The sequence below is a fragment of the Pelodiscus sinensis genome, chromosome 6 (genome assembly GCF_049634645.1).
Source record: "Pelodiscus sinensis isolate JC-2024 chromosome 6, ASM4963464v1, whole genome shotgun sequence".
In the NCBI taxonomy this organism is placed as follows: Eukaryota; Metazoa; Chordata; order Testudines; family Trionychidae; genus Pelodiscus; species Pelodiscus sinensis.
Genome location: NC_134716.1, coordinates 39,057,216 through 39,201,394, shown reverse-complemented (window position 1 = coordinate 39,201,394; position 144,179 = coordinate 39,057,216). Strand labels below are relative to the sequence as shown.

At 40.6% G+C, this 144,179-nt stretch overlaps 1 protein-coding gene across 4 annotated transcripts; it reads left to right on the top strand.

Moving 5' to 3' along the window:
* The first annotated feature begins 36,168 nt into the window (after positions 1-36,168).
* TLE1 (TLE family member 1, transcriptional corepressor) lies at positions 36,169-125,692 on the top strand. 4 transcript variants are annotated; one of them, XM_075931753.1, is made up of 20 exons: positions 36,169-37,277; positions 38,244-38,344; positions 40,186-40,249; positions 40,341-40,385; positions 60,926-60,988; positions 61,901-62,005; positions 82,142-82,346; positions 83,110-83,126; positions 94,047-94,163; positions 97,933-97,986; positions 99,874-100,026; positions 100,893-101,037; positions 101,951-102,141; positions 103,751-103,827; positions 114,677-114,926; positions 116,852-117,099; positions 120,637-120,784; positions 121,160-121,310; positions 121,765-121,841; positions 125,060-125,692. In XM_075931753.1, the coding sequence occupies exons 1-20, from the start codon at positions 37,254-37,256 to the stop codon at positions 125,165-125,167; spliced, it is 2,343 nt and encodes a 780-aa protein (XP_075787868.1). In that variant the 5' UTR covers positions 36,169-37,253; the 3' UTR covers positions 125,168-125,692. The 4 variants fall into 4 exon arrangements, with proteins under 4 accessions (XP_075787868.1, XP_075787867.1, XP_075787869.1 ...); XM_075931752.1 differs by having other exon boundaries at positions 36,560-37,277; positions 61,901-61,975; XM_075931755.1 differs by lacking the exons at positions 36,169-37,277; positions 38,244-38,344 and adding an exon at positions 38,540-39,012.
* The last annotated feature ends 18,487 nt before the right edge of the window (positions 125,693-144,179 follow it).

Here is a 144,179-nt window from a genome sequence, read left to right as displayed (position 1 = left end):
GGACTCTGAATAACAAATGGGGCAAAAAGATTATACAATTCTCTGTCACTGAGGGGACACAGAATTAAATCTATGAAAGCTGGATCTCCTAGTTTGGAGGACTAGAGATCCTGGTAATTTGATTTAGGAAATAGAAAACTTCTGGGTGTCCTGAGCACAACATCAGAGTCTGATATTAATTTGCATAACTTGTTTTAGTCCCTGACTAGATGATTGAAACTACTTGAGCATGAGAATAATTGAATACCATACTTCCGGTGTGGCATTTTAGGTGAATCATCATTCATGCTAAAATTCATGAAACTTCCAAGATTGATGAACTGTTTCATAAATAAGTTAGCAGTCACGTAGACATGCACAAATTATTAATAATGGGACCATCCAAATGGCAATGAAGTAAACTAACCACATTTATTCACTTCTATAGTTTTCATTCAATTCTAACAAGTTTCATGTAAAAGGAAATGGGACAATATGCCTGTAAACAGAAGCAAACACATGTAGAATTACAGAACCTCTTTATTGACACAGTTATGTGTTATACTAAGTAAACCAAAGATACCCTGATCTATGTCTATTCCTCATTAAAGAGTCTGCAACAGTGGGCCTGATCTGATTTCCATTGGCTTCAGTGGTTTTGGGTCAGGTTATAAATTAATAAATACTATTTAAAATATCTCAGCATTTGACTGGAAGGTATGATTTTTGCATCTAAGGTAGATGTACCTGTGCTAATTTTGCTCAAGCAAGCACATACATATATCAGTGTGTCTGTGGCACCTTAGCCACCCCGAGTACAACCCTGCCCAACCTCCTGGGTGCACAGTTGGGTGGATAACCAAGTTGACTCTGTGCCACCATGGGCACACTGCTTTTTTTAGATGCTGCCTTAAGTAGAGGACACATCTATTAATCACACTTCCTAGCTCCAGTGTAAAGATACTCATAGACTACATATGCTGTATTCTGTTTAATTAACTCTCTCTCTATTTTCAAATATGGGCGGTGAGGGGGAACAGGGAAGATAGGAAGAAACAAAATGTTTTTTCTTAGATTGCTGTTGCTTAGCAATTTCAGTTTCTAAAGTTTCCAAATAGTCTTTGAAACTAACATTTCAAAGAAGGGAAGATAGTTAAATGTGTGTCTGTTGGCAAGGAGGACTATTTCATACTTGTACTGGTCAGATAGCAATCTGAACACTATTTTCCCTACAGAAAAGAGAAGATACTTTATTTGTAGATGAAAGCTTGTTCCTGTTATAAAATATCAAGAGTTATAGAAAATCCATAGAATAATGAATTTAATTCTTGTAGCTGTGATTTTTCTAGTGTGTCTATGACTTATTAGTTTGGGGTTCTACTATTTTTCTGCTGTAGAGATTTTCAGGGTTACTTTTTTTCTAAAAAAATCTTTGAGTTTATTGGTGTAATAAAGGTATTGTCTAATACAAGCATTTCAAATCACTAAAGTCTTACATGGCGATTGCCAATCACATCTCATTCTTTTTTATACAGCTTGTACATTTTTCAGGTTGGACTGACTGGTCCTGGATGAAGGATTTTGCTGGACATGGGGAAGTCATTTCTGAGCCCCCGCTGTCATTCTGTCAGCCACATCCCCTGTCCACCCGAGCTTTCTGGCTCCTCCCGCAGCCCAACTAGGCTACATGCTGGCTCCCACTCTTCCCCAAACACACATATCTCTCCCTCCCCCTTTCTCCCCCCCCCCCCCCCCCACAGTACACTGAGACTCTCTGATCCTGAAACATTCATGGTCCAGCCGGTCCAGAGAGTCCTGGTTTTATAGAGGTGCAACCTGTAATATTAAAGAAACGGAGAGCACAATTCAATACTTGTAGTGAAAGAAGTTTATAACACTAAAGCAAAGGATAGATTTTGCACATGAAGGACTGAATTGTGTCTTTGCTTTGTAGGGAAAAAAATTAAAATGTGTGCTGTTTTGGAGTAACAGAGCCAAGTTATATTCTCAGTTACACTTAAAAATTTGTTTTATCTAAAAGAAGATAATGATACTCCAAATTTATGATGGTTGAAAAAAGAAAATTTGGTCCACAGTATGGTAGAAACTCATTTTATGAATTAGCAATTATATGAACCATTTTGATGAAGGTACGTTTCTCTAAAAACAAAGAAAAATAGCAATTTATTTGACCAGTGATTACAGGAACACTAATGTGCAATAGAAATGTACAGTACAATGCATTGAAATCCGTTTGAAAGATCTTAATGACACATTTATTACATTCATTATGTGCATTACTGATCAATTATTCATTAATTAATGTATGCACCATATGTATTATAATATTGAGATCTTCAATTTTATTACATCTTCAATCCCTAATTAGTTAATAAAGTATGGGCACTACTTTATTTGTGTCTGGAGGTCAGTTGAAAAATCAACAGATTTTATTAAGAGCTTTAATTCAACTTCAGAATTAAATTGAGGAAAAAAGAAAAACAGATTCCAGTTTTGTCTGGGTCCACATATATTCCATCCATGCGAGCAAGATATCAAATGACAAATGTCAGAAAGAAACTGTCACTGGCCGATCATGCAGTCAGGGTATGATACCATTTCTAGTATCTTAATAGTTTAATGGATGACATGTGCCACTGTGTGCTATTTAACTCTTCCTTTTCTTTAATACTTTTGACATCAGAGTGGAGTAGAGCTTTGGGGCGGAGTAAGTTATAAGTCATCCAAGTCCTACTATAGTTGCTTCTCACCTAGAAACTATAGTGATAGGCACATGATATATAGAGAGAGATTTCAAATTATAGTAAAATGTAGTGTTAAAATGCAATTAATGAGATATCATATACAATAGATCAGTAGTAGAAATGTACTTATGTCACCTAAGACATCTGTGGCTCTTAACTCTAGTTTACAAATATGTCCCAGCAAACCTGCAGAAACAAATCTAAGTGTATCTAGTGATTCCCCAAATAATACCGGTTTTCAGTCTAGGCAAATACAGATTTCACAATGTCATGCTGTTTAATTGGATTGTCAAGGAAATGACCAAATTTAGAACAAGGAAGACTTTGCCATTAAAGTTAATCTTCTGATACTATATCAGTGTTAGCTAAAATTCAAACAGAAAATGCAGCCAAGAGTCTGTTGGCAGGTGTGCTGACCGAATAAGGAACTTTTATTTTATAAGGATTATCTTGAGTTTTGCTGAAAATACTGGGGCAGTCTCCATTCCCTCAAACTCAACCTTTTCTTTTTCTTTCCTTAATTTTTTTTTTTTAATGTGAATTCTTGCTTCTTGGACTGTTTGGAGACAGGCCAAGGAAACATAATCCCTTCAGTTCTGGGTTATGTTTCCACTATTCAGGCCCACTGACCCTGGGTCGGGGGATGGAGAACAGAGGTGGACAAAGGGTGCAGCTGTCCTGGGACATGCCAATTTAAAAGAGCCCATGTCTCCCAGCCACTGCCACTACGGTAGCAACAGCTGCAGATGGAATCCCAGGCTCTTTAAATCCATATTGGAGCCTCAGGCAATGTGTGCCTGGTGGTGCTGAAGGGCTGGCTGGGGAAGGCTAGCCCTCGGTCCTCATGCCTTCTTCCCCTTCCAGGGTTCCAGAGTCAGTCCCGTCCATCTTGCCCAAGGCCTGGTGAAGTCTCTCAGCCACCCTGCCTCCAGTGATACAAAACAAGAGGAAAACTGACTTGTCAGGAACTCGTCCCGCACAGGAAATCCACACATGATGCAGAGCCTCACTCTGGTCACATCTTCTCATCCTGGTTAGATCCCTGACATGACCTTGTGCCACCCCCTGGCAGACCCCAGATACAGGAATAGCAGGGATGTGACTGGAGGCAAAAGAGGTTTTCAGATAAACTGCTAAAGTCAAGCATACGTAATCGGGGCGGCCCGAGGCAGGCTGCAGCAGCTGGTGCCCCAGGTGGAATGCACGATTGGCGCCCCCAGCTGCACGGCTATCAATGGCGTGACGTCATCATGGGGTGCCCTGGGTGCCCTGTTGAAGACGGCATCCTAAGCGACGGCCAAGTCGGCCTATACTCACAGGCTGCCCCTGTATGTAATTAAACACATACTTTGTGGTACTTTTTCCCCTGTTAAGAGAGAGAGAGAGAGAGAGGTTGATGGCCTATCAACACTTATGACTAATAGCCTGAGGTCTTTTTGCTTAGACTTTAATCTCATGCTTTCAGAACCAGGGTCCAGGTTTCAATCCCCATTAATGACCTCTTCCCTCCAACATACACACACATGCTGGGGTCTGACTTTACATATAAATTAACTGATCTTGTTCACAGTGAGAACTGGACTCCTGCCAGCCAACTCCACAATTTAGGGCTGGGGAAGGTGCGTTCAAAGGGGCTATGAGCTTTAATTTCCCCTCCCTTTTTTCTGAGTTGCACTGAGCTCAACTCAGAATTGGGGTCAACCTATTTATTCCTTAAACACAAAATCTTGTGTAGAGCTTACCTTCCAAATACAATATTGGCGGTTTCATACATCTAGAAACATAGCAATTATCATATCTTCATTCTCTGGGCTTAAGAATTTAAAATGGATTCTGACAATGTTCTATGCAAGCTGCGTGTTTGTGTGGCTGCTCAGGAGAAATTAAAATGTAGCTCAGCTGATTAGCAGAGCACCCACAGCCAGGTTTTATGTTTCTGTTGGTGATGCACATCATAGAATCATAGAATACTAGGACTGGAATGGACCTCGAGAGGTCATCGAGTCCAGTCCACTGCCCTCGTGGAAGGACCAAATACTGTTTAGACCATCCCTGATAGACATTTATCTAACACACTTTTAAATATCGCCACAGATGGAGATTCCACAATCTCCCTGGGCAATTTATTCCAGTGTTTGACTACCCTGACAGTTAGGAACTTTTTCCTAATGTCCAACCTAAACTTCCCTTGCTGCAGTTTAAGCCCATTGCTTCTTGTCCTGTCATCAGAGGCCAAGATGAACACGTTTTCTCCCTCCTCCGTGAGACACCCTGTTAGATACCTGAAAACTGCTATTATGTCCCCCCTCAATCTTCTCTTTTCTAAACTAAACAAACCCAGTTATTTCAGCCTTCCTTCATAGGTCATATTCTCTAGACCTTTTATCATTCTTGTTGCTCTTCTCTGGATCCTCTCCAATTTCTCCACATCTTTCTTGAAATGTGGTGCCCAGAACTGGACACAATACTCCAACTGAGGCCTAACCAGAGCAGAGTAGAGAGGAAGAATGACTTCTCATCTCTTGCTCACAACACACCTGTTAATGCATCCCAGAATCATGTTTGCTTTTTTGCAACAGCATCACACTGCTGACTCATATTCAGTTCGTAGTCCACTATAACCCCTACTTCCCTTTCTGCCGTACTCCTTTCTAGACAGTCGCTTCCCATTCTGTATGTGTGAAATGGATTCTTCCTTCCTAAGTGGAGCACTTTGCATTTGTCTTTATTAAACTTCATCCTGTTTACCTCAGACCATTTCTCCAATTTGACCAGGTCATTTTGAATTATGACCCTATCCTTCAGAGCAGTCGCAATCCCTCCCAGCTTGTTATCATCTGCAAACTTAATAAGCGAACTTTCTATGCCAATATCTAAATCGTTGATGAAGATATTGAACAGAGCCAGTCCCAAAACAGACCCCTGTGGAACCCCAGTTGTAATACCTTTCCTGCAGGTTTGTGAACCATTAATAACTACTCTCTGAGTATGGCTATCCAGCAAGTTATGCACCCACTTTATAGTAGCCCCATTTAAGTTGTATTTGCCTAGTTTATTGATAAGAATATCATGCAAGACCGTATCAAACGCCTTACTAAAGTCTAGGTATACCACATCCACCGCTTCTCCCTTATCCACAAGACTTGTTATCCTATCAAAGAAATCTATCAGATTGGTTTGACTTGATTTGTTCTTTACAAATCCATGCTGGCTGTTCCCTATCACCTTGTCACCTTCCAAGTGTCTACAAATGATTTCCTTAATTACTTGCTCCATTATCTTCTCTGGCACAGAAGTTAAACTATCTGGTCTGTAGTTTCCTGGGTTGTTCTTGTTTCCCTTTTTATAGATGGGCACTCTATTTGCCCTTTTCCAGTCTTCTAGAATCTCTCCTGTCTCCCATGATTTTCCAAAGATGATAGCTACAGGCTCAGATACCTCCTCTATCAGCTCCTTGAGTATTCTAGGATGCATTTCATCAGGCCCTGGTGACTTGCAGGCATCTAACTCTTCTAGGTGATTTTTAACTTGTGTTTTTTTTTTAAATTTTATCTTCTAAACCTACCCCCTTCTCACTAGCATTCACTATGTTAGGCATTCCTTCAGACTTCTCGGTGAAGACCGAAACAAAGAAGTCATTAAGCATCTCTGCCATTTCCAAGTTTCCTGTTACTGTTTCTCCCTCTTCACTGACCAGTGGGCCTACCCTGTCCTTGGTCTTCCTCTTGCTTCTAATGTATTTATAAAAAGTCTTCTTGTTTCCCTTTATTCCCGTAGCTACTTTGAGCTCATTTTGTGCCTTTGCCTTTCTAATCTTGCCTCTGCATTCCTGTGGTGTTTGCCTATATTCATCCTTTGTAATTTGTCCTACTTTCCATTTTTTATATGACTCCTTTTTTATTTTTAGATCATGCAGGATCTCATGGTTAAGCCAAGGCAGTCTTTTGCCATATTTTCTATCTTTACAACACAGCAGAATAGCTTGCTTTTGGGCCCTTAATCATGTCTCTTTGAAAAACTGCCAACTCTCCTCAGTTGTTTTTCCCCTCAGTCTTGATTCCCATGGGACCTCACTTATCAGTTCTCTGAGCTTACCAAAATCTACCTTCCTGAAATCCATTGTCTCTATTTTGCTGTTCTTCCTTCTACCCTTCCTTAGAATTGTGAACTCTGTGATTTCGTGATCACTTTTACCCAAGCTGCCTTCCACTTTCAAATTCTCAACCAGCTCCTCCCTATTTGTTAGGATCAAATCTTGAAATAGCTTCCCCCCCGGTAGCTTTTTCAACCTTCTGAAATAAAAAGTTGTCTCCAATGCAGTCCAAGAACTTATTGGATAGTCTGTGCCCCACTGTTATTTTCCCAACATATATCTGGATAGTTGGAGTTCCACACCACCACCAAATCTTGGGCTTTGGATGACATTGTTAGTTGTTTAAAAAAAGCCTCATCCACTTCTTCCACCTGTAGGTGGCCTGTAGTAGACTACTAGCATGACATCACCCTTGTTTTTAACCCCTTTTTGCTTAACCCAGAGACTCTCAGCACTTCTGTCTCCTATGTCCAGGGCTTGACAAACCACGGCGAGAGCTACTTGCCAGCCCCACACTGTGCATTCGCACAGCACCGATGAATGGGGAGCACAGAGTGACCGGCTGAAATCTATTCACCACAAGCAAGTAGAATCAGCGATTTGTCGAGCCATGCCTATGTCCATCTCCATCTCACTCCAAGAGTGTTCATTTTTAAAATATAAGGCAACACCTCCTCTCTTTTTTTCCCTGTCTATCCTTCCTGAGCAAGCTTTATCCTTTCATATAAACATTGCAATCATGTGTATTATCCCACCAAGTTTCTGTGAAGCCAAAAATGTAATAATTGTATTTATTTATTATAACTTCCAGTTCTTCCTGCTTATTACCTATACTTCTCACATTTGTATATAGGCATCTAAAATAGGGTATGTCTACACTACAGTGTTATTTTGAAGTAACACTTATTCTGAAATAACGCATCTACACACAAAATGCATTTCAAAATAGTGTTTTGCTATTTCAAAAAAGCATGTCCATACTTAGTGGACTCTGAATCGCATTTAAGGCTGGCTGGAACCAGTTCCGGCAGGTCACCAGGTCAGGATTTACTGTGTGGGACTGCTTAAAGGTCTGTGGTCTGTGGGTCTGCTTAAAGGTCTGAGGTCTGTGCTTAAAGGGACCCCCCAGACAGCCAGTTCTCAGGTTTCCCTGCTTGCTTGTCTACCTCAATGAGGGACAGCAAAGCATTTTGTTTCTGATTGCCCTTACTCAGGTCACCACAGTACTCTGCAACATGGAGCCAGAGCTGCCCCTGGGCACTCTAGTACTTCTCTTGGACACTTTTCTGCGAGCTTGGCTACACTTTCTGCAGGCTGCCATCCGGGAGGTCCATCAGGGGGCTGTAATATCCAGGAGGCCCTGCGGGAAAGCTTCTACCCTGAGGAGCACTAAGAGCCTCCCTGATCTGCCCCAATGAGGGCTTGTACCTCATTCCTCCCTCAGATCCATCCACTTACTCCTCCCTAACCCCCCTTCCTGATGTCAAATAAAAGACACATTTTCATGAACACAAACTGTCTTTATTTAACAACTGGCCGGGGGGGGATATAAAACTGGTGAGACTGGGAAAAGGAGGCTGGAGAGGGGAGAAAAGAGGGTGGGAGAGGGGAGGGGGAAACCTGGGAGAAGGGAGCTGGAAGGGGGAAACAAGAGGAAGAAGGGGGAGGGGAAGTCCAGGGCTCAGGGTTGGGGGTCTCACTGGACCAACTTGATTATCATGAGAACCTGCTCCTGGGTTCTCATGTGGCCTGTGGTGGCCAGGCTGGCAGCTATCCTGCCATAGACAGCTGCATTCCTCTGTCTAGTGTGGAGATCATGGCTATTGGGAGCATCCCCCCCAAACCTGAATAAGGTCCATGATCTCCACCCCAGCCCTGAATACTCCTGGAAGCTGGCAGACTGCTCCTGGGGAGTGGTGGAGGGCTGGTTGCCAATGGCTTGCTGGCTCATGTTTAGGGGCCACTGGGTCAGGGGCAGTGACTGCCGGCTCTGGGCTGGCAGGCTTGGAATTGGCACAGGCACTGTGACCAGAGTCAACCCCTTTAAGGGCTCCAGGGAGTGGGGGAGGGAGTGGAGTATTCTTGGTTGAAGCTGGAGTGGCCACCCTGTGTCTACACAGCACCTATTTTGGAATAGTTATTTTGAATTTGGATTTATTCCTTGTAGAATGAGGTTTGCCAAATTCGAAATAAGCGCTCCACTATTTCAAATTTATTTTGAAATAGAGGTTTGGCTGTGTAGACACAAGGAAAGTTATTTCGAAATAAGGGCTGTTATTTTGAAATAACTTTGCTGTGTAGACATACCCATACTGATTTGACCTTGCCTCCCAGTTTTGCCCTGACCCTCCTTTCTCTCTGCTATTATAATCCACGCTCCCTCCCATTTCCATCTCCCAGGTCTCCATGTTCTCCACTTACCCGTCTGCTTTTCTCTCCTGTCCTCGTTGAACCTAGTTTAAAGCCCTCCTCACTAGGTTAGCCAGTCTGTGTCCAAATAGGGTCTTCCCTCCTCCTCGAAACGTGAACGCCATCTCTGCCTAGAAGTCCTTCCTGGAATAGCATCCCATGGTCGAGGAAGCTAACGCCCTCCTGGTGACACCATCCTCGCAGCCAGGCATTCACCTCCAGGATGCACCTGTCTCTGCCTGGGCCCCTACCTTCGACATGCACATAAAAATTATTCCGCAAATGAATGGAAAAAATCCACACATAGATGAAAAGGATTAGTGGGAACATTAGTTCTGACTGTAACCTTTTCAACAGAAACATTCACATATTTCATTCACTTAAAAATATCAGAGTAAAAGCCTTTTACAACAACATGTTCTAACAGTAGTTCCTGGAATTCAATGAATGTGCATTACTAGCTTTAATTTGGATCTCTGCATATTAAACATGACAGTGCATCTTCAAATTCTATTTTGCCAGTGTTTCTGTCTGCACTATACTTTTCAGTCTTTTCTTTTAAAGTCTGTGTTTTTATTTCCCAGTTGTATAGCTTGGGGTTTTTGTTTTTGTCCCTTTTCATTATATCACATTCAAAGAGCTGATCTTTGACTCTGTCTTTTAAGGATGTAGAATTTTGCAGATTATTATTCCAAAAAGTAGTGTTACAAGAAGTTCTCATGGAACGATTGTGCCTTTTATAGAGGCACTAACTGGTTGTAGAGGGCTTGAAGCACACAAAACTATGGGGTTTTTGACACTTAGGTTTGCCAGGGGTCTGGTTTTCATCCAGACGGTCCGGTATTTGTGGCCCCTCTCCGGTAAAAAAAAAAATAACGGACATGTAAAATGTCTGTTTTTCTCTGATGGAACGCCAGAGCGTGGCTCAACCAATTTAATCAATTTTTGTGGAAGTATCTGGCAAAGCTACTGACACTTGGTGGACTTGAAAAAAATCAGTGTTCACAAGGTGGTGTTTGGTGCTTGTTTGTTTGCTAGTTTAGGTGTCAGATCCAGTTGCCATCATGCAACGGACTTGATGATAGAGGAATGCCTGGCCTGTCACTTCAAACTGGTACAGTTGGAAAGGGTCCTGTAGCCCAGTTTCCCCTCCTCTATCCTCTCTCAACTTTTTCCCCCTTCCCACAATTAAAAATTTGTTGTTTCCATTTATTTTCTGCATCAATATAAGGAACACCTCTCACCATACATTCATCAGCCTTTGTCTGTAGGACATAATGAAGCTAAGCAACACGTGCTGTACTAAAACCAGAGAGAACCTGGGTATCCACTAAAGACAATCCAGAGGCATATTCTTGGGGCATTCTCTTCTGTTATGTGTGTGTACATAGCGCAAAGGTGCAAAGCTTCTAAGTGCCACTAAAAATACCAATAATAAATAATTATTTTACCACTCTTACTCATATTAAGTCAGTTCTTACTCCACAAACAAACCAACTGAATACAGTGGAATTAATGGTAGTGTGAGAATGGTTGTAGAATCTGGCCCTGTATATTAAATGGTAATCAACTATACTGTTACTCCATGACCAATAAATGCTCTCTGATACTAAAACTTTATTCACAACTATGAACATTATATTTATTCTAAGGGAATGGATGATTTGCAGAATTGGTAATTTCAATGCCTAAGTAATTGGTTTGGTATGAACAAAGAGAGCCATAGTATCAAAAATCATTTCCAGCTGCAATCTCTTTGACTTCTGTGAAATTATTTTGTCATTTCCACAGTCCAGTTCTCTGTCAAATTATGTCTGATCTCACAAAATCTAAATAGCATGGAAAAGCCAAGACTGATTACAAAAAAGAAACGATGTTTTTTGTTTCCTGCTTCTAAGAGAGCATTATAAAATACTGAAAAATACCAAACACTAAAAAACCCTTACAAAACTAATTTTTAAAATGCCGACAATGCACTTTTAAGAGGAAAAGGGGGGGAACTATTTTCCATTAATTCATTAATGCCATTACTCATATGCAGTATGTAGGACACAGTAGTCTGAAAAACTATCACAATCCTTCAGTGGCCCTGAAGCCAACAGTTCATATGAAGTGTTTAAATATTAAGGGCCAAATACATCCTTGATACACTTATATTGAAGTCAATGGGTTTGTGCCCACATATATCAGGTCTGATTTGGATCCTTACAGTATGTCGTTCTAGATAGCTTCGATAGATGGGTAGAGCTCTCTATTCTAATAAGGTTAACTGCTTGATTAACATCACAGAAACTGAAAAAAAGTAAAGAAAATCTCTCTCTCTCTCTATATATATATATATTAAAAAAAACCTTATTCCTGTGGGACAACAGAGTGATGTCAGCATGTCATTCTGGGTCCTGCAGCCTCCTCCCCTGTCAGCTGCCTGGCGTCTTCCTCCCTTCCTTCCTCCCTGTGTTTGGGGGCAGCAGCCATGTGGCCTCCCCAGTCTCCCTGATGCTTATGGGGGGCGTGGCAGCCATGCAGCCTCCATGGCCTGCCCAGTGCTCTGAGGTGTGGGTTGGGAGCTGCGCAGCCTCCCTGATGCTTGGAGGCGGGCACTTACCTGCATGGTTTCCTCCCTCCCCAGTGTTGGGGGCCCAGAGCCACTCAGCCTTCCTTCCCCCCAGTGCTCTGGGGCAGGGGTGGGCGGGAGCCACACAGCCTCTCTTGGTGCCCGGGGGGGGGGGGGGCAAAGCTGCATGGCCTCTCCCCTCCCCAGTGTTGGGAGGAGTGGGAGCAGTGTGGCCTTCGCCTCCCCTCCTCCCTGGTGCTCCAGGGGGGCAGAAGCCATTCAGCCTCCCTCTTCCCCCTCCCTGGTGCTCAGGGGAGGAGGAAAGGGGGTTGGCACATGTAGTGATCAGGGGGTGCAGCCCCTAGTAGTTTATACATTAAATAAGAGATGTAGTTCTCTATACAATTCTTCAATTTGGTCTCCACAGTCACTGTCATTACTGAAAAGATGGAAACCTTTTTCTACCACAAAAAATCTTTTTAGCTTGTCAAACTTTTATCCAGGAATTTGTATTCAATGGTATTTAAAATGACTGACTTCCTCATAAATATAGTAGACACGATTAGTTTAGCACAGCTGTTTGACTGGGATTTGTTTGATTTAGTGTGGGTTTTAAAAAAAAACCTCACAACTATGCAAAGAGGAAAAGTAGTTCTCTTAGAGAATGTACTCTTGTGGTAGGAAGCCAAGAAGCATCTACTGAGAAGTGCTACTCATGTTTGTTCAATTAAAAAGTTGGCATCATACAATCCTCTCCCTGTACACAAATAAAAGTAAGAAGTCCTCCATCTCAACATTTTGAAATAATGTTTTGTTGTGTAGTCGTGTACAGTTATTCTGAAATAACGCTGGTGTGTAGATGTACCCTAAGGTGCTATAGGACTACTCATTGTTTTTATGGTCATGAAGAATCATTGTGGCAACTGTTGTCATTGCTAACACAGAAATTGTGATAAGTAAGTATTTTATGTATTTTTCTTTGTCTTTTAATGCAGTTTAACAATAGGTTTAAAAAACAAAGGCTGTGCACAGACCTCTACAAGTGGTCCATTGACCACAGTTTGCAAACCAAGAATTTCATTATTTGTGTGCTTGAAATCTGTCTTTACAGTCCATTAATATTTGTCTATATAATCTTAATTTTGTTTTATTAATATATTTAAAAATATTGACAGGAAAGTACAAACGAAATAGCAGGAAATGGTTCATGGTGATGAAATAGTAACTATTCTAGAGCAAAAAAGATGTATGTATTCCATTGACTCTCGTTGGACGGCTTCATCCAAATAATTAACAGACCATTACTGCTGGAGATGAAATCCTGGCCCCACTTGAAGCCAAAGGCAAAATTTCTACTGATTTCATTGAAGATAGGATTGTGACAGGCTGTTCCCTCTTTAGGGTTTCAATTCACATACTGGGATACCACTGAGCCTGGTTGTTCTGCCAGCCTGGGCCTGCTTTATTCTGTATTGCTGAGCCATGGTCTCACATGCACACAGGCAGGGCCACACCCAGCTGCAAAAGGACACTGACATTGAGATCAGCTCTGGGAAGATTCAGTTTAAGGGACTTGCCCCAGCACTCAGATGCCTACCTCCCTTCGAGTGAAAGCCCAAAGTTATATGAAATTCACCCCCTACCTCCATGTGTAGGAATAAAGACACAGCCCTTTTGTCCTTCCTCCCTCTGATTATGAATTGCATAACCTGGGTTACAGAATAAACAAAAAAAGCAAATGTACTAAAAAAAGAAGGATTTTAAGTGGTAATAAGGCAGGGGAGGGCAATGAAAAGGAGAAGCCTGCCAGGATTAGTCCCTAGAGTCACTGCTGCTATATTTACCTGCACCTCCACAGGTATCAAGCAATCGCAGCTCACATTGGCCATGGATTGCTGTTTATGGCCAATTGGAGTGCCAAGAAGTGGTGCAGTCAAGGACACTGGCTACAACTAGTAATTTTCTCTCCCTCTATGTTGTTCCAGGAAGACTGCAGAAGTTCTGAAAAGCCAGCTGCATAGGCCTGTAACTTAAACCATTGGGTACTTTACTCACTGGCTAGACACCCTTCCAGCCTGAGCTTAGCTTTTCCCCTTCCAGTCCAGTCGTTTTTTTCAAAGTGTCCCCCAATGTCTCTTTGGACAGGGTGGCAGAGGAGAATCCCAACGATGTCACTCCCCTGCCTTATACACTTTTGGCATACTGCAGGAACCCTTTATCTTTCAATGGAAAAACATTAGTATTTCAAGATGGGATCAAGTATCAGATGACATAGTCACGCATTTCTGCAGGATCATCGTAGCTGTTACTCCAGTCCTGAGCCTTAACAGGAAAACTAAGCATTTTCACAGTCGATTGCATGGGTGGCGGGCATAAAAACATAAGGAGAGGCAATGCCTTCCCTGGGTCTTTGTGTTCAACCTGTCCCTTCTTCCTATCCCTATTCTGACCATTCCTGAGGCAGGCTGTGGACCTGTTAACTTAAAAGCTCCCAGCTTGTCAGATCTATTAGCATAATACTGAACCATTAAGTGGTGGGATACCATTTAACAGGTATGTGCATTACTAAGTCTACAAGACCTTAGTTTAAAATTTGCTTTAAATATTTCATTAGTTTGTTGCCCCTGAAGATTATAAAATCATATCTCTAAAAATCCTTGCATAGATGTTTAGATGCAAAGTCTGAGTATTCATCTTTAGCCTTAAATGCTTCTATCTTCAGACATATAGTCTTTTAAATACATTTTTCAAAAGACCATCCTTCTCTAAAATACACATTTTAATTTTAATTACTATAGTACAAAAACTTGCTTTCAACGTCACCCTGTCCTTTCTATTTATCCCTACTCCCTTTTCATTCCCCCTTCTCTCCTCTCCCAGCCTGCTTCCCCTGTTGACGAGAGCCCAGTTTAAAGGGACAACATTCCTTTTCTCCCAGATATCTGGACAAATTAGTTTCACTTTTGCTTCAGACTATTTCATGAACTAGTTTTCAGAGAAACATTCCCTCCAAAATCAGTACCTTACTAAGATACAAAATCCTGTTATGTCTAAAAAATGTTAAACATATTTTTAACGTAAACAGATAGTGAAATTTCATAAACATGTTTTGTTATGAAAATCACACAAAAGCAATTAGCGTTCCCTTTTTCTAAAATGCAATGAACTTTATGAACACACTAAACTGCTCTGACTGATTAATTTAAAATAATGTCTTTGTTTCAGTGAGTTTAAACACGTAGTAACCAGGAATGAGTACTTTATTAAGGCTTAAGAGTATATTTAAACAATAAAATCATAGAAGACCAATCCCTGCTGTTCATCTGGTGCCCAGGATTACCACCTTATTTTCTCTAAAGTTCACTGTCCTTTTAAAATTTGTTTTAAATTCAGGATTGGCTGGGCTAAAATTAGAAGTTTGTTTTTCTTTTACTCTTTGATTCAAATCAAAGCTAAACATCTCCTTAAAAATTTTAAGTCTGTGCTGTAGGTCTAATTATGTTAGTTCAAACCTGTGCAGTTGAAATGAGAAAAGTACAAATAATTTAGAGTTTTGTTCATCAAAAGCTAAACTGCATCAGCACTGAACTTCAGACAAGTGGCTGCTATATATGGTTGATGTTGTCTCCTTAAACAGAAGCAGGTGCCAGCCAATCAGCTTTGTCTGCAAATGTAGCAAAAAAGACGAACTCAAAAGATCATAAGAACTATTTCAAAACAATTCTACTCTTCTCTTAATATAATTAGGCAATACTAAAAAACCTGTCCCATCTTGTAACCCTACGTCATCAAAACATATTTCTGAATTGTTTTGCCTATCCAATTAAGGGCTTAATCCAGTATTACTTCATTATGTGCATTCTTGAAACATCTATTACTGTAATATCCAGGCACCCTTACATATAATTGTCTTGTGCAATACACGAAATGCCATCTAATAGAAGCGCAGCTTTTCATTATCCCTGACTACACTGCCTTTTACCAGAAATGTGAGACTATAAATTAAGGAGTTGGGGGCTTGACCATCTGTTAGGAAAGGAAATACCCTTTTGAAGAAGTGGGCCCTCTATATGCTTGGAAGGTGGTACAGACAAGGTTCAGTCTAATCTCCTGAGACATGGTGTTCCACTGTAGGAAGCATAGACCAAACCACTATGCATTTGCGACATCAATTAAGCATTATCCATTTTACAAAATGTCAATAGCCCTACAAAGACACAAATCCTTAACATATCTTCACAACTTATTTGAACCTAATGTGGATTAAAACAGGAGAGCTGCAAAGTCATGAAAAATGGCATTTGTAGTGGAAATGGGAACTAACCCTTACTACAGCATGGCAAACATGATGCTCTAGTAATTATCTCCTAACAGAAACCAAAAAGGAGTTACATTATTTACAAGAATATTTGTATGGGATGAATTATGGAAAGAATATTAAAGATAAATATGAGACCTGATGATTTTTTAGTTATTAAAATTGTACTTTAAATTGAATCATCCCCCAGCATTAAAGGTTTATAATTTTTTTCTGAAATAAATTGAATTCACTTTAAGGATCAATCAAAACTGAATTATGATATGGATAATTAACTTCAGTGCTGTAATTTCAAAAGCAGTACTAGGCATTGGAAGATGCATTTAGGCATTATTTTGTTTGTTTAAATATAGAATGCTGAGTTTGAAACAGATAGCTTCATCTTCTCATTCATAAATCCATTTCATATTCTCATCTTACTGTGGAATTATCTATTCTTTTACTCATAGTTGTTCTTGCGAGCAGATTTTGAGAAATCTAAATGTAGACAAGCTCTCAATAGCACACTGTTTCTTTAGCTGTGGAATAGTCCTTCCTTCATGACATGCAGGCAAAGTAGGTGTAATGGTGTTGATTAAACATCTTTTATCTTTGCAACACTGACTTCTAAACTACCCAGAAAGAATCATCAGCACTTTATAGAATGCAAATATATATTTGCAGACATAAAAGGCTGTACACAGAGAAAAATAAATACAAATAAAGAGGTGCCATTATTGTTAGAAGACTTTGGACTTTCTGTGCAGTAAGGAAGCATGTTCTCTTTCTATGAAGATGTGTTTGTTTTAGAAGTGGATGTTTACTTATAAAAGCAGATTACAGGAAATTATAGGCAGGTAATTGTTTCTTTTAGTCATAAACATGACTTACTACTTTGTTTGCTTCTGAATGTATACTTCAACAACCTGTTAAAATTGAATGACATGCAGGGTGAAGTCTAATCTTGGAAAAATAAAAATGTCAACTGTTGATTTTAAGCTTTGAATGAAAGACTAATGAGACAATGGAGTCATGTGTCCTGGAGTCATGGAAAGAGTGGTAACTCCTAGTTTTTAACATATCCTCATACCCATTATTAAAAAGCACTATTAAAAAGAAGGGTCCCAATCTTCTTGCAATTATAATGACATTTGTGGGCCAAATTATCTGATGAAAACAAACAAATGTTTACAAACCATTAGGAAAGACAAAGCTCCATTGATTCCAGGAGCACTTCTTCCACTTGCACTAGCAGAAAATTTGACCCAGATGGTGCACACAATAAATCCCCAAAATCAATTTTATAGTTTTAAGGAAAAGTTTTAGAGTATGAAATAAATTAAACGAGTCCTGAAATCAGATGAAACTAAATTTATCATTTATAAAGCCACAGGAGATCAGTATGATCACGTAATCTGATCTCCTACATAACACGGTCATAGAACTTCTCCAAAGTCATTCATGTTTGAACCAGAGCATTCCTTTTAGAAAAATGTCCAGCTCAATTCTACTCACTGGCTTCAAAGCCTTTATTTGCTCTCTATAGCGTTAACATATAATATGAAATGAATCGACCTTTACTCCATAATGTGGACTAATTGCCCCATTACAGTTTAATTTTTAATCTAAACAACCCATTTGTCAACATTTGAAAACTTTCATACATACCTACATACACTGTAATTTTTTTAATCCACTTCAGGCCTGATTCTCTATTACTGAAGTCAGAGAGTTTTGCTATTGATTTTAATGGATGCAGAATTGAATCCTAATGTCAGGCCAGGGGCACAACTAGCTTCCAAACTGGTTGCTATGCAACCTAACAAGGTCAGCTGGGCGCCTAAAGAGCCCCCTCCAAATGGTGATACCTGATTGGGTAGGGGAAGCAGCAGTCTGCAACTTAGGCCTTGCAGCAGGAGCAACACGGGAAATGCTTGGTATGTATCATGACTGAACTGCACATACCCCTGATCTCCCTTCTGATTCCTGCTTCAGCTGTTGCTTGTGCCTTGCTCCCAGCCCTTGCCTGTGCCTTTTTCAGCTGAAGCCCCTGCAGCAACTGTGAGAAAAGCTACCAGAATATTTAGCAATCATTAGGAAAGGGATTATAAGACAAAAATATTCTATTGGCACTATGTAAAACCATATTATACCCACACCTTGAATACCATATGGTCACTTCATCTCAAAAAAAGAATAGGGACGATACAAAGAATGAAAATAGGACCCAGAATATCTTACTGCCCCTGTATAAAACTAATGGTATGTATGGTACACCCACATCTTGAATACTGTGTACAGATGTGGTCTCCTTACCTCAAAAAAGATATTTTGGCCTTGGAAAGGGTTCAGAAAAGGGCAACTAAAATGATTAGGGGTTTGGAACGGGTCCCATATGAGGAGAGGTTAAAGCGACTGGGACTTTTCAGTTTAGAAAAGAGGAGACTGAGGGGGGATATGATAGAGGTCTATAAAATCATGAGTGGTGTGGAGAGGGCCGATAAAGAAAAGTTATTTCTTAATTCCCTAAGTAGAAGAACTAGAGGACACCAAATGAAATTAATGGGGAGCAGGTTTAAAACTAATAAAAGAAAGTTCTTCTTCACACAGCATGTAGTCAACCTGTGGAACTCCTTGCCAGAGGAGGCTGTGAAGGCTAGGACTATAATAGAGTTTAAAGAGAAGCTAGATAATTTCATGGAGGTTAGGTCCATAAAAGGCTATTAGCCAGGGAATAAAATGGTGTCCTTGGCCTCTGTTTGTCAGAGGCTGGAGAGGGATGGCAGGCGATAAATCGCTTGATCATTGTCTTCAGTCCACCCTCTCTGGGGCACCTGGTGCTGGCCACTGTCGGCAGACAGGATACTGGGCTAGATGGACCTTTGGTCTGACCCAGTATGGCCGTTCTTATGTTCTAAGAAAGGCAACAAAAGTGACTAAAACACAAACAAATTTGTTGGTTAAAGAACAACAAATGGTCTGGTAGCACTTATAGACTAATAAAACATGTACAGTGGAGTCCGGATTAACCGACACCCGGTAATCTGACACTCTGCTTTATCCGACCCTTCAGCTCGAGCTGCAGGGTCGGATACAGCGCAGGCCGGGAGAACAGCCCCGCTTGCTTCCCCATCACTCTCTAGAAGCAGCTACTGCCGCTCCTGCCGGGGATGAACCGGCCCCGGCAGGAGCAGCAGCAGCTTCTCCTAGAAAGCAAGGGAACAGCTGATGCTGCTCCTGCCAGGGATAATCCCCCGCAGGAACGGCAGCAGCTATTCCTTTGCTCTCTTGGAGCAGCTGTTGCCGCTCCTGCCTGGAAGCATCCTGGCAGGAGTGGCAGCAGCTGCTCCTAGAGAGCAACAGAATGGCTGATGCTGCTCTTCCGGGGACGCTTCGTCCCGGCAGGAGCGGCATCAGCTGTTCCGTTGCTCTCTACAGTAGAGTCCGTATCATCCGACATATTTGATAATCTGACCATGTGTCGGTCCCATTTAAGTCGGATGATAGGGACTCTACTATAGATGATATCATGAACTTTCGTGGGCACAGCCCACTTCCTCAGATGACCGGCTTTCTTATGAGATGAGATTAAAAAGACTGGGTCTTTACCGCTAGGAAGAGATATGACTAAGAGGGATAGAATAGAGGTCTATAAAATTATAACTTGTACAGAGAACGTGAATAAGGAAGTATTATTTACCTCTTTTGTACTGAAATAAAACGATCAAATGATCAAAATTTGTCGTGGAAATTAAATTTTAAAAAATTCCAATTTGGAGAAACTGAAATAGAAGCGTTTAGTGTGACAGGATGTAAGCAGGTGGGCTGCTTGTCTCCCAGGGACCAGTGGTCCTAGGAGCTGGGCACCTTGTGGAGCCTTGGAGCTGAGGGATGGTTTATAGGAAAGTGGGCAGGTAGGTTGACATGTCTGACTTCTGTTGAAAATTTCAACAGAATTGATACTGTCATGCAGAACTTATTGATTCTGTTGAATCAGCATTTTTTAATTTAAAACTGTTCAGTTGAAACGTTTTCAACCACTCTAGTGGAAATGGTTGCTCAAAGATTCACCAAGATTCACAACAGCCCATGTACATGAAAGCCCCTGTCTTTTTTTTTGTACTGTTTCTTAGCTTCTGTACTTCCAAATTACTTAGGCATCATTTGAAAATCCCACCCTGAAGGCTTACTTGACTCAAAAATATATTTAACTTACAGTAATTAGGGTATCTCAGATAAACATTATGTATATTATAAACTTCAGTGGCATGTTTTTACTCGCAAGGATGAAATGTCAGCCTTCACATTGTTTTCTATAGGTAATAATAGCAGTAATTAATAGGACTTAATCGCAGTGAGTTCAGTGGAAATATTCATATAAGTATTGCCAGACATGAGTAGAGATGGCAAATTTGGATTTGAAAGGAGTAAAATGTAATCCTTGATAGGAATGTAAGCGATAGGGGTGCTAAATCCTGCTGGAAAGGAATAACAAGTGGAGTTCCGCAAGGGTCTGTTTTGGGACCCGTACTGTTCAATATCTTCATCAATGATGTAGATATTGGGATAGAGAGTACGCTTATTAAGTTTGCAGATGATACCAAACTGGGTGGGGTTGCAACTTCTTTGGAGGATAGGGACATAATTCAAAATGACCTTAGCAAGTTCCATACATACAAGATGGGAAGCGACTGTCTAGGAAGGAGCATGGTGGAAAGGGATCTAGGGGTCATAGTGGACCACAAGTTGAATATGAGTCAACAGTGTGATGCTGTTGCAAAAAAAGCAAATATGATTCTAGGTTGTATCAACAGGTGTGTTGTAAACAAAACTCGTGAAGTCATTCTGCCGCTCTACTCTGCACTAGTTAGGCCTCAGCTGGAGTACTGTGTCCAGTTCTGGGCGCCACATTTCAAGAAAGATGTGGAGAAATTGGAAAGGGTACAGAGAAGAGCGACAAGAATGATTAAAGGTTTAGAGAACATGACCTATGAAGCCAGGCTTCATGAACTGGGCTTGTTTAGTTTGGGAAAAAAGAAGATTAAGGGGGGACATGATAGCGGTTTTCAAATATCTAAAAGGGTGTCACAAGGAGGAAGGAGAAAATTTGTTCCTCTTGGTTTCTGAGGACAGGACAAGGAGTAATGGGCTTAAAGTGCAGCAGGGGAGGTTTAGATTGGACATTAGGAAAAAATTCCTAACTGTCAGGGTGGTCAAATATTGGAATAAATTGCCAAGGGAGGTGGTGGAATCTCCCTCTCTGGAGATATTTAAGAATAGGTTAGATAGACATCTGTCAGGGATGGTGTAGACGGAGCTTGGTCCTGCCTTGAGGGCGGGGGGCTGGACTCGATGACCTCTCGAGGTCCCTTCCAGTCCTATTATTCTATGATTCTATGATACATTTCAAAAGCTGCATTTCAAAAGTAGAAGTGCAGCAGGAGCAAGGAATAAGCAAGGGACTCAAGCAGTCCCCCGCTGGCCCCGCTCTCCCTGCTTTTGAAATGTACAAGAGGCTTGCAGAGTGGCTCTTGTACATTTCAAAAGCAAAGTGTGTGTGGGAAGCAGGGAGCCAGTGGGGGACTCAAGCAGCCTGGGGGACTCTTGTATATTTCAAAAGAAGGGAGCATAGGGCCAGTGGGGGACTGCTTGAGCCGTGCTCCCCGTGACACTTCCGCCTTTGAAATGTAGCAAGAGCCGCCAGGGCTCTTGCTACATTTCAAAGGCAGAAGTGCGCTTAGCAACTAATCAAATAGTTGATGTAAATTGAATTGACTATTCAATTAGCTGATTAATCTACATTTAACATCCTTAGATCTAGATAATTTCAGAATACAGTAATTCAAGAGACAGGCCAAGTCAAAGTCCCAGCTCTCTCTTTAAGCTGACTGAGTCATATCCATAATTTTATATTAAGTCACCATTTTGCTTATAAGAATTAAAATGGTTCATTTCTGGAGGAAAAGAAAGCAAATTTAGAAATTTGTATTACAAAACAGGATATTGCCAATAAAATATATGGGAAGTTGCAATCAAAGTTATTGAGCAGCTGAAAGTTATGACTTGTATTTGGTCATTTTCTGATTGCTCTTCTAATGCCAGCTGAGATACTGATGCACATACTGGAAAACTGCAGGTTTAATGACAGACTTGAAGAATTATCAGACATAGTTGGCAAATATGTATTGTTTTCCGTCAAAAAGAGCCAGGCATAGAGACTGGTTCTTTACATCTTTCCTAACAAAGCCAGATTTCACAGGTAAGAAGCTAAATGAAAAGAGACACCTAGAAGAGGCTCTAAAGAGTGTCCCACTTGACACAGAATTGTTGAATATAAAGATAATTGAGTTTGACTTCTACCATATAAGAGCAACTCACAGCCATTAGGATTCTTATTTAAGCAAGGTTCATCAATTCTCACTAGGGTTTATTCAGTTTTAAGGCGCCTGAGACAGTGATAGTAAAACATCCAATATGAAAGAGAATCTTCTTGGAGAAGATTGGAAGGACCCAGTTAAATAATCTCTGGGACCTGATTAACCAACGGTAAACATTGGTCTACCATCTGCTTTGGAAAAGTGCACTATATTCCTTTCCTTTTCCTGCCCCATGGTCTATGGTCCTTTCCCCAATAAAGTCACTCTGAGAGATATCATCAGGGGGTTAGCCATTTCTTTGTTGTGTTTTGTTTTATTTACTTTATTGTCCCTGTGTGTACTGGCTTTTATACTCTATGCCAGATAGAAGTATCATTAATTTTTAAAAAGGGACACCACTCCATAAAAGAACCCAACCTAAATGAGGAGAAAAGAGAAATCGCTCCAAATATTGGTGATAGTAGGCACCAGGGAGAGAAGGTAGGAAGCTTGAGCCATATCTTTGAGGAGAGGCTGCATGTAAAAATTGACTTGAATAATGGAAGAAATGTTCAAATATAGTCAATTAAAAATAAATCTGTTAGCTTGTCATGCTTTCTATAATTTTAAACATACTTTTTAACTACTTAGGAAGCAATAGTAACAGGAGACCAGATCATTTGCCCTGTGCAGAAATGCCTATAACACTCCAGGAAACTCTATGGTTCCCCCAGTAATCTTTTATTTAAATTCTTCCATGGTGGAGGATAGGGGGTTGTGACCAATAGGTACCTGTAGATCCAGGAATATGGGGTCCTCAACATGAAGATACCCCTTGTGGAATCCCTAATGGTTCTGCCTCCACCTGAAGGCAGAGTGGTTTCATTAGATACCTTATTTTCATTGGCATTCACTGTTAGACATCTAATCACTACTAACCTTTTTGGTGAACACTGAAACAAACTAGTCATTTAATACTTTTGCCATTTCCACATTTTCTGTCACTGATTTCCCCTCTCCCTAAGTAACAGGCCTACCCTGTCCTTGGTCTTTCTCTTGTTTCTAAGGATGCATCTACACTGCATCCTAAACTCAAAATTTGGTGCTTCTACAGTGTTGAATTTTGAAATAAAGTGCTATTTTGAGCCATCCCTTATCTCTTGTGCGATAAGGTTCACAGGGATAGCAAAATAGCGCATTGGTTATTTCGAAAAATATTTTGAAATAACAGGCACATTACTTGGATATGGGGTACCTATCTGGTATCCCGAAATAGCCGTGCAGTGTAGACGTACCCTTAGATATTTGTAAAATATTTTCTTGTTATCCTTTATGTCTCTAGCTAGTTTGAGCTTATTTTATGCCTCGGTCTTTCTAATTTTGTCTCTATAAACTTGTTTTTGTTTATATTCATCCATGTAATTTGACCTAGTTTCCTCTTTCTGTAGGGCTCTTTTGAGTTTCAGATCATTGAAGATCTTCTTGTTAAGGCAGCATGATCTCTTGTGATACTTTTTAAAATCTTTTTTAGGCAGTGGTACAGTTTGCTCTTATGTCCTTAATAAAGTCTCTTTGAAAAATTGACAACTCTCTTGTTCTTTTTAACCCTTACACTTCCTTGCATGAGGATGATACATGTTCTGGTGGGTGTTTGGGGTAAAGTTAAGGTTAACTGTGCTACCTTGCATTCCCATTCTCTGAAGCGTCTTTTTAAAGTCTAACCTTAATTTTTCATTTCCTAGTTTGCTGACATTAAAGCTACAGAAGCTTCAGGGGGTAGCCGAGTTAATCTGTACAGGATAAACTTAAAAAACAACAAATAGTCTGGTAGCACTTTATAGGCTAACAAAACATGTTAGTTACATGTTTTGTTAGTCTATAAAGTGCTACCGGACTATTTGTTGGTTTTGAAGTTTATTAAAACTACAGTGTCCGCTTAAGGTTTTTCCCCTGACGTTGTTGGTACACATTTACAACCTTCAGATCAATTAAAGGTACAGCATTGTCTGGGAACTCATTTATTGGTAAGAATTACTTTGGGGTGCCCGTTTTCATAGAAACACAAATTTGAAAACAAATTACCTAAAGAAAAGTAATATTCCTTGAAGCAGGCTGTTTACATTCTTCAGCATTACTCTAATACTTGTCAGTGTTTTGTAACACTTTTGCAGGTGTCAGTTGCAGCTTGCCATTTCTATTGAGGAACAGAAGTGTAAATGGGTGAAAACAGAAGAGAACTGGGGAACTGACACATAAGACAAAAACACTTTTTAGTGTGTACATTTTGCATACTGATTTGCAAGTTTGAGAGAGATGGGACAATAGTGATAAGGTCACTTTAAGGTGATTTGTGGGTGTTATTTCAAGAACTGGAATTTTACTTATGCAAATCAGACTTTGTCTTCCCACCCGTTTTGAGCCACAGATGGTCGTGTTTGTGAACTGACTGTGTGGATTGAAAATATCTATAATTCATTTTCTCTATTTACCTGCTAAGAAGCTTGTGTTAGTCTCTAAGGCTACGTCTAGACTGGCATGATTTTCCGCAAATGCTTTTAACGGAAAAGTTTTTCCGTTAAAAGCATTTGCGGAAAAGAGCGTCTAGATTGGCAGGGATGCTTTTCCGCAAAAGCATTTTTTGCGGAAAAGCGTCCGTGCCAATCTAGACGCGGTTTTGCGCAAGAAAGCCCCGATTGCCATTTTCGCGATCGGGGCTTTTTTGCACAAAACAATAACGCATTGTCTACACTGGCCCTCTTGCACAAAAGTATTTGCGCAAGAGGGCTTTTGCCCGAATGGGAGCAGCATAGCATTTCCACAAGAACACTGACAATCTTACATGAGATCGTCAGTGTTCTTGTGGAAATTCAGGCTGCCAGTGTAGACAGCTGGCAAGATTTTCCACAAAAGCAGTTGCTTTTGCAGAAAAACTTGCCAGTCTAGTCGCAGCCTCAGAGTATGTGTAGACTGCATGGGGGTTTCAGAACTCCTCCACATGGGAATATGTTTGCTCGTCCACCCCCTCCTTTTTTTTAGCGCAGAAGAGCAAACATGCTCTTTTGGGGAGCCCTGTATACCTCGTTCTATGAGGAATAAGGGCTCCTCCGAAAGAGGAGGCTTTTCTGCCATTTGGCCCCATCTAGACGGGGGCCAAATGGCAGAAAAGCCTCTTCCAGAAAAGCAAGTGGAAAAAGCAACGCAAATTGTGGAGCGCAATTTGCGTAGCTTTTTCCGAAAAAAGGCCTAGCATGTAGACCTAGCATAAGGTACCACAGGACTACTGGTTTATTTACGGAGGATGCTGAAAAAACTCATCCAGCATGGAGACATGCAATGCATCTGCTTTGGTCGTTGAATTCATTTTACTCAGCTACTTTCAGTGAAAAAATCCAGCAAAGCAAATATCTGAAGTAGCAGGTAAAAATAAGCTGTATTTGCCACCATCTCATGCTTTTCATATACTTATTACCCAGATACATTACTTTGCTTTTTACTGAAGATTTAGTAGTGCGTTTCAACTACATAAAGCATAAAACAATGCACCAGGGGACTGTCAAGATAATTTTTAAATCAATCAGAATATTTCCATTAATAAAAGTTTTAATACGTTGCCATTAGAGGCTAAAATCTCTATGGAATTAAGTGAAAAGGCTACAAAAATAGAGAAAATGATTAAAGGATATTTTTAAAACTCCCTAATAATTATTACACATATTCCAAATAAAGTATCTTAAAGCATTTTGTGTGTATATGTGTACACACCCTGTGAAGTCTTATAAATTAATCAGTAATAGTCACAGCTTTATTATACAGGAAGCAAAACTATTAAAGACTGTTTCATGAGAGGCTGCCGGACAAGATGGGCACCATTTCCACTTTGAATACCGCAGCACAAAACTTACACTCTATAAACAACTCTGTTGGTTCTTAACCTATGCTGAGTAGGACAATATATTGAAAACCAGATTAAAACCTGATCATGGGTAAGGTGCATAATTCCTAAAACATTCCTTGGACATCTTCATTAGGAGGATGCTCAGCACCTCTAGAGTGCTCATCCTTTTGCAGGATGAAAAGCAGGCATGTTGGAGTAAAATTCTTGACCTACTGAAATCAACCAGAGTTTTGCCATCGACTCCAATGGGGCCAAAATTTCACCCATATTCCTACTGTTTTCAAACACCAGATCAAATTCATCCATCCTTCCTTGAGCATTTCTCCCATGGCATAATTAAGGATGGCATAATTTGGTTCATGGTTTGACTAGTGGGCATAAGTAGGGCCACACCATGTTAGAACCATATTAAAAAAAAAAAAAACTTTAAAAACATGTTGTGTCCCTATCTACAGTCACCAATCACACTGTGACAGGCAAAGATGTTCAGCAGAAGCTGTGTTTAAATCAGTTATAAAAGCTGCTTTCAAATATGTATCCTTTCCCAGTAGAAACAGGGCCTGTGACAGAGTTAAAGCTAAGCGACGATAATAACCATAATTTATCCCCAAATTTATTTTACTTCAAAAATGCATGGTATTATGTTTTGAGTTGAACTGTAATTTCAACATTATTCAAGGGACAGGAAGGTATGTACCATTAATTCAGACTAACGGCCAATACTGTTTAATCTAGAATGCAGCCATCATATCTGCTTGCCTTACTGGTATGATTTCAAAATAAAAGTATGTTTGAATAAATGATAATCATTAAAACCAGTTTGCAAGGGATATAAGCAAAGTTCAAAGTTGCTCAGAAAAGAAAGTGAAGAAAAAAACATAATGTAGGTAAGCTTTAAAAGATATTTTAAATGGAAAAAAACCCATTCAGTGCTTCTAGAAGAAGTTGCATGGAAATAATTGGCCTTCAATCTAGGTAGTGGATTTAATTAAAAATCACATGGCATATTCTACAATTGTTCTGCAAGACTGCAGAGTATGTTATGTGAAATCAATATGGAATGTATCACTAAATTCTTAACTACTTCTTTTGTTAGCCAAATGCTTCATACTCTTGGGCTTTGTCTACACTGCAGGGTTTTTGCACAAGAAGCTTTTTGCAGAAGAAATCTTCTGCAAAAACTTCTTGCGCAAAAGCACGTCCACACCTCAAAAGCTATGTGCTTTTGTGCAAGAGAACGTCCACACTACGTGGACACTCTTGTGCAAGAAAGTTCTGATGGCCATTCACAGAAAAGAACACCTGTGCTTTTTCTGATAGGCTTTTTGTGTGCAAAAAACTCCTGTTAAGTGTCCACACACACCTTTTTGCGCAAGAACTCTTGTGCTAAAAGGAGTTATGCCTCGTAGAAGAAGGTATACCTATGCCGCAAAAATCCCTCTGTTCTGCTGTTTTATTGTAAATGTTCTTGCGCAAAAACATGCTTGAGGTGTGGATGCTCCGCAGGTTTTTGCACAAAAACCCTGTAGTGTAAACATAGCCTTGTTTTCTAAAAGCAAAAATGAAAAGAGTGCATTGTCTATATTATGAGTCATTAGAATGGGTTCATAAAGATGCCCAACTTCATATAAGCTCATTATTAATGATCTATGTAACTCGCAGATTTCTATAGAGCCCAAAATATTGTCCTTATGCTTCAGAACAACTCACTTGACTGAACTATTGTAGTTCATGAAGACTGATCACATATCTACTCCATTTGGGTGAAAACCTTAAATGAATGAGAAGACATTAACATTTACCACTATTAATCCATGCACATAATATAAGATTTTATTTAATATACAGTAATGTCTATGCTTAAAAAGGAATATATGTATGTGCATAAATAACATAACTATTTATTTCCTTGCTTTTTCTGGATTACATTGGCGGGGATCTGCAAACTAGCCACTTGGTAACTTACAATTAATGAAGATTATAATATCCATAATCTCCCTTATTAGATTATATATTATATGGAAAGGTAACATTTCCCATACAAAATCCTACATTAACTTTAAGCTATAGGGTGCAAACATCACTATCTATGTAAACCACAAAAAACAAAGATCCTATAGTTCAGTATTCAACATCTTGTTTATATTCCATTCATCATTTCTACATCTCCACCCTGAAATGTCTTCCTTATCATGACTCAAGCCAATCTTATTCTGTACAACAAATATCCAACCTGTCCTTGCCTTTGTATAGCACAGGCCTGCACAACATACGGCCCGAGGGCCGCATGCAGCCCACAGGGGCTCATTGTGCGGCCTGTGCTGACTACAGGCAGCGCAGCCCCATCCGATCTGCCGGCCGGGTGGAGGAGAGGAGCGCCACCCGGAAGGGGGAAGTGTGGCGATTCTCGCTGCCAGGCTGCCTGCATGCAGCTCTGACGTGAGGAGGCAGGGCGCGAGCTAGAGAGCAGGACGCCGGCAGACACCAGGACGCTGGCATGACGTGGCATTGTAATGTCATGGCTGGCAACCGCCAGATTCAAAAAGGCTCTGTCAGCCCCGCAACCTGGAAGGCAGAAGCCAGGTAGGGGAGGGGAAGGGGCTTGTGCTGAGGGGAGGGGGGCAGGTCAGGAGAAAGGGGAAGACACCAAGGGGCAGGGTACAGGAGAGACAAATAAATGCCAGGGGGCCAAGTGGAGACATGCTTTTTTTTTCCCCCCTCAACACAAATTTTTAGCCCGCGTGTCCGGTATTTTTTGGGAGATCATCCCTACTTGCGGCCCACAGCTGTTTTCTTTGGAGTAATATGGCCCTCGCCGCTTTCCGAGTTGTGCAGGCCTGGTATAACATGTAGTGATTGATTTGCATTTAACAAGCAACTAAAAATTAACAGTGTTTCTGAGGGAATGTCTCAGCTTTTTTATTGATAGGTATTCATATAGTTTGCTCATTGATATGTTACCCACTAACCCCCGTGCTCCTTTGCATAGCTCCAACGCCTTCTGTGAGCTCCAATACTGTTAACCCTCCTGGCTCCCATGAAGACCTGTACTCCTCTCATATCATTCGTCCATCTCATCTTAGCTCCCCAGAGAGCTACTGAAAGCTGCAATTAGGGTTGCTAACCCTCCAGGTTTGGCTTAGAGTCTCTTGGAGTTAGCATCTATTTCCCAGGGACTATTGAAAACAATCCAGGAGATTTTAAGAGGACATTTAAAGAAATTACATTACATCGTGTTGGGGGGGAAACCTCTGGGAATAGTGTCCATCAAAGTTGGCATCCCTAAGTGCAATGGGGAATAGACTTAGCTGTATGGGAGTCCAATACCGTTGTATCATGGCAGGCATATGAGGCTGGGTTAGGTAGAAGAGATGAGATAAAGAGGCATTGATGCTTGAAAGACTTTCCCTATGCTTCTGCCTTGGTTCCCCAGCAAATCAAAAACAATAACCTAAACTTGCCCAGTTTGAAATCTTGGGTTGTGGCTGGTGGTTTGTACAGATAGCTACAAACACCAGTAGGTTGGAGGGCTGGGGGGGATTCTCATGGAGTTTCCCTTCACAGCTCTAACCCTCTTCTAGGTTCCCAGCAGGTAATTCTTTTCCCTCTGAGCCCCTTATCCTCACTAAACCTTCCTTACATTCCTATCTTCCTTTCCCAGATTCTCTCGTCACACTCTGGCTGCACAATCTGTCTACCTGATTCAGGAGAACATGCAAGACACAATTGGTTAGTTAGGGATGCAGCAGGTCAAAACATTTTGACAAAAACAATTTTAACAACAAATTACACAAATTTTGAAAAATGTCATTTGTTAAAATATTACCTCTTGTCAAGGAAGCAGACTGACAGTACCGACAAATAGAAACAGCTGGTTCTTCTGTGGAGTTGCATTGGCTAGTCGTGGTGAAAGTCAATTAGATTATGATAAATAAGAGGAATAACTCCTTCTCTGTTTAATATTACAGTTGAAAAATGACCAGTATCTGAGGTTTTTGCAAACAGTTCTGAAGTTTGGAGTTCATGGGAAATGTTGTTGTTGTTCAGCTAAAGCAGCCAAAGAAAATGTGCGAAATAGGGCAAAAATTACATAGAAAATTCAATTGTCCTATAAGGATATATAGCGCCAAAAGTGGAGATTAAATTCAATCATTCATTTTCATGGTGAAGCAGAAGAATTTAAATCCTGCTTTAGATACAATCTCCACAGACCCTCTAATATAGAGTTTCTACTGATGCATCTATTGTGTATAAAAGCTGCAAAATATCATTTTATCTTTCCTGTAGGCTGAGGACAGAAGTGCCATAGTTTATGAAAATTAACATTTATACCAATGATATATTATCTATTTATTTTTATTACTACCACCTATCTTATGATAATCTTAATAGTTCTAGATGTTTTCCAACACAGAGGAAAGCAGAACCCCTGGAGTCATACAGCCTCATTTATAAAAGTGTGCGTATGATTATTGTATACATGCTGATCCCACAACATCTAACACACATACCACTTATCTTTACTAATATGAGTAGCATCAATAGCTTTAATGTGATTATTCACATTAATAAAGTTAAGCATATTTTTATTTTCAGGATGTGTGCGCTTACTATATAAAATACATACACACTATTCATTCTTCTATGATTTCTTTCTGTAGTGAGAGGCAAAAAGCATGATGTACTGACAGGTGGTCTTCATTATAAAGGTCACTGACATTATAAAGTATCTTATGAAAGATGACACTGCACCTAGAAGGTTATCAGGCAGGAGCCATGAAGTCTAAAACAAAGTCTCTGACTACACTATAAAAGGGTAATATCTCTGACACCTTTTTTTAGTCTTATCACAGTTTTCACAGAGTCCCTCCCAGAGGTCTTAATCACCCTTTCCTTTTCCTTCAGCAGGCATGTATTCACTTCCCCAAAGCATTGTCTCCAAGTACTCTGGGAAAGTACTGAAGTTATAAAGGAGCTACTGTAATTATAAGTACTACAGTAATGGATTCAAGTACACTCATTTATCATAAAGGGCTTCCCCATCTGTCTCTAAAGTATGCTCAAAATGCTGTGTATTTGATAATATTAAGGTGGAAAATTTAACACATTTTCCTCTCAAACACTGCATATTGGTTAACTTTTTGTCAAATAGCATGCCTGCAGATTGACTGATAAAAGAGATTTGTGTGTGTGGTCTCTTCCTAATTTATTTGCACTTCAACCCACTGGGATCAAGCTGCAATCCCTGTAGGCAAAAGAAGATTAGGGAAAGGGACTGACTGTTTTTTCCCAGAGACAGACGGGAAAGCAACTCTTCAAGTATTGCAAGTTCTTCTGGCCTCTATACAAATTGTTCCTGAGTGTGGAGAGTTTCCAAAAGACCTAATTAGCAACTCACTACAAACATTTCTTTGCATTAGCTAATGATCCGGCTACACTTGTAAGCAAACAGTACCAACATATCTAATCAATGCAGAAAAACCAACAGAATGCCTATTAAACATCTGGATGTAATTTTCTAGTTAGACTTGAAATAAAATGAAAACATATGCAGGTTCCTTTGATCTCTGCCTTAACAAAGAAATTGTTGATATAAAAGCATACTGGCTAGTCAATGTGTCATTTTCATAAACCCTGGTCATTTCTCTTCAGATGTTCCCAATTTAATTTTGTTGGTTTCCTGCAATCTCTAATTTTACCATATTGTGTGAAACCACAAGAGATTCTTTGGATCTGATTTTATTTGAGGTTTTACTGATGCATAATTTGCTACTGATTTTTTTTTCCTACTTAGTCTGGAAGAATTTTTTAAGGGCAACAAACTGAGAGAAGGTAATCGCGAGATGAAGGAAAAAAGTCATCCTGGAACTTGTCAAAAATTCCTGTTTATAAGACAAATTATTAATTTGAAAAAAGTTGAAAAAATATGTAAAGAGCTGATTAACTGTAATATAGTGAATTATGATAAAGTAAATAATTTTATCTTGTTATAATTTTGATTTTATAAATAAGGCAGAATCTTGAAAAAATACTCCTTTTGCATTTCATTATAACCATTATAATCTCTTCAAATATAGCACTATTATATTACATATACCATATGACTCAGGCACTCTTTCATCTAGTTTTGCTCCTAGCTGTACAGTAAGCACATTGCAACCAAATATTTTAAAATGTTCATCTTCTTTTTCTGAAAGATAATCCAATGAATTTTTAAATAAATAATTTTAAAAGCATAAACCCTATTAAATCTTATACTTGTCTTTTAAATTTTTTTCTTACCGCATTATGGTTTGCAGAGGAGTGAAGTAAATTACAATTTTTAGAAAGAGTTTTCTTCTCCATTAGCAAATTCCAGATAATTGACATTACCAGCATTTTATTATAAAGATTTTGCCACTCTGTGGGAATTTTTAAAAAGTGAAAATGTATTCATATTGCTTGTAACCAATAATGCTAACTGTAAAGAATAAAAAAATAAATCAAATGAAAATCATTCCTCTGATTGAGCAAGATGCTATATCTGAAACCTAATATTATAATAAAACTACATTTTGGGCCTGATCCTGATTGGTTTGTGCACCCAAAACTCCCACTGATGTCATTGTGAGTTTTGGTACAAAATCAAAACAGGATTAGGCCTTGACACTGTCGGAAATCAGAACATCAAATTAGTATGCTCGTAGTAAGGGAAAAAAGTATCAGATTTCAAATAAATGAGTAGAAATTATGATTAAATAGAGATTTTTGGTATTTTATTATTGAAGGCCTCTGCAAACAGCATGTTTATTTAAAACATAAGATTAAAGCAGCTTGATTGTTTAAACATCATTATTTTTAATGCAGTAGTATAATTATTACAGTATAACAGTCTAAAAGAAAATATTACCTTGAATGGGATACAGCTGAGCTTTCTATACCTTTACTCTTCAACGTATCCAAATTTTGCTCTTGTTGCACTGGCTTAAGTATTGAGAAACATCATGGACTCCAGTGCAATTAACATTACATTTACATTGGTAAAAAAACAACAAATGGTCTGCCAAGAGCAGATTTTGGTCCCCTACCATCAGACCATGATGAATTATAAATTAACTACATGAAAGAACGAGTATTTATTTATTTATTTATTTAATACATATAATAACTTTCATTTTACAAAAATCAACCCGTTTTATAATCAAACAGTTCTATGACTGGTTTTACTGCTTATCCATTCTGATTTTGATGGAAGAGGCTCAAAATGCCCTTAAGTCTCTGCTCCTGGCACCTCAGTAGGTCAGAAAGAACTTGTTAAAAGGAATGAGGAAAACAGAGTGCTCTCCTGCATTTGTTAAAACATGCCCTGAAAAATTTAAATATGGTAAATACCGGTAAAGATCACAAGACATTTCAACTTTCATGTAGGTGAGCAATTAAAATATCCACTTTTGTTCTTGTTCCAAAATATACTGCTGTTTTAATGCTTAATCTGTTTATATCTCATTAACAACTTGCGCCAGCAGGCTAAGCATTGTATTAACCAAAGCTGGATGAGAAAGTGTTGTGTTGTCTCAGGTTCCATAACTACCAGGTGCACTCCTACCATATATAATGATAGTTTGTATTTTATAGCACTTCTCATCTGAGGAATCTAAAGTGCTTTATAAGCATTAATTAATTAAACTTCTTACTGCCTCTGTGAGATAGCTAAATATGCTAATAATATCTATTTTATATGAATAAACTGATGCACAGAGAGGTTAAGTGCCTTGCCCATGATAACACAGCAAATCATTGGCAGAGTTGGCCATAGACTTCTCGGAAATTCTGACTCCCAGACTTGTGCATGAACCACTAGACAAATTTACAATCTGCTACCACAAACACTGCCTTCTATTTAAAAGCAAATCTTTGTTGACTACCCTTAGGAAATGGTGAAAGGAGAAAATATATTTTCTTAGCCTTATAAGTATCACATTCAAAACCCTAAGGAGTGCAAAATTCATCTGGTATTTTGCAAAATACTCACAGGTAATAAGAGCTTTGTTTTAGTTTTTGTTATCCACACCTTCCCCTACACACACACACCTCTGTCTTCTGTCATTTCTTAAATGCAGGTAAAATTGGTAATAAAGCAGTTCAAAAATAATAGAGAATTGAATAAAGCCATACATTGCTCTTGTTCAGAGATGTAACGATTTCACTCCTATTGAATTGTAACTATAATCACTTCTAATTTAAATTATATACTGAAAGTACAATTATGAATAAATCAATCGCATACACATTTAAAGGAAAGTTTAAATATAGGGTGAAAAAATGTTTACTATTAAATTGCTCTCTTTATGTTCAAGTGGCTCCCTATAATATTTAGAATCTCTCCACTAGGTAAAATATATTACAGTAACTGAATAAGTACATGAACATTTATTAAAGCATTGTTTTAAATTTAAAGCTATTCGTGCCTGATGCTTGATTATTAAATTCTGTTATAAATAAAATGGTTGTTACTAGAGGATGTGTTCTAAAGATGTTTACATCCCATTGTGGGCTGTGTCAGTGTTTGGCATGGTGGTAGTCACACATGGAACATGTGGAATTGATTTGACCCTAGTCTATTTCAAATAGACCTATAAACTGTTTATAATATTGGAAGTTTCTGAGTGCTTGGCTCTGATGAAACTCCCTTAGAAAAAGTCAGTATTACGCAATATGGACAACTTCATTTCTGTCTGAGGTTACCGTCTAAAATTATATTGCAATATATTAGACCTGAGGTGAGACTTTCTTCCTACTTTATTATGTATCTCCTCTATTGAAATACACTATAAGTGGGTGCCATAGTTTATGCACCTGTCTGTACATAACCTATAAATCAAATATGTATGCATACCATAGTTGTCTGTTAGAATTAGAAAGTAAATGCTGAGATAAAAAATCATAGGCTAAAAGTGCTTTCAATTTACAACAATGAACAGCACTGAATGTTGTTTTTAATAAAAACAGGTATGAGAGCAAAATGGGGCCTGATTTGTGGTGATTTGGATGGGCTGTATATCTGTATTATAATAGCATAAAGTGGTCATTTGTATAATTTATATTTAAATACAACTGAGTATGTATATACATAAGACATTAAAATAGTTGACCACTAGTGGATCTTATGGGTAAATTGGCTTTCCAGCAACTGAGTTTTGTCATGTTCATAACTTTCCTTCTGGTCCTCGAGGTGAATTGTTCTAAGAAAAATTGGATACAGATAACTATATACACACTAACCTCAAAGGCTGCCCTAGTGCATAACACTCTACACCTTAGCTTGTGTGTTTAAGCAGGGCACTGTACGTCTGGCTGTAAAGGCAGCTGGTCCTGCCCTAAAATAGGATGCAGTATTTATCTTTCCATGTTACTTTCACAGATTGAGACTAGAGAAAGGAGGGAGGGCAAAGTGGAGGAATAAACCAGATCCCAGCAATACACTCCTCCCTCCATTCTCTTTCCCCTCCTCCTCCTCCTCCTCCATTCTCTTTCCCCTCCTCCTCCTCCTCCTCCTCCTTTCTCTCTGGTTCCCCCCCCCCGCCCACGTTACTTTGAGTGACAGTTCAGCCTCTCCCCTCTCCTTCCCACCGTCCTTCCCGTTCTCCCCAGCCTTTCTGAGCGTTCCACGGACTCCTATTGGTCCGCTCGGAAGGGTCCTGCCGCTCTGCCAGGAGAGCTGGAGGGATCAGCCGCTTGCCCCATTGGGCAGGCGGGAGGAGTACATCAGCGCCCCACGTTGGTGCCTGAGCAGGCGATTGGCCAGGGTCCTCCCCACCTCCCTTCGAGTGGGCGGGGCCGGGTGGCTGGTTAGCTAGAGGAGTGTGAAACCGCGTGTTAATGTAGCCAGCGCGGGCGGATACATTGTGTCCCGTGTACCGAGAGCCTGCTACTGCCTGGGCGCTGCGCTCCTCGGCCCGCACCCCGCGGAGTTTGCATCCTGCGCGCTATTAGCCATGGGGGCGCGGCTGTAAGTGGGGGGGGGGGTCTGGGTTTTTTTTCCCCCCGCCCGCCGCTGTCTGGATGTGTCACCCCGGGGCGCTGGAGAGAACTTTGTCCCGGCCGTGAGCGGGGCGAGGCGCCGGCCCAGGATGCTGCTGCGCGCGGGGCGCTGCTGGTGAGAGCCGCTGCTGCGAGCGAGGCTGCCGCGGGGCTGATCCACGGAGGAGTTGATTAGCCTTTGAATAGCCCTGCCGGGTGCGCTTGGGGGGGAGGGTGGCCTGGGAGCAGGGGGTGGGTGTTGCTGGTGCCTCTCTCTTTGCAACGGCCCGAGGAGTCTCCGCGGTGCATGTGCCGCTGGAGCCGGCCCCTGCTACTCTGCGAGCGGCCCTTTCGCCAACGCCCGGGAGCAGCAGCAGCGCGGCACTCGCCGGGGACTTTCTCTCGTGCCCCTATCTGCTGAGTGTCCCGCTGGTGCCAGCCCGCCCGCGCCCCGGCCTGGATTTCCCCTGCGGGCAGGAGCCGTGGGGAGAGGATTCGCCCCCGCTCGGAGTTTCCGGTCTTACAATTGCACAAGTTACGAGCCTGCGAAAGGGGATTATTTACGCTGCAGACAGAAGCGGCGGCCGGAGGAGGAGGAGGCGGTCAGGCAGCGAGGGGAGCAGCCACCCCCCGCCTTGTGCCGCCCCCGCCCCGCGGAGCGGCGCGGCCTGGGGACCGGCTGGGGCCGGCGCGCCCAAGGAGCCGACACCTGCCGGTGACTTTTCAGAAAGCGGCGGGACCGAGCCCCCAGCCCGACAACAACAAAGGAGGCGACGGGAGGAGCATGCCGCGGCCGGGGCGCTGAGCGGTGGCGTCTGCCCCCGGGGGCTGCACGGGGCTCGGGATCTAAAGTTGGGGTCTGAGTCGAGAATTGAGCTGCACAGGAGCAAAGCGGCGGCCAGAGCCATGTTTCCCCAGAGCCGGCATCCCGTAAGTAACCCCAGGCCCGGACACCCCGCAGGTGGGGGTGACAGAGCGGGGATCCCCGCTGCTCTTTCCCCAGGGTGAGTGAGTGAGTGAGTGGCTAGTACCCCTGCTTGCCCAGTCAGCCTCTCTCGCTGTCGGGGCTACATTCTCCACCGCCTCCGCCTCCTGCTCTCGCAGTCCCGCGGGCCCTTGGGCTTCCTGCCCTAAGAATAGCAGACCCACAACAGGGCACGAGGCAACTTATTGGCTTTCCTGCTCTTCTCCCCCCCCCCCCCCCCCCCCCCCCCCCCCGGCGTGTCCCTTTCCCGGAACTCAGACCTTGCCTGTCTACCGGAGAGCATAGGGGGATGGGGGTAGGGCGTCTCCTCTCTCCCTCCTTCCCTTTTGTTTTAATGTGTAACTTATTTGCATCTAAATGACAATGGCGGGGCCGGGACGCTCCCCCGCCTCCCCGCCAGGTTGGCTCCTTCCCCCTTCTTTAGTTGTGGCCAAATAAGCTCTGGCTGCTGGACCCAGGGACAGGATATGAGCTCGCCTTTCCACCCCCCCCCCCCCCCCACCGCACTTGATTTTACAGCAGGGAGCGGTTAGCAACCTACTAGTTTTCCTGGGATGGTGGTGACAAGTGTAAGGAGAGTTGAGGGGTGTTCCAGGGTGGAGTGAAAACCAACTTCTTTTTTTGTGGGGGAGGAGGTGTAGTGGGCAGTCGTGATAAGTGGAAGGAGGAGCTGGATCTCCAAGTTTCTCCCCGCTTCCATTAGCACACACAGTTGTTCATGTGTTGCTGGAGGTGCCCCAGTTGTAGGGTGGCAAATGGTGGTGGGAGCAGGTGCTTCCTAAGAAGCTACCTGCCAAGACAGTGGGATAAGTAGCTTATCTTTCATGCCCATCTTATGGCCTTGCTCACTGTTTTTTGTTTAAACATTTTTCTTTTCTTGTGCCTTCTTTCTTCTCTCCTGGCCTTTCTAGACACCACACCAGGCTGCAGGTCAGCCTTTTAAATTCACTATTCCAGAGTCTCTAGATCGGATCAAAGAGGAGTTTCAGTTCCTCCAAGCTCAGTATCACAGGTGGGTGCATCATGTTTTTTTCATACCCAATTCTCCCTGCACCGCAGGCCTGAGGCACATACTGCGTTTGAGGATTTCAGGCTGGTGCACAACGTGTTGTTCAGTGGGGTGTATTTCTTATCTCCACTTTTGCTGGTGGGAGAAGCTGTGTTTTATGTCTGTGTCCAGATGGTGGCGTGTGGAGTCACAGTTAAGTCCTGTCATTCACTCCTTTTCTTTACTTGCCATTGTTTTCATAGCTTGTTTTGCTGCTGTTCAGATGAACTTTTTCTGTGTGTTTTTAGAGCTTCACAATAACTGTCAATATTTGCTCTTGGGAATTTTGTAATAGGCTGTGTTCAGAACAGCAGGTCAATGGGTGACTTTGTCCTCATGTTACCGCATTCCAGTACTAAGGACTGTTGAAATAAGGTTTTAATAAGAACTAGAAGTTCAATGGGAAGCAGTGAAGTCCAGTGGTGAAATTGAGTGTCTGAGTTTAGGACCAGTTTAGGTTCTAAGCCCAGCTCTGGCACTTAATATATGGAACCATCTGTAAAATGCTCAGGATGGGAGTGTGGAATTTAACTCTTTGATAGGATTCTTTAGTGAAAAGCCTACAAAGTATTGGGAGAGAATATCCCCTTCTAACTGTAGGGGAAAATGTAAAAGGCTGGTTCTCAGCTTATGTATGTCTGCACTTTTTTGATGCAAATAAGACTTTAAAGAGCAAATAAGGATTTTTAAAAAAGCATGCAAGTATTTTAGTGTGCTACCACATATAAGTGAATTTCATTGCTTTGGTAATCTAAGTTATGGTTGCTATACTATTCTTGATATATTGCCAGTTCTTGTGCATGTTGCTGAGGTCTCTGCCCATGTCAAGGATGTATTTCCCCTTATTGTATGGACAGTACTTTTGGCATTAAAAGGGAATGTGTCCCTTGGTGTATTGCTGTATCCTGTGTTTGAGTAGAGATGAATAGAGAGTTCCATGTACATATTTCTATCTTTTTAAAGTTTGGACTACACATTCTTCATGTTGTTGTCCCTGGGTTTTATTTCTAAATAGTAACTCACAAAGGCCTGTGTTTATTTTTGATAACTCTTGCATTTAAAAGTGCATCAACTGTGTACTGTTACATATACAAAAGATGACCATTTGGATAGATTTACTATTTTTTTTTTGTAATATGGACTGGTAATAGATTCTTTTTTTAAAGAAGTAGTATCTAATATTTTGTTTAAATTGGAAATATTGGAGTAGTAAATGGTACAGCTTATTTGAAACTAGTTTCTCCATTTACTTTTTATGTACTTAGGAGAACAAAAAATAAAGGCACGCCGAATTTTAAATAATACTTAAAAAAAAAAAAAAAAAAAAAAAAGAGAGAACCTCTTTTCCAGTCTTTGACAAGATAGTGAAGTACAAAATCAGATTTCTTGGAGTAAAAGTCTAGAATTGAAATGCCCTTGAATTTCCTACAGTGGTGTTGCTGTTAAATTCTGGTACATTACATGTGAAGTGTAAAGAGCTTTCTAGTTCACTAAGAGTTAAACTAGTGAATTCGGGCAATCCAATAGTCCTGGGGGTTGTGGCAATGTTTGGTAATCACTCTAAGTATATAGTGTTTTAATATTTAAAGCCTTATTTAGTATGTATTTAAAATGAATCTGATTTGAAGGATGCTATGTACTCTTAATATTCATATTCAGTTTTTTTCTATTACACTAGTCTAATGAGCAATTGATGTAAATACCCATAAGCTTTAGGCTTTTCCCTATAAAGTGCAAATAGGGCAGGTAGATGTCAAAACAAGTGTCAAACATTTACATTAAAGTGTCTTATTTTATTTTTGTAGCCTTAAATTGGAATGTGAGAAACTGGCAAGTGAAAAGACAGAAATGCAACGGCACTATGTGATGGTAAGTGTAAGATTTGTTTCCTTTTTGTTTATAACAGTAAATATTTTATTATTGTATGCTGGTTTTACATTGTACTTCCCTTTATTTGCAGTACTATGAAATGTCCTATGGATTAAACATTGAAATGCACAAGCAGGTAAGATGTTCATCTAAGTTCATAAGTACTAAATTTATACTTACAACTTATAATTTGTTTATGGTACTAAAACAGAACTCTTAGATTTATATTTGAATTCATGCAGTATGTCTGAAAGAGTGCATTGATTCATAGTTGCGACTAGTAAATGTTGTTCACCTGCCTAATATAAAATGATGGGACAAATAAGGCTTGCAGAACAGAAGGGCTGTGTTGGTGCTGAGTCTGAAGTATGTGGATAAATATATAGGAAATGGCTCATTTCTGTAAACATAGACTTTTCAGTTATGTGGTTTATAAGGAAATAAATTGAGGAAATTCCTAGATGGTACAACCTTGGATCTGTCTAATCAGTCTCTTATGCATCTGCAGCATATGTTGACAGTGGTTCAAAATCTAGCAATTTAAAAGTATGAAAAGATTAGTGACTTGGAAAATTCTAGTTATGACTGAGTTTGCAAGTTCCCATAAAATTCACACTTATGGCCACTATAATGGTGAATAAAAAGAGGTATTGAACTGGAACAAGGCACTAAGGACCTCATAAGAGAAGAAAAGCTAAATGATTGCTCAGCCCAGAGGACCCTCAATTGAGTAGTCATTGTCTGCCAAAGAAAGCATTAATGGCAGGGTGTAAGTATTCTGTAGATATGCTGACATTCACTTTTTCATCAAGATGCTGGTACAATAAGTCTTTCAGAAATCGATGGCCTCTTAAAAAAATTATCATTAGATGAAGTTGCACAGTTGGACACATTTCAAAGTGCAACAATACAATTCTTTCTTGATGTATATGTGCTATTTCATCTAAAACTCCTTGTTTCATTAAATTAAAGAGCATGGCTGACCGGCTAGGGCACAGCGAATAAATTGATTAGTTCAGGTTTCAGATCTTCAGTATATTCAAAGACTTTCATTAAGCAAGTATATTTCAGAGCTGAATTCTGTTTTTGTAACTTTAAACTCTAATATTTTTTTCTTAAATATTATCATGCCTTGAAAAATATGAAATTTGGTAGTGTGGAGTTAGATGTGTGGATGTAGATGTTTCATTGGAGATGCATTTGGTTCAAAGTCACAGTATCGACTATATTGTGGAAATATGACAAGCTTGTTTTAAGGTAACAATGACTTTTATAGGAAGAAGCTTTGAGGTACCATTTGTGACTGTCAGATTAGCTCTGAAGCTGAACTTTTTTTCCCCCTTTTGCAAGTAAAATTTGAAACTGACAGTTTGACTTCAGGCAACTGTTTTGGGGTCAGTGTGGGGGGAAAAAAAATCTGTTCAATTAACTTAATGGTGGACTGTGACGTGGTAAAATATTATGATAAAAATAGTATCCAGATGTAAAACTCTTCTGTTAAGTGTCAAATTTATAATAGGAGTAGAAGTTCTTGTAACATCTCAGACAGATTTAAAATAATGGAACAGTAGATGAGAGCATGCAGTTTGTGTAAATGCATTAAAATATTAATCTCTGTTGTTACTCTATTGTTACTTTAAAGTAACAAGTCCACAAAATCAAGCAGCCTCAGAGAGCTCATCTTTCCACATTGAAACTAGCTTCTGTATATTACCAGGCTTTTAAATTATTTGATATAAGTTTATTTGCTGTGGTGGTATAGCGCATAAACTTTTAAAATAAATGAAAGAATGTATTATAACCTGTGTGTGCACCTAATGTCTGTGTTTTGTTTAGTCATAATCTAGGAGATGAAAGTAATAAATTTCTGGGGAAGTCATGGTGATCCAAAAATGAAAGTTGACAAGAAAATAAGCTTTAGTGTTTAGTTGGTTCTTGTCTTCCATATACCATCTCCCATTTGAGTGCAGAAAAGTATTTAAAGCCTCAAATTCAGACCTAAACTACAGAAGTGCAAAATAACACTGTTGCAGTTCAGCATGAATCATCTTAAACTTAAAAACATCTTTCTAAACTTCAAATACATATTCTGGGGAGGCATTTGGTAGATAATAATCATAATTTTTATTAAAACTGGTGACGTCTAGTCCCTAGGGTGTAGCCAATCTCAAATTGATGCTTTTTGCTGGCTGATCACCAGCATGGCCTAAGTGCTCATTATGTTGTAGAGAGGGCCTTTGGAGCTCTCATTACGTTTGACAGGAATTCTCTCTAGGGGGAAACTGGGCATTAGCTAGACTACTGACAGGCTGAAATTATTCCTGCTTTATGGCTTATAACCAAATGCTAGCAAGGCATCATCAGGGGACACAAAAATTGTCATTTCTGACAACATCTTTGTTACAGAAAAATGCAGCGATGGGGAAACTTTCCACTGAATAAGCTTTAATGTTCTGAAGGCCTGTCTCCTGTGTAGATGTTACCCTCGCTCTGTGTGAAGCCCTTTAGAGTTGTTGGTCTGATGAATTTTTTTATACTATTTCAGTGGCACTTCACAACGTTAAAATAAACGTCACCTAAATAAAAAGTGATGTAATTATAGCTTTCCTGCTCACGTAAAAGCTGGTTTGTTGCACAGATATTATGTGTTAGTGTTGTGTCAACAGTTTCATTATCCTTTAATTCAGGAGTTTATAACAAATTGACTGGAATAAATTCATACAGGCTTGAATGTTGGTATAAACAGCCTTTTAACAAAGTAAATATTTCATTCTAAAATACACATTCTTTTAATGCAGTACAAGTGATATTCAGATCATGGAAAAAGCAACATTAAGGTTGCCTCCATGGCCTTAACCCTGACCCCTGTGCATATGCATTACAGTAGTATTTAATTACATTATTGCATATGCCTCTCCTAGGACTGCTGCCTTATTTTAAGAAAAACAAAACTATAGAATTGTTCTCAACTAGTGGTTGGCTGTGCATAGCAGAAGTGAGATGATTTTGAATAGATCTTTACACTCTTTAGGCTATTGAATTTTAGTGCCCAACAGGCATTTTATAAGGGTTGTGTGTGTTTGTTTGTTTTTTGTGATATTGGGTGTGTGTGGGGGTGTGTGTGTGGTGTGTTTTTTATTTTTTAGTCTTTAATTCTCAACCCTTTCAACTCAGATTTTCCTAGTGTGACATGCATGGCTAGCAATGGATGCACTGCAGTTGTTGGTGCTGAAGCACAGTGCCTATTGGGTGTTAATAGCCATCCTACACTGGAAGGGTTGCTGTCATCGGCTATTAGAGAAATGTCTCTTTATTTTCATCGGCGATGTCTGTTGTCTTCTGGAATGAGTCAGGAGATAAAGTCCAAATTGTAGGTGTAAGATTAGCTTTTGTTCAGTGGCAGGCAGCCAAAGAGAGAGCCATCGCTCTTGAACCCGCTGACAAAATCATATAAACTACAATGTGTGGTGAGTTTCTGCCATCCTAAAATTGACAGGTGAGTTCCTGAGTCATTGTGTGAATAGTTTTGATCTTTGACCTGCCAGTAGGCAATTTTGTCATTCTGTATCTTTTTTTTTCTTTCTTTAGCTTGTTGCCTTTTTTCTTTCAAAATAACAGAACCCTAAACTTTATGTACACCAGTAGCACAAGCATTCCATGTCCACCTAGTTCACTCTGTCATGTGAAATCACTCAAGTACTCCAATATTCAAGATCAAGCCTTTTATTATCTCATTAGAACATCAGGATCTCAAGGAGTGGGTTAGAGAGGGGAATTAAGAGGCTTACATGGCTCTCTGAAGCTCTTCAGTAGAATGGTGGTATTGTTGAAAGGGATTTAAAGCTAAATTTGATGTTTCTATTTTTTCTTAATTGCATTTTAATTACTAGAGTGAAACATGTTATGAACTTTTCCTAAAAAAATTGATGCTGTGTAGTGATAACATTAAGTGGCTCTGTTAACTTATGGAAACATAATATACACAATTTATTTCTTAAAGGAAACAGTGGTAGAATTATGAATTGACACTTTTCAAAGTGTTTACTTTACAAATGAGATTAATGTATAAAAGAACCAAAAGCATTTCTAAATGAGCACAGTCATTTCAGTTGTGTACCCAATCTGAGCTCTGGGAACTGCAAAGTTGAGAGGATTGGTAATGAGTCGGACCATTTACCTCTAGGTCATTGGTCTGCCAAAGTCATTGATAGTTACTACTATCTGCAGTTAATCCACTGGACTATGCAAACTGAGCTAGCAGTCTTCATCCGTTTCTTAGTTTTGGTAGTTTGTCAGACTCTATGACTGCAGTGCTTTTAACTAGTCTCAGCAGTTGGATCAGTTTTGACCACAAGTTAATAGAGTACTCTTTTATTTATCTTTAGATTATTTTAGCACCAAGGAACTGTGGAATAGGATTCCATTACAATGGGTGGTATATAAACATGGAACAAACAGGAGGTCCCTGTCTCAGAGAACACAGACACAGCTTGGGGAATTGGAATAACAGAGTTAAGACTCTTCAGACTAACTGGGCTACCCCCTGTACAGGATAAACTTAAACGACAAATGGTCTGGTAGCACTTTATACTAACAAAACATGTAGATGGTATCATGAGCTTTCGTGGGCACAGCCTACTTCAGATGACCAGAGTCAAGACTATGGCTGGTGGTGGCAAGCTTTTCATGAAAACTCTAGCTCTCCATGGGGCTCGTCTTTCTTACCAGCAGTGTATCTGGAAGCAGAAGAAACTTCAAAATAGTTTTGTTTTCAAGTTGTTGTCACTTTCAGAAGTTGGTTTTCAATCCTAAGTGTACTGTAACTTTAATTTTTATAGTTGACAATTGTGGAGAAAAATGGATTTGGACAACATTTTGGTAGTTTTCAACTATCTATCCATTAGTAATAGAAACTTTTAAGAAACACGTAAGCAAACTTCAAGAAAATGCAGCAAGCCTTCACTGACCCATGTACATCTAATTACAGGTTTTTTTGTACTTGGCTTAGTCATTATTCTTGCAAACTTAAATAAGCTGGTGCTAACAACTAAATTGTAAAATTGTAAAAATTCTTATGAAGGATAGGTATATTACAGGTCGGAATGTGCCCTGTACTTTTCTGGGTGAGTGTTTTAAAAACAAAACATCTTTGGCAAAGTAGTATTTAAGCTGCTAAAGATATTGGGCAGCAAACTGAGTTTCTTCCCAATGGTGTCTTTTGTTCCTCTTGCAGCTTTCTGATATCTTGGATAAACAGTCGCTCAAAGTAACTTACAAGTAAGGTGACCAGTCAGTGTATTGACAAGAACAGACACAATAGAAAACTGCATTAGGAGGCAAGCCATTGGGATTTTCAGTAAATATATTACAGAACACAAGTGAATTGCCGATACTGCTTGTTTAGCAGTTTGCAAGGGCAATGGCAGTATGGATTTTTGAATTAGAAGGGAAGGACTGTTCTTTCTCTGTGCTGGAACATCTAGTTGATGGCTGAGGAGAAAATTGATTTAGAGAACAAAATGCTGCTGCCTCTATTTGTACCATTTGAAAGGCTTCTGTGGATTAGTGAGTGAAAACAAAAAGGTAGCTTTCAGTTTTAGAAGAAGGGGAATGGAATGGCTCTGTTTGTTTAGCTGCATCTTGATCAGGTATTAAGCACATGAGGTGTGTGTGTGAAGCTATTGTGAGGTCAAGATAAGGAAAGGGCATCCATAACTGAAGGATTTTACACAATCTGCTTAAGTCTGCCTATTCATTTTACTCTGCCCTTGTAAGTAGATGCAGTTCAGGGTTTCAGATTTGTGTTTTTAGTTAAAATATGTGATGGAAATGAGTTAGCTTGGATAGTTCTTTAAAATAGAATATGGAAGATTTTGGGTATTCTCAGTGTGGTACATTGTTTGAAGTACTTTGACTTTTGCTCATGGAGTCATGTCTGCAGTAGTAAAAAACATTCACATGCATGCCTTACTGGTGTCAGTGTAGAAGCATGCTCAAAGGAATTTAATAGCTTCAAAATTCATGTTAAATCTTTCGGTTTAACGCTCATTAAAGAAAGTTGATTAGCATGTAAACATTAACTTCTTTCTTGTGACAATGCCCTAAAATCTTTATTTTTAAAAAAATAGGTCATCTAATTTGCATCACCATTTGGTAATATATTGTTGTTACGAAGCTTTTATACATTTACACATCTGAATCCGTGTACATACCTTTAAATAAATACTTTGCATTATTTTTATACTGTGATGTATTAGGGGTCTGACTTGCCAGTTTCTGTGGTGTGAGTGTGAATTTTTCCAAGCAGCTCCTTCTCTTAATCCTCAAGTCTGGTGACTTTGTGTCCGAATTATTCCTCAAAAGTCCATGTTGAATCAACATTCTAATATTTATTTGGATTTTGGTGTCATCCAAAGCTCTTTGATCAAGACCCAAAATCTATAGTTCAAGGTACTATAAAAAGTGAATATTACACCTAGATAATTCATTAACCTGAAAAACTTTGGGGCCTCCCTGGGCTGTGCTATGCTTCTCTCTTTTTTTTTTTTAATTACTACTTCCAGATCTAGGAAAGCACTATATGACACAAGTTTCAGAGGAGGTTCTTGCCCATTGGTGCGTGTGTTTAGATATGACAATTTGTATTGGTATAAAGGGCCAAGATTATACCAAGACTAAGAGTCCAGGTAAATGTAGGGTAGACACAAAAGAGTTACTAAAGGTGACAGGATGTTTAGAACTGGCTACAATCAGTGTAAAAATGGGTGAGAATTAAAATAGTAATAAGATTAATAGGTGGGTGAAGGCAGTTAGGAATTAAAGGCCAGTTTTCTATTCTTTGTGCTCCTGTAAACTTAGGAAAGGTCTTAATGGCCTAGCATCCATATGAATCTAATGCTGCATAGAAGATAGAGGTTTTACCTGTAGCACCAATATCTAGCTGAAGGAGATACTATATCCATTTTGTTCTTGGGAAATTACTTATGTGGCTGAAGTTCTTCATGCTTTTAAGTTGGGTGGTTTTGGAGATGTTCCTGTTCCTAAAAGAGGATAGTGACAACTAGATGGACTTGGGGACCTCAGGAAGAGAATTAGGTGGGAAACTATTGACCAGAGATGAGCTTAGTTTTACGTTTATGTAGTTATGAGGCCTCAAACAACTTTAATGTATACTTGAGGCTAGATATTGAAACAAAATGGTGGAACTGAAAGGCCTCTGTGAATGTGCATAAGTGCTGAGTGGTAAATCAGAATTGGTGAAATGGGACATGCTGAAAGTTTGGATTAGAAGGATGATGTGATAAAGCATCCTTCTGTTAAGAGTAATTTAAAAAGAGGCCTGACCTACTAAAGATGTGTGAAAGGTTGTTGTCAAAATGCTGAAGTGTTCCTCATTCCTGCCAGTTGGCCTTGGTTCAACAGCATTTAGAGCTGAAAGTAGGATGGACTGTTGTTTACAGTGCTTGGTCAATAGCTGCTGTACAGCAGCTCACTCTTAGAGAAAATTGGAGTTGGAACAGTGAAATGTATCTAGTGACTGTACTTTATTGTTGAATGAAGTCCAAACTCACATCTGATGATGAAAGTTGATTCGTGCCTCATACAATATATATTATGTTGGAATATTTTGACCTTTCTGTCATCTGAGAGGTTTCAAAGAATGTAGCCTAGGATTGGGAATAAAAAATGTAAATTTCTGCATTATGAAGCTTATATAGTATGCTTTGAGATTCTAGTAGGGATTTTGATATTTTTATTTCCCAGACAAGCTACATACACCCTAATTTTTCAGTGGAGAAACATTAAAAGAAATGTGAGGATGTCCCCTTCCGTGTTTTTTTTTTTTTGTTTTTTTTTTTGTTTGTTTTATGTTTTTTTTTGGCCTGTCTGGCTGCCTTACCTTGTGATTTAAAGTGACTACAAACATGGGGCTGAAGGAGAACTGCTTTTACTGTCATGTTAAACTGTTGGCTTTTGCCCAAAATATAGGAATTGTACTCATTGCTGCTTATTAGATAGTTTTCCTTTGAGTAAAAGTCTTCACCTCTCCTGTTGGTGAGAATATTAGTAATGACAGTGTTTATAATTTTAAAATATAGTTTAAAAGCCAAGTTCTACAGTTTGTCATATACTGGTTAATATGGCTGTAAAGAGGAGATGAATGTGGCTACTTTCCTGAGTCTATTACTCAGGAGACCTGTAAATTTGATTGGCTGTTACAATTCTAGCAGAATCATTCGATTTGAGAGCAATAGAAAGATAAGATATCCAATTACCCAAATGATTTGCAGGGTTAGCCAACGTTGTCATGGAGACGTGAGTTGGAACAAATTAAATTTTAAGCAATAAAATAATCTTAAAGCACGTCTGGGAACAAGAAAATTTGGCAGTGGCACTTACCTGAATTGAATCTTAGCTTGACACGCTGTTGTTTGACATTGATATACTATGGGGGCCTCAACTTTTAAATGGCATGTTGTTCTCATTTTTTTTTCTTTATGTAGCTATTGCCAAAAGAAGGGACTATAGTATGTTAGTTTTAAATAAAGGGTTAGAATGGGTTGAACCTCTCTAGTCCAGCACGCTCGAGACCTGACTGGTGCTGAACCAGAGAATTTGCCGAACCACGGGAGGTCAATGTTGTCTAGCAGTGTTACCAAGATATTCACTGCTTACTGGCCCTTAGAAGATATTTAAGGATCAAATAGAGCTAAATAACAGTACAGAACACTGAGAGCCAGGTCAGGTGGTTGCAAACAAACTTCATGGGACTACTTGGAAAGTTGGCCTCATCCATGGTAAGTGGACATACAACTAGCGAAAATCATGTTGGACCATGGATGTTGCCAGACTAGAGTGGGCCAGACTAGAGAGGTTCAACCTATAATAATATATGCTTATCTTGATATTCAATGTTGGATTCAATAATGCTCATTAACAGAGAGTTCATAGAATGTTAGACTGGACTTAAATTATTTGAGGCTTTTTAATATTTTTTGTTATATTTTTTTAAAAATTTGCAATTAACTTTTTAGAAATGTTCATGACTTCATGAAACAGTTTTTTAAGCAGGCACACTGGAATTTAAGAAGTTTGGAAGTGCCTCTTTATGTGTGGTGGTGGGGCAGACTTGTTAGTTACAACCACATCTTAGTTTTGGAGGATGTCAGTGTTTCGAAAAGCTAAGTTTCACTTCTGTACTGCGTTGTGTTTTCAGCAATGCTGCAGGAATGAGAAAATACATAGCTCTAAACTTCAACTGATGAAGAATAAAATTTGAAACATAATTGTGTGTGAAAGTTAAATGTTGCATTAAGAATGAAAAATATCCTGATTCCTAGCTTGCAGCATGGATTTAAAATAGCCAAGTGAGTCCCATAAACAGAGCTTTTATCCACATATCTGTTAGACAGATGGAGATGACAATTGGTCTGAGGTCGAGCCATTTGAATCATTCTCATATCCTTCGATTTTCATCTCATCCTCAGCACAGATCATCTCAAATGATTCAGTAATGACCAGAAGTGCAACATTGACCTTAATTCTCTGGTGGGTTACTGTGTTACACAGTATAAATGGCTGGCAGTACTTCCTTGATCCAGAAGTTCAGTGCTGTGATGGGCCTTGCATGTGGGGAAGTTCGAACGAAGGCCAAAAACTTAGAAATTAAATTTAATTTTGTTGTAAACTTTGGCAGTCTAATTTTTTGTTCTGGTGTGTGTGGGTGTAGTGTGTTTTGTTTTTCGTTTTTTTTAAGATACTTGTTCCAACTTTTCAAACTCTAGAATGCCTTGTATAAACAGGATGAATTTGGATAAGGTCACTTCATTGTTTAAGGCCACTTCTAAATGTAACCTTTGTGTTTTGGTAACTAACTAGTTTTGGCCTAACTGACACAAGACTAGATACTAGGTATATAAAATCTTGTTTAATTGGTTAACTGATTAAAGGGGTAATGCACGTGGTGGCCAGAGTAGACTTTGCCTCTTGGTGATTGGAGCAGTCCCTGTTGAAGTGGAGAGGCCACCTGGCCACAGCAGGTAGGAGCTGCTCTAGCCCCCACCTGTTAACAGGGTGATGGTTACTGGTTAACCTTTCACATCCCTACTAGATACAATAGGACCAGCTTTTTTTTAAAGAGTTTATTATCGCTTGTATACCTGCATGTCACATGCTTCTTATCTTTTGTCCTCTAATATATGGCATTTTAGTGTAACTACTCTGAAGTGGGTTTAATCTAGCAATCCCTGTAAAAGGGAGTGGGTAAATAAACACAGCAGAAAGGCCAGTTAGCAGGTTTGTCACAGTGGTTTTTCAGACCACTTTGAGAAACACTGCTCTAGTGTGAAAAGGTCATGTGCCTTACATAGACTTTCCCTGTTTGGAGGAAAGGTGTAACACTGTGTCAATGCCTGGTGTGCCCTCTGTGCTAGGACTTCCTTCCAACTTTACTAGTATAGATGAACTAGTGGTAGTAATAGTGAGAACTTTTTAAAGCATTTCCCTTATGTAGCCCTTATGGTGGTGTCTTTTCAGATTGCATTGCACTTCCAAAGCAAAAACTAGCAACTTGCTAAAGAAATGTTTGGTTTCACCGTGGGTTTGTATATGATGCATGTACAATCACATTTGAAGGTTGTATTTTAGAATGCAAAATCAAATCATCTGGATCAGACATTTTGTAAAAAAATTTAATAGTATTAATCATCCTCTTGCAACATGGAATAAATAAACACTGTTGTATTGGTATGCACATTGCTTTTGTAAGTGCTTGGAAGGTCCCTGATAATCTTATTTAGCAATACATGTCACTGCTCTTGTGTGGTTTCTTTGGGTCACTTATGACAAGAAAAAACTATAGCAAAATGAAGCATTAAAATACAAACACTTATGCTTAGCAACAATTAGGTCAAAATATTTGTCCTTAATTAGAAGGAACCAAGGCGCAAAAAATTACATGAAGACAACATTGCAGGCTCTGCTTCGCTTTGCAAAATGCAGCTGAATTCCTTCATGTTAATTTTAATGATGCTTCAAAAAGGAGGGCAGCACTTGAATCAGGGGCCTGACAAGCTTGTCATTTGCAAATAAATCAAAAGACCATCTTTGCAACAGGAAGAACCAATGAATAGAGTTGCTTTGTCATTCTTGGGTAGGCCCCACACTCAAGCCTGCTATTAAAAATGAATGTGTTCAAGAGGCTCTGCATTAAGAACATAAACAATTAAGGGTACTTGAAATATTCTGCTAAGAGCTGCCATACGTATACAAGAGCTTTCACATGCATCTGCAGTCTGCTCTGCCAGTGAGCCAAAGAGAGCACGAGCAATTAGTGTTCATGTCTACGCACAAGCAGCTTTCTGCATGACTTTTTTTTTTTAAACTCCTCATTGCTGATTTTCAGGCTTATGTGGGACAGTTAAATCAATCTGAATATAGCTGCATCAGATTGGAGACTGCCCAAGTGCAGATGCCAGATGACTAATCATAAATATCTTTATAAGCTTCAAAATTGGTGACTTAAGTCATGATTAACTAAACTATTTATTTATACCCCTTTAAAGAATTTCAGATTTGGCTTTTGTGATGGAAGTTTGATCTTGCAGTCATGGATTTAAATGGCTGTAATACTCTCTCTGGATCTGTATTTGAAGTTTTCACAATTGGCAATTGTATAGGAACATAGGATACATGCATTGTGTTCCTTCTTGGATTGCTAAATGAGCAACTAATATTCTTGATGAGGCAATGTGGCAGAGGTGGAGATCTAGAACTCATTACTAGGGATGTAAAATCCCATCTAATCAGTTAACCTGTTAAATGTTATGTTTCACTGGTTAACTGCTTAAATGGGATCCCATGGGCAGGGGGCTGCTGAGCAAAGCCAGGCTGCTGGTGAACTGGTGATCCCGTTAACTGGATAACTGCTGACATACCTACTCATTACTGTATATTTCTAGGCAGCCTAAGTTTATGGGAACTTTTTTTTTTTTTTTTTTTTTTTTTTTTTTTTGGAACCTCATTGGAAAGGCAGACTTCAGAGGTGCAGGGACAAAGTTAAGTATCTTGTGGTCACTAGTCTTGCTTCCAGTGTTTGAGAGAGTATGCTGAAGTTGTTTGGATATTAAATAAATAAATACTTTAATAGATGACAATGGATTTAGGTGGATACTTGAGTACTGTCTTTGGCTGCTTGAACGATGTCAGTGAGCTTGAAATTTCTAACTTTATGGATTTTTAAAAGATTCCTAAAGTTAGATGTAACAATTGTTAATTAGGTACACCAGTCTAAGTAGAAGTTTATTGGTACAATAACGTTGTCAAGGAAGAAAAACATGTAAAACTGTTAAATATTTTGGTATTGTCTATGGCTACGTCTATGTTGGCAAGATTTTTGCGCAAATACTTCTAACACGAGTTTGTGTTCAAGTATTTGTGCAAGAGAGCGTCTACACTGGCATGTGCCTTTGTGCAAGAGACGTGCTTTTGCGCAAAAGTATCCGTGCCGGTGTAGACACTCTCTTGCGCAAGAAAACTCCGATGGCCGTTTTAGCCATCGGGCTTTCGTGTGCAAAAAATTAACGTTGCCTGTCTACACTGGCCTCTTGCGCAAGAGGGCTTATCCCTGAGTGGGAGTGTAAGAGTATTTGCGCAAGAAGCACTGATTTTATACATTAGAACGTCAGTGTTCTTGTGCAAGTACTCGTGGCCAGTGTAGACAGGTGGCAAGATTTTGCGCAAAAGCGGTTGTTACTGCACAAAATCTTGCCAATGTAGACACAGCCTATAGGTATTGTAGGAATTTTGCTAATGCTGTAGCTAGATGAGTAGTCATTCTGCACATCAGTACTATATGTGTTACATGGTTTAATCATAGTCAAATGTTAAGTTTAAAGTTTGCAAGCCACACCTGTTCCTGAAGGTACAAGGTTTATTTTTAATTGTTGAGTTGAGAAGATGGTGAGAGCTATGATGGGTGGTGCTTATTTTTTCCTACTTAGAAATATTTTGAAGCTTGGAATATTCTGGTGAAAATCTGTTTTGATTTATCACTGTTTGAAAATTTCAAATATGGAGTATAGTTATGGAGTCAATTTTTTTCATGATGCAACAGGCAGCAAAGGAGAGATGCATTGTGCATGAGTATATAGCTGGATTAAGTATTCATCCTTTACTTTCCTGATCTCAAACAATTTCCATGAATTTTGATGAAATATCTGATTTGCATAAGGCAGTATTTCCCTAAAGTTGGGGCATGTCCAGAGGAGTTGATGGAACGGCAGAGGAACCCAAAAGACCAGAAATGGGCTTGCAGAAGGCTTATAAATCATGGTAGCTAGGGGCTTCAGTAACACAGAGTGGGTTCAGAGGAACTAGGACTGTAAGTGACTGGTCAACTCTCCGATGAGCATAAGCTTATCAGAGACACAACTAGTGATATGACTAGTTGCTCCCCCCCCCCCCCTTGCTGCTTCTATCAGAGAGGCAGTGGAGTGGGGGGGTGGGGAGCTGGTGCTGGCTTAAAAGCTATTTCCGCTGGGGGTAGGGAAGGTAGAGGCATAGCAGGAAAGGATGTTGAAGCAGTCTCCCCTTGTGAAGGCTTCTGCTGCAATTCTGCCTTTTGAAATGTACAAGAGCCCCAAAAGGGCTCTTGTACATTTCAAAAGCCAAGGCCCTGCAAGGAGTGCGGGGCTTCCTTTTGAAATGTAGAAGAGACCTGCCAGGGCTTTGTACATTTCAACAGCTCAGGAGCGCAGGGCCAGTGGGGAGTCCTCGGCTGCTCCTGCAGGGCTTCTGCTTTTGAACTGTAGCAAGAGCCTCTGAAGGCTCTTGCTACAGTTCAAAGGTGGAGGCACCCTTATAGATTAACTAATCAAAGAGTTGATGGGATTTCCGTCAACTATTTGATTGATCTAAATTTAATATCCCTACCAGAAACCACTCCCAACTAACTTCTTAAAATACAGCAAAAGGTGACATTTATCAAGTATAAGGCTTTGTCTATGCATGTGGCAATATTGTCATAGCATCACTATGTAGTGGGAGCTTGTTTATACTGGCACTTTACAGTGCTGTAACTTGCTGTGCTTGGAGTGTGTGGGGGTGTTTTTTCATACCTCTGAGTAAGAAAGTTACAGCGATGTACAGTGGCAGTGTAGACAAGACCTTAGACTGCCTAGACTACATTCCTCTTTCAAAAGATGTAAATTAGAGAGATCGAAATTGCAAATGAAGCAGTATTTGAATTTCCCACACTTCATTTGCATAATGGAGGCTGTGCGTTCTTTCAAAATTGGGTATTTCGAAAGTGAAACCGCTGTCTAGATGCAGTTCTTTCGGAGGAGGGAGTGACTCCAAAATGAGGAGTAGGGATCTTTTGAAAAAGGTTTTTTTTTAAAAATAACCGCATCTAGACAGTGATTTCACTTCTGAAATACCCATTTTCAAAAATGCACGACCACCATTATACAAGTGAAGCGTGGGAAATTCAAATCCCAGCTTCATTTCAATTTCAATCGGTCTAATTTACATCCCTCTTTCGAAAGTGAGATGTAAATTAGACAGACATGCCCTTAGAGTTGAGGGAAAGAGTGGAGGCAGTGCATTTTTTAACTTTTTAAAATTGATTTTTCATGTATTTTTTTCCCCATGTAACCAGAGATATTTATGACTTATCTGATTAAGATATTTACCTAGCTCAATGTTTAAAAACTTCCAAAAATACAGATTAAACACAAACTAATTGTTATATACCTGAGAAATACTAGAAACACTTCAGTGATCTAAGGTCAGATCTTTCCCCTGTATCAAGAGCTACACGTTTGTCTGACTCATTTAATAGCTTCTTGGGGAAAAGAAATCTGAAGATTCCATCAGTATGTTAAATTTCATAGACCGCTACAGGCTCTCTCTCCTTGGACTGGCACCCTCTGGATCTGACCAGTCCTGAACAAGGGAATTGGTTGGTCTAGGGGAGGTCAGTGCTGGCCCCTCCGCTGCTGCTGGCTGCAAGGCTCCTCTCCAGCAGCAGCAGAGTGGCTAGTACTGACCATGAGGGAACTTGGGGAGGGAGGTACTCGGAGGGAAGAGGCATGCTGTCAGGTTGGAGTACTCATGGGGGAGGAAGGGGAGAAGCTAGGCCCTACACACAACTCCTTTCCCACCCCCTGAAAGCTTCCAGAGTGCCACAAATTTGCTCATTTGCGGCACTCAAGCTCGGGAAGGGAGGAAGAGAGCTACCTGAAGAGAGGCACACATCTAAGTATGAGACTTGCATGAAACACCAAATATTTTAGACAGCTTGCTTTAGAAAACACTTGACTGATGCCCCACAAGTGAAAAGCTCTCCTCTGTTACAGTGAAGGATTACAAACCAGAGAACATTCGCTGATGCCTGTGGTGGGCAACCTGCAGTCTGAGGGCCACATGTGACTCCTCAGGATTCTATGTGCAGCCTGCAAGATGTTTTGTTTACCGTTGCTCAGGCACAGGATTGCCAGATTCAGTTGGTTTCTGTCAGTGCACCAGTATTACTAAAGTGACATGCACAGAAAGCAAGGGCACGTGAAGGAATGTGCATGTTCATTGCCAGGGCTTGACAAATGGCAGCGAAACCTACTCACCAGCCCTGCACTGCGCATGCGCAAGACCCGCATTACGCATGCGCGCACTGCCGGTGAATGGGGCGACTGGCTGAAATCTACTTGCCACAGGCGAATAGATTGAGTGATTTGTCGAGCTCTGCTCATTGCACATGACACTGACTCTAAAAGCTGTGTGCTCCCTCTGTATCTGATCATACCTCTGCTATGGTTCAGTTGGCACATCCCCCAAAGTCTAAGTAGGCAAGTGCAGGTGGCAAAAATACCCTATCATTTTGGTTACATCAGCCTTGCAGATCATTGAGATGAAGCACAGCCAGTCATGTGGCCCACTCACTAGCCTAGGTTGCCTATCGCTGACTTAGGCTCTTCTAACCAATACTGCTTTCCACCTGAAACTAGCGTTCATCTCCTCCCATCCTGAAAATGAAGGACTCGTGACCTCATTTTAATTAGATCATTCGGTCGATCAGGAACTATATATTACCACCACTTTCTCATGGGGATGCAAGCCCATTACACAGCAGTCTATTGGCTCCTAATTGCTGGCAGCTCGTCAGCTTAGGAGGGGCTAGGATGTCAGGAACATTCTGCAAAGAGTGAATTTTGCTAACAATGTAAGTTTGTTAGTTGCATATATGAAACTTGGGAGAAATGCACAAACTGGCTAGCTATAGATTGTAGCAATTTGACAGTTTTAAAAACACATACAAGCATTCCCATGTTACTGTTACTATTCATTTTGTTTAATTTAGCACTAAAGGCCCCAGTTAGTTTTGTGTATATTCTTAGTTCTGGGAGCAGATTCTATTGCTACTCCCTCATGCCAGCCTTTTTTAAAAGAAGGGGGGGGGGGGGGGAACCTTGCTGGGCAATTGTCATCTTCTGGAATGAGAAGAAAAGGTGAGAAGCAACCATCACTTCCTCAGAGGAAACAAAATTGCCTTCCCTTCCCTCCTTCTGCCATCCTATATGCCCTGCTCCCAATTCACACTAAGGGGAATATTTTTGGTTTTGCTAGTTTTCAGTGGAACAGCTATCAAGTAATTGGCTGCTGGTCCTTGATTCTCTGCTTCAGTTCTGATGCAGGCTAAAGGGTCCTGAGACCAGTATTCCTTGTAAGTTGTGTACTTGTGTGCTCACTGAGGAGAGATTCAGATGCCACGCAGCTGATTAGCAGAGTACCAACAGCTATGTGTTTTGTTTCTACTGGTGATACACATTTGCTCATGTACAGTGCACATAAAATTATTCCGCATGTACAGGCAGTCCCCGGGTTACGTACAAGATAGGGACTGTAGGTTTGTTCTTAAGTTGAATCTGTATGTAAGTCGGAACTGGCGTCCAGATTCAGCCGCTGCTGAAACTGATCAGTTTCAACAGTGGCTGAATCTGGACGCCAGTTCTGACTTACATACAGATTCAACTTAAGAACCCCAGGCATCCCCAAGTCAGCTGCTGCTGAAACTGATCAGCGGCTGATTCCAGGAAGCCCGGGGTAGGGGCTTCCTGTAGTCAGCCACTGGTCATTTTCAGCAGTTGCTGACTAGGGGACACCTGGGGCAGAGCAGCTGGGGTGCTGCTGGGTTGGTCCAGTGGCACCCAGAGCGGCGCTACGGGACCAACAGGCAGCGCCCCAGCTGCTGTACCACAGGCATCCGGAGCAAAGCCGCGGAGCACGGGGGCAGCGGGACAGCCCAGACGCGCCGTGGCTATCCTGCTGCCCTCGGGCTCCGTGGCTTTGCTCTGCTTTGCTCCCCGTCCCCCTGGTCTGCAGACCAGGGGGACGGAGAGCAAAGCGGCGGAACACGTGGGCAGCGGGACAGCCCAGACGCGCCGTGGCTATCCTGCTGCCCTCGGGCTCCGCGGCTTTGCTCCGCTCTGCTTCCCCCCCTCCCCATGGTTTGCAGACCAGGGGGAGGGGGAGCAGAGCGGAGCAGAGCAGAGCGGCAGAACGTGCGGCCAGCTGACAGCCTAGACGCATCTGGGCTGTCAGCTGGCCTCGTGCTCCGCTCTGCTCCCCCCCCCCACCCTGCAGATCAGGGGGAGGGGGAGCAGAGCGGAGCACAGCAGAGCGGCGGAACGCGCGGCCAGCTGACAGCCCAGACGCGTCTGGGCTGTCAGCTGGCCGCGTGCTCCGCTCTGCTCCCCCTCCCCCTGGTCTGCAGACCAGGGGGAGGGGGAGCAGAGCAGAGCGGAGCAGAGCAGAGCGGCAGAACGCGCGGCCAGCTGACAGCCCAGAAGCGTCTGGGCTGTCAGCTGGCTGCGCGTTCCGCCGCTCTGCTCTGCTCCGCTCTGCTCTGCTCCCCCTCCCCCTGGTCTGCAGGGGGGGGGGGGAGCAGAGCGGAGCGCGCGGCCAGCTGACAGCCCAGACGCGTCTGGGCTGTCAGCTGGCCGCGCGTTCCGCCGCCGCTTTGCTTCCTCTCCCTGGTCTGCTCGAGACCAGGGAGAGGAAGTGCCCCGTTCGTAACTGCGGATCCGACATAAGTCGGATCCGCGTAACTCGGGGACTGCCTGTAGATGGAAAAAAAGTGAACATTGCACATGGATGTAAGAGATTAAAGGGAACATTACCGTATATTCCGGCGTACAAGACGACCTCTGAAGTTAAAAAACATCCCCCCAAAATCGGGGGTCGTCTTGTACGCTGGATGCCCCACCGCCAGAGCCCCTCCGCGGCTTTGAAAGCCTCGGGGGAAGCCGGCGGCGGGGCATCCCAGGCGCGCGCTGGATGCCCCGTCGCCGGAGCCCCTCCGCGGCTTTGAAAGCCTCGGGGGAAGCCGGCGGGGGGGGGCATCCCAGGCGCGCATGGGCTGCCCGCCCGCCGGAGCCCCTCCGCGGCTTTGAAAGCCTCGGGGGAAACCGGCGGCGGGGCATCCCAGGCGCGCATGGGCTGCCCCCCCTCTGGAGCCCCTCCACGGGGCTCCGGAGGGGGGGCAGCCCATGCGCGCCTGGGATGCCCCGCCGCCGGCTTCCCCCGAGGCTTTCAAAGCCGCGGAGGGGCTCCGGCGGGCGGGCAGCCCATGCGCGCCTGGGATGCTCCCCCGCCGGCTTCCCCCGAGGCTTTCAAAGCCGCGGAGGGGCTCCGGCGGGGGGGGGGGGGGAGCCTATGCGCGCCTGGTATGCCCCCCCGCCGGCTTCCCCCGAGGCTTTCAAAGCCGCGGAGGGGCTCCGGCGGGGGGGGGGGGGGCCCAGGCGCTCCTGGCGGCTTTTCTCCCGGTGCCTCTGGTCTGCTGGGGACCATCTCCAGCAGACCAGGGACACCGGGAGCAAAGGAGGCGGAGGGGCGCTGGGGTATAAGATGAAACCCTATCTTTTAATTAAAAAGATAGGGGGTCGTCTTATACGCCCAGTCGCCCTATACGCCGGAAAATACGGTACCTGGGACTACTTTCAGTTGCATCAACTGGCAATAGTTTGCTAGTATTTTAACCTTGGTTCATTCCCCTTCTCCAGCCTCTCTGCCAAGGGCTGAGGGAGGGAGCAGCTGTCAGTTTTGCATCTGCTGGGGCCTAACCTGCAGCTGGGGAACACCAGCGGGGAACTGGCAGGTGGTTTCTGCTTCTCTTGTCTTCCTGGGTGGCACGAAGGAAGCAGAATGGGGTAGAAAATCTGTGCCTAGATCATTAGGGTGCTGCTGAGGAGATTCAGTGGCTGACTTCACAGCAGCATTTTCAGTTGTAAGCTGCAGCTGAGATCTGTGAGTTCCTATGTTCATCATAATATTGGAATTTCACTTCAGGTAAATTGACAAGAAATCCTTGCTGTCAACGCAGATATCATCTATTAACCCTGGCTATTACTTTAAAGATGTAGGGATTGGTGATTTCTGAGTCCTCTTCACCCCCACTCATAATACATTAGGTACAGTCCTTAGAGTCAGGGGATTAGACGACTTCTGATCCTGGTTACTGACATTACTGACTTGCTGCCTTGACATTGGACAGGTCACTTAGGCTATATCTATATTGCAGGCTTCTTTCAGAAGAAGCTTTTCTGGAAGAGAAACTTGCATTTCAGCTGTGATTACTATGGCTGGAGTGGCCACTAGGCCACCTGTGCTTTTTCTTCTTTCCTCCTCTTTCGAAAACTCCCTCTTCCCCGTCCACACACGCCTTTTTCCGAAAGAGCTCTTTCGAAAAAAGTCTTCTTCCTCATAGGATTACCAATGTCTGAAAAACTCTTCTCCTCTTTCAATTTTCTTTCAGAAGGAGATTGCAATGTGGACATAACTGACTTTTTTTGGAAAAATGGCTGTTTTTCTTAAAAAAAAAAAAAAAAAAAAAAAAAAAAAAAAAAAACCAAAAAAACCCCAACTCTATAGTGTAGACATACCCTTTGAGAGAGGGTTCACCCCCACTTTCCTTCCCCCCTCCCAGGGGACATCCAGCTCCCATTACCTTTAATGGCAGTTGGGCACTTAATTGGCCTTTGTGCCTTTTGAAAATCTCCCCCATAACCTTTTGAGTTTAAATTTCTCAGAGGACACTTATTATATAACTGGCAGATGTGTGGTGAGGTGTAAATGCATGTCTGGTAAGTAAAAAGATGATTGTCAGTGACAGTTGGGGGCAGAATTTGGGTATAAAGCTAAGCATGTGTAACCACTAAGACTTTCAGCGGTTACAGAGTTATCTTTATAAACAGTTTTTACATCCCTATCTAAACTTACAGCACCTAATTAAAAAAGAATATCATGAAGGAATCTTCACTTCAGCACCATTTTGTGGAACACTGTTCTGTGCAGCTTGTTAAATAATAAATCTGTCTTTTGAAAGGCTTTGCCTTGTGTTGGATTTGAACAAACACTTTATTTGTTAATGAGGTACTTATAAAGATCAGATTTTTGCTTCTATGTATATAGAGATTAAGTACTTGAGACACAGCAGCTGTCCTATGGTAATGAACTAGGTCAATGGCCTGATTGGGCTTGTATAGTAACCGTTTATACTTTCACTAAACATCTTTATACATTTTTACCATGCTTGTACTTAATATATGATCCTCTTAGTAGCTGATACATAACATACCTCCTACATGTTTTAATCAAAATATTTACTTTTTTTTTAAATAGACAGAAATCGCCAAGAGATTAAATACGATTTGTGCACAAGTCATCCCATTTTTGTCTCAGGAAGTAAGTAAAACTGTTCAGCTGTTAAAGTGCAATTATGTTGCTTTTCTGTTTGCAAATTAGCTAGTTTTAAGATGTTAATTTTATCACAATGCACAAGTGTGAGGAACATCTGTTTAGAGCTGAAGTGTGCAACCCCCCTGCTAATTTGGTTGAACATCTGAGTTTAAACTAAAGAACTGGTGACAGTATCTCAAACCTCAAATTAATTCTCTTCAGGAAAAAATGTAAAATTACTATAAAACACTTTGTTTTCATTTTTAATGAGAATACTAAATTAACTGCTGCTTAGTAGTGTTAAATTCAGTGTAAATAAGAATGTTGGCCTTCAATACTAAAATACTTATTATTTTTGGGTAGGTAACATGCAGTTGGTAGCTCAAATGTCATTTTAAAGGTATAAAAATGTTGCATGACTACAGCTGTAGCATATTAGAGTACTTCTATTCAGTTTTGGAACCTGCTTTGGATTAGATTTTCAAATACTGCATAGTTTGCAAAGACTATTATTTGTAGTTCTTGTTAAGTTAAATGTAGGTAACTGCCTTGTCTTTTAGTTACTATGTTCATTATATTGAATGCAGATCTTATAAATGACTTATAAAACAGACACTAGTTTAAAGTTGTCAGCACTTTCTCATCTCATTTGGAAACCATTTAAGTTGTTTGTTTATGACTTTTGCCTTACTCTTAAATAATAAGTTATAAAACAAGCCCTGTAACTTAAACTGGCACAATATGACTTATAATAGTCAACCTGGGATTCTGTCTTACTGGGCAGATTTCTATACATAAACTGTGTGTATACTGTAAACGTTTCTGGTCTCAGTTTTAATTTACTTTGAGGTAGAAGAAGAGACCTGGTATCGTTGTTTAAATGCTTAACACATCAACTCATTTTCCTCTTAAAAACAGCATCAGCAGCAAGTGGCCCAAGCAGTAGAACGTGCCAAACAAGTGACCATGGCTGAACTAAATGCCATCATCGGGGTACGTGGCCTTCCAGGTCTACCTCCTACAGTGTGTATAACCACCTTTCATTTCTTATTGCTTTGGTAGATTTAAAATAGATATAATTTTTTTCAGATTTAATTGTTTTGATACCTGCTATTGTTGCTCAAACTTCAACTTGGCTCACTCAAATTTTAGAGGGGGTAGAATTAACAGCAGTTTCTTGTGTAACAATGTCTTTTTAATTTCCTGCTACTATATATTATACAAAACCTTTGCTGCAAGAAAGATCAGCTTGGGAAAGATTTATTTATTGATTGATCATGGGTATTGTATACTACTTGATTTAAGTTACCTTTGTTTTGCCTCTTGCTTTTGTGACATTTGAGTTTTTGAAACCTGTACGACTATTCAGTCTTTTTCCTTTTCCTTTCTTCAGAATCTTTCATGAATTTTGAAGTAGTAGGCTAATGAAAAGAAACGTCTCTTGCTTTTGAAGTAGTATTAATTGTCTGACATAATGTTCTAATAGCCTTTCACCAAGTTTGTGCTGCTAACTATGCTGAAATAAGTTAATACTACTTACTTGTGACTGGCTGTCAATCACAAGTCATTTGTTTAGCATTAATGAACTCTGTGAACCATGCATTCCTTCCATGGCATGAGTTCATTTCCCCCACCACTAAGCATGGAATATTTATCATGTTTTCTGCCCTTCCAGACTAAGTGAAAGAAGTAGCCGAAACAAGACGCCATCCTTTCTGATTTTATTCATATGTGAGCGCCTTGAGCAGATTCAAATTACTCATTTATCAATTTATGTTAATTGCTTGTGAGAAGATGCCCTGCTGGTCTTTATAGTTCCCTCAGACACTTTGTAATGATAATTAGACATGCTGCTGTACGGATTAACAGTGCCATAGTCCAATGACGTCTACAGACAATGGAACCAGTTAATCCATCTGTGCTTAAAATTACATCCCAACTGGAGATAGGGGGTGGGGGAAAAATAAGAGCGAGGGAGGATTAAAAGAATGAGCCTCAGCTTGAAAACTCTCCTTTCATCAGTTTCTCAATTGCAGAGCTGCAGTCGGTTTGCCTGTGGTAAGCTATTGGCAGTCAATTAGGTGAAAAAAATGGGAGGGTGACCTTCATTTCCTTTTAATAGCTTTTTCCTCCCTCAAATGGGGAGGTTCAATGGATTTTCAGCTTAAATTTTATTCAAGATGTTTTGCATAAACATACCTCCTTCAAATCTGAGCCATGTTTTCCCCTTATTTTCAAATTTTGACTGTTACTGAGTTAATTCACTAATCATGTTTAATAAAAGTTAAATCTGCATTTATCTGTAGTCTTCTCTATGCTTTGCTTGTGTAATGAATTGCCTTATTTTGATGATCAAATCAAATATTCATACAGTATGTTTGCATGTATAATATTTGGTTTGCAAAGATTAATAGAGCTATGGGGGTTTTTCTGTTTTAAAAGGGGTCTGCTGAGGGCAGATCCTGAACAAAAAGTCCTTTCATATTGGACTAAACTTTTTCATTAAAACATCTGTCATTGGACCAAGGGATTGTCCTGATTATGGAGACTTCCTGTATAACAAAACTTGTACCACAGGGTGTTCAGCTCTCTGCTGCTAGTTCTACAACCACAACACACAATTAAGACTTTTTCTAGGCAATATTTTTTTGAGGTAGGAAGAGGTATTAATCTTATCAATGGAACTCCCAGACATTTTTAAACTGCCAATAATCCTTCAGTTGAAGTATATTCATGTGTGTTAAGAGAGTACTCACCAATGATGTCAAATTCAGATGTTGTGAATGAGGGTATAAACACGTAGTTAGCACAAACTATTTTAATTTTCAATGTAGAGCTCTGTTTTATGCATGCCAGAAATCAGATGCATGTCAAAGTGATCTTTTACAGTTTTAGGTGATCAATAATTATCCTATGCTGCACAATAAGTTTCATGCTCTGACATATGCTTGATTTTGTTTGAAAGGAATTGTGTGCATCCTGGAAAATCAGAGTAGCATAAAATTGGGTTGACAATTCAGTGGACCTTTGCTCTCCTTCATTGAACATGCAGTGTGTCAACCTGTCTCCCCAGAGGGGAGGAGGCATCAGGAGGCTGGCTGTTCCTACAAGCAGCAGCTGCGCTGAAAGTAAACGCAGCCCAGTTTGATAGCAGCTGTCAGTATTGTTCAGGGACCCAACTTAGTGTAAAGAACAATAGAGGGGCCATGCTCTTAAACTGCAGTGTCTTTCAGGCTAAGAAAAGAAATAGTAATTTAACGGTTTAGACAGCTATTATGAGTGTGAAAGATCATGAAAGACTTCTTTAAAATGCAAATAGGCTGAAGCATTCTCCAGCAGTATAAGGTACAATCAAGTAGCTTACAGCATCATAGTACTAAAGATATTTCTGTACTGTAGATGTTGAGGATGGGAGGGAAGTTATGCATTTTCTTAGCAGATATTCACTTAGGTGTTGTCCGTGACTAGGTAAAAACTGCGTTCTTGGCATTTGTCTGAGCACTGACTTGCTTTTTTTGAAACAAATTTTGATTCCCTGACATGGTATAATGACTTAAAATAATTGTTTCCAAATTTAGTCAGGCCTTCTGTGCTTCTCTGCCCCCTCCAGCACAGCTGGGCTAGAGAAGCTTACATCTGCTAGCACTGTGCCACTCTGTGCCATGCCTCCTGATAATCCCCGAGGTCCCTTCCTCGGAGATAGGCAGATTGAGGGAAGGGGTGCAATGGGGGGAGAGTGTGAAGCAGGGATGGGAAGAGATGTGGCTCAGCAGTGACTGGGCTTAGGGGAGGGTTACAGACATACTCTTCTGAACCGCAGGGACTCTCATCCTGGAAGTGGCACATGGGCCGGATCGTGGAACTGCTCAGGCCATATATGCCCTACAGCTAGGTGACCCAGCGCTTGATATTTGGTGACTCAAGTGTTTGGACCTGTACTTTGAAAACCACTGGTCTAGCAGCATTACTAACACTTCCGCTTACTGGGCCCTTAGAAGAAATTTAGGCATCTAGCTAATTAAAATCATACTGGACCTCAGAGGTTGCTGGGCCAGGGAGTGCCAGACTAAAGATGTTCAACCTGTATAAATACACTAATTTAGATTGGAGGAATAATGGGTGTGTTGTTGCATTCATAAACTTTAATGGTTAAAAATAAAATGATTTGGATGTAATATCTAATACTATATCAATAGTATTAATTTCTTTAAATCATGGAAGGTGAGTTGAGATACTTGTTCGTGCACACACTTATCCTTAGCCTCTTCCAAATGGTTACTGAAATGAGTATTAACTGAGATTGTCCAAGTACTCATGTCAAGCCACTACATGTATTAGTTTAGTTGAGCTAAGGTGTGTGTGGGGTGGGGGTGTGTGTGTGTGTGTGTGTTTTCCAACTTTAGCTATTGGGTGGAAATATCTGATATTGTACATGTCTTCTATGTTTTTAATTACACCAGTCAGTGTTCATTGTGCTGCTATTTTCCACTAAAGTAAGAAGTAGTAGATTTGGTAGATATTTAAATGTAAGGTTTTGATAGGAAAGGATATGTGCACTTTTTTAATTCCTTGGCACCACCAATTTCAGTGTTTTGCCTGAAGTCTGTTTGGCAGTTGGGGAGAATCCAGATCCTGGTATGAAAAGATTATGTGGATTATCATGGTAGAACTTGAAGGGATTTTTTTTGAGATTTGATTAAGCAGCAGGCTGGAAAAAATCAAAGATGTCCTATCAGCTCACAACAGGAATAGGGACAGTTATAATTAGTCTGTCCCAATGTCAGCAATAACATAATTTTGAAAGACTTATGTCCTAGCAACATTAATAAAATCCAGACCTTTACAAAAGTGCATTCTTAATTTAGAATGACAAATCTGTAAACTGGCAAGGTATTTTAGCATAGAGAATGTAGCCTACAAACCTGAATACTTAGTTTGACATTAGTTGCTAATGTTTTTGTGAAATAGTATCTTTTTGGGTTGACAGTATTTTCAGGACAGATTGAGTTGTAGACCTCCAAAAGAGCTCTTCACTGTTGCATGAGGTGATTGGCTAAAGGATTAGCAAACTGCTGAATTATTTTTCTCTCCTTGGCTGTGGTTGCCAGCTATCTCTGGGATAGTAGTGTGTGAAGCTTAAGAGGATGAGGTTAACCTCTTGAGGGTTTATTCTTATGAGTGTGTAGTTAATCCTTGGAAAGCCTATAAATAACTAGGCTGTATGTTTCATTATAAAATAGAAATACAGACTAGAACAGAAATGAATGCAAAATTTTGTGCAAGGGAAGAGCTAAGCAGCTGTAGCGTTACTTCAGATCCTCCTCAGCAGTCAGCTGTTTTTTGTGCCAAGTATCTGTGGGAGTTTCTACAGCAATGGCTTATTAGTTTTCTGTGGAAAAAGAAAGCTGAGTAGAAAATACCTATGCATCTTCTTGTTCACTTCATAGTATTGCATGCCAGCCTATAAGAAACAAGCTAAAACTTAGCTGTTCAGATACTTTGTGCATAATTAAGAATTGTATGTGCACAAATCTGCTGTTGTGCTAGAAATTACATGGGATTTCTTACCATGTATTTGCATTAGAGACGTAACAAGTAATCTATTTCCTTTTATCACTGCTGAGGCAAGATTTATCATCTTGAGAGCAAGTGACTTGTTCAGCATTGAGGATTAAATTAGATACCTTGACTTTCAATTACTTTTCTTTTACCTAATTTCCCCACTTCTCCTCTTCTCCCCACACTCCCCCAAAATGTGAGCACCCATTTCTCAAGAGTCAGGCCACAAACTAATTGCAGTTCTCAAAATACATTTTCTTGCAAGAGGCCAACAATTACATACACTGTCTTGGAGCTTTTATGCAGCCCAAGCAATGAAGAACATATATGTAACTTTCAATTAATATCCAAAGGTGACCTGTTTAGAAAATAACTATATATGTAGTTTTTACTGTATAAAGAAGACTTGAAATGGGGATTAAATATGCATGAATTTGGAAATGACAAATGTTAAGTTTTCCATGATTTTGCTGGCAGATCTGAGGGATATATGTAGGGTATATCAACACAAAGGGTGACAGCATGGAATTAAATACAAATCATCAATATCTAAAACATCAGTCAGTGAAGTTGAAGGTTTTTAAATCTCTTTTGGTTTTAAACTGACCAAATCCTTTCTTGTCCGCACTGCACAACTTTCAATTTGGCTTTTGTCTTGTCACTACTTCACTAGTTGTCTGTTGATCAGCTTTCATCCTGGATGAGACTTGTATAAAGGAAGGTAGGTACAAGGAAAATACTTTCAACTATACATCAATCAGAAAAAATCATAAAAGGACACAGCACATTACCTAATGTGTAATTATCTGTGCGTCTCAGAACAGTATGGACATGCTTGCATTGGTTAGATTTTTAGAGACATGATGACTAGGGTTGTAAGAGGTTAACCACTTATATGGTAAGCAGGCAGCTTAACTTCCTGCTTATCATGTAACCGGTTAACTGGCCCTGCCGGCCGAAACCCCCAGGTCAGTTGTTACCAGTTTGTAGATGGGTTTTACATCCTATCTGATGTAAGATGACAGAACCTGCAAGTGTAGATGGAGGTGGGCAGCATTGCAAGGAATGTGTGGTTGACCCCTTAAAAGCTTATTCTTTACTTTTGGCTCAAGAATTTCAGAGCAGTATCCATTTGTTGACAGATTTATTCTAGTGATAATGATTAGACCTGCAATTTCCAGAACAAATAACACCTATCTGTCTAAAATAGAAAAGCATGTTTAACTGGCTCCAAAATCACTTTCAAAGTGTATTAGGTCAGATGCCCAGCTTATAGGCCTGCTCTAGGTTTCGTTTCCAGACCTTTATGGTTAGGAGCACTGTGTGTGTCAACCAGTGTACTGTTTTTAGTGTTTGGGGATACCCATGGCAATTAAGGAGATACATATTTTCAACTAGAATTCTGCAGTGTTGTTTCCCTTTATTTTACTACTTAGGTGTGTGTGTTTTGTTTTTTGCCAATTCTGATCCCAGCCCCATTATTCCTGCCACATGAAAAATTCTCTTATCTTTTCCAACTTTTCTTCATTTAATTTCCCTATCTTTCTATTGTAGTAAGGTCTTTGAGCAAAAGACTACATCTTAGTTGTGCAAATGTCAGTACCAGTTGTAGTGCTATGTAACTATTCTCTCCATGTCAATGAGTATTAAAAATATTGTAATTAACATGATTACTGAATAATATCAACAGTTAAGTTTTCAAACAGAAAAACCCACCCAGCATGCTTATTCACAGTTGCCTGAGTCGCAAATACAGATGGGTGGGGCTGTTCATACCCATAGTTTCAAAAAGTGCACTGTTATAAACTACACTATAGAGCTCTACAGTAAGATCTTTCTGATATTGTGCCAGGGCTTGTTCTTTGAGTGTCAGAAGGGAGGGAAGAGAGAAAATAGTTGCTGTTGGATTTTTGGACATCCTCCCAGGAGGTTAGGAGGATGAAGAGCTGCTATACCTTCTCAGACGGACAACTGCTCAGGAGAGAGTTTGAGGAAAATGCAGTTCTCCAAGTTTTACCTCATTTAAAAACTACTTGCTTAAAAATCAGACATAAAAATAGAAAAGTGTCATAGCACACTCTTAAGGAAAAATTTGCGCACTTTCTCATTTTACCATACAACTATAAAATAAGTCAGGATGTCCCCAGTTTGAGAAATACTCGATAGATTGTAGGGACATTTCTGGCCAAAGGGAGCTGCCTGATCCCACACCTGCATCCCAGTCCCTTATCCCAGGCTCTGTATCCTGTACCCAACCGTCTCCCTTCTGTCCCAGACCTTGCACCTCCTCCATTAATATGGAAGAATGTGACTCTTGACCACTTATCAAATTCTTGAAGTGCTCTTCTCTTACCATACTTCCCCCCCCTCCCCCCATTAGATTATTGACCACTCTTTCTCTAGATAATACTTAGACCTGCCGTGAGTGCAAGGGCCTGGACTAGAAGGCTATTCAAGGTTCCTTTGAGTCCTATGATGGTGTGAGTTGATGTACCCCTAGAAGACATCTGTATATTCCCAAGATATGCATACCCTTGGTAGATAACCACAGCTTCCATTTCAAATGAAGAGTACATTCAAATAAAATAAGTAATTACCATAGTGTAATGCTAGTCTGTGTAAAACAAGAATAAGGTCCAGAGAGATCCTCAGAGACAGAAAGAGAAGCCTTCAGAAAGGAATAGAGCAGCCTATGTCACAAGAGACTTGGCAAGAAATAGCAAATCTTCTGCTCCCATGGGATGAGTCTTTGCTAGAATTTTTTTACGTGGAGTTAGTTGCTAGTTCACCAAAGGAGTTAGAATGTTTGTAGAGCTGGTGTGGGATACCCACACCTTTGTTCTTTACCAAAGGGTGTTTACCCATGAAAACAGAAGTGAAGAACAAATGTTTAACTCCTGAAACAAATGTGTGGGGAATGTCCCCACTAACCTTTGCTAGTTAATGAACAGATTTGTTCATCAATTGACTCAAAGAAAAATCTACTGAAGATAACCAGTTATCTTTTTGTGGCTCACCTCTTCATTACCAAAACCATGTGTTACATAGATAGGCAACCTGCTGTAAAATTCTAGTTAAGACCAGGCACGGGCAGACTTGACTTCAGTGTAGAAAAGGTCAACCTTGTATCCAATATGCTCACCTTCAACTAGAGGTTCTCTGAAAAATAAAAACTTTTTTTTTCTCCAAATAGTATCTTTGGGGCCTTGATGTAGGGATAAGAATGAGGAAAGTGGTGAGACTAGTTTGAGATTCTCTTGACATGTGGGGTGAGAGAGAATGCAAAGAAGATAATGGAAGAAATCCTGTAGACATGAGGACAAAAAAGGAAGAGAAATGGCAGTAGTCTTGAATCTTTTGCTTCTTGCCATCTCATGGAATAGTAAAGATTCCCATCATGTGGATGTTCTGTTTAAGGTCTTGTATCCTGAACCTTGTAGATTAAGGCACTGTGTACTCGGGATTCTAATTCTCACACAAATCTCTCTATATATGAGAGAGGAGAAGGGGGAGGGAGAGAACACCTTAAAGATTAACAGATGTAAAACTTTTTGTGTTTTGGATGTAAGTTTTCATGGGTGTAAACACAAATGGTTCGTTCCAAATAAATGTTAATCTTTAAGGTGCCCCAGGACGACTTGTGTTTGTAGATAAAGACTAACATAGCTATCCATCTGAGACTTGCTAATATAAAGTTAGGCTTCCTACAAAGGACATCTGCTTTAAAACAAGGTAAGCTTATTAGTGATTTTTGTTTTTGTAATTTGACAGTTATGATTTTACATCCGTCATCTCCACAGCAACAAATGATGCCACGAAGGATTATCATTTTGCGGGAAGGCAAAATAAGTGGCAGGAAAATAAAAATCAATTTTCATACATTTCTGTAGAAGAAAAAAGGAAAGAAGATTCTTCCCTCCTCTGCCTGTGTCAGTTGAGCTTTGAAATAATAACCGAGTCCCATTATCACCCATGAGTTATATATATCAAAGTTGCAGGCTTTACTACCCCCTATAGACTTTGGGGTCTCTTAGCAGGGTGACATTTTATATAGTTTATTACTAGAACAGGTTTTCTGAAGACACTATTCCCTTGTTTTGGAGAGACGTTCTCTTCCCCCTGTTAGGGTACTATAATGTGTTTACATAATGGAGATCTTTCAAATTACTTGTGCAGAGCTACAAAGATTTCATTCTCAGCTGTCTAGCTGTGGATACGGCAGTGTGCACTTTCCGATTTGCTTTCAGTGACCATACTGTAGCTTCAAATCCCTATACATCTGAGTCTAAAAAAGAGAGTAAGTACAGAGACTGAACTAAGCACTGACAGTTCAAAAGGTGGATTGAGTTATATCAGTTATATTAAGTCACTGATTTTTAATCATGATTTAAATCAGCAAGCATGAAACCTTGATTGAAATAAATTACAAGGCACAAATACAAAAGATTATTTTCCAAACTGATTGATTTGCCTTAGTTGGTAATCATTAAAGCACATTGATCTGCTGTTAAATAACACCTATTATACTAAATTTATGCAGCTTAAAGCTTTATTTAGCTTCTTAATGTTTACTTTTTTATTATATTAAAGTGAATAATACATGTCTTATTCATTATATCAGTGTTTCTTAAACTTTTTAAGACTGAAGAACACCAAACAATTTTTTTTATGGGGAACACAGACGATTTTTTTTGTCGAGCACCAAAAAACAAAACAAAACACACCACCGGACCAGGAGGGAGGGCAGAGAGGGGGGGGACTTGGGGCAGGGAGGGTGCAGGAGGGGACTTGGGGGCAGGGTGTCAGAGCAAGCTGGGAATGTGGGGTCTTGACAGGGGGAGGAAAGGGGGGGGTTGGGTGCAGGATCTGGACATGAAGGGGGACACTTACCTGGCTTGGCACCCTGCTGCAGCAGGGAAAGCCTCCAGGGAGCATGCTCTTGTTCCTCCAGGGGGAGATCTCAGTCTCTCTCCCCCACCAACCCATGCAGTGGGGAACCCAGCACAGCTGCAGCACCAGGCCAGGCTTCCCGCTGTCAGGACAGGGTGGAGGTGGGGGGGGGGGGGGGGGGGAAGAGTAGAATCCCCAACCAGATTAAACTCTGCCACTTTCGCAGCAGGCTTGGGAGGGGCACGGGGGGAGAGAGCAGCAGCGCATGGGGGCTAGCAGAGCCCAAGTGTGCCCCAGATCGGGGGGGGGGGTGGGGGAAGGTTGTAGTACAGCTAAGGGGCAACAGGGAGGGCTTAGGCCAGTGGTCACCAGCCAATTGGTTGTGATTGACTGGTTGATCCTGGAAGTCTCCCACTTGATTGTGATCTTTGGTGGTGGAGAGCAGCTGCCACTGAGGCAGGCTCCCTGCTTGCCCCAGCCTCGTGCTGCTAGCCCATCCCCAGAAGTGACCAGTATGGCTCTGCAGTCCTGTGTTTGTGGGGGGGGAGGGAGGAGTCAGAAGGGGTGGAAGTCTCAGTACACTGTTCCTGCCTGGCGCCCCCCCACCCCCCCGAAATACCCAACCTCATTAGCCAGAAATGGGAAACTGGCCAATGGGAGCTGAATGGGGACCAGCAGAGGGGAGGCAGGACATAGAAGCACATTTCCCTTTCCCTGGTCCCTGTGGCCACTGGGGCATGTTGGCACCTTCTAGGAGTAGTGTGGGCCTAGAGCAGGTAAGCAGTCTGCCTTAGCCATGCTGTGCTGCCATTGGTTAAGTGCTAACTGGCAGGAGACCACATCCCAACCCCAAGCTCCCTACACCCCTTCCTGAGCCCCCTCCCAAAGCCAACACTCCAAATCTCCTCCTGAACACCAGTCCCTTACTCCAGCCCTGCCTTCCCCCCCACTCCTGAGCCAATACCCCCACCACCTGCTGCATCCCAGCACTGCCCCACTCTGGAGCCCCTCCTACATTGAACTCTTTTTTAGAGCTTGCACCTGTCACCCCCTGCTGTACCGCAGCCCTCTGTCCCTGGCTCAGCCTGAAGTCCCAGCCCAAAGCCCACACTGCTTCCTGAATCCCAATCTCCTGCTCCAGTCTGGTGAGAGTGAGTGGAGGGGGAGGAGAGAAAGAGAATGGAGTGAGTTGGACAGGGCTTCAGGGAAGGGTGAGGCCTCGAGGCAGGGTAGATCTTGGGTTACCCTTAGAGAAGAAACATGTCTGAGGCAGTTCACATTTTGCAGTGTGTACTCTGTCCTCATGACCTGAGAGAGGTTCTGAATTACAGGAATTAGGTAAATTTAGATAAAACTTGTATTCCCACTCACAACTAAGTTCAGTTTGTTTTCTAGGAAAGTAATGCCGCTTCCTCCAAATTTAGGGTAGGTGTGTGTCTTGATTTATAACTTACACAAAATATATTTACAAACTGTATAACCTCAGAGGGCATGTTGCACATCTTTGACCTTGCATTCTCTAATAGAAACACATAGCACTATGTATGTAAAACATAAAAAAATCAAACACAGCATTACAATACTCATGCACTTCTTCCCCTAGGGAAAGGATATGCAAATGAATACCATGCAATAGATATTATTTACATCACATAATATGCTACTAGAAAGTGCTCAGACACTGTACTGATGAGGGCAGCATAAGAACTTACATAGAATAAGTATTTCATATGCTTCTATATGTGCATATTCTCTTGCCTCCTCTCCCCCTCCCCCTCTCAATTTGATTAATGTGCTTTTTTTCTTGGGGATATCTAGATAATATATATTTGTTCATTGCCTGTATTTCTAGGGTTCATGTAGAGGGGATAGAATTTCAACTAGCACAAAAGAAGGTGGCAGAAAACCTTGTGGCTGTGGGGGAGGGAGTGATAGTTTTTGAGGTTAAATCTGACAATAACACAACATAACTGTTTTTTCTACTCATCTTGAGTTTCAAAGGGGTAGTATAGAATGGTGACCACAGACATAATCGCATTAAGATCCTGGTTTAGGCTTCTGCCTGTGTGGTGAAACGGTCTGGACTAGTTTTGCTCTTTGGTAAGGGCTGTGTTGGTTTGTGGCTTGGGAGAGAGTTCTGCAAATTCTGCTAGCACTATGGCTTGACTGCAGTAGGACAAATCCAATATAAAAGTCTGTATTTACCCTATTCTAGGCTGCTGAGTATACTTCATCTTTTGAGAGTCTGTAACCTGGTGTCAGCCCAGTAAGGTAACTTCTGAATATGCCTGTTCATTGCTTTTCCCCATCCATACCCTGATTCTAGACTGCTGCTCAAAGCAAGGAGACACAAGCTATAGCTGCACATAAGACTAGAAGGATCTGTAGGACTAAGACATTTTTGGTGCTGGGCTGTAGCTCACCTTATAGGAAGAGCTGGTATGCACTACACATCTGACTTTTGCACCAAGCTCTGAAAATATTTTTTGAAGAAGCCTGCTCACAATCATAGGAACTACAAGAAGTGTGTAAAGGTGTAGGAGGGGCATGTATCTGTTATATTGTATTGTCTTATATGACTATATTCATGTACTGTGCATATATAACAAGGCAGATATTTCCCAAAGTGGTAGTCTCGCCTCACTTGTTCCAACTAAATTCCTTTATGCAGCATAGATAAGGAACACACATAACACAAATCACCTTAATATCTAGGCACTAGGCCTTGTAAATAAGGGGCACGAGACCTAGATCTTCTGGGGCTCAGCCACTTGCCTAGAAACGAAGTATGCTTCAGTTTCAAGTGATTGGGCCTCAGAATGAAAAAGCAGAGATTCCTCCTCCCCCTTTTTAAAACATCTTATGCCCTTTATTTTCTTGTCCAGTGACAGGATATGAAGGTAATTGATGCTTTGTACTTACCTTATATCAAATTGAATAGAGGATCTGAGAAGAACGAGTGGAGAGACTAGCACTGAGGAAATCACCACCATGTTATGTATGTACAAGTGAGAGAAAATACCAGTTTGGGAGAGCTTCCTGTAGTGATGTTATAACAGAGGAGAAGTGGAACTGCTTGCTTCTACTTGTGTGACAGGGAAGCAGAACAAAGAACTTACTCATAAAATGGCATGAAGTAATTCAGATGTTTTCTATTGTCAAGAACTAGGAAAAGGGGAGTGATGGAAGAAGCGAGGAAGAAAATAGATATGGGTGTGTTGGAGAGAACGCAGAAGAGCAGTGTGGGATTTGGATAGGAATAAGATGACCGATACCATAGGACTTCTTTAAGAGAACACTTAGTTCACAGCAAGATGGGGCAAGAATCTTCCCCTCACTAGTATACTGTGCACTACATGTTCACTTAGACAAATTCTTAAAAACTGAATGCAATCACTGTGTTGAGAGGACAATGGGCTGGTGGCAAGGATTGCAAATGTGAGCATCGGGAGTCCTTGTTTAAATTCCCCAATCTGCTGTAGGCTTCCTTTGTGACCTTGGTGAAGTGACTTCAGGCCCAGACCCCACAGCGTTACCTAGGTGTTCCTCCACCACTCAGCACCTAACCAATCGGTGCCCTCCCATCCCATGGAATTCTCTGCCCTAAGCTAAGTGCTCACACTCCCTAAAACATCTATCAGGAGAGAAAGGTCCAAGAAAGAAATCCTCAGACATCAACAAGCTGATGGGAAGCTACCTAAGTTAGCCAGCAGAGAAATGCTGGAAAGGGGGAAGAGGCTTAGTTCCTGGCTGACAGGTGGGGAAAAAAATGCTTCCTTGTAGAGTCAGTCATGGACTCTCTCCAGCAGTGAGGTCAGGTGTTCAGGTAGCTGGCAGCTAAAACCATTTGGACAAAACAGACATACTTAACAGCTTTTATAATGAATCTTCACAATAGCTACTCTGCCATCAGGGCTTAGGACACCCACTGTTTGTCTGGGAGACCCAGGCCTGATTTGGAGCAGGGACTTGAACCCAGCTCTCGCACATCCCAGGGGAAGACCTGTCTTGGGTGGATGCTGCACACATGACACCGGGGATGTCGGCCTCCTCTGACCTTACTTTTACAGGGTCTGACAGGGCCTAGCCATACTGAAAGCATGCCTACAGTACTGGGCCATGCTAAAGGAAGAGGTGCTTACCTTGCTGAGTTTCAGAATCTTGCTTCAGGATTTGACTTGAGTTATTGCTCCAAATAGCTTGTTAGCTGTGGGATGGTGTCAGGGTTTACATTGCTTTTGGAGTAGGGTTGCCAACTCTGACTGAAGCTATTCCGGGAGATTTTTTCCCCCAGCATGATGTAATGTCATTTTCTTAAAATATCCTATTAAAATCTCTAGGATTGCTTTCAATAGTCACAGACAGATTGATGCTGATTCCAGGAGACACTCAGCCAGTCCTGGAGGGTTGGCCAGCCCTGTTACTAAATGCCAGTCAGTGGAAACTTTAGGGACTTATGTGCCTTCAGCATTAGGTGGTAGCTCTGAATTGGCTTTGAAATTGTAGTGTCTAAGGACCCTTGCCAGTATTGGCCCAGATCTTGCCTGTATCTTAGCCTCCTGAATTTGAAACTAACAGTATTTCCCTATTTCCCAGGATGTAGCAAGGATAAATACAGTAGAGTGTAAGATTCTGAGTATGGTGGGAGACACATGTACCTAAAATATAGACATAGGAGCCCCATGCTAGCTCAATCTATCTGGGCAAGTACAATCATATGCTAATGCCACACACCTCTGCAGACTTATAAAGAAGTTTGATGTGGTAGCCTTAAGTAAAATATTAGTGATTTGAATCATTAGAACCTCTGTGTTTAATAGATATGAATAATATAGGCTTAAATAGCTCCTTTCATAGAAAAGGATTCTAAATTCTGCAGTCCTGAGAAATGTGGCCCGTTGAAGTTACACTCTGGTAAATTTTGTGGAATGTGGCCGTATGCATAATACAATATATCTTGTATACAGGGATCACTTTATCCTTTACATAAATGTAATTGCCTCTGAATTTGAAATTTGCCATCCTGTTTTGGAAGCATACAATGTACTTTGTAGCACTTGAAGAGTGCAATAATACTGTAAATTTAAGACTAAAGGGACTTTAAATAGTCCATGGGTATTTAGATGCTTTACCTTGTACATCTGTACAAAAACATCTTTTGATCTAAATAGAGTAGATGAGTTAAAAGAGGAAGTATAATTTCACAGAGGGAGAACTGATGTACAGAGATTAAGTTTTTCCACAATACCACAGGAAACTGACAATTAGGAATTGAACCTAGATTCACTGGATTCCAAGTCATGCTGTCAACAAACTATCTTCTTTAATAACTAGAGGTGGACTTTGACAACACCCTTGTTGGGATATGTAAAAAGTAATAGGGAGTGAGATAGTGGTAAGGGGTCTGCTACAGCTGGCATTGCCCTTTAAACATGTTTTTCCTGTTTGTTTTGGCAGCCTTGAAAGATGGTTGCACTGAACAGAGTCTTATTTTGTCTTAGATCTTGCTCTGTAAAAACACTTTCAGGGTCAGAGTTCTTGCCCCCCCACCCTATCAGCTGTTCATTAAGACAGTATGTAATGCTGATTTAACTAAAAACCAGTGAACAACTGGGGCAGGTATAATTGTATTCATCACCTGCTTATTAATATTTATTGTATGGGAGTTAACGTTACGAAATAAGATTTTAGGGAAAGTAGTGATAGATGTGTAAATTAATATATTACAGTAGATAAAAGGATGTAATTGCCAAATTGTTGCCACTTGGAACATTGAGTTGGGGGGTCAAGGTTAATGTACATGGGCAACAAAGCAGTTCTGTTTACCCCCCATCAGCTCCTGGGTTGCCTGTTTCTTCTCTAACAACTCATATTCCAAAACAGAGGACTAGTGAAATATCACCCTCTGATATTATAATTGAGTTTTTCAATACTTGGTCTTTTGGCTTGTTTTTGAAGGTGAGGGGAAATTGGACAGAAGATTTGAGGAAATAAATGCTGTTTGATACAGCTTTCAAATGAACTGAATTGTTCTTTTGTCAATATTAAAGGGATTTGGGGGGGGGCAGAGGTAATTGTAAGAAAGTAGTTCTAGATGAATTGGAGATTATTTTAAAATCAATACTGTGGTCAGTTATCACAATACAATTGCTTTTGCATGGATCATTGCAATCCTTCCCTCCTGCTGAAACCGGAAGCAGCTCTTGCTCTGCAAGTAATGATAGTAATTGGTGGTAAGACAGACCTGTTACTCATCCTTATCTGAGCACATTTCTTATGGCAGGTGTCTAGATTTTAATTAAGTGCTAATGAGCATACCTAGTGGACCATGATACTGCTACCGACTTCTTCAGTTTTATGGCTTACTATTGTAAGCTCTTAAAAAGAGAGAGAACAGGCTTTAGTGTATTTGAAGTGACAGGTGATTATACGCATAATACAATTGTTACTATCCTATAAAGTGGTGAATACCTACTTTGTAAATGTCTCCCGACTGTTGCTATTATCCATTTTCCTGCTCCCTCTTTTCATTTTTCCCCATTTACAGACAACCTAGCCTCTCTGTGCAAGAGGACTAAGATACTTTAGTAACTGAGATGTTTGTTTTTTTTAAATGATGTAGAGTATGAGCACTTTGGGGCTGCGAGTGTCTTCAGCTGTGATTCATATAACCCTAACAGTTCTATGTCAGGCTGGGATGTAAATAAAGTTTAAAATTGTTGCTCAATTCAAATTATCCCCACACAAGTGCAACAGCTCCAGTGATGCAAGAGACCAGATTGAGTCTCTTATTTTATAGCAATTATCAATTACTATTCATTCTGCAGATACAGTTATATTACCAGGAGTCCTTACAAATAGGCCAAAGATTGTCCCTCTCCTAGTTGCTGACACAACACTGACCAAGAAGAGTAGTTCTGTAAAGGATCATGGAGTATTCTTCCCCTGTCTGTACTGTAGGAATTTCCCCCTGCTGTTGCTGCTTTGACGGTTTGGTGAAAGCACTTCAGAATACAGCATGTGAAATGAGTGATTAACGTATTCCTTCTTAGACCACACTTTCCTTGATTTCCCAAAAAATTGCATGCCTTGTGCCATTGTGAACAGAGGCAAGAATAGATGACTGATAGAAAACAAATTCAATTTGGTTAATATTGTGATGTTCTGAAGTGCCTTCACCAAACCTTTACAGATACTGAAATAGCTGACCAAAGAGGGTGCTGGGTATATTTGTAGAAGTTAGGTTTTGACCCAAGCACTTTAGGTGGTCTATGCTAAAGAATGCAGGTATCTACAACAAGAGACCCAAGAATGTTCATAACATTCCACAGGCATTCCAAACATTGCTACAGCTCCATCAGCTCCAATAACAGAGTCCAATGCTAATGTCGTCATTCTGTTTGAACTAACTCTTGGAGAACAGTTTGTGGTCTGGAAGCCTCACTGTTTCAGTATAGTTCCTGGTATAGTTCCACAACATTCTTCTCAGTGATAGCTCTGATCACTCAAGAGCTGTTGAGATAATCCTTGGCTCTGCTTTCCTTCCCTGTCACGTGATACTCCAACCCCAGGATATATTACAGAGGAAGAAACAAACAGCTTTTTTTAAACCACGCTTTTATTGCAACCTTCCTCCTCTCCTCCCCCCCCCCCCCACACACTTCATGTGTAGAAGCTCAGAGATTGAGGGGCTGATGTGCGTATCCTCTGCCATTGGTGTGGATTGTGTGGAGATGTAGTAAGGCATAACTTTTCCCTTCCCACAATATTTGCAAAGCAGTTCTTTTTGAAATAATAATTGGGCCAAATAATATGAACAGGTGTAAACTTTTCTTATACTAACCTTGCATATAATATTGCAAAGATCTGAGAAATGTAACTGCTTTACATGTGAACACAAAAAATAAAAATAAGTGTATTAAGTTTGCAAAGTCCAGCACACTCAGTAACTTACGCAACATTAGTTTGGTCTCCTTGTGCATGTGCATTATGATGCAATCTTTAATTACATAATCACATGCTGTTTTTTCCGCAGGAAGTCCACAGAAATAATTGATCACTTAATGAGCAGCTATTCAGTATTTTGTTTTGTTGTAATTGATCATGCCCTATTTAGTGCATGTTATTCCAACCCTGCTCTGAACACAGACTTACTAAATTTACTCTTGGGCTTTTCTATGATGTTCCATGTTGGGTTTTCAACTGCATCACTAACATTAAGCATCTTATTTTTCACAACATCCTGACGAGGCTGTTTTAGATGGGGAACTGAGCAGTAGAGACATTAAGGTCAAAAGTGTCTACTAATTATGAGTGCTCATTTTGGGATGCATATTCAGCATGATATGGCACTTTGTTCAAAGTATAGTTCCCATTAACATCAGTTGCGAGTGTTCTGCATTATTGCAAATAAAACTCTGTGGTCTCAAGTTACACATTCAAATAATGAGGAGCACAGTTAGTGAACACCTGTTTGCTTTAAATGAACTAACTAATATCACCTCAGATCTCTGTGGCAAGAGCAGGGATAGAATTCAGTTCTCCAGCAAGATGTTCATCTGCCTGAACCAGGAGGCTGCCCTTTGTTTTCCTGCATTCTTCTGTTTCATTACAACATGTGCACCAACTGAGGTGTAGGTCCTACAAGTAACAGGCTCCTTCACTACTCAGCCCTGTTTTGCTGCTAGAGCAGGTCCATCCTATGTAGTGAATGAAACATGGGTCCTGTAGAGGGGGGACAGAGTATGTAATCCTATAATTAAATACTGTATCACAATGCATTCATGCAATTAAAGTTGCACAAGGATCCTTAATTTTGGCTTTTCTAACTTTTGAGTGCTTGACTTTGCAAACTTGTTGTTCTCTTGTTGTAGTTGTGTGTATAATTTCTTAGACTTTTAAAAAAGCCCAGTTCCATCATGTGGCAGCATAGTGAGACTGTTGAAACATTTAGATCTACAACATAGTCCTCTGCCACTTGAGCTTGTGGCATAACTCATAGCACAAGTGGGCTGTCACCTAATCTGAGGCCCAGCACTGGGGGGGAATGAAGCACACTTGATCAATGAGCTTTCATAGATGTTTGAAGACTACAGAGGAACATTAAGACACAGGAATCTTAGGTTCCACTCCAGGCTCTGGAGGGGTGTGTCTGTAGAGGTCTCAGATACTTCTGTCACGCTTACTGCCAACCCCGACTCCCTTCTGCTCCTCCAGCCTTTCTCAGTTTCAGTACTGTCTCCATACTCCTTGCCATTTTCTCCTCCACCTTCTCTGCCCCATAGATTCTTGGCCTAGTCTGCTAACCAGTACGAGTCTCCACACATTGGGCCTTTGATGCCAGATCTACTTTCCTTGGCTAGTCAGTTATATTCCATCCGTTTCCTGTTTCTCTCCCTCACCTAATGGCTCCTTGTCCCAGTCTGTACCCTCTATGATGCAACCCTGCCCCACAGTCCGATACCTGTTTTCTTTGCACTCAGATGAAGCTACCATCTTTCCACACTGCATTGGTGCTAGTGCAGAAAGAACTGACAGCACAGGAAAGACAAGTCTCCTAGCTCTTAGTTTCTGAGCCCTGGGCCATAGCTAGGAGCAGCAGTTGCAGGAAAATCCCTACTTATCTCCTGCTCCACTTCCGCATACGTGGAATAGAGCATGCCCTTTGCAAGTGAAATCTTTGTATAAACTAGCCGCCAAATTCCAACAACTGTACATGTAGAAATTTTGAGAGATTTGCATGGGGGTAGCAAAAGGCACATCTTTGACATGAAGGAAAGCCCCTGCCATATTTAAAATCACTACTTTGGAATAGGAGAGATCGATGAACTAACTGAAGGAATTTTTTAATCTGGGCAAAACCTCTTATTTCCCCTCATCTTATTCTTAAAAATGGCAGAACTGTTTTTTCAGAAATTCGCCCGGTAAATTTCAGCTTGAGGCATTCCTCCAGCCTGGGAAATTTTATTCTGAAAGGTTAAAATTTTGGTTCACTTATAAGCAGGGCTCGCCAAGCCGCGGCGAGCCCCGCTCGCCGGCTGCGCTATCTGGCGTTCTGCCCATGTGCAGATTGCCTGAACCCAGCTCTTCCGGGATGTAATTTACTTGCCACGGGCGAGTAGATTACATAGATTGTTGAGCCCTGCTTATAAGTAACCTAACAAAGTCTTATCATAGGAAGTGTTAGGCAACTTTAAATGTGGACAGTGGTGCCAGCTCTTCTGCACATGAAATTGAGAGAGGTGTCCTGATCCATAAGTGCCATAATGCTTGAGGGAGTGCTGTATTTGAATATCTTTATGCTAATACTTGAGCTGATTTATATTAGCTAGAGTTCTTAGATGGTAGACACTGAAATGGGTAAGAAACAAAGGTTCTGTAAAAGTGCAGTTGTACAGTTTAAGCAAGAGAGAATGCAACCTTGTAGGTTGTCTTTTTGGTAGACTTTTTTTCTTAAAAATTGGCCCACCCTTTCAGAGATGGTGAGAGTGCTGCTGTAGATAGGGCAAATGTATTTTAACTGCATTTGTTAGGTTTATTCAGATCAGGAATAGGTGATATAAAGGATGTTGGGTTGGAGAAGAGAGGAAGATAGGGTAAAAACAGGAAGTATTGATTATGAATGGCTAACAAACACTTTTCTTCTCTTTTCTTCCTCAACTATGTGCTTCATATACTTCCTCCTGGGAATAACAATACCATCCATAACAGCAGCAACAGTTGCAAGCTCAGCATCTGTCCCATGGCCATGGACCTCCAGTGCCTCTTACACCACACCCATCAGGACTTCAACCTCCTGGAATTCCTCCACTTGGAAGCAGTGCTGGCCTTCTTGCCCTCTCTAGTGCTTTGGGTGGGCAGTCTCACTTGGCAATAAAAGATGACAAGAAGCATCATGATGCAGAACACCACAGAGGTGAGAGGCATGGCAAGCCTGATTAGGACATTGTCAAATTCGCACATTGCTGCAAATTGTGTGCATCTCTAAAGAAATCGAATTATATAGAATGAAAACGAGAACAAACTGTTGTAATTTTTTTTTTAAGTGTCTGCATTTCTACCACTGAAGCAAAACTAAGCTCGGAAGTTTTCAGTATTTGAAATAGGCGATCCATTAGGTGTCTCCTGCTTTATAGATTGCAGGGCATTTTGACATCCTGGGGAATTCTTAGTGTAACACCAGTGCCTGCACAATATTGTGGATAATTGTTAAACTGCATAATTGGGTAAACTTTTAAAAGAAACTAATGTTGTTAAATGGGTGGGGAGAAGGGAAGAGGGGAATGAGAATTAAATTTTGAAGTGAATGTGTTAAATGAAAGGGTTAGATAACTGTATCTGTTACTTTAGTTTCATAGGCTTAAGTTCTAGTACACATTTAAATATTGGGCAAAATTGCACTTGACTAATTTTTGAAAAAATAATTTATTCTGTCATGAAATAAAAAAAAAAAACCTAGGCTTTGTGTATGTTTAAACTGTAAATCTATCATGTTTACAAAATACTGTAATTTTCAGGAAATCACTGTATTAGGAATGTGCAATGACTTATATAAATAAAAGCCATTTTAAAACTGTTCGGGGCTTGTGTTCTAATTTTTCCCCCCTTTTTTTATTTCTGTTCTTGCCTCTGTGTCTGAACGGGCATGTCTGTGCATTTCTTGGTTACTACGGGAGCAGACAGAGAGCCGGGCACAGTAAGTACCACTACTTCTGTTGACATTAAAATGTTTCTGCTTCTACAGTACTTGATAAACAAAAATTGCGCGGTTTTTTCCTCTGTAGGTTTCCTTGCTCTCCCTCCTATTTAGTCATAGTTCCTGCATGTTTTTTAAAAAAAATTTTCTTCAAAGTTGGAATTAACAGTTTTTGTTTATTACCTTAATGCAGTGGCATCATTCATGTCAGTACAGTTGTGAAAATGGTTAAAGAGAACAATTATCAAAAGCACTGATGGGACTGAGGAGCACAAGTCCCATTACATTACAGTGGGATTTATGTTCCTAAATATATTTGGCACTGTTGAGAACCTAACTCCAAAAAACGGATTCCCCCCCCCCGCCCCCCCACTTTTTTCTTGGCCCTGTGTAACCTACTTTGCTAAAAATATTCTGCAAATAAGAAAAATGTGACAATTTGAAAAATATGCAGTATATTTAAAAGCATATGCAAAGGACACTTAAGATATGTTGACTTTGGTGCACAGAATGACAACATGTTACAGAATGCAGACTGTTGTACAAACTAAGTACATACAGTATCACTCTGATCTGTTGTGTGGGGCTGCCATAAAAGCCTTTTTAGTACATTGTGTGGGTTGCAGTGTCATTTTCTTAATTATAATTAAACTCCTGCAGTCAACTAAAACAGCTCCTCCACAGTCGCAACCTGCCATCATATGTCAAATCCATGTTTCCTTGAGTGTTACTCAGCTGTGGGTGTGATATATCTAACATTCTGGGGTCTCATCTAGGATCATGCAAACAATGTGAGATTTCAAGGCCCTGGAGAATGCACAATAAATATAAAGAAAATTGAATGCTCATTGTCCTCCTTGCTGTTTAAGTAGATCACCTAGTATTGGATGCAAGTTGATACAATAAAGGGTTTACCATTCTTTCTGTCCTGGTTCAGCAAAATGCTCAAATGGGTTTACATGTTTTGCTGAATACAGATGAACTTAAGCATGTGACTTACACATAAAACACGTTGCTATTTTGGCATTTCTTGGCAAACAGAAGTTTGCATTCCTTTTTTTTATTAAAGTATTTAAAATCTATGGGATATTATCCAAATTCAGATTTCAAATTTATTTGACTGAACTTTGTTTGGTTTGAATTTTGTTCCTCAGTTGGTCACATCTTTAATGTAATTTTGAAATGGATTTTATATTTAAATACTTTTTTAAGGCTAATATTCAAGTAGTCATAGTAACATAAGTCATATCCACATGACTGTAGATCTTATTATATGTAGTTTTTCCTAACCTAGTACTATATTCTTATGCAGATTACTATTTAAATCAGACATTTGGTAACCTACATATTTAATTCAGTGAGGCTTTGCATATTAAATGCCCGTGGTAGTGTTGCCAATACTGCTGTCAGAAAGATGCTCTGATCCAAGACACTAGACACCATGTTGTTGTTTATCTCAAGTGCTGCAATATTGCTTCAGTGTTATTTCCGGTAAAGATAACTGTGAGCTTCCAGTGCAATCAATGTACGTTGATTACTCTAAATTGCAAGATAAAAATATTTACATGGCAAGCTTTTAATGCTCATCTGTGAGGTATTAATACATTCAAGCCTCCTTAATCCGGCAAACCTAAGAAATAGGGTATGCCGGATTAAGGAATTTTTTGGACCATGAAGGATGCTAAAGTGGGTTCTGGGAAGGAGGGAGAAGGAGGGGAATGAGGTGGGGTATTTACTAACACAGTTAAGATACTATTTGTATCCACTACACGATTAGTCGATAAGGGACGGTGCTCTGTCCTGACTTGCACTGCTCCAGGAGCTACCCATGCTGCGGCTCTGCAGTTTAAATGTAGCAGGAGCTGGGCATGCAGGCAGCCCGACTCTTACTATATGTAAAATGCAGAGCTGCAGCAGTCCTGGACCAGCACAAGCCAGGACTGAGCCGGCACGTGCCGGGTCCAGCAGCCTCTGTCCATGGCCAGCCCCAGCTGCTGGAGCAGCCTCTGTCCATGGCCAGCACAGGTGCTGTGAACAGAGGATGCTACCAGAGCAGTCTCTGCCTGCAGACAGCTTGGGCCGCCACGGGCAGAGGCTGCTTTGCAGGAGCCTCCCCTACTCTCTCCTCTCATGCCCCACTGCATTTGATACAGAGGCAGCAATGGAGAGCGGAGGGAGAGGGAGTGAGTAATTGACTGCTTGCTTACATCCCTAGTATTTACCAGGTTCCTGTTCTTGGGGGCCCATTTGGCTCAGTACCCTACCATCCTGCCTGGACTCCATCCCCTGCCTCCATGGTAGTGACATGGCAAAGGCCTCCAGACCAGCACTTGACTACACTGCCCTTCCCCCAGCTGGGGGTGGAGGGGAATGGGGAGTGGCAGGGCTCAGTGCCACTTCTCCGCCCCCCCCCCACCCCTCCTCCGCTAGGGTCCGAACCATGGATATCCCAGATCAGGGACCCCTGGAGCACTGAATTTCTATTGTAAACTTAAAATAGAAATTTGTTTTCTGAGGCTCTTTTTGGGGCGGGAAATGTGCCCTCAGACAATACATGCAGTTAGAGTTTAGAACTGTATAGTTTGAAACACACGAGACAGTGAAAGCTGGGAATAACATACTACGGATGCAAAGGTGCATTAAGCAAATGTATTGTATTTCTGGTTGGTCATATGTGAACATTGATGTAGAAGTTGCCACTGTACATACTACCATTGCATCTGGGTGTCTGGACTACCAAAACTTGATTTTTCTTCCTTAAATCTCACTCTTTGTATCCTAAAAATCCTGAGATTATTTTAAGTGCAAATTGTCTGCTAGATTTTATTTTTCAAAAAATTCTTTAGTGCACAATTTCTGATGATGGTAACAACTTTTTTTTTTAAACAGCATCTTTTAAGACTGGCCAGTTTTGAAGTCAGAAGTGTGCACTTGTAACCTCACCCAAGTTTCTGCTGATCTCAGCTGCCCAAAACTGAGCCATCTTAATAGTTTAGTGTGGCAATGCAAACTATTGTGACTAGTATGAGCTACAGCTAATAAAACTGACCAGTCAATTAGGTTAACTTAATTTCTGCAACTGAAGTTTAATAAGGGCTTTACAATGCAAGCAAGCTTTGTCCACAGTTTTCTTTGTCAGGTAGAATGGAAACATCTCTGACTCATTTGAGGTTTTCATTTATCACTTGTGCTCTCACTGTTCTAGCAGTCTATTCACACAACATAGAAATGCAAGTGTCTTCAAGTACTGTATTGTATCAACAGTAATTCGTAGATAGTGGAGTTATAACCTTTTTATGGTAACATGAATCCCAAAACCTTCAGACAAGAATTCTGACTGTTTTTAGAAGTCTTAGGAAGTATCTTTGTTTAAAAGTAGTTAGTTCTTGCCTTGAGTACTGTTTATGAAAACAGCATTATTGTTTATCAAACAGCCATTTTGTTTTTACAATGAATAGAAAATTCTCTTGCATTTCCTGTCCTCCACTAAACCATCCCCCAAACCAACAAAAATACCTTTAAGACCATATGCTAAAAATTTCTTTGGGTTTTTTATTCTCCTTTTCGGGGGAGGTGATTATGGTGGACATGTTTTATGTAAATAATTTAAAATTAAATTTTGAATAAATAATAATTTGAAAGTGTAGTATGCATTTGTATACTAGGTAATGGAACGATGTATTTTTTCATATCTCTGTCAAGAAAATAGTACCTTTCCCAGAGCTTGTAACAGGGAAGCTTACATGCTTCCTTTAACCATATGTTAGCCTTCTCTTATTTATTTATTTTTAATGGCCATGTTACTTATAACAAGAGGCCCAGTCCCAATTCTAACCTTACCAATTAACCCTTTAAATCTCTAATGCAAAACATCAGTTAACTCTAACCAGAGTTATATGCGTGCAAGAGCTGGGGAATATTGTGTTGCAGTCCAGTGTGAAACTAACTAGAAACAACATGTGGTGATAGCTAGCAATAAAGGTTACAAAAGAGAAGGGGAAGAGAGGGGGGTGGAGCATAAATATTTATGGATAATTCCTGACCCTCATTTTGACAGGCATTAGCTAGAAAATACTGAATTCAACAGAAGCCTTATTTAATCTATTGTTAACTTCTTCTGATTATTAAAGCATAGAGGAAAGCAATTTAGAACTTCTCCCTGTGCTCGTATGTTAATGGGAAGATATCAGTTTTTACCATGATGGTTGCTGTCATTGTAATTAGATTTTTTTTTTTTCAAAATGTACTTCAGTTTCTACCTAGCAAACTCTCTTCATTTCTTGCCGGTCATTACGTTAGTGAACAATAGTGGTTTCTCTGTAGCTTATGATTGGTGCTGCCAGTTGTGGTAGTGTATATGTAAATTACTGAATTAGTGTGCACAATCATTTGAATTAGGTTCTCCCTCCCACCCCAATCTAACCATTGTGCTCTCCAATCTGTTCCACAATGTTTGAAACTTCTGATCCATGCCATAGAAACATTTGTTGACTACAACCCCTGTTCAGTCAACTTGTCTCACTGAGCACATAAATAACTGGCAGCTTGTATTATTATGTGAGGTGCAGCTCTATCCTGTAAAAATATAAAATATTTATAATTAATTTCAAGTAGAGGATGCAAACGGGCATAAAAAGAAACGAGATGTGGGAAGATGGCAACAGGACAAAAACCTCTTACTTTAACTTTCCATAGCTTATTTTTCTGGAAGAAAGTTCCTGTATCTGATTGTTGTGGGGTTGGATGGATAAGAGTGATAGATTGTTATTACTGTTAGTTGTTAAGACTTGAGTCAAATCTTTACTCAGGCAGATATTTTAAAAATTTAAACCCCACAGGAACTGTTAAATGATCTTCCCTTCTATTCAACTCATACTGTTTATGCTTGTTTACTGGTGGGGCATAAAAGCCGTCTTTCTCTGAAAAGTCAGCCCCTGCGCTTACTTTGGCACTATCACATTTTGCCTGTAGATTTTCCCTTGCTGTTCTTTCTGATGAAGGATAAATGTTTGTTTTCCTGGTACATAAGATGTTGGCAAATCGAGTGTGCTGGTGTACGGTGCAGCACATCAGGTCTAATGTAGTAGCAAAATGAACATATCAGCCTTTTTGACCACTGACAGTATAGACAAGCAGAAGTTCAATCTGCTATAATAGTTGAGGTCATTCGTTGCAGTTGGCTAGATGTACAGCAGAATCTCTGTAAAATGACCAAGCACAGTGGGGGAAAAAATACAGCTCTAGAGAATGTCTTAATTGGTCTCAGGTGTAGTTAAAGCATGCGCACAGAAGTGATGGGAACTCTGCTACCTAATTGTTGTAATGTTCAATGTAAAGCTAATTGTCAACATGGTGTGTGCTAGTAAATTAGTTTCCCTATCCCCTAGTATAACAGAGCATAAATGAGGTATTTGGGGCTCCCAGTCTCTACTGCTGACACAAATACTTTTCTTGTGGTTTGGAAAGTGTTCCTAAGGGGAATCAGCATGGCAGCTACGGAAATCCATTTGAGTAATGTACATTATAGTCACATTAGGGAACCTGCTTTCTCTCTCTGCATCCATGAGTGAGTTTTCCTTTCACATTTGCTACTTGAAGGTTTCAGTGTTTGAATTTTGTTGGCAGCAAGGTCGCTTTGAGATCCAAAATTGTCTTTATGCTCTCTGGTAACAATGACAGGAAGTAATGCCCACATTTAAGCTTTTTTTGTCTTTTTCTTTTCAAGAATTACTCGAAGGGAATCTGTGCAAATAATAATGCTGAGCCACTGGAGAGAAATAAAATGTTATAAAATTGATGTAATCATTTATGCTAGTCTGGATACATTGTATGTAGACTCTGCATTCTTAATCTCTGATAAATTGAGTTCTTAGCATGAAAGGAAGGCTTATCCTCAATTAAGTGTCTAGTCTACTGAAATTAAGACAAAACAGAAATTGGTGTCATGCTGTTTTTATTCTTAGTGAGTCAACCAGATATTTTTCGACATGACACAAATCAGTTAACACTGTAGATTTCAATCCAAAATGAAAAGTCTGTAATATTATCTTTGAAATCTGTATTATTCCTAGAGAGAGAATAGTAATTTTAACATTTCAAAATGGGTCATTTGTAGAATGGTAGAGTTACTTTTTATTATTCCTAGTGATTTGTTGTATAAAATTTTCCCCTCCCACCAAGTGAAGAGAACTGGTTAGTGCTCTCTAGAAATATCAGCTGCATTAAAGTGTAGTGAAGCAGCTGCTCTTTCATGCTATCAGTCTTATATTATGCCATTTAGGGCACTAATCATGTGGGAAATATAAACAGTACTTGACCTGACAAGATGGGACAATCTTCTCAGTTTGCTGCTCTAATTGGTAACTGTTCCTCAAGTCGCTCCTGCAGGCAGGAGGCACGATGAGCCCCTGGATAACAAAGTCTGGTATTGTCATCTGTGTCCCATATTTTTGTTTGTTGTCATTTGTGTCACTTCAGTATTTCTTAAAGTGCTAGTAACAAAAGTGGAAAATGGAAATTCTTCATACTGCCTGATGAAATTGCACACAGCTGATTCTCAGCACTAAAGGAGCAGTCTGCAATAGCAAGCATACATACATTGAAAACATACTCCAATCAGTTGAAATGTGCTCTTACTCCTTTACAGTATTTTAATGTTCTGTTTGCATTTCTTGTTTTCAGGGCTGCAGTTTGTTGAACTATATTTTGAATAATTAGTAAAATCTAATTTTTAAAATAAATCCTTTATTGTCTTCTGTGATCTTACACAACCGAGAATAGGGATATAAATTGCAAACTAACTATACCACCACCCAAAATCTCCAATTCCTGGATGGTGGATAGGTTGCGTCGGAATGTGAGCAGGCTCAGTTAACATCATAGGTCTAGGTGCTTGTCAGGGAAATTGAGTGGAATAGCTGGTGCAGTAGCTTCTCACAGGGATTCTTTTTATTCCAGAATACAGTCTGCACTTAACTTCTGCAATGGCATGAAGTGAAGATGCTACCTTTGCCGATGGGAGGGCATCTCCTGTTGGTGTAGGTACTTCACCTACTACTTACAGAAGGGGTTAGTTTGTTATAACTGTCACTTGGGGCGTTGGATTTTTTTCACATTCCTGTGTAACGTAGTTATATTGATGTAAGTTTATAGTGTAGATCTGGCCTAAGAGATACTCATACTGTGTTAAGGGAGTCCATAGAGGGGAGGAGGAGAGATGGGGGGAGGAGAGACTGGGCTATTGAGGAACAATTATTCCAATCACTTTCTCCATTGTAGATAATCCCTTTAGGGTGTGTCTATACAGCACCCTAAATTCAAAATAAGATATGCGATTTGCGCTACGCAAATTGTGTATCTTATTTTGATTCTATTTTGAAATTTGGCACATCTACCCAGAAGTACCCCGAAATAGCCACACAGTGTTAGACGTACCCTAAGTCTGGAAAATTGGAGAGGAGTGGAAGGAGCTGAAAAAACATGATTATCATTTCTGGTGCCATATGTCTGTGCAGCAAAACAGACTTTCTTCTTTATTTTTATTTAAGATTAACCTTAAAAAAGGTTTCCAATAAGCTTAGCCCTTTACAGCACCTTGTTGCCCATTATCATACCCCATATGATCCTGCAGGCTAGTGAAACTGTATTGCTAATGCCCCAGAGCAGTAGCTCTCAACTATTCCAGACTGCTGTACTCCTTTCAGGAGTTTAATTTGACTTGCATACTCCCAAGTTTCACCTCACTTGCATACAAAATCGCACATAAATACAAAAGTGTCATAGCACATTACTACTAAAAAAATTGCCTGCTTTCCCACTTTTTGTCATTAATTAGTTAATTGGACTTAAATTTCAGTATATAGTGTATAGCGCAGGGGTGGGCAAAAGGGCCTCCGCAGGCCGGATTTGGCCTGCCAAGTGGCTTGATCCATCCTGCAGAGGCCAATCAGGGCCTGGGGTTGGGGGCAGCGTGCGAAGTTTCCTCCACCCTGCCCCCAGCCTGAGGGAGCACATGGCACTTACAAGCACCATATGCTCCTGGCAGGGCAGGAGAAGGCTTCGCCTCCAGAGTTTGATTGACCTGGAGGTGGGGGAGCATGGGAAGTCTCCTCCCACCGCCAGGAGCATGGGTACCTTGGGGAAGTCTGGGGTGGGGGCAAAGGTGCTCCCTCACCCCCAGACTAATCATGGTCTGTGGGCAGGGAAGCTCAGAAGCAGCCTGGCCCGCCCCTTCCATTTGAGGCTCCGTCCCTTCCGGTGCAGCCTGGGGCTACTTCAGACATTTTTGAAGAGGCCCCTAGGAAAAAAAGTATTGCCCACTCCTGGTATAGAGCAAATAACACATTGTGCATAAATTAGTTTTTGTTTGTAGTGACTTCACTGGTCCTGTTTACGTAATCTGTTGTAAACCTAGGCAAATAGTCTGCGTTAATGTACCCTCTGAAACCTCTGTGTATCCCTGGTTGAAAACCTCTGCCCCCAAGCATTACGAGATAGGGTTATATAGGCATAATGTGGTGCTATATAGGACGCTTGCAGATGTTCTTATCTATTTGTCTAGATATTTTCACCATCTATATCATTTTAGGAATTCCCGTTTGTAACAAAAAATAATGGGTAAGTACTAGTAGGGATTATTGGGAGTGGAAAGTTGCATCCCAGAAACTGTATGGACCCTTGTCCTTTATTATTTTATAAACTAATAAGGAACACACACACTCTCTCTCTCTCTCTCTCTCTCTCTCTCTCTCTCTCTCTCTCTCTCTCTCTCTCTCTCTCTCTCTCTCTCTCTCTCTCTCTCTCTCTCTCTCTCTCTCTCTCTCTCTCTCTCTCTCTCTCTCTCTCTCTCTGAATGAATATGCTTTTTGGCTTTTCTGGATTTATAAGTATGGTTCTCTATTGCCTCATGGAATATTGAATTGCACAGAAGTGTGTACAATCATGAACTAGACATTAAAGGGACACTAAAAAACTACCTGTTAACACCTGAAATTACTCTACTATGTACTTTAGACATGGGTCTTGCAAGATGCTTGCATGAGTGGAATTAACATACATTTAAAATAATTTGCAGGATCCAGGTCTCAAAAATGTAAGAAGCTTCAGAGGATAGCGGAGTTAGTCTATAAAGTGATACCAGATAATTTGTTGTTTCACAAATACTCTTCCCTTTTTTGAAGTTATTTTCTGTGACAGTGATAACTGATGAAGTCAGGTGCATGTTTTATTGTTAGGGGTCCTTGCAGCTTCCCAGTACTGCAATATTTGGGTTGCTTTAAAAAATTCCAAGAGAAATATTTTTAAACGAATATTTCTTTTGGTCTTGGGTTTTAGCAAAAACAGGCTTCCCCCTGACAGCTAGAGTAGAGTGTATCTTTAAGCTGTATCTCCTATTGCAGATCTTGGGTGTTCATTTTAAAATACAAATCTTATTTTTCATCTGAGTTGGATTTTAGTTTTCTGAAACATTGGCTTCCTTATCTTTTTGTGTGTGTTTGGAAGGAGAAGATGGGTTAAATTTGGTCTATGCTTATCAAGGTAATTAGTTCAGTCATCCAGCAAGTCCACCTTTTAGCCACAAAACATTGTGGTAAAGACATTACTATGAGCTTCTTTATACTGAATTTCATTGGACCCTCCCATATGCTTTATGTAAGCCTTCTGGCATTTGTGTAGCTTGAATAGTCATGAATAAAAGAGCTTAGAGCTAGCTTTAAAGTATAGCCTCTGAAGTAGGCAAAAGAGGGTTCAAATTGCCATGTGTAATACTGTTTTGTTTTCCTCTATGTGTTTGAGCACTTTCAAATGGAGAATCATTCAAGGAGTAGGGAACTGATTATTAGGTTAAATATTAGAGTAAACATCTATGACTTTTAATATAAACAAATATTTCCTTCATGGACTCACCACTGTATCTGATTTGTCCTTAAGTTTTCTTTTAAGTATGTAAATTGGCACCATGCTTTCTTCTTGTGGTGATTTTTTTAGATGGCTTTTAGAAACCAGGCTTATCAGGTCTTTTTGATTGGGAGTTCTTTGCACAACTCATTCGGCATTGTTCATGGCATTAACACATCACTGAACAAATTGCCCTCTTGCATATGCTAATCCTATTCTTAAAAGAACTCATTGTAACATGTTTTAATGCTTTAGCTAGAGGGGAGATGGGAATCAGAAGCATGTCAAATTGTGTCATGTGACCCAAAAATATTTAAAATGCCTTTTTTTTCTTTGGGTCAACAGTTTGTACTTAGCATATCTGAATGAAATTAGTCTTTGCTCTTCTCTTTTGTGTGTGTATTGGCCTCAGTTTTTAAATCCAAGACTGATTAAACAATGTGTTAGCTTTAATTTCACACTAATGATGAATTTTACGTTGCAGTGAAAATATTTGATCTTTGTGTTTGCGGTAAATTTGTTGAGGGCATCGAGATGAGATTTTTATCACAGCTAACAAATAAATAACCCCTCGTTAATCTTACTCTGTTGGTAACACCCAGTTACATTTGTTGTTGTTTTAAGAGATGGCTTCATAATAGTACATTCAATGGGCAGATCCTCCAAACTTTATTTGCTTTTGACATTAAAAATGAGAATATTATGATGTATACATGAACTGTGTGTGTATGAATACATATAAAATACTGCATGTTCACAAATAGTATTTTTCCTGAAGTAAAACAAATGTCAGTTAAATTAAGTAACCTAACAAATAGTTACTGATAGGTTGATTTATGCAAAGCGTAAAATGTATGAATCCCCGAATTATAATTTGCCTTTGAAGACTTTGATTAATTGTATTGAATGATTGTGAAGGTATGACATTTCTAAAATGTCTGTTGCATCCAGTTTTGGTTATCAGGCATATATAAAAGAATTCTGGAAGGAATTTTTGATTGACCTTGTTTTTTGTCTTTACAGAGTAATTCTCTTTTGGTACCGGACAGCCTGCGAAACACAGATAAACGCAGGAATGGTCCTGAATATTCCAATGACATCAAAAAAAGAAAGGTGGATGATAAGGATTCCAGCCACTATGTAAGCAAATCTATGTCAAGTAAATGATTAATTTATTTGCAGATATTTTGTGTGAGGAGTGAAATAGTTGTAAAAAGCAGTGCAGATGGAAATTGAAGAGATTTTAAATCACCCGTTTTAATAATGACTTAAATTGGCAAATTGGAAGCCTCTTTTCAATAAATTAGAATCTGGTTTTGTGTTTATACTTTTTAGTTATTTCTTAAAGAAGGTTAATTCTCCTTGGTTGAAAAACATTAAAACATGTTGATTTGCAACTAAATATAGTTTATCATTAATCTGGGGAGGTTTTTTTGATAATCAGGAGAATATACCACTTTGATTTAAGCAATTATATAGAATAATTTACATGTATCTGGATTCTTAATTTTTTTGTTAGAAAGTATGAATGATGCATTTCTCATTTCTTAAGTGATAATTTAACTTGAGAATTAAATCAAATGTTATTTTGATGGAAATTCAATTAAAAAAATGAGCAGCATATTAATTTTAGTTAAATTGCCTTACATTTATTGCATATATAATATGAATATGTATCAAAATGCGTTTTGCATATAAAATGAAGTGATTTATTAAACAAAGGAAATATCTGTAGTTGATTATTCTGATTGTTTCTGGTCACCATGGCCATAAGGTTTTTGAACTAGTATGTCTCCTGGTTTTAAAGCTAGTTTTCATTCATAGATTGGAAGAGGAAAACAAGATTTCCTGCATTTTCAACTGTCATGAGTAACTTAACTTTGAATGAACAAATAACTGAAATGAAAATAATTGAATAAACTGAAATGAAGAAAATATTCTCTTTATACTTTCAACTATGTAGTGTTTAATATTATTTTTGTAAATATTTATAAATTAAATTATGTAATATAGTAAAAGTTTAGGACATACCTAAATTCATATGGTCATAATTTCAAATTTAAATAGGTTTATTAAAAACAAAAATACAGATAATTTATATTTTAAAAACCTGATTTAAAATCTTTTTTTATTTTTTAATTCACCCTCTTTAAAAGCTGCATCTCAGGTTTCATATGGTTTAGGAGTCAGAAGCCCTCTGTGATTCAGAAACAAATTGTTAACCTTGGGGGTTCTTGAACTTCATTGTGCCATGACCGACCCCTCTCCCCCTTCTGACAACAAAAATTACTACATTAGACTTCTGATAATCTGGAACCTATGGGACCTAGGTGGTGCCGGATTATCAGATATGCCGGATTATCAGGAGGTACTATAAACTGGTTTTATATATATATATATATATATATATATATATATATATATATATATATATATATATATATATATATATATACTGTATACATTATATACTGTATAAAGTGTTCTTAACCCTTTTTATTGTACATACTATATACAGTATACTGTAATGTTTTAGTTTTTTTAAGCCTTTTTTACCCTTTTTGCTCAGTTCAGCTGCTGCCGCAGTTACCTTGTGACTCATTTTTTGCCGAAGCTCACTCACTAGGCTCTTGCCATTTTGATGCCGGACTATCAGGAGTCCGGACTATTGGATGCCAGACTATTGGAGTTTTACTGTATACGACCCTAGGAGGTGTGACTGATGCCTGTATATGACCCTAGGAGGTGTGACTGATGCCTGCCACACATACCCTGCTGCCCTGGGTGGTGGGACCAAACCCCATACCCCATCACTTGGCAAGGGTGAGCAGTGAGGAACAACTTCAGTCGGGGGGCCTATAATCTAAGGCCTGCTGCCTAGAACTTCAGTCCTTCTTCAGCTTTGGGTGGTGGGGCTTTGACCCTGGGCCCCAACAAGCTTAAGCCAGATCTGGTAGCCCATTTACTGAATTTGAGGTAATGACCCACAGTTTGAGAATTGCTGGTTTACCTCAGTTTCCTCCCCTTATGTAATAGTAGCCACCACTGTAGCATGCACATACCTCAGAATCCATGAAGGTATCCCTACAAATTAAGCAGAAACCTTTAGTGAAATGCACCCCCCCTCTCCAACTTCACAGCCTGAGCTCCCAAACCCAAATGCCTATATGGTGTTTTTTTTTTTAAGTACTTCTATGCGAGCCCCACAAGCCTGAGTCTGTAGAATCTTCTGAGACACACTCCCAAAGGTGTCTGCTTGCCATGCGACCTCACCAGCTACTGCCCATGCTGGTTGAAATTGCAAAATTTCTATGCAAAATTTCTATGAAAAGCAGCTTTGCTTGCCCATCGAGTTCCAAAGAACTAACAGCACAAAGGGTTGTGGATCATGAATTGTGCAGGCAGGCACTGGCTGCAATGGCTCAGCATTTCTCCCCTTAACTTTCTTCCAAGGTTATGAAAAATGAGCACGGGGAGGAGTAGGATTAATGTAAATTAAAGAGTAATAGTAGTAATTAGAAAAGGAATGGAGATGTTAGTAATACAGGGAAACAAAGAGGAGGACTGATCTCTTTTTGTTGGAAGTGCAATTGTGATAAAATTGTACGGTAGCAAGAATACCCTGGATCTGTGACTTCGGGCACTAACTGAACTGCTGGTTACTCAGACCCCCCAAAATTAGACTCTATTGTAATTCTTAATATCACTCACCAGATGCTTTTGTTGGTCACAATATGTCCAGTTCTATTCACAGTTACACCTTTGTAATCTCTTTCTTTGGGGTTACATTGAGACAGCTGAAGGCAGGTTCGGGCACCTTCTTTATCCTGTTAATTTAGGCCTGTGGTATCTATTACCTCTCCTGTTACCCTGGTTTCTTTGAAACAAAAGTCTGTGATTTCTTCCACCATCTTGAATCTTGTTTTGATGTTGGGAACTTTTCACACACTTTTCTATGTACTAAAGTCTTTCAGCTCACTAATGTCCAGATGTTAGCAGTTTGGGGAGGGAGATATTAATGATCTCATTTATTCAAAGGAGTGCATGCTTAAACCACTCTGTTTCCTTGGGAATCATAATACAATGTGAAGCTGTTGATTTTAGGGAAAACAGGGCAATTTGGATTCGGTAGAAGTAGTCGGAAGGGAATTGGGTTATAAGTAGATAAGCTAAATACATTATTTTAAATCCCTTGTTTTCTAATGCTTATTGCACTCTGGAACACGTTTACTGTTTCAAAGATTTACTGAATTTCAGACTGCACTTATATGGCTGCTGGTTTCATTTGTGTTTTAGAAAACAGAAATAAGTTGACTATGGGAATTGTGGGATTGGAAATAGGACAATAAATTCAAAATCTTCCCGTTTAATTTCTACTCAGAACTTTGATATTATGAAGCTTTAGAGTAGGTCTCAAACTGGGCTTATTTTGGATTTAGGAGAATATTTTTCTGAAAGAAGTAATACACATAGGAAACGTCTTTGAACATCTTAGTCATTGTCCTTTACATGTTCAAAGCACAGTGCAAACTGTAACTAATTCTATAACTCTCCTTTTACAGTTCATAGGATTGAAACACAGGTTAGCAATGAGAACAGTTAAGTATGTCTTTTTCCCCTGAGTGTAAACAGTTATTTTAGTTGCATACAAATATTCTTTCAAATTTCAAAAGTATACTTTTAAAGCTAAAAGGCCAGGCCCCTTCCCCAACAATGTTCTCTTATTTTCATTAAATTTGTGTATTTGTCCTTATATGCTCTCTGCATCTAATGGCGTGGCTCTCCTCTTTGTCTCTTATTTGGGTTCAGATCGTGATAACGTTAATATTTAGATTGTGTATACAGCAGATGCTTAGTTTTTCTCCTGTACTTTTCAAGTGTATTAAATGGAATAAACAATTTTTTCTAGGACAGTGATGGGGACAAGAGTGATGATAACTTGGTTGTGGATGTATCCAATGAGGTAACTTAGTTTCCATTTTTGCTTTTTTAACATTTGCCCAAGCAATTAAGGAAAATTTTACTGTCATCTAAATGTATATAAAAAAGAAGATTGGCTTTTTTTTTTAAAACTAATATTTGTAATTAACCTGAAAAACCTTAAAATTTACTGCTAGCTGGATGCCATACTACAGGACAGAAGAAATCAGGCTCTTTTCTTCTGGCTCTAAACTGATTCACTCAGCTTTCCCAGAAGATGAATTCCAGCATTTCACAGCTGCTGTCCTGAAAGCCTTTGTATGGTGGGGAGAGTTAAGATGAGGATCTACAGGACTGGGGTTGTCAAGCAGTATATTTAAATCCAAGTGTCTTAGGTGGGTATGGCTTTGGAACACAACACTAAATGGCCACTGTGAAGATAGCATTTGATGAAGTCCAGGATTGAAGCAAACAGAGCAGAGAAGCAACTAGAGACGTCGACAGAATTTCCTAGAGCAAATTACTCTTGAAGAAGAAGACTAGTCAGCCACCTCTTCCCCCCTCTTGTGTCCTATAGATACAAGATTTTGGGAGCATACAATGCCATCAGTACTCTTCCCTTATTCCCATCTGCCTTTTAGCAGCACTGGGAAGTGGACACTGTAAAGGCCTATGGTGTCCAGATGATGTCAGCTCTGTCCATCACTTTGTAGGCTTATATGGTGGAAAGTGAGCATGGAGCTAGGTAACTAGCAACATCTTCCGAAGATCAGATCATAGCAGTATCTCAGTATCTGATACAGAACTATTAATAGTATTTTTGATGTCTTGTATCTGATACTACTTGCAGATATCCACACTATCCTTAGGAGAGCAACAGGGAATGTGGAAAAACTATTAGAGTCCTGGTGGCTTTGCAGTTTCTGCACAGGGCCGGGAACCTGGGTGGACAGAGTACAGGGGAGGGTTTGCTTCGGAGAGGAGTAAAGGGCAGACTGTATAGAGCAGTGGTGAGCGACCTCATGCAGCCCATTGGGGTAATCTGATTCTGGGCCAGAAGACGTTTTGCTTGTGATCCATCCCATCAGTACTCCATGACATGTGGTTTATTCATGAAGCTCCCAGTAGCCATGGTTCTTTGTTCCTGGCCAGTGGGAGCTGTGGAAAATGGTAGCCAACATATTTCTGTGGCTCCTTTGCCTTCTGATGCCGCTTCCCACAGCCCCATTGGCCAGGAACAGAGAACTGCAGCTGCTGGAAGCTGTGGGGGATGATGCTGGTGCTGGTCAACATCAGTAAGATGTCTTGTAGCCAGCAATCAGATTACCTGATGGGCTGCAGATTGCCCACTACTGGTACATGGGGAAGAAAACAATAGAGATGTACTCTGTGGCTCAGGAACTCAGGGTCACTTTCTCTTGATGGTGGGGATAAGCAAAGTGGGTTATGGTTTGAAAAGAAAATTTTAAAATGTTTTCATTATTCAGAGCTATCCTGCACCAGACATTATGAACTGCATAATTGTATTGCTGTTACTTTGGTTCTCCCTTTCCCCTCACTGTTTGTCATGCACTTGTTACAACTTTTCTGTGATTAGGTTGTAATCTCATATTTAGGGAAAAAATATTATGTAAATTCACATGTAAAACTAACCAGATTTCAAGGGATTTTATTTATTTATTTATTTTAGTCAGTGGGCTGACTGCCCCAATTGACCAGATGGAATGGAGACATTGTCACAAATAAAAACTAATAATTAAAAATATATGTGTATTTAAACATGTCTAGTTAAAACCTTCCAGTTTTTCAGTGGTGATAATTTCTTTGCAGTGTTTTGTACAAGCCCCTGGCCATAATATTGCTTTCCGCTGTCCTGTCTCCCCCATCCCTAATCTGTATTTTTGTTTTATTAGTATTATTATTATTTTAGGATCCTTCATCGCCACGGGCAAGTCCTGCACACTCACCACGTGAGAATGGCATAGATAAAAACCGTCTGCTGAAAAAAGATGCCTCTAGCAGTCCTGCATCCACAGCCTCCTCAGGAAGTTCCACTTCCTTGAAATCCAAAGAAATGAGTTTGGTGAGTGTTAAAAGAAGCCTGTAGCCCTGAGGAAATACCTATCTATTTCTCACATGTATGGTCTTACTACTAATTATTGTGCACAGTGGCTTACTTGTTGGCAGTGGATGTCTGATTTTATACACTTGAAGTTGAATCTTGTTCTTGTTCCCCATGACCATTATACAACCCTCTTCTTTGCTGATAAAAACTTCTACTTCCCACTGGTCTTGCCTGTACACTTATAGCTAATGTTTACACTATAATGCAAACAGCACACTATAAACAGTGTTTTGTTTTTGAAGCTGAAAATAGCTTGCACTTTTATTCTTCACTTCAGACAAAACATACACACACAGATCATTAAAAAGTTCTTCAGAATCAGGGTTGCCTTCTTCTAAATCGGCTGTTTTTACTTTCTTTCGTTAAAATGTCATTATTTGATCATAAGGTCTTTGTTGTAGTGGCACAACTTCTTAAATTGCTTTATTTTAGGGGTCTATCAATTAGATATCATGCCTTTTTGGACTTTAATCTGGGACACTAGACATTATTATCCGTTATATTTGAGGTGTCGATTTTACACTGAAAGAATTTGGTAATACACGGAATACTGTCCGGAAGAAAAATTATCTCAGACATTTTTAATGACCGTGGAGGAAGGAAAAAATTACCTTCTGCATTTTTAGCTTGTATAATTTTGGCAGGAATAGGAAAGGTCAACATTTCTCGTTCACAAGTTAACGCTGTCAACATTGTGCGGATTTATGAAAATTGGCTTAGGGAGTAGGTAGTAGGTGCCCAGCGTCCCAGCTGCTGTTGTGATAAATTGTGTAATGTGGCCTGGATTAAAAATAATGCTCATTTAATTTGTTTAATGATACCAGCATGAAAAAGCCAGCACGCCTGTTCTGAAATCCAGCACACCGACTCCTCGAAGTGATGTGCCAACTCCGGGCACTAGTGCTACTCCAGGACTTCGTCCAGGCCTTGGCAAACCGCCAACAATGGACCCTCTGGTTAACCAAGCTGGTAATGCATTGCTTTTTATGTGTCTTTCTGAGTCTTTCATTAATCTTTTACTTATGTAACTATCTGTGAATACTTAAATAAATGCATTGCTTCTTTCTTTACACTGTTCAACAGGTTTGATAAGAAACAGATGTTCCGACTTAGTTTTCAGCAGCTTGTACCTCTTTCTGATTGACTGTTTACATTTGGTTTTATCTTCTGTCTACATAATCTAAACTACAGAATGACTCCTTTAAAGTTTCTGATAATTATTCTGAATGCAAGCGCCTTCCTAGCCCATTATCCTGTATTTGAGTCAGCTAATATTTAGTGAAATGTAAATCCTGACAACTTGAGAGTGATGCTTACCTTTGCTGTTCAGTCTTCAGAGGTAAGCTTTCTAAACTGCACCTCTCAGCCTTATTGCAGGAATTGGTGAAAGACCAAATAATGAGAACAGGGAATGAGCAATGCTGAGGAGGAAAATATGAAGGAAGGACTGGACACTGTGCTTAGGGATTATTAAAAGTAATCAGATTAAAAACCATATGCAGGGCTCAACAAACTGCTGAATCTACTCGCCCGTGGCGAGTAGATTTCAGCCGGTTGCGCCACAAGCCTCATTCACCAGCGCTTCGTGCATGCGCAGTGCCGGTCTTGCGCATGCGCAGTACGGGGCTGGCAAGTGGCTCTCGGTGGGGTTTGTCTAGCCCTGGCCATATGTATAGAAGAGCTTTCATTTACACAGAGTCCGAATAAGTGGTGGTGGTGATGATGAGCCTAGTTCAGAATGTAACTAGCAACACAAAGAGGGGAAGACTGGGTATTGCTCAAGAAGAATTCATCTGGAATGACATGTTTTCTTTCCTATGCAGAAAAATAGAAAGAAAATTACTTCAATTCAAAATGAGCATATTTTTTCATTAAACTGCAGCTGCTGGTTTGAGGACACCCTTGGCGGTATCAGGACCATATCCTGCTCCATTTGGAATGGTACCTCATGCTGGCATGAATGGAGATTTGACCAGTCCAGGGGCAGCTTATGCCAGTCTGCACAACATGTCCCCGCAGATGAGTGCTGCTGCAGCCGCGGCCGCTGTGGTTGCCTATGGACGATCTCCTATGGTAGGGAAACATGTTGCTTGCAGTCTCAATAGGATGAGGTTTGGTTCACTAGGAAAAGCTACATGCTTCATTTAACACTGTCAAGCTCCCAGGCCATAACGCCAGAGGCTTGACTGCTTCGCTGTTATGTTTCATTTTGCTATATGGCTAGAGAAACAAACTCATGCCTTGAAAACAAAGAATCTCAGTGTATTTATGTATGTTTCAGTTTTTGTTAACCTTCATCAATGCTTCGGTTCATTAAGAAATGCCAAACTATTTTTTTATTTATTTTCTGAATAAAAAGGTAGTGTTGGAAGCTACAAAGCACTTCATTGGTTCTCCGGACATCTGTTTCTCTCCTACTGGAGCAGATCCGTACACTTTACAGACATCCTACATTAATCTTGCAGCACATAGAAGGCTTTTTATCCACTTTTCTGTGCTTATAGTTTCATTTTTTTTTTTAAATAAAAAATTGAAGTTAGTTGGTGTGTGTCTGTTTATGGCTCTATGGCCTGGAAAGTTAAAAAATGTTAGATCTAGCAACAGTGCAAATAAGGTACTCCTGTAGTCGCCACTACCATAAAATATAACTAAGGGCCCAGTTCTGCAAACTTTTAAGTGCATGTGTTATTTTAGGAACACAAGTAGGCCCAGTGAAATCATTGGGATTATTTGTAAGCAAACTTAACGTGCATAAATCTTTGCAGGATATGGGAGGCTTGGTGCTATATTCTCTAAATTCTATAATGAGGCTAATCTTTTAAACTGGAAAACAGTTCAGTTTTCTTGAGCAGGAAGGACTGAAACTGTATATGCCATATCTTTAAAACCATGTGCATTATGATTTTATTTTATGGATACCATTTCAAAGAATGAACTTTGAATGCACTTTGGTCGATATTTGTTGTAGGGATGGCTTGATTTATTTATTTATGCTAGATGAATTAATATAATAAGATTTAAAATGCTAGAAAATCTTGAAGTAGCACATAATGTATTAAGCATATCATTACTGTCATATTTAAGCTGTTACAATAATGTACATCTGTTCAGTTTTTGATATGAACACTGGAAAATGTAAAAATAAATTTCTTAAGAATGTCCCTTTAATTCATTCCTTTAAGAAACATTGTATTTAAAAAATTCTGTAGAACATTTTGGAAATTCAAATAAGTTGGGGGTGAAGATAGGGATGTGACCGACTAGTCAACTGTCCAATAAGCAAGTGCTTATCGGATAGTCCACACACTACTCAACGAATTGGCCCCTGTCACTGCTGCTGCCTCTCTGAAATGCCGTGTGCAGCCCTGCATCTGCTGCTTTGATATGCTGCGTGCAGTCTGAGGACTCCCAGCCCAGGCCGCAAGCAGCATTTCAAAGTGGCAGCATCACATGAAGTCCAGGATCAGCTGGGGACTCCCCAGCTAACCCTGGGCTCCATGCAGCATTGGCAATTTGTAATGCCATGGCAGAGGTGCCCTTCTTGACTAATCAAGTAGTAGATGCAAATTGCATCAACTATTTGATTAGCCAGTTAATCTAAGTTTAACATCCCTAGGTGAAGAAAGGGGAGTTGTGTTTTCTTATTCGATAGGCTTGAGATTTATTCATTTTTCATTATCAGGTTGGATTTGATCCTCCTCCTCACATGAGAGTACCTGGAATCCCTCCAAATCTAGCAGGAATCCCTGGGGGGAAACCGTAAGTAACTTAGAACACCTAAATAGCAAGAGCACTTAGTTATATTATGTCCACAAACAAGACTTCCAAATGGAATGATATCTTGGGGTATTTTGATAGAGATTTCTGTTGTACTCTCCTGATAAGGAGCATTTCTTATAAATTCTCAACTGGCAGCTGTCATCTTATAATCGCATTTGTGAACATTTAATTATTTCCGGTGAGATGCTGTTGATGGGATACATCTCTGTTTCCTTTCTCTCAAGCCTTGCCATTGAACCAGAGGTAGCAAGGGAAATTGGAGAAGTAGTGCTCCACAGAAAAAAATAAGTTGTTTTGACTTTTATATTTTAAACGTGTGAATCTGTCTTTCAGCCACTACAAACAGTGGGTGCAAATCACATCCCCCCTATAAACTGGTAGATATTTTAGCAGGAGTGAAAGGCTGACGATATCACTGGGTCTCAAGCTTCAGAAATGTAGGTGACACTTGATGAGGATCATAAGTACAGGCAGTCCCCGGGTTACGTACAAGATAGGGACTGTAGGTTTGTTCTTAAGTTGAATTTGTATGTAAGTCGGAACTGGTACATATTGTAGGAGAAACTCTAGCCAAACATTTCTCCAGAGTTCAGTTTTATTCTAGGCTAGTGCGGGCTTGCCTCACCCCGTTTGTAAGTAGGGATCCGATGTAAGACGGATCCATGTAACCCGGGGACTGCCTGTACTTACTATGGCACATAACCTGCACATTAAAACAGGCATTTCTAAAAACTACCTCAAAAATGGAGCTGTAGATGTACAGTGGACATATACATGTGGGAAGGTTCATGTTCACAGCACTGTTTGAAATTGGATTCTTGTATTGATACTAAACTCGATATATAAAGAAAAAGAGCACTTTTTTAAAAAATTGTGACCATGCTGTTTTGCATTCACAGGCCAGTGTATTTTGAATTTTTTGAGTAATTTTATTTTTTAGTGAGGAAGTAAAGGTAATTAAAGCAGTCCTATAGTTAGCTAATACTCTGTTCTGTCAAATGAATTTTGAGATGCGCTTAAAAATGTTTTGCTTTCTGTATTTTCAGAATGTAGTGTTTTGTTGGCATAATAAGCAGTATTTTGAAATCATGCCACTTAAGTATGCCTTTCAGAGTGGTGGGTGAGCATTTTATTGAGCATTTGTAGCTAGATGATTGTGACAGTCCCTCCTCATGTTTTATGAAAATTGACTAATGAATATAAATATGTATAACTCAAAGATGCTTTGGACAAAATGCTTCATGTAACCAGTCAATTTTAATGTTACATTTGGTTGGATTTGTATATCCTATTTTGGTGCATGTATCCTTCTTGTATGAGAAATTAGAAATATGGCTAACTGAGGCATGTGACCATACCACCTGGTACTGGGATTCTGTTTTGACTATGGTATTTTTCTATGGAAGGAGAGCGGCGGGGCAGAATGTAGAATGAAAGGTTCCATTCCTGGAGGAAAGACTATATAAGCCCGTGGTCCCCAACACGGTGCCCGCGGGCGCCATGGCGCCCGCGGGGGGACTTGCAGGGGGGCGCGGCGGGGGGGCACCGGCCCCGGGCGCGTGGTTATGGGGGGGCCCCGGCCCCGGGCAAGCGGCTATGGGGGGGGCCACCCCCGGCTGCGCAAGTGTCCCCGCCCCCTGGCGCCCGGTGGGCGAACGGCCACGCCCCCTGGCGCCCGACAACCTCAAAAGGTTGGGGACCACTGATATAAGCTATCAGCCCTTTGTCTTCGGCTGACCTGGCACACTCCATCAGGATACAAGGGCTGGAGACCCTGGTCAGAGAAAAAGAGTTAGTGTCTGACCTGAAGATTATTCCTGAAATAACAGCTCTTTAGGGTAAGCATCTGCTTGCAATAAGTTTTTTAGTGATTTTTTTTTTTTAAGCTACATGTTTTCATTCAGTTTAATTTAGTAACTTACTTGACTCTTCACTTATAGTCACTGAAATCCTACTGTTTGTACTTAATAAAAAATACTTTTGTTTTCGGTGAGGCCTAGTGTAAGTAAGTGGTGTTTAGGGGAACGACCAGTGTGCATATCTCTCTTTTTTTCATTGATTAAAAAAGGCAAACATCCTCATGAGCTTCCCCTTTGTAAAAATTTTTATGCAGATCAAGATGGATTTATTTGGGGTTTTGATCGTTTTGGGGGATAGTTGCTTGGGTGCTGTGCTCTATGGAACTGCATTCTCCCAGAGCTGAAGTGGGTCAGTGTCTGCTTAGATTTTGAGGGGGCAGTAACCCCAGCTCTGTGCCTTGTGGGGGCGGAGACCAATGGAGCTGGCCTAATAGGACAGGGTGGTAGGGGAGCCCCAGAGGCAAAAAGGCTGGTGTCAGTGGTATGATCAGTATTCTAGGGAACAATCCCAAGGTTGTAAAGGTTTAATTAAACTTGGTAAAGTTCCACATTTAGGGCAGAATCCTGGACACACACAGCCTCCTTTTTAAACTCTGAATTTATTATTTTTGCAGTTTTCTTAAATATTTACATATTTTTACATAATTTTACAGAGAACGTGATTTCCAAAGAATACATTATTGATAAAATTCCTTTTTTCCTGGAGGTATTTTCTTTTATATCATGTATATATGATTTCCTGTTCAGTTTGCTCAATCTCCTGGCAGTGTTTATCTAAACTGCCTGCCTAATGTGGGAAATTCTGATAATTAAAAATATTGTGCAACGTGATTCTAGTTTCCGTTAAACTACCAGATTTAGCCGTGAAATAGGTTGAACTGTTTCCCCTCATCAGTGACATCTTCCTCTCACAGGTACATCATATGCCTCCCGATTGCCTCATGACTTTATGATCATGCAGATTCACTTCTGTTGCACTGCTTTCAAAATAATGTGATCACTCTTAGCTCTTTGAGTGATTGCTCACGTGTATTCCAATATGTGTGTGCATGATCATTGGAAGATTTTCCCTAGCAGTACCCAACGGGTTGGTTGTGATGCGTCATATATGTACACTCCTGCTGACCCGACTCAAGCTTAATTCCTTCTTTCTGCCAGTGACAGTTGTTGGAGTTTCTGACTTCTTGCTTTGCAAGTTATGGCCCACAGTTTTAAATAGAATATTGTTGGATCATTTATAGGCCGATTATGGGTAATTTTAATTCTTGGACTTCATTTATTAAGCCATTTTACTATTTCCATTTCATTAATGTTAGGAATATTTAAACAAATCATATTGGGGAAGGAGGCTCATTTCTAGATATAATTGTTATAGCATTCAGGATCCATTAGTCATGTGTTTCTTATTGCTTAAAAAGTATGATTTGAATGAAGTCTGTATGGTGTTTTCCTTCTGGTCACATAAGTGTTGCCCAAGAATTTAAAGCTTACTCATTGAAATAGCTTCGGAGAACACTCACTTGTAGTAATAAGTTATACACTTAGGCTGTGTCTAGACTGGCAAGTTTTTCCGCAAAAGCAGGTGCTTTTGCGGAAAAACTTGCCAGCTATCTACACTGGCTGCTTGAATTTCCGCAAGAACATTGACGATCTCATGGAAGAAATCAGTGCTCCTTGCGGAAATACTATGCTGCTCCCATTCGGGCAAAAGTCCTTTTGCGCAAAAGCTTTTGTGCAAAAGGGCCGGTGTAGACAGCTCAGATTCGTTTTGCGCAAAAAAGCTCCGATCGCGAAAATGGCGATTGGGGCTTTTTTGTGCAAAAGCGTGTCTAGATTGGCACGGATGCTTTTCCGCAAAAAGTGCTTTTGCGGAAAAGCGTCCGTGTTAATCTAGACGCTCTTTTCCGCAAATGCTTTTAATGGAAAACTTTTCTGTTAAAAGCATTTGCGGAAAATCGTGCCAGTCTAGACATAGCCTCAGACTTCTCTTAGGTAGGTTATCTCTGTGTCACGCTGTGTGGAGACTGTCTTGCCTCCTTAGCTGATAGTTGCCTCAATAGCCTTTTCATACTATAAATAAACATGGCAAACCTTTAAAATTCCAGGAGTTAGGGTAGTTTTCAGTTAACTGCATTAGGAGATTCTAGACTTATTTTAGCTGCATTTGTCCACAGCTAGGATGTCTTCTATTGCCCAGAGTAACTTTAAGATAGCATCTCTTATTTGTGTTAAGTCTATTGAAATTAATGGTACAACGTATGCATAACATGGCACCTGTCAAGGCATTGCAAACTGCAGGCGAATTCTCAGTTTATATTTGAAACTTATTATTTCCCAGACTCTCAAATTGGAGATGTCATTATTGTTGTGTATCCTGTTGCAGGTGGGAGAGGGGGAAGAAGATTTTCAGATGGAAATACTCTATCTCCTTCCATCTGTATCTGTTGGCTGCTGTCATTATCTGTTGCTACTCTGCAACCCTTATTTTTTGTTGTTGTTCTAAGTACCATTGATTCATTTTTCTTTCCAAAGAACCAGTATTTCTGTGAGCACCTGTTCTTTAGCCACAGTACACACTGAGATCATCTTAATAGAATAGATTGCTGCTAGAAAAATAAGCTGCCTCTTAGGAACTTGCTCTTGTTTTCCTGTTGGCGGCTGTTGCAAGATTTCGCTCTGGAAAACACCTTATTTTCTATTGCTTCACCTTGTGTTGTGTCACTAAGTTAAGTCCCTTACTTCCATCCTTTTCTGGTTTTTGTTTTTTAAATCTGCCACTGACAAGTTTATACGATTCAAAGCCAAATCCTGTTACAAGTGATGCTGTTGACTTTGGGCTATTGCATGCTGATGTGGAATGCTGCAGGGGGTTTCAGCTCTCCTGTTTCCCATTGCTACAAATTAGTGGGTCTTGGCAGTTGATAGCAGGTGACCTTATTTTATTTTTCTCCTCGAGACCCATTCCTTCCATTTTCTCTCCATCCTGCTCTCAAGGTGTGTTTAGCATTTGTTCTTCAGTTTTCCTGCACTCTTTCTGTGTTCTTTGTGGAGTTTTCCCTTTGTCCTGTATCCTGTATTTCTTCCATTACTGAAGCCCATTGCTAATTTTTCCTGTTACTGTGGAACTATTTTTTCTCTATGCATACAATCTTTTTTTCACTTATCTTGCCTTTAACGGCTTTTGGGACTAACTACTTTTTACTTCTAGTGCAATTGCACACTTCTGTCCTCATAACAAATGATTCAAGCTCATACTTTAAAATCTCATGGTCAGTAGTGTTTGGGAGAGGCCAGATGACCTAAAACTACTTCAGTTTTTGTCTTTAGATTTCCTGGCAGCACTTGTTCTGTTATTTTTCTTCTTCTGCCTTAGTCTCCAAATCAGTAATTACTTGTTTCCTGAAATCAGTACTATTTTCAGAGATGCTGTCTGGCATAATGACAGATCTTGCACCTTATGTCCCTTCTCTTGTTACTGTACAGTAAGCAGCACATAGATTTTATACTCTTTGGTATAGTGCTATGTTGATATTTGCTCATTTGATTAGTCATTGCAGTGGAGTTTTTAGCTTTCTTTACTGTCCCCTGTAGCTATTGTATTTAGATTCTTCTGGGTTTTCCCAGGAAGTGAGAAGCCCTGACTACTTCTCACTCTAGTTTTGCACTTAGTATTGATGCTAGAGTTAAATGGTAGCAACCTTTCGGTCACAAACTTGAGAATTAAAGAACATGCTGCCTTAAAAATAGATTTGCAACAGTAGTATTAAGGACATGTGCTTTTATCAGTACTCTATTTGCACTTTTCAAATCTAGTTTGGAGCATATGAATCTTACAGGCAAGATTGAGATGGAGGCAAAATTTAACTTCATTTTAAAATGTCAGTAATTTTAATATGGTTGCAGTATTTCACTTATTTAGATATTTACCCTGAATGTCCTAGTTAGAAGCTGACTAGTAATAATTCTGTTAAATACTTAGGTCATGCATACACTACACAGAAGATCGACACTCCAGAGGTCAATCTTATAGCATTCAATTTAGCTGGTCTAGTATGGACCCATAAATCGAACGCTGAAGGCAGCTCCAGCCGATGTTTGGTGGTACTCCTTTTGTGAGGAGTAAGGGAAGCTCCTGTCAGCCTCCCACTGAATGGGTGGTTCAGAAACACCATGTAAGATACTCTGACTCAGCTACGTAACTAACGTAGCTGGGGTTGTGTATCTTAACTTGATCTTCCACTGTAGAGTGGACCAGGCTCTAGAGTAAGATAGCTGGTCAAATCAGTTTAATCATATTTGTCATGCTAATTTTTCCATAAAATGAAGAAAGTCTTGCAGTTTAATTTCATCATAAAAACACTAATTCTAGATATTTCTCTGAAATGGCAAGAACAATTCTGGGGTTCTCTTCGGAGGATGACAGTCATAAAACAATTATCCTACTTAGAAAATGGAGAGCTAAAAGTGCAAGATTTATACTAAATTAATCTTAGCCAAATCAATACATTACAATTGTTTGTATTGTGGTAGTACATTGGAGTGTCGTCATATTCCTGGTACCAATCCAAAGGCCTGGTACAAATGGAAAAACAACTTACTGATTGAGTGAACTAAGATCAGAGAGATCACTTCTGGATAGATTGATTTAAATTAAAATGAATTAAAATTTATTCGTGATTTTAAACCAGCAAGTAGGAAACCCTGATTGAAGTAATTTATTGTAACCTTGTTTTGTGTTTGTACTTCTTGGTCCTCCTGTGATGCAGGGGAATGGAGTTGATCTCTCCTGAGGTCCCTTCCATTTCTAGTACTCTGATTCTTAGTTATTTTTATTTTATTGGTTGGTAATTTTTATTACTGTTAATTTGGTAAAATATTATTGCTGTTAATTTGCAGCTAAATATAACCATCTCACTAAATATGGTGCTTCTTTTTGCGAATGTGGAAGATACACATTAGCAATACACATTTATTTAAACATTTGTGTAATTTAACACACATTCTCTCATTCTTAATTTTTATATACTTTACAATTTTAGAAGATGACTAATGATGTTTCTGATTTACCAATTGGCATGTGTGATTTTTTAATTTTGTGATTGTCAAGTTCCATTTGGACAGAAATGAAAATTCAATTAATGCTTAAAAACAGCACTTTTTTATTAACGTAAAACTACTTATGTGTAGGAACTACAGGCAGTCCCCGAGTTACGCGGATCCGACTTATGTCGGATCCGCAGTTACGAACGGGGATTTTCTCGCCCCGGAGGACTGGAGCGGCGGGACGCCTGGTCCCACTGCCCGCCTCCTCCGGGGCGAGAAAAGCTGCTCCCCGTCTCCCTGGTCTGCAGACCAGGGAGACGCTGAGCAAAGCGGCGGAGGACCCGGGGCCGGACCCGCGGCCGCTTCCAGATCAGCTGGAAGTGCCGCAGGTCCGGCCCCAGGTCCTCCGCCGCTTTGCTCCACGTCTCCCTGGTCTGCTGGGGGGGGGGGAGGGGGAGAGGGGACACAGCTAGTGCGCCCCCCCTCCCCCCCCAGCAGACCAGGGAGACGTGGAGCAAAGCCCCGGGGCCTGTGGTAGAGCAGGTGGGGCGCTGCCGGTTGGTCCCGCAGCACCGCTCCTTGGCGCTACTGGACCAACCCGGCAGCACCCGAGCTGCTCTGCCCCAGGCGTTCCCAAGTTAGCCGCTGCTGAAACTGACCAGCGGCTGACTACAGGAAGCCCGAGGCAGAGTTGCTCTGCCCCGGGCTTCCTGGAATCAGCTCCTGAGCAGTTTCAGCAGCAGCTGACTTGGGGACGCCTGCGGTTCTTAAGTTGAATCTGTATGTAAGTCAGAACTGGTGTCCAGATTCAGCCGCTGTTGAAACTGATCAGATTCAGCCGCGGCTGAATCTGGATGCCAGTTCCGACTTACATACAGATTCAACTTAAGAACAAACCTACAATCCCTATCTTTTACGTAACCCGGGGACTGCCTGTATAAGACATAAAATTGATCAAAACCATGTTCTGAATTTAAAACATGCTGATTTTTTAAACAACCAGTATATCGTTTGTAGCTTCTGAATTGAACTTGCCCTGCAAAATCAGTGTGAAATCTAGGTCAAGATGTGCTTTACTAGTATAACTTTCTGCCTGTGTATTTTCACCAATTATAAAAGTTTTGCAGCTGGAATTTAAAGTTCTGCTCTGTGTGTGTGTGTGTGGGGGGGGGGGGGAGGGGGGGCTGAGAGAGAGACAGACAGACAGAATAGGTCCAATTGCAGCCTCTCACTGCTGTCCTGATTCTATACCTTGATCCTGTTCCTCAGATCGGACCTGTTGTGTAATCTTGGGCAAGTCACTTCACTTCTTTATCTTGTTTGTACCTTGCACAATGAGGCCTTGATGTTGGAGCCTCTGACTACTACTGTAACACAAACAATTCTGTTTATTTAATGAGGCAGGAAAAAATAGTATGTTTATCATAGTGCATAGGCAACCTCAGTTTTGACATTTCCTAACTTTAAAGTGCTTTAATTTATAACCTAAACAATGTTCAGAGTGGGATTGGGGTTTTTTTGGGGGGGGAGGGGGCAGGGAGAAGAGGAGGACACTGTTTAATGTTTTTTCATGGGGACCCCTCCTGTACTTTATGAAATACCAGAGTTATGGTTGGCTGTGTAACCTTAATTTTGCTCCCATCCACACGCTTTATGGTGCAGTCTTTAATTACATAATCAAACAGTATTTTTTTTCACGCTGCCTCTTTTTATTCTTTATTGACAATAATTATGGTATTTAGAAAGGTGAGCTTTTTGAGGTGAGTAAAGAACTGCCCTCTAAATCAAATACTAATGAGTACCTATAAATAAAAACTACTCATTGAATGAAAGAAGATAAGTTGTGGAGTGACCTACAAGATATTTATTGTCGAGGAGTAGTGTTCACTTAGTTCCTTTCCTCTTTCAGGGCATAGGAATAAAGAGAGAGTGCTACAAACCTGATACAGACTATAAAACCAGAGAGAGGGCAATAGGTAATATGAGTCTGACTATCAGCAGTGTGATGATAAATGGTATATTCTGTTCAATGCAAGGAATGTCCTGTCACAAGTTTTCCCAACATCTTCTGTTAGCCCATGTGAGAAACACCTGTGTCATTACGGCCCTCAAAACCAGGCTCTAGTATTCTTTAAAAGAATACTATGTTTATGTTTTCATTATCAGTCTATTTCCTATTTATTAAGTTTTGCAACAATATAACCTTTGTCTCCTGTGCTTTTCTTGTATCTTGTTTCCTCTTTCTGGTTTCATTCCACTTTTCCATCTGTATATGTTGCATTGTTTGGAGAGAGTATCTTTCCATTCTTTTTCTCTCCATGCTTATTGTATTCTTTCCTCTTTCTTTTCAATGTTATCTTCTTTTCTTTACTTTGGATCCTACATTTTCTCTTGCCTGCATCTTCCTGATCTTCCTCTCCTTCACTTCTTAGCTAGTGTAGCTCCCTCATTCTGTTTCTCACTCTCACTTACCTGTATGCATTCACTCAAGTATGGATTTTACCACGTGTGACTAGGTATAAGAAATATTCATGCCTTAACTTAATTGTAGCTTGCTCTTCACTCCTGTAACTTCCCTGTGAAAACAAGAGTATATGGGGTGCTCTTTTGCTTCTTCCTTTCATACTGAAAAGATCATTAATGATATATGGACTATTTCTGCTCTCAAACTTAATCCCTTCCTTCAAGGGGAAGGTGCCAGCATTCCATCAATTCTCTCTCCCCATTCCTAATCCGTGTACTCACCCCATTTGAATGGGTTTTTAATCGCTGGTTATAGCATGTGATTTACAGAAAACACAAATAGGAAAAATTTGACTACCAATTTTAGGATAGAATGGCAATTACATAATGTAATATGTAAAAAGTGTGAATTTCATCTGAGTTACACTAACTAAGGGGCTGTATTTGTAGTGTAGGGTAGGCACTTTCAAGACTTTCTTAAGGAAAAATACTTTTTTGGGGGGGGAGGGGGCAGATGGATAAGCAGGCGGAGCACCAAACAGTGTGACTCAAACTGGCTCAATTTGTATTAGTGAGCAGGCAGTTTATTCTCTCTTCCATGTTCATTCAGTTTTGGTCTTCTTGAGATTGTCATAAATGTGGCAATAACAATGATGGGAATATTGGTCTTTGTAATGTGAATCAGATATGCATTTAAAATATTAGGACAAAATTAGGGATCTCACCTAGGCAATAAAATGTGTCCTATAAATGGTAATTGAGCTATAAAGGAAACACTCAAAACCCTAACTATTATTAGTGGAGTAGTTTTAGGCAGATGCCTCACATGTATTATTCTATCTGCTTTTTTTTACAAGGAAAAATGTATCTTTATTCAGCTACAGTTCCCCATATTCCAGATAGCAGTTTCAGTTCACTTAAACTCTGACACTAGCAAAAATGCAAATATTAAAGCTGTACAAATAATCAAAAATGCCTGGGAAATTGGGCATGTCAGCTTCTTTGCAGAAATGAGACCCTACAAATGTTGTTCAGAGGAACAGCCACTAGGAAAAGGTATCAGTCAGCCTTTCAATTGAAGTTGTATGGCCTCCATTTGTTCATATTTGCAGTCTAGATGTTTGGTTAAATTCACGAAGGGTAAAAGGTAGCTGCTATGACCTCATAGACATGTTTTAAAAAGGGACTTGTTAATCATACCACTTAATGCACTTACCGTTTTTGTGCTTCACAAGCAAGAGGAGATGGAATTGTCTGTTGTAAGTCCTCTCTTCTCATCCCAAATTTCTTGTGTGTGCATAGCACTTGGCACTGCAGCTTGGATGATTTTATTTTTCACATTATGTCAATCTAAGGAACTGGTAAAGGTTGTTCTTATTTGTCATAACTCAGCAATGTAATGGTTGACATAATTCTCCATCTTTGTCATTACTCTCCCTCCTGCTCCCCCTTTCCCCCCAAAGAGCATACTCCTTTCACGTTACTGCGGATGGTCAGATGCAGCCTGTACCTTTCCCTCCTGATGCCCTCATTGGACCAGGAATCCCTCGCCATGCTCGTCAGATCAACACTCTGAATCACGGGGAAGTAGTATGTGCAGTTACCATCAGCAACCCCACAAGACACGTGTACACAGGTGGAAAGGGATGTGTCAAAGTCTGGGATATTAGCCAACCTGGCAACAAGAGCCCTGTCTCTCAGTTGGATTGCCTGGTAAGCAAACAGGAACTTGTGTACAAGAGTAACTTCTCCTTGGAGACCCAATAAGGAAATAGCTCTCCAGCCCTGGATTTTATTCATATTATAAGGAAATATTAGGCAGTTCTTTTTCCTGTTTTTGGCATGTAACTTTTTTTAAATAAAATGGTGGCAATGGTATAGGAAGAATTGTAGTTTAGTCCTCATAGATAAGATCAATAATCAAATACTGCACTAGAGAAATAACTTTTAAATGGGAATTTTCCCCAATTCTTCCTCTTGCAGTTAATGGAGGTTTCCTCATTAGATAAATCACAGTAAGTGAAGGCAATCAGGCTTGCTCTGAGATGCCTAGAATGTTCCATGAGTATTTTTTTTTTGCTACAGTTCATTAAAACTAGTGTTTCTTAAACTGTGTGCTGCGAAGAACAGAATTCAAAATGGCTGCCCTTAAAGGGGCAGGTGACTATTTTTGTTCAATAACTTCCCCCAACCCTTTTTTTCTAACTTCTCCCCCTTCCTCTCCTCCCCCCCGACCCTTCCGACCCTTTTCCCCCAACCTTTTTTTTTTTTTTTTTTTTTTGGATCAACAAAAAAAATCCTTGGTGTTCCTCATAAAAAAATATTTGCTGTTCCATGGTCTTAAAAAGTTTAAGAAACACTGATTTAAACAGAAGATACTCACAAGGTGCCTGATTACAATATGGGTATTGGTCTGAAAGCTTGATACGGAACTAATAAATATTTGCTCTTGTTCTGAACGTGAACATACATTTGTTGAGAGCTGACAATGAATTCAGTGCTGCATACAACATGGAGCATTGGCTTTAGAACCAATACATTTGGAAAGAAAGGCAAGCAGTAAAATGCGCACTGTGTAAAGGCAGGTACCTTTCTAAGGGCGTAGGCTATAAATCACTTTAATACCCATTTAAAACACAGCAAGTTCTACTTTTAATATTCAGTGATATTGGTACGAGCCAAGTTATACAGTCAAGCTTTGCTGGGTCTTCATTTCTGTTTGTCTGTCTGTTGTGGAGGACACAATCCTGGAAGCAGTGTTCATAGCTATCTAAGTATAAGTTATGTAGCCTTATTGCTGCATATAACAAGGCCTGCAAGTTACATGATTGCATTGCTGTAATAAGGAAAGTGTAATGCAAAACCAATAATAACATTGCTATTTTGAATGTTTTGAGTTATAGGTTTTATCCTTTTGGTTTCTACAGAGCTCTCACCACAATAATTTTGCTATTTAAAATGACAGCCAATTTATGGAGTAAAACTTGTAATGATTGAAGCATAGACTGTTTTGCCTTAGTACTTTCTAGTCCTTAACATATCACAAACATGAAACTAGTTATATAGTAAGACCTCTGCTGACAAACGGAGATCCAGTGTTAAGTCCCAAGAAACAGGTTAAAAGCAGTCAGCACACAAAATGTGCAGCATTTATAAATAAGATCAAAACAGCGTTTAAGGGAAAAAATTTAGGTCAGTATGACTTATGTACTATTTTTCATAGATGATTTCTCCACGCTGCCAAAGAGGTCATTTGCTCTTTCGGAAATATTCCTGCACTGTTGGCAGTCCTAGCAGAAGGCATGCATTTGTACAACAAGCAAACTCTTGGCTCTGTTAGCTTGGCTCTGTTGGTTTGTAATGAGATGTAAGAATTGCTTTCCATCAGCTTCAAAACAAAGTAGGCTTCCGTACTCACAATATGAAAAAAAACTGTAGCTTAATTTCCACAGCTGTACTCTCTGCTGTGTGGTGAGAGGTAGAAGATTGAAGCCATAGAATCTGCTGGTGAAATTTGTGTATTTTGGCAGCAGGAGAATACAAACTAGTGTTTAAAACTTGGATGCTGAATGAACCATGTCATTGGTTATTATCAATAGGCGTTTATTAATGTAACTGAGGTAGCTTGTATTACACAGAACAGAGATAACTACATCCGCTCCTGTAAATTGCTGCCTGATGGATGCACCCTCATAGTTGGTGGGGAAGCCAGCACATTATCCATATGGGACCTGGCAGCACCAACTCCTCGTATAAAAGCAGAGCTGACATCATCTGCTCCAGCCTGCTATGCTCTGGCTATCAGCCCTGATTCCAAGGTCTGCTTCTCGTGCTGTAGTGATGGGAACATTGCAGTATGGGATCTGCACAACCAGACATTGGTCAGGTGAGTTACTCTAAAATATTTATTGTACCTACATAGTGTATTTCTTGCTAAGTGTTACGTAGATACACCTGTTGTCTAGAGAACAGAATGAATCCTACTTAAGTAGATGTTAGTTGAGTGATAGTTTCAGCCTATTACTGGGAGACATTCTCCCATTTCATAATGGGCCTGATCCAAAGCCCATTGAAGTCAATATAAAAACTCTCATGGGTGCCAATGAATTTTGGACCAGCCACAAATCACTGCAAACCTTGGCATGTTTAATTTTCATGGGTATGAAGAGTGAATGCATAATTTGGGGTAGTATTAAAGTTTGTTTCTTTGTCTTGTGAGCATTATTACATAAATATTGAAAATCGCCTCATACATTGTAACAAAATTGGACTACCCAAAAGTGATTTACAAGAGTGAGGATTCTGCTAACTGTATCACTAAGGGATACCTCTATATCAGGGGTGGGGGAAAAAATTTGATGGGAGGGACTACTCAAGAGTTTGGAAAGAGGTCGAGGGCTGCACTCTTCCATAATGTTAATGGAGGAGGTGCAAGGTCTGAGATGAAGGCCGGGTGCAGAAGGGAGCTTAGGGTAAGGAATTGGGGTGAGGGGGAGGGAAAGTGGGATCACAGTTTTGAATGAGAAACTGCTTGGCAGTTGCTTTTCTGAGTGGTCTGCGGGGCAAGCAGGGGAACCTGCCTGGAGCTCCCCGCTGTGCCCGCAGGCCAGATCTGGTGTCTTGGCAGGCCAGATTCAACGTATTTTGCCCAGGCCTGTTCTATATGATTACTTCTAATTTTCCATTGCCTGCTAGTTTTACTAATTGATAACTCCTAGTATTTTCAGACCAGTGGTTCAAAAGAAAACGTGCCAAAAGACCTTTAGTATGGCAGTTGAAAATTATTTATAGTGGAGTCCCAAAAGATTCTCTTTCCTCTCCACCTTTGACACTAAGGCATAGAATCATAGGACTGGAAGGGACCTCGAGAGGTCATCGAGTTCAGCCCCCCGCCCTCAAGGCAGAACCAAGCTCTGTCTACACCATCCCTGACAGATGTCTATCTAACCTGTTCTTAAATATCTCCAGAGAGGGAGATTCCACCACCTCCCTTGGCAATTTATTCCAATATTTGACCACCCTGACAGTTAGGAATTTTTTCCTAATGTCCAATCTAAACCTCCCCTGCTGCACTTTTAGCCCATTACTCCTTGTCCTGTCCTCAGTAACCAAGAGGAACAAATTTTCTCCTTCCTCCGTGTGACACCCCTTTAGATATTTGAAAACCGCTATCATGTCCCCCCTTAATCTTCTTTTTTTCCAAACTAAACAAGCCCAGTTCATGAAGCCTGGCTTCATAGGTCATGTTCTCTAAACCTTTAATCATTCTTGTCGCTCTAGGTATATGACATCCACCGCTTCTCCCTTATCCACAAGGCTCGTTATCCTATCAAAGAAAGCTATCAGATTAGTTTGGCATGACTTGTTCTTCACAAACCCATGCTGGCTATTCCCTATCACTTTATTACCTTCCAAGTGTTTGCACATGATTTCCTTAATTACCTGCTCCATTATCTTCCCTGGGATAGACGTTAAACTGACCAGTCTGTAGTTTCCTGGGTTGTTCCTATTCCCCTTTTTATACATGGGCACAATATTTGCCCCTTTCCAGTCTTCTGGAGTCTCCCCTGTCTGCCATGATTTTTCAAAAATCATAGCTAAAGGCTCAGATACCTGCTCTATCAGCTCCTTGAGTATCCTAACTTTCCTAAGTGATTTTTAACTTGTTCTTTGTGTATCCTATCTTCTAAACTTACCCTCTCTCTGCTTGTATTCACTACGTTAGGCACACCTCCAGACTTCTTGGTGAAGACCGAAACAAAGAAGTCATTGAGCATCTCCGCCATTTCCAAGTTTCCTGTTATTGCTTCTCCCTCCTCACTGAGCAGTGGGCCTACCCTGTCCTTGGTCTTCCTCTTGCTTTTAATGTATTTATAAAAGGTCTTCTTGTTTCCCTTTATGCCTGTAGCTAGTTTGATCTCATTTTGTGCCTTTGCCTTTCTAATCTTGCCCCTGCATTCCCGTGTTGCTTGCCTATATTCATCCTTTATTATTTGTACTAGTTTCCATTTTTTATATGACTCCTTTTTTTATTTTGAGATCGTGCAAGATCTCCTTGTTAAGCCAAGCTGGTCTTTTGCCATATTTTCTGTCTTTTCTACACAGCGGAATTGTTTGCTTTTGGGCCCTTAACAACGTCCCTTTGAAATACTTCCAACTCTCCTCAGTTGTTTTTCCCTTCAGTCTTGCTTCCCATGGGACCTTACCTACAAGTTCTCTGAGCTTATCAAAACCTGCCTTCCTGAAATCCATTAACTTAATTGTGCTGGTCTCCCTTCTACCTTTCCTTAAGATCATGAACTCTATTATTTCATGATCACTGTCCCCTATGCTGTGTTCCACTTTCAAGTTCTCAACTAGTTCCTCCCTATTTGTTAAAACCAAATCCAGAACAGCTTCTCCTCTGGTAGCTCTTTCAACCTTCTGAAACAGAAAGTTGTCTCCAATGCAGTCCAGAAACTTATTGGATAACCTGTGCCCTGCTGTGTTAGTTTCCCAACATATGTCTGGATAGTTGAAGTCCCCCATCACCATCAAATCTTGGGCTTTGGATAGTTTTGTTAATTGTTTAAAAAAGGCCTCATCCACCTCTTCCACCTGGCTAGGTGGCCTGTAGTAGACTCCTAGCATGATATCACCCTCGTTTTTTACCCCTTTTAGCTTAACCCAGAGACTCTCTACACAGCTATCTCCTACGTTCATCTCCACTTCAGTCCAAGTGTGTACATTTTTAATATACAAGTCAACCCCTCCTCCCTTTTCCCTTTTGACTTCTCCAAAGCCAATTGCCAGTGAAAAAATCAGGAATCTCATATGTCAGGATTAAGGAAAACTTGAGATGGTCCTTTGTTACTGAGAGCTGGGAGTTCCCAATACAAAGCTTTAAAATTAAAACGTTTCGTGATCATGGGCCTCTGACCCACTACCACCAAGAGCATAATTTTGCTGATTCAGTCATGATGATGGTATTGCTTTTAGTTTTCTGGATTATATCCTACTGTTTATGCAACCAAATCTATTACATATGTGTCATCTTGACTCTCAGAAAAATAAATAATGCAGAAACCAGTAGTTTGTCCTGTGGATAGTTTGTTTTTTAATCATGATGAGCCATTCATTTTTCCCAGATGTGATGGCTGTCGTACTTTGGTTTGAAATAGCTTTCCTTCCTCCCAAAATCTGATAGGAAATATTTGACTGCTTTTGTTTAGCTAGCTGTACTTCGGATCATTTCCCTAACACCTGCAAAATGATTCTTGTAATGTGTGCATTTCATGTCCAGCCAGGGGGAGGGGCTGGCTCCTGCACATCAGCAGACACAGAAGAGATGAGACACACACACAGAATCCAAAACTAACAACACAACAGTGTTTACCTTGAGCACTGGCAGGAAATCATTATTCAATCTGGTTTGTTTTATCAGGCAATTCCAGGGCCACACAGATGGAGCCAGCTGTATTGACATTTCTAATGATGGTACCAAGCTCTGGACGGGAGGTTTGGACAACACTGTCAGATCCTGGGACTTGAGAGAAGGGAGACAGCTACAACAGCATGACTTCACATCACAGGTGACTAGTTTTTCCTACTTTTTTTTTTTTAATTTGCCAGTTTATTTAGGAAGATACTCAAGAACTAAATCCAGTGCAAGTGAGAAACTTTTATGTTGCTATGAGAAGCCAAAACATGCAATATGTTTTGGTATTCCTATAGTTTATTGGCAGAAAAACTGCAATAATAACCTAAAGGACAGCTCACTTGTTCTCCCAAAAAACATAGTTTGAATTACAGGAATAAATAACTAAATATTCCAGTATTCTCTTATCAGAATTGGAACTGTAGTCTTGCTGGTGAACAGTTTGGATTTTGTTTGTCTCTTTCCTTTACTGTGCTATTTCATTTATTAACACTGCAAAAAGGTAAACATTCTCATTTAATTCCCCTAGATCTTTTCCCTGGGCTATTGCCCTACTGGTGAATGGCTAGCTGTGGGAATGGAAAGCAGCAATGTGGAAGTACTACATGTAAATAAACCAGACAAGTATCAACTACACCTTCATGAGAGCTGTGTGTTGTCACTTAAGTTTGCTTACTGTGGTAAGTTGACCTGTGTTTGAATACCTGCTCTGCCAGTTACTTTACTGGGTGACTTGGGGGAGGTCGCTTTGTCTTTCTGCCTCTTACTTGTCTCTGTAAAATAATGATAATATCTCTCTCTTCCTCCCATGGCTGTTATGAGAATTTCATGTTTGTAAAGCTCTTTCTACGTATGAAGTGGTTTTTTTAAGTACTATTATTACAAGCAGCAGCAGCATTCCTATGGGGTGGGTTTCACATTCTGTCCCCCATCTCTCACACACACAGTACTAATCAACGACATGGTTTCTGCTTACATCTCAGAGCTTTGAATAGTGCTGATCATCTAGCTAATAACTCCAGAGGTTAATAGGCTTGTTGAGTTAAATTTTATAAATGTGAGTTAAATGTAAAAATCTGAGAATTGTTAGATGTTTTATTACATGCTCTCATAGACATTCTGTTAAATTTCTAGGTAAATGGTTTGTGAGTACTGGAAAAGATAACCTTCTTAATGCCTGGCGGACCCCCTATGGAGCCAGTATATTCCAGGTATAAGTAATAGCTTTTTTTTGGTATTGTTTTGTTTAGAAAAAAGATGAAATAGTGGCAATACAAAGATTGGGCCTTTATCTCCAGCTATGTGCTCTGTATTATTTGAAACCAGAAATGTGTGCTGGAGGGAAGATGGAAAAAAAAAAAGGATTTTTTTAATGTTATATTTTTTGAGTGCTTGCACATGTCCATTCTACTTCTGGTGTCTGCATCTAATGCACAAGAGCTGGAAACTTTTCCCTTAGAGTTACCCATTGGGGTTGCAGATGCACCTTCAGCTCCCTTGTGCTGCTGCCCCAGACCTCCCTCAGATCCTTCTGATCTCCTGGGATCTGTAGTCAAAGCTCATGCACATGCTCCTGCAAGTTTCTCCCTTTATGTGGAAATGATCTTCCTTTACAGACATCGATAAAGTTAGTGATATGCACTGGTGTTAGATTAGTGTCAGTTTTATTCATTTTTCTTGGTTCTTTCTTATTTGTGGGTATGCTGGGGTCCCTGGATTTTACATTGTGTGCTGGCTGCAAGAAATCTGTCAGTGAGTGATCCTTGTTTCACCTGCCTGAAGTGCCTCATTGTGGGATACATTTGAAATCCCTGCCAGATTTGCAAGGACTTTAAACCAGACACCAAAAAAAGACAGATAGGTGAGATTGTGCCACACATCTTCAGAAAGGCTACTCTTGCATCCACATTCTGTACCTTCCTGTCAAGGAGAGTATGAAGTACTTTGGCATTGGTGAGGAGTGTCCCTTGGGACACTGCTTGTAAAGGTCACCCCTTTTTTGTTGGTGAGAGAAGCATGGAAGATCAGACCATTTGTCAGTAGCGATGCAAGCGAGTAGTCCACTACCTGACTAATCAATCCTCCCCCTTGCTGCCTCTGTATCAGGCAGAAAGGTGGGGGAGGAGCCAGTGCTGGGGGGAACTGGCTTAAAATCTGGTTTCCCCCCAGCACCTTCTCTGCGAGGCGCAGGAGTGGCAGAGGTGTAGTGGGGAACTGTGTGCCTTTGCTTTTTATACGTAGTAAGAGCCTGGTGGCAGGAGCCCGGTGGCAAAAAGCAAAGCTGCAGAGAACCCCTTTACTGACTAATTGAATAGTCGATGGAAAATTCTGTTAATTACTCAAGTACCTTACTAACCCTATTTAACATCCCTGTTTGTCAAAGGAGCTAAAAGTTGGGTCCGATCAAAGACTAAGGTCCCAGGGACCATCTCAGTAAACAACTTGGAGGACAAGTTAGGACTGTGGACACCAGAGGCCTCAACTGGTTGATCACGAGTCCTCGACCAGTCGATCGCGAGGCATCCTGTCCTCCCCGCTCCCATTTCCCTCTCACCCCCGAGAAGCCCCACTACTTACCTCAAGTGAAAATGGAGGTAGCATCGGCTTCCTGGGAATGGACAGAAGTCCCGCAGCTTAGTGCCACTTCCGGCAATTCTGGAAGTATGCTAGCTGCTCTTCCGGGTGTACTGTGGGAGGGAGCTTTGGCTCTCAGCACTGCACAGGAGGGGTTAATCAGCTCCGGGGCAGGCACACAGGGGGTTTCTTGGCATGCGCAAGGGGGGGAGGGGGTCGGCTGCGGGGCAGGCACGCACTGGTTTCCCTCTGGCGGGGGGGGAAGGAAATCCTGGGAGGAGGCAGATGCAGGGGACTCGCTGCCTCCACTGGCACCCCACTCCCCAGCCCCCACTCTCTAGCTACAGAACGCTGTCCCCACTCCCCTGCCCCCAGCTACAAAACGCTGTTCCCAATCCCCTGGCCCCAGCCGCAGAACTCTGTCCCCACTCCCCTGTCCCCAGCTGCAGAACTCTGCCCCTATTCCCATCCGCACTCCCCGAATTCTGTCCTCTGCCCTCCCAGCATCCTATTCCCTCTCCTGTGCCCCCTGCTGCAGAACTCTGTCCCCACAAAATGTATAATTATAAATGCTTCATTTTAGATTTAAATAGCATGAATAAAAAACAGACCATTTATTTCATAACTATAAACACGTGATTTTAATTTTATATATCTCATAATTTAAAAATAAACAGTTTATCAGAGTGTGTAAATAAGGGCTGGGAATAGCAAGTGATGGACAGGAGGAGAATAGAGAGGGCAGGGCTTCAAGGAAGGGGCGGGGCGGTAGATCTTTGCCTGTTCTGAGATTTAAAAAGTGAACTTGGGTGTAAAAAGGTTGGAGACCACCGAGTTAGGATATCCTTTGGGAAGATATATTCCCTCTTACCAACCTTCTCCTATCACGGGTTATCAACTCTAGCAAGCATGCACGCCTGGGCCATTGAGAAGGATCTCTGCTACAGTGCCAGCTCCTTCAGTGCATCAGTAATAGCAGCGGGAACATTTCTTGATATCGATGGTGCTGGAGACCTGCAGCACAAGATACACTTAGCAACGTTTTTTTCCTAAGCACCATTCTCATAAGGATGAGGAGAGGTTCCATACCCTGGATGCTAGAAGAGTATTTGGACAGAATTGGGTCTTGTAAATCATTGTCCCAGCTGTTTGTCAGTTACACTCAAAATGAAAGGACTTCCAGTCTCAACTCAGAGGATTTCATCCTGCATGCATCAGTTCTATGATGCTGCACAGCTAGGTACCCCCTCCAAATGGGGTGGAAGGATACTTTACAAGATCTCAAGCAGCTTCAGCAGGTTTTTTTGGCTCATGTACCTGTAACAGATACTTTGTAGAGCAAGTTGGTCATCAATGTAGCCTTACTACTCATTATGCTATACTCAACATTCCAAAGTTGATGCCACATTTGGACAAATTGTCCTTCAATCCTTGTTCACATAGACTCCAAAAGCCATCTTCGGATTGTACTTTTTGTGAGCCACCTGAAGTGGAATGGACACGTGCAATTGCTTGAAGGATTGAAAACAGTTACTAATTTGTTCTGTAACTGTTGTTGTTTGAGATGTATTGCATGTGTGCATTCCATGATGTACCCATCACTCTCTCTATAGCAGAGTCCCATCTGGTTAGAAGGAACTGAGAGGGTTTGGGGTAGCATCCAACAGCACAAGGTGGCTGATGGTGAATTCGCTTCCCCAAAGAGTATCACTAAAGTAAAAATCTCTGACTCTAGTTCACTGGGTACACAGACAGACCCTCCCCTCCCCCCAGTGGATGGACATAAGCAACATGTCTCAAACAGTTATTGAACAAATTAGTAACCAATTTTTTTGTTATTTTTTCCCCCATCTAGTCCAAAGAATCCTCATCTGTACTTAGTTGTGACATCTCTGTGGATGATAAATACATAGTTACTGGTTCTGGAGACAAGAAAGCTACGGTCTATGAAGTCATCTACTGAAAAATGTGATGGGCACATAACTTAGAGTTGAACTGGGCCAAATGTTCTTAATTTGTAGAAGTAGAAAGGTTTTAACCTTTTTAAAAAATGGAACAAAATACCGGATTGCAGATCTTGAAATGAAACAACTCCAAGTATACAAAATAGAAGCCAACATCCAGCAACTAGGTATCAGCTACCTGGACCAAATGAAATATGGAGGCAAGATGGACAGATGTAGCCTAGGTTTGGGGGATTTAAAAAAAGGAGTCTGCTGATGAATGTTGAAGCCGCCTTTTTTCTTTCTTTCTTTTTTTGTGATCTCATACAAACCTTTCTCATTGCCTGAATATGTGGGATTACCTTTCTTTTTCTTGCAGTTCAACTTGCATTCTGTCCTGTGTAGAGCAGTGATGTCTCAGATGAACTTGCTTTCCTGGTTTTGCATCTTGTGATATGTTTTTGTATTTTTGTTGAAGGTCAAACATTTGTATAAATTGTAAATATATTTCGTTTATTACAGTAAAGGCTTTAGTACCAACAGTCTTTTTTGCTCTCACTTATTAAGTGATTTATTTCAATACTTTTTTGGGATATAATTACTTTTATGGGAAAATGCAAAAGCTATGTAAAGTTTGAGAACAACGTCCTATACTTTATTTACTAACCATCCCTAGAGTTATCATATGTGAAACCACATTTATAAAATTCAGTAGGAACTGTCTTGTGCTACAGAAAACTGAACAGAAATTTTTTAAAATGATCAATTAGAGCCAGTATAAACATTGAAGAACCATTCATAAAGATGTGCATTTAATGATAAATTTTCCAATATATATTTGATTTGGCAGGGTCATATTTATGTCTAATTATAACTCATTCAGCTCTTTCCAAAACACATGCAGTAAGATGTGACTTTTCTCACACACCTAATTAATAAAGTTCACTCAGAACTACATTTCAAATGAATACATCAAATCTTTGGTGCATTAAAGGGGGGTTAAAGTGAATACCACTTTGGATTCCAGTTTCTCTTTGAGGAAGTGATGTGGCCTGGCAGCTTGTATATCTAAAACTCTATGAAATCTTAATGAGGGCTCCTTCAGTTAGTGGATTGTATCTCTGCCATTTATTATGCCACTATGGATAGTAGTTTTGAAGAACCATGCTCTGATGGCAATTGCCAAAGCTGGAAGCCCCCAAACCATTGCATTGGGTACAGGTTGAACCTCCTAAATCCAGGACTCTGGTCCGGCAACATCCGTGGTCTTACCAGAGTCCCAGCGCCCGGGAGTGTAAACCGGCTGGGAGCCCTGGCTGAAAAGGGCAGCAAGTGGCAAAAGTGGAGCAACTAGCAAGCCCTGTCCCTCGAGATCCCCTGGGGAGTGTCGCAGAAGCCAGGCAGCCGGCAAGCCCTGTCCCTGGGAATCCCCAGCTAAGCAGGGAAGAAGCAGGGCCACAGCAGTTGGGGAGCTCTGTCCATAGGGAGTCACAGTGGGCTGAAGCCCAAGTCCAGGACCGCCAAGCTGGAGCACAGTGAGAGCGGGGCCAGAGAGGAGCTGGCCGTGGGGAGGAGCAGCGTGGGGAGGAGGCTGGTGGCAGAGAACCTCCCTGATAGTTCTAATTAACAGGGTCTTTTCTAATGTCTGCAAATTACATTCAGATTCTAGGCTAAGGAGGGTCATATATGTACCTTGCTCCTAGATGAGCAGCTGAATAACAGGATATAAGATATGAAAAACACAGAGGAACAGGAGGAATGTCTTTGAACTGACACTTCAGATTATATAAATGGCAAACAAACTAAAGTTTATTTGCAAAGAGCTGCCCTCTCTGATGTTTCATGAAGTGGCCCACATCTGTGCTCCTAAAACAGGGGCAGGGAACCTCAGGCCCAGGGGTGGCCCCTGACTTGCCTAGATCCAGCCTCCAAGGCTTGGGTCTCCCCCTAGTACTGAGGATTCCATGATGGTGCTCCAGCCCCCCATGTGGCTGGAGCACACAAAATCTACTAGCCTGCCCCCCCCTCCCCCCCCAAGGTTCTGCTGTGTGATAAGAATGTGGGGAGTGTCCTTCTCCTTCTCAGTCGGGGGGCCACATTTGTGAGGGTTTGGTTTGGGTTTTTTTTGCTTCTCACTTGTGTGCAGCCCCCAATAGATTTTTCTGTGGGTCAGTGGCCCCTGACCCAAAAAAGGTTCCCCAGCCCTGTTCTTCAGGCTGTGGTTCAGAGATTCATTGGCTAGCTGCAGAGTGTCCAATGTTGGAGAAAATTTCCTCTAGTTTCTAGTGTCTGAAGAGACATTAGTTTCTTTTCAATTTATGTGACCATTCTACTGAAACCATTTCATAGCACTATGAAATTGTAATAGCCCTAATATATAACTTTACATTTCAAATGTAAAATGTTAACCATTCCTGATGGTCTAATTTTGTAGCCTTTTAAAATTAGTGCTATAACTATACATAGCCATACACGTGCCTAGTGCTGTGCATCTGTATGAAGATGATAGACCAACCAGGTGTTATGAATTTTCATGCTTCTTTGGTGAGGGGGGAGGCTGAAGCACTCTGGTTTTGATCATCCAGAAGCATGGTGTTTGGTATGACTGCACAATAGATTGTACAAAAAGTTAATCTGTTTTAAAAATGAAGTTTAAAAAATTGTACAAGCGTACTAAAATTTGCTCTTATTAAAATGTCCCTACTATTTTTTAAATTAAAAAATTGTACTGTTATTGGGAGCCGACAGTCTCCATGCTAGCCAGTAATTACAGAGTCCAAAACACATCTTGTGACTGAAGTTTGCCACATGAGAGTTCTTGATCTTAGTTGACAGGTAGCCTTTTTATTCGTGGGAGACTAATGCTAGATGGACAAATTGGGTGAATGTTTTTAATATGTTTACTTTATAAAACGTTTCCTTTTTTAAATGTCATGCTTATTTTCAGGAAATAGCACAGGAATGTTTGCTATTGAAAGTCGGGGGTGCTCTTTGTCATCTATTCAAATGCCAGTTTCCATAAAAAACCCAATAGCGACAGAAAAACACAAGCACACCTAAGATATCCCCTCACCCCCACGTTTTATGTATAATATTTAATCTGATGGATATTCACTAACAGCTCCTGATTTGTGTAGTTATTCTGTTCTCACAAAGTGCAGCAATGTTAATTGTGCAGATAAGCTTACACTGTATAAATGATTTGAGGAATTTTTAAATCCAGTTTCTGGATGAGAAAACTAGATCCCTGATCACATCTATTTCAGGTCCTGCAATTTTTTGGTACATTTGGGGAGTCTGCTGTGTCCAGTGAGGTTGGTTGCTGTAACAGTCCTCTCACACATAGTTGATGGATCAAGGCCTTAATATGGAATATGTATTCTTGCCTTTTGGCCTTTGCCGTTTCAGTTTTCTGGACATTTTTGTAAGTTTTGCAACTATATTTCAACATCACTATCAACCTTTTCCCACCAAATACTGCAAAGGGCACATCAAGTTCCTAAGTTTCTAGTTTTTTGTTTTTTGTTTTTCTCCATAAAGAGATGTTCCCTGACATAGTAAAATCTTGGGACACTTCTGTAAGTTTCTCAAGAGCCAGCAGCAGTAGAACCTGTAACTTCTTAGTAAAGCAATGGGTGAAGTAGAGATTTGCATTGGAGAGAGAAACAGGCCAAAATTCATCCTCTGCTCCTGTGGTAGTAGAAATGGCATGCAGTTTGGGATATTCTCGCAGAAACTGCCAAGCGGGTTAAAATATTTTTTGTTTGCAGTGTTACCTATGTTTGTCCTAGGATATGATAGAGAAGGTAGATGTGATATTTCTTGGACAAACTTCTATTGATGAAAGAGCCAAGCCTTTGAGCTCCACAGAGCTCTTCTTCAGGTCTCAGAAAGAAATTGGAGTGTCACCACTAGGTTTCTTGCAATATTTGTTAACTCTTTATGCTTAGCATTCTGGTTTTTCCTTGTATTTAGCTGTGATACTGATTACCTTTTTCCGACCTAAAGACAACCGACGAGGAGCTTGAAAGCTTGTCTCTTTTACAAACAGATTAATATTACCTCACTTACCTTATTTCTCTATTTTTCTTGCCCTTTACCCATAAACATAAAGGATTCTCCTTCTTTATCCCCCTTTCTGGAAATATCTACCTTGACTTGCTATGTGGCCTTAAGTATTTTGTATCGCTGAAACAGCATACAGCAGCACTTTAATGTCAGACAGAAGCAGGGAAGCCTTACAAATTATATATTGGCTGTCAATGCAAACAAAGATGGATGGAGAAAAGATTTGTGGAAATATCAAGTCATCTGAACACAATCATCTTACTAGTTCACACATCTATATTTTCTGTTTATATTATGAATTAACAATACAACATTGTGATATATTTTCCAATAATGTATCCTATCTTTATAACATCCTATTCATATCATTCAAAGCAGAGAGCTTTCCCCCCATCAACCCCAAATTTCCCAACCCTCAATAAAAGACCCTGAATATGTGTGAATACTTGTGATGGACTTCTTCAAGAGCTGTTAACATTTCAAGAGCTCTTATTTTAAAGCATGTGTAGCAAATGGAATATTAGTTCCATAGACATTTAAAATGGTAAAATTACATTTTGCTATAGTACAAATGCCAAAACTGATTCTCTGTCTATCATACAATATAACATACTTAATACTGTATATAAAATATGGGCCAACGCTGAAATCCCTGTTAACATCCCTTGTGTAAGTAGGTAACATTTTCAAAAGCACCTAATCCACCTACATGTTTTGAAAGTTTTCCCAATGGTCTTACTGAACTCCGAGAGATTTCTCACATGAGTAAAGTTACTCAAGTGTCTAAATGTCTTCAGGATGTAGTCCAGCAATAGGACTAAAAAGATACTTAACACAACATTTTGTCCTGTGCTTTGCTTTCATTTTTGTTTGTATTTTTTGTGGTGACAAATTTGGTTCAGCAAATGTATAACCAAAGATACAGGTAAAATAAAAATACTTTTTAAAAGCTCAATCTATAAATTTGAGCAAAAGAAATAATGAAAACACACAAAGAATATGAGAAAAATGAATGAGAAGCAGATTGGGTTCAAAGAACCCAGTATTGTTAGAGATGCTTTTCTTGAGACAATGTGAGTGTGTGACTAGTTTTTCACTTACCTGGATTTATATTTCTTTGGGTTGGAGTTAGAAATCTGTACAGCTTACAACTAAGAAGATGGCTTTCTTTTATTCCTAATTGCCAGTGCCACAGGCTCCTCCTAGAATATGAAAAACAAGCTGTTCTTTCCGGTTCATGGATCAGCAGCAATACAGATTTTGCAATTGCATCTTAGTTCACAGATCCGTTGGTGATGCATAGGCCAGAAAATAATCTGGCTCAATCTCCTACTTGTGTCTTGTGTCTGCAGTAATAACAGGAGTAAACTTAAAGTATATTTCTTTGCCCATCAAAGGTAAGCAGAAAGGATTTCAAAACTGCTCAGAGAAAAGTCTTGACGAAGAAGGTGCCACTGTTTCACACACAGACATCCACTCTTTACTTTGTATTTCATAGAATCATAGAATAATAGGACTGGAAGGGACCTCGAGAGGTCATCTAATTCAGCCCCCCGCCCTCAAGGCAGGACCAAGCTCCGTCTACACCATCCCTGACAGATGTCTGTCTAACCTGTTCTTAAATATCTCCAGAGAGGGAGATTTGACCACCCTGACAGTTAGGAATTTTTTCCTAATGTCCAATCTAAACCTCCCCTGCTGCACTTTAAGCCCATTACTCCTTGTCCTGTCCTCAGTAACCAAGAGGAACAAATTTTCTCCTTCCTCCTTGTGACACCCTTTTAGATATTTGAAAACCGCTATCATGTCCCCCCTTAATCTTCTTTTTTCCCAAACTAAACAAGCCCAGTTCATGAAGCCTGGCTTCATAGGTTATGTTCTCTAAACCTTTAATCATTCTTGTCGCTCTTCTCTGTACCCTTTCCAATTTCTCCACATCTTTCTTGAAATGTGGCGCCCAGAACTGGACACAGTACTCCAGCTGAGGCCTAACTAGTGCAGAGTAGAGCGGCAGAATGACTTCACGAGTTTTGCTTACAACACACCTGTTGATACAACCTAGAATCATATTTGCTTTTTTTGCAACAGCATCACCTGTTGACTCATATTCAACTTGTGGTCCACTATGACCCCTAGATCCCTTTCCGCCATGCTCCTTCCTAGACAGTCGCTTCCCATCTTGTATGTATGGAACTGATTGTTCCTTCCTAAGTGGAGCACTTTGCATTTCTCTTTAGTAAACCTCATCCTGTTTACCTCTGACCATTTCTCTAACTTGCTAAGGTCATTTTGAATTATGTCCCTATCCTCCAAAGAAGTTGCAACCCCACCCAGTTTGGTATTATCTGCAAACTTAATAAGCGTACTCTCTATCCCAATATCTACATCATTGATGAAGATATTGAACAGTACGGGTCCCAAAACAGACCCTTGCGGAACTCCACTTGTTATCCCTTTCCAGCAGGATTTGGCACTGTTAACAACAACTCTCTGACTATGGTTATCCAGCCAGTTATGCACCCACCTTATCGTGGCCCTATCTAAGTGATATTTGCCTAGTTTATCAATAAGAATATCATGCGAGACCGTATCAAATGCCTTACTAAAGTCTAGGTATATGACATCCACCGCTTCTCCCTTATCCACAAGGCTCGTTATCCTATCAAAGAAAGCTATCAGATTAGTTTGGCATGACTTGTTCTTCACAAACCCATGCTGGCTATTCCCTATCACTTTATTACCTTCCAAGTGTTTGCATATGATTTCCTTAATTACCTGCTCCATTATCTTCCCTGTATATTTGAAATATGCATTTTAAATTCGGGCAGTCAAACTGTGCCTTGTAAAGTTGTTGTGAGGTTTTTGTGGGGTAAATGTAAAATAATTATCAGAGATGAACTCTTACGGGAATAAGTTTATTGGTCTGTAATAGTAGTTACTTGGTCACTAAATAATAATTAGTCATTCTTTTCATGGTTGAAAATAAGTAGTTTTCAATATTATACAGAAAAGTATAAACAGTATAGGCGTGGTGCATATCTCTTCTGAAAGGAAGGAGCATAAATGCAAGAGCAGTAATCTCTTGAACTCTTCATTCTAGTGGTCTCTTTCATTTTGGGCTATCTACTTAAGTTTTTGTGGATGTTAGGGTCTGGTACCTATATTTGGCGTTAGAGAAACTAATACTTTTTTGTAATTTTCCATTCAAACATTGCTCATGGTTAGGCCACACTAATTTAATGGAAACATAAAAATGACTTTTTGCTGTGTCCACAGAACAAAGGTCTAATATTTCCTGATCATCTTTTATATCTGTGAATTTTGCCAGGAATGAGTAGGAGATTAAGATAACTAGTTTGGAGATTAAGTAAACATACATACTGCTATGCTTAGCCTTTTGAGCACAGAAAAATGGAGATGGTAGCTTGCAACTGAAAATAATAAACATTAATGTTTCTTCAAGGACAGCATTTAATGGCAGGAAAAAATTAGCAAGCAGACTGAAAAGGTCACAAAGGGAAGCTAACTGTATCATGGAAAACTAAGGAATAATTTGTTACATCCCTGGTAGTGGGCCTAATTTGTTTAAAATAAAATCCATCTGTTCGTTTCACACTCTTTGTTCCACTTCCTTGCAGCAATTCACAGTGGATTACTCCATTACTTTAAAAATTGGATGCAATTATGATAAACTAATAATTCTTATTTTGTGGTTAACTGCATCAGAATAGTTTGGAAAATGCCCAAGCTTCACTTTATTTTTCTGATCGATTACATATTTTTTACATACCAACCCAAGTAATTTTTACATTGTTTAAAGTAAGTGCACTATTTTATTGTTGGCAAAATCTAAAAGAACACTGGCATTTAACAAACTGTGTTCCATGCTGCTGATGATTCATTTGTGTATTTCTGCTTAGAATGTTAGTAACCTTAATTTCAAAATGGCATTTACCTACAACCACACCATACATTTCCAGGACTTTGGGGTCAAATGACTCAAATTCCTTATTTCAAGCTCATATGAAAATTAAATTGACACTTGTTTCTTCCTGAGCTATCACCCAGTGTAGTATCATGCCTCCCTCCATCCATTTGAGTACATATCAATTCTTTTGAGATGCTCTAGCCCACTATATGAAGTTATTCCAGTGAAGAAACCTAATAAAAGAAAAGTGTAATAATTTAACACAGTGGTAATACATGTGTTGCTGACATCAGTTGGGTGATCTGCAAGATGATTGTTTGAAATATGTACTTCATTAAATCATAAATTAATATAGATTTATCTGGCATTATTTTTGATAAACTCAGCTCTCAAGTCATAGTAACTATAATATCTGTGCATGTTGCTATCCAGATAATTAAGTAACGATTAGCTTGCTTTTATATAGTTTTGATAAGCATTGTCATGTAACCACTGTTTTTTGCAACATGCAAGTCATTGTCTTGATACTCTATAATTGCCCTACTCTTGCATCATTTTTAAATAGCTCATTAAAAACTCAAATATGAAATGGCAAGTGGTTTAAAATTGAGTATTTTTTCTCCCAACAGACAGCTTTAACTTAAATGGGAATACTTTTTATTCTACCTAGTTTATTCATGTTGAGGAATTGTTCTTGCTATTTCTACTGACTAAATTTTCCAAGTATTGATATCGTTTTAAATGACAAAAAATAATTTAGAAATAATTTTGTTCACTTATAAGGTGCCATTAAAAAGATGTTCAAAATATTTATTCTGCTCCCACAATTTTCACTGTACTTCAAATGGGAAAAACAGTAAAAGTAACAATAATGTTTAATGGTGCCTTTAGTGTCAATTGTTTTTGCCTGGGTCTAGCAACTTACCTATTTGTATTAAAAAAGATAATACTTTTAAAAACTTTGCTATTGGTGATTTAAAATATTTATTTTTTGTTTAGTTTGGTTTGTTTACTTGTGTGTTCTCAGTTGATGCAATGAAATTCATATAGTTCTCGAATGCTTTTGGTCTACAGAGGTTGTGTTGGCAACATTTGATTACTTTTAGGAGTCTTTAATAATTGTATTTCATGAAAATATACATTTAAATGAGGTAAGATAAGGGGGCTTTTTTTATTAAAACCCAAAAATGAGAGTCCCTGTAGGGATTTATTGTTGTTTTGTGTCCTTTTTTATACTTTGTTTGGTGCTTAATGCAATACATTTGAATTTAGCCAACAAATTAATCCCTTTTTGTAGACATATGCCTTGTGCAAAGACCCCTGACTGGTATGAAAATAAAAAGAAAACATCACTGAACATTTAGCAATGAAATTGTACATTCCTCTCTTAAATGCGAACAATGCCTAGTAAGCTATTTAAAAGACAGTTAAACCACTAATCTTACATGATCCATTTTAAACTGTGGTTTCCAGCAAAAGTGCTGCAAAGTGATATGTGGTGATGATAAATTCAGAAGGAAAAGAATATGAAATTCAGATAGCAGCTTGAATGATTTGCTGTTAGCATGGGGCCCAATAACACTACAAAGCTATAAACTCTGTCGATTTAGATTGCCCAGTTAGGTGGCAGAGATGCAATTTGTCTTTTCTGTAGCCGCCTGCTGTTTGCTAGCTCCATCTCCTGTCACAGCCTATTAGCTCCCCAAGAAAATTGGTGGGAAATTGCCTGCAGATTGTAGGAAATTGCATCTCCAGGCCCTGGAAAAAAATGTAGGATAGCACGACACTGACCCTCCCAGAGCAGCTATTAATACAGCAAGAACTGACCTTTGGCTTGGTGTGAAACGACTTTGCTATTTTCTGAATAAAGACTGTATTATGTGTGGTTGAAGGAGGGAACAAATTATTATCCTAGCCAGGCTTCTAGCCAACCTGCCTTAGGAAGCTTAAATATCACTGATAGGGTTTTTTCCCCTTGTACTGCTGGAGGATGGAAAAAGGTGGATGGGGCACTTGTAGATAAAACTCTATGTAGGAAGGTCCAGCTGCAACCTTTCAGCAGCATTTTTTAAAAATCAAATGCAAAAATGTTGAAAAAATCTTAAAGCAGCAGAACTTGGCTTGAGTTAAAATCAGCCTAATGGTTGCTCTGACTTACAGCACTGGCATTAGGCTCTGAAAGGTTAATTTACTAGTGGAGGATCAGTACAGCAGAATAAAGCTTGCTTACTCTAGGCCCCCTGTGCTTGGGTACAGGTGGCTGGCACAAGAAGCAACTCTGCCAGCTTTAATTTGTGAATTCATCTCTTCCAGGAAATTCTACAGTGGACATTTACTACCAGAATTAGGGTGACAATTTAAAAATTTTCACATTTTCTTAACTCAACATGCAATGAACCCTCTCCCCATATGCTATTTCTGCCTAGTAGGTGGACTAGATCCCAGTAACTGTGTATTGTGCACATTTAGCATTAATTCGGAGTACTTAAAATAAATCCAGATGCTGGATTGACTTCATGGTCTTGCTTTTATACAAACCTGCTTCAAAACCTGCTACTGAAGAAGCTTTGTTTTGTTAGGATAATAATGTAAACTTAAAATGCCCTAGTGATCAGGGAAGCTGCAAGGTCCAAGGATAAGTATTAGGGGATATAAAGTCACATGTGTGTAAATTGCTGGCTCAAACACAGATGAGGTCCATTGTTATCTGATGGCATTCCAGTGACCCGTGTGAAATAAATGTGTTTGGTTCCCATTGGAGAAGTGTCCACCTCACGCTAACCACCACAGCTGGCAGTTTTATTGGCAGTTACAGAATTGACTGGGCCATGGAAACCAAATTATCCCCTTATAGGTAATCCCTTGAGGTCAGGGTTGAGGCATGTTGACAGGGCAGCATGGGGAAGTGTGCACTGAGGCTAGTGTATAATATCACTGTTGGGAAGATAAATAGGACTTCACACTGAAGGGGTGTCAGTTGGACATCTTTTACAGGCTCTAAGTGATCATACAAATGCATATGCATGCATAGTGATCAGAAGTGCTAAACTGCTGAGGCAGGGTTCTTTGTTTTTCTGCATTGAAGATAGCTGTGATTTCATCTGTCAAGTCACTTTAGCTAAGCTATTCAGAGAGACGCTCAGAGGGGCATTTTTTTCTTTGAAATGCAGAATAGGATCAAATCTGTTATCCACAATCAGATCATTGGTCCAAATCTACAATACTGCTTTCAGTTGTGGCTAACACCTTTTCCTCAAAAGGTGAAAGTTCCTATAACTTACTTAGCCAACTGTGTGAGAGAATTATTTTAATATGCCTGCTATAAAATATAAAGATTACCTGCCACACGATCTCCAAGTCCCAAAAGCTGTTAGAGAGAGAGACAAATTTAAGTTCCATACAATGTAGTCAGTATGTGCAGAGGTGAAGAGAGGACTTTCAGATGATGTCTGTACTTCCTGAGCATTAAAGATACCATGGTCCTGTTGCAAATTGCCTAAACATCCAAGGTAGCACAATATCTTTAATGACCATATACAGCATATTTGATCTCTCGTTTTTTTTTTTGCCTCACCTAAAAGACATTCATTTCAGGGCATTACCCTGCCATACACCAAATTATCAAGTCTTTTGGGAAAGCCAGAGTATTTGGCTCTGACCTTTCCTCACCTCCACTCCCCCAGTAAAGTTGATGAGATTACTTCATGCAGTGAGATGTATTTTCTTTTATTTGCTAGACAATTTCATGATGCTTTATTTTTACATTAAGGTACAATAAAGTGAAGGGATGGATCAGGCTTCTTTCTCTTAATCATTAAGGAAACTGTCATCAGAAGTAAAAAGCTGCTTCCACTGGAATCTAGCAGAGCTGTATGGTTATGAGTTGTAGCTAAGACTTCTATCTTGTGGCAGGAAAATTTAGCAACAAAAGCCAGTAGTGGGAAGGGGGATAGAAGAGAGTTTATAAGCCTTATTGCTGACTAACTATTGTTAGTAGTTCCACTGAACCATAAGGGATAGCTGCTGAATCATCAAAGGGTGAATGTTTTCTTGCCTGCTCCCACTGATGATGACACACCTTTGATCAATCTGATTGCCCTTTGCTGTACAGTTGGTACTTCCAGAAATTGGATTCTCTTGGTTGATGAGATTGGGAGAACTTTTACCTGCACGATTGTATTGTCTTTAATGAGGTCAAGCTTCATTATTCCACCTAGCAGGAGGAGATAAAATATTCTTGAACTGCCTCATGAGGGAAGACAGACGATCTATTACTTTCCGTTCATGGCCTCCACCCTAGAGTCTAACTGGCTGTGAGGAAAGGGCACTGCTCTGTGACACCTGGTATGCTCTTTAAGGGTTAGGTGACTCCTTAGCAGCACTCTATCTTTCTCTCCTTCTCGCTCAGTGAAACAGAAATTGTCTTTCTATTCTCTGCTTGCACAGTATCAGAGAGCTTACAAGCTAATTTTAAGATACAAGCAGACTCTATTACCATTGATTTGGAGTGCTTCACAAGTTCTTTAATGTATTTTTCCTCATTACATCTCTTGAGTGTGCTGTTAGCCCCATCTTACATAAATAAGGCACAGACAGGCTTAGGCCCTGTTACTATTGATATCAGTAAGAATTAGGCACACAAACTTTTTATATGATCTGGATCAGATATCACTCCACTTACTTGCAGGCTGGAGCCAGTACAGGGAATTGAACCCTGGTGTTTCCAACCAGAGGCTAGCACCCTTATTATTGAACCAACCTTTGGGTCGAAGCAGGCACTGGCTCATATGGGTCTGGACAACAGGCACAAACTAAGCTGTAATGGGTTTGTTTTTCTACAGTTAATTCAGAAGAATTTCAGGTCCTTGCTCTAAGGCTAAGTCTATACTACATGCTTCTTGCGCAAGAGCATGTCCACACCTCAAAGAACACTGCATGGATGCTCTTGTGCAAGAAAGCTCTGATGGCCATCAGAGCACCTGTGCTTTTTCCCAAAAAGGAGTGTCCACACGTGCCTTTTTGTGCAATAGCTGTAGCACAAAAAGGAGTTATGCCTTGTAAAAGGAGGTTTACCTGTGCTGGAAAAAGCCCTCTCTTCTGCCATTTTACTGTTGATTTACTTGTGCAAAAGTGCATTTGAGATGTGGAAACTCCACGGGTTTTTGCACAAACACAGCTGTTTTTGCACAAAAACCTTGCAGTGTAGACAAAGCCTAAGTGTTCCTAACCATATTGGGAAAGCTCAGCCAATAAGGGGCCCAGAAAAGATACCATGTGACTTATGTAACTCTTCTTACATTTTAAAAAGTGCTATGGATGTTAGCTGAGGAATTTTCAGTTATCCTCAAGATTTGACCATATTTTCAATAGGCCAAGTTTCATAAAAATGCTCTCATTTACTCCAGTATGCTGTGGACATGTCACCCCGATGCATACCAGTGTAACTGTTTTAGCCCTATTAAATTGTTTTTAACTATATGGAGAAATTAATTGTAAACATAATTGTGCATATTGTAATCAAATGGTTCCCAACTTTTTTTATACTATGGACCAGCGAACTCATTTAAAAAAACTATTGGTGGGCTGGCACAGACATTTGCATAATAATTACTGTAAATAATGAATTTGCATATTCATTATAGTGGTTAAGTGTTATTTTGCTGACGGCCTCACCACCATGCTGTTCCTCTGCCCAGAGCAGCCATCTGCCTGCCAGCCTTGAGGTTTCTCTAGTCCCAGGCAGCCAGAGTAGCTACCTGCCTACTCACCAAGTGGTTCCTCTGGCCCCAGCCAGCTGATGCAGCCGCCACCCCTGATATCTGCCCACCAGCCAGGCGGTTCCTCCAGCCCCAGAAGTCCAAGCATGCCTCCCGCAGTGTTGCTGCACAGCTCTGCTTAGAAGGTGGGCGGGATAGAAATTTCCTTTGCACTCACAAGCACGAAGCTTAGAGGGAACTATGGTGCCTGGCACGTGGTCCCATGCTGTCATTTACTGGCCTAGGTGGCTGAGTGCTCCGAGCCCCACTGGAAAGGGAAGCAGAAAAGCAGCTTGTTGCTGCAGCTACCTGAGCTCACCAGGATCACAGATAGGGCTGGTGCTCTTGCCCATCCCCCATTTTCCCCCTGCAGGCAGAGGCACTGCTGCCACCACCGCTCTCCCTTTCCTCACAGCTCCCCACATGAGCTACAGCCACAGACCATAGAGATGCCTCAACTTTGGGGCCCTTCTAGACCCCCTAAGAAGCAAAGACTGGCACACTTCCTGTTCCGTGCACATGCTCAATAGTTGCATAGAGCTGCTGCTCAAGATCTCCTGGAGCAGCCTGTGCTGCAGTCAGGTGGCACCTTCCTCAGGGATGCAAGGCATGAGACACCCCATCCTCAGCCCCCACAATTCCCTGCGCCCTGCTCTGTTTATGCCTCTAGCGGGTGGGGTCAAGGCTGCAGGGCATGGCCTGGCAGCGTGCTGTGGCCCAGCAAGCAGCCATTTGTGGACCAGCAGTTGGGAACTGCTATCGTAATCCATTGAAACTATTGAGGACTTTTCACACAGTACAAATGGCACATGCCTTTAAATTAATGAACTACTTAGTCAGAATGTTTGTGGACTTTACCCAATTGTCCTTTTGTAGTGAGATCTCATACACTGTATCTAACATTCCTGATAGGAAAACACATGCCTAGTTCCTTCTTTTCCTCCCAAAAACTATCTCGTATGGAAAAGGGGCCCTATGGCCCTACCACATTCATGAAAAACAAACCACAGACCATGAAATCTGGTTGGGTCCTAAGATCCCTGTAAGCTGTATAGCTGAACAGCTACATAGCTGCCTATTTAGTGCTGTGCAGGCAATCAATGAAGCCGCACAACTCTGGGACCTGTGGCAGCTGGTGAAGGGCTGCCCTACCCATATCCCCCAACTAGCTTGCCCTGACACAGGTTGGGGCTGCTGGGATCCATTGTGGATCCTGCCACATGCAGTGTGTCCCTGACCTGTCTCCTGCCATTGGGCAGTCCTAGCCCCCGTCTGGGTCCTGCAGCCTGACTGCGGTAGCCTAGCCATCATCTAGCTGTGGCTCACATCCAGGCCCATCTCATATTGCTGCCCAGCTTTGACCCCCATCTGGCCTGATCCCTGTTCTCTATCCAGCCATGGCCCCCATTCTGTCTCAGCTTGGCCCAGCCTGTGCGTGTTCCTCCACATGCAGGTGCTGCAGCGAGGAGAAAGAGCTGAGGGGAGTCCTCTCTCCCTGCAGTACTGGAGCACCCTCCTTCACCCCCAAAACATTTCTGAACCCATCCCCACTCCATGGCCTGTATCCCCAGCTGGAACCCTCACACTCCTGCATCCTAATCTTCTGCTCCAGCCATGATCCCCTCATCCCTGGCTCCACCCCAGAGCCTACAACCCCTGATGGAGCCATTACACCCTTGCACCCAAATCTTCTGTCCCAGTTCTGGGCTCCTCAACCCTGGCCCCAGCCCAGTCTTCTGCCCCAGGCCTGAACTCCCTCCCACACTAAGAACTCCTTGGCCCCCACCACATTAATTTTGTTATGTGCACTAATATGAAAGTGATGTGTCACTTATCTCCAGATTGGTGCATATTGCAAAATTCATTCCATTCAAGGGTGAGAAAAATTAGGGGGGAAACTGGGTCCCCTCCTTGCCCTATGAAAGCTGACCTATTGTGTGCTTTTATCCTATAACAATGGTGAGCAGTCTGCAGCCCATGGGCAGTGAGTGAAGGTAGGGCTGGGGAGGCAAGACCCCAACCCCATCCTCAGCCCCACCTCTTCTGCCTACACCCTGACCCCCATTCGCAGGAAGGTGGGAAGGTTCATGTTTGGAGCCTCCCTAGCCCCGGAGCACTAGGATGGCAGGTGCTTGGGGCCAGCAACATTCCGCCCCTAGTAAGCCTACAATTGGTGTTCTGGGGCAGATTATGGAAGGGGGCAGGTGGGTGATTTGGGAAGGCAGTGCCTTCCCCAGCCTAGCCTACCCACTACCCATGCTGCAGCCCATCGGGGTTCTGTGTGTGGCCCACAAGATATTTTGTGGACTGTTGCCCATGCACAGGGTTGTCAGATTCCACTGGTTTCCTTTTGCATAGTTTTTTCCCTACTAGTATTACTAAAGTATCAGAGGGGTAGCCGTGTTAGTCTGAATCTGCAAAAGCGGCGAGGAGTCCTGTGGCACCTTATACACTAACTGAAGTGTTGGAGCATAAGCTTTCATGGGCAAAGACCCACTTCGTCAGATGCAGGTAGTGGAAATTTCCACAGGCAGGTATAAATATGCAGGCCAGAATCAGGCTGGAGATGACGAGGTGGATCCAATCAGGGAGGATGAGGTCCACTTCTAGTAGCTGATCTGGAGGTGTGAATAGCAAGAGAGGAGAAGCTGCTTTTGTAGTTAGCAAGCCATTCACAGTCTTTGTTTAATCCAGAGTTGATTGTGTCAAACTTGAAGATGAACTGTAGCTCTACGGTTTATCTTTGAAGTCTGGTCCTGAAGTTTTTTTGCTGCAGGATGGCTACTTTTAGATCTGCAATTGTGTGTCCAGGGAGAGTGAAGTGTTCCCCTACAGGTTTTTGTATGTTGCCATTCCTAATATCTGATTTGTGTCCATTGATTCTTTTACATAGGGACTGTCCAGTTTGGCCGATGTATATAGCAGTGGGGCATTGTTGGCACATGATGGCATATATTACGTTAGTAGATGTGCAGGAGAATGAACCAGAGATGGTATGGCTGATCTGCATAGGTCCTGTGATGGTGTTGCTGGTGTATATATGTGGGCAGAGTTGGCACTGAGGTTTGTTGCAGTGGGGGCTCTAATGATAATCTTTCTCTAAAATGGTTTCAAACCTTTCTGTAGCGTTTAATAGAGAATTACCTTCCTGCTTGTAACAGTATGTGCTAGGCCTTTATGGGAGGCTATAGCATAAGTATGGTCCCTGCCCAGACTCAGTCCAGACCCTAAGGAATTCTGGGGTTTGTAGTGCCCAAAAAAGCATGTGAAGGCAGGTAGCAGCAAAGCTTCCTGGAAAACGAGTCAGGGCTACTAAAGAACTCCCTTATAAGTATCTGAGAAGTTCAAACTGTCAGCTGGAAAAATGGTTATACAGAATAATAGCTGGGTCTCTTCAGGTTAAAAGCCCATGTGAAGTTGGTTAGTAATTAAAGCTTAAAGACAAATTGGAGATTAAGGAGCCCTGGAGAGGGGTAAGAGTTTGCTTAACAGAACTGTTTGCAAACTCAGCTAAAGAAAAGTGAGCCTGGCAGTACGGAAGCTGAGCTGTGGGCAGACAAGTGAAGGAAAATGGATGGGACAAACAAAGTGGGCTGAGGCATGGTGTCAACATCAATTTCTTGGTTAAGGGTCCTAGAAAAGAAGTCCCATTCTTCGTTTTGTTGCAGGAAATTGAATAGGGCTGGTTAGAGGGAGCTGAGGTCAAAAGTATTGCTGAGTCGCACAATAAGAAAGGCTGTTCTGTTTGTTTGGACTGCCATACTTCCCTCAGAAGAGGGCTTTATATTTGATGGGAGTGTCAAAATCACCAAGCTACCAGAGTGAGATACTGCCTCCAGAGGGGCTACTGAGATATGTTTGACAGGAGGAGCTCAGGAAGTGGCTGAGAAGTGATGACAGAGAGGTAGGCTAAGCCCGTATGTTTCCACAGTGTGACATTAACATTCTGTAGATCAAATTCTGGACTAAATGATATTAATTTCTAGAGTGCCTATGGGCTTCAAGATTTCTTTTCTCAAGGCTGTTTTTTGAAAACTTTCCTCATAATTCAGGTTTTCTAAACTTTCTTTTGTTGCTTTCCTCTGTACTCTCTCTGATTTGTTCACAAAAGTCTAGCACCTAGGATTGGACCTAGTATGTCAGCTGAGGTCTCATCAGTGCTGAGTGGGACAATTGCCACCCATGTCTTACATGCAACACTTGTTAGTAATGGTCATTTCTGCAGCTGCATCACATTGTTGACTCGCATTCAATTTGTCTTCCAATATAACTCCTGGATCCTTTTCAGCTGTATTATTTTCTAGTGTTCTTCTCCATTTTTGAAGTTGTTAATTTGATTATTCATTTTTTAGTAAAGTGCTTTGCAGTTGTCTTTACTGAATTTCTTCATGTTGAATTCAGAACTGTTCTCCATTTTGTGGGAATCTGAAACTCACATGGTTAGCCTATAGGAAGGAAAACTACTCCCCAGTATTTCCATTGGGCGAAAATTAAACCATAGCAAATCTACAAGAATACCTAGCAAGACACAAGAAAGGAATATGCTAGTACACTCTCTCTCTCTCTCTCCAGTTTGAAATTCTCATAGCAATAATAAGTTAGAAGAAACTATAGAAAAGAAGAAACATAAGTGCCAACTTTTACTGGAGATTGTCTGCCTTATTGTGTAGTTTGCCACACCTGATCAAGGAAGTGTCTTCCATAGCAGGGTGCTCCAGCTAGCATCGTTCTATAGATAGGGCTCTACCAAATCCAAAGTCCACTTAGGCCAATTTCTCAGTCAGGCCACAAGGGTGGGGTTGTGGTACTGATCTCTTTACTTCTGCACTGGTGGTGCCTTCAGAGCTGGGCAGCTTGAAAGTGATGGCTGGAAGCCCAGCTCTGAAGGCAGCAAGCACCACCCCCCAGCAGCAGCACAGAAGTAATGATGGCATGGTCAAGGATTGCTACCATTACAGAACTGGGCCCTCAATCAGCAGCCACCACTCTTCAGCTCTGAAGACAGTACTGAAGTCAGGATAACAATAGTGCAGTCCCTCACAACTCTTTGGGATCAGGCCCCCCAATTTGAGAAATGCTGGTCTCTCCCTTGTGAAAGCTGTATAGTATTGGGTAAAGGCATACAAGTCCAGATGTCATGGTCATAACACGATTTTCATGACTGTGTATTTGGTAGTGCCCTACCTGTAGCTATGAGCAGAAATGACCAAGTTGACACTTAGCACTCACCAAGCTATTTTATGTTTTATATGGACACTTATTGTGCGTCCCTTTTTGAAA

Coding starts and splice junctions, on each gene's coding strand:
- TLE1 (XM_075931753.1), top strand. CDS start 37,254: ATGTTTCCCCAGAGCCGGCATCCC. Junction 62,006..82,141: donor TTCCAGGTCTACCTCCTACA/GTGTGTATAACC, acceptor CATCCATAACAG/CAGCAACAGTTGCAAGCTCA. Junction 97,987..99,873: donor TTGTGGATGTATCCAATGAG/GTAACTTAGTTT, acceptor TTATTATTTTAG/GATCCTTCATCGCCACGGGC.